Source organism: Ornithorhynchus anatinus, chromosome 7 (assembly GCF_004115215.2).
Source record: "Ornithorhynchus anatinus isolate Pmale09 chromosome 7, mOrnAna1.pri.v4, whole genome shotgun sequence".
NCBI classification, from domain to species: domain Eukaryota; kingdom Metazoa; phylum Chordata; class Mammalia; order Monotremata; family Ornithorhynchidae; genus Ornithorhynchus; species Ornithorhynchus anatinus.
Window position 1 is genome coordinate 67,054,327 of NC_041734.1, and position 137,630 is coordinate 67,191,956.

The following is a 137,630-nucleotide window of genomic DNA, read 5'->3' on the forward strand; positions in this document are numbered from 1 at the left end:
AGAAGGAGGAGGGATCGGAAAGGGAGAAAGAGGAGAGAGGAAGAGGGAATTAAGAAGGGAAGAATAAGGTCGGGGAAGAGAAAGTGGAGGCGGTGAGGTAGGAGATGGGAGAATGATGGAAAAAGATGAGACTGGAAGGAAGAGGAGCGAGAAAAGGGGAGGTGGGGAGGGATGGGGCCCAGCCCAGCCCCTGACAGCCTTTTCCCATTCCAGGACTCCCCCTCCAAGGAGTTGCTGCCCAGAGAGCCACCCCTGGCACAAGGGGAGTTGAGTGAGGGGACGTACACACAGCTGGACCACCAGCCTCTCTCCGAGGACTCATCCTATGCCACCATAGTGCTGCCCGCTCATCCAGAGCCCTCCAGCACCCCTGGGCCCGCGGTCCACGGGACCAGACCAGTGGAGTATGCCACAGTGACCTTCAGGGGCCCCTCCCTGGGATCGATCAAGGCTGTGGACGCTGAGCCTCCCGAGACCAGCCTTCCCCAAAGCCCCTGAAGGAAGGGCCCGTGCCCACCCTGCCACCCCTGTGGACTCTCCAGAGCCCCAACCCTCTAGCCTGACCCTGGCTGCTCTACCCTGGATCAATAAACCCCAATCTGGCCAGTGAATGAGTGTATGGACTCCAGAGGGGAGCTGGTGGAGCAGGAGAGTGGAAGGAACGGCAATCTCATCAGATGCCGACTGCTGGGAAGGGTGTAGGCCTGGGAGGAAGAGGGATGGGGTGAGGGGCCAGGGAGGGGCACAGCCCCAGAAGGTTGGGCAGCTGGGCACAGGGGCATGGGGCCCTTCAGCAGCTCAGGGAAGCCACATTCAAGATCATTGACCTCTGCTTTTCTGATGGGGACCAGAGAGGTTAAGAGACTTGGTCAGGATCACACAGCAAGCAACACAAAGCCTCTAGGCCCAGGTGCTGCCAGACCCCTTGGACCAGTGGGTGGCTGACCTGATTAACTCCCGGATGGCAAGGCTGCCCTCGGGGTGCCCCAAGAAATGCCAGATGATCTTCCAGAGAGTTGGAGGAAAGAGAGAAGGGACCCCGATCACTCCTTCCCCTGAGAGGCGGCCCCCCTCCCCACCCCAGCCGGTCAGCTCCGACAAGGACACGGGGATAAAGGGGCTGGGTTTATTCCAATCTATTGTTCACTCATCCTCCAAGAGAGGGAGCGGGGTCACCAACGCTGCACTTCAGACCCAGGAACGTCTTCCTCATCAAGTCCCCGCTAGGCCGGGCTCCCACTGGCACCGTCCACTTCTCTGAGCCCTGAAACCAGACCCCCGGGGAAGCGGTCACTGGGGCGGGGGTGAGGATGGGGAACAGCACCTCTGAACTGGAGGATCAGAGGGGGGCAGAGCTGCAGTGTGTAGTGACTCCGGCCCTTGATCACTACTGTAGGATCTGATCGTCCTGAATCTACCCACACTGTTCCCCAGTACAGTGCTTGGCACATAGCAAGTGATTAAAAAATACCACAATTAAATAATAACAATAATAATAACCAATACCCCAATTGTTATTATTGGGTGCCTGAGGTTTGAAAAGAGAAGTGGAGAAGAGGGCAGTGGCAAAATTTTTCAATTCTGGGTTGGGTGAGACTTCAGCACTAAGCCTTGAGAGGCCAGGAGGCTCAGACCAGCAGTTGGATGGACAGATGGACATCACGATGCTGGCTGGAAGATTTCAAGTGCTCAGAGAGATTGAGGAGGGCCTTGGTGAAGTGGGACACAGTGGGTATTTAGTCCCTGTTTTATAGATGAGGTCCAGAGAAGTGAAGTGACTTGACGGGTTAGTGTTAGAATGAGGGTTAGTGAAGTGACACAGCAGGCAAGTGGCAGAGCTAGAATTGGAACCCAGGCCTCCTGACTCCCAGGCCCAGGCTCCTTCCAGTAGGTTATGCTGCTTCTCTATTTCTGCAGTTCCACTCAGCTTGGGGTGACTTGGGGAACTAGTAATCACAATAATTGTGGTATTTGTTAAATGCTTACTTTGTGTCAAGCACTGTGATAGGTACAAGATAATCAGATCAGACACTGTCCCTGTCCCATCCGGGGTTCAGGGTCTAAGTTAGGGGTGGCAGGGAAAACAGGCACTAAATCCCCATTTTACAGATGAGGAAACTGAGGAAGTGAAGCGACTTGCCTAAGGTCACACAGCAGGCCAGTGACAGAGCCAGGATTGGAACCCGGGTGACGGGGGCTTGGGAGTCAGAGGTCATGGGTTCTAATCCCGGCTCAGCGCTTGTCAGCTGTGTGACTTGGGGCAAGGCACTTAACTTCTCTGTGCCTCAGTTACCTCATCTGAAAAATGGGGATTAAGAGTGTAAGCTCCAAGTGGGACAATTTGATAACCTTGTATCTATCCCAGAGCTTAGAACAGTGCTCTGCACATAGTAAGCGCTTAATAATAATAATAATAATAATAATGTTAGTATTTGTTAAGCGCTTACTATGTGCAGAGCACTGTTCTAAGCGCTGGGTTAGACACAGGGGAATCAAGTTGTCCCACGTGGGGCTCACAGTCTTAATCCCCATTTTACAGATGAGGTAACTGAGGCACAGAGAAGTTAAGTGACTTGCCCACAGTCACACAGCTTAACAAATACCATCATTATTAATAGGATGATGATGATGGTATTTGTTAAGTGTTTACTATGTGCCATGCACTGTTCTAAGCGCTGAGGTAGATACAAGATAATCAGGAGGGCCTCTGATTTCCAGGCCCTCGCTCTGTCCACTGGGTCACACTGCTTCTCCATCCCTCCAGTCCCGCCCCGCTGAGGTTGGCATCAGGTAGCAGTACTCACTGGGGTGCCCAGGGCCCCTGCTGCCAGGGTTGCCGACATCCGTCCCGGTTTCCTTCACCCCCCCGGGGACTCCGCGCCGCCCCTCAGCACGCAGCAGTCGGCGGACTGAAGCTCGAAGGCGGTGAACGTGTGCGTGGTAGATGGGGCTAGTGGAGCAGCGTGTGAAAAAGTCCTGGAAATACTGCCAGGGACATCCAAGCTGCAGCAGGCACACCCCTTGGGGCACTGCCCTGAATCTCCCCACCCTGCCTGGACTCACTCAAAAACCACCACCGGGACCCCTTGGCCCTCCCTCCCAATGCTCCACCAAGGAGGTCGCCCGATCCACCCCCCCGCCCCACCCCAGGCCACCGAACAGCCGCCCTTCCTCTGGAGCGCTCCCCTCCTCCAGCCCACTGGCGTGAAACCAGCCCCAGACCCCAGTGCTCAGAGAGGGGAGGCAGAGCCAGGGAGGTGGGTGGTGGCAACAGAGACATTGGCACCTTGAGGGTTTGGGTGTGAGTTTCGAGGACCATCTGGGGCGCGTCCTCAGCCGCTTTCTGCAAGGCCACCACCTGGCACTCCAGGAACCGGGCAAAGCCGTGACTGCCAGCGAGGGAGGCGTCGCTGCCGCCCACCAGCTTCTGGGCCTTGGAGAAGCTGGCCTGAAAGTTGGCCCACTGTCCGCACCTGGCAAACCTGAGTGCGAGGAAACAGACCATTGGCTGCCAGCCGCTTCCACCACTCGACTTCTGAACCCTGCTCCGGCCCACTCTCTCTTTTCCACAGGCACCGCCTCGCCCCTAGCCTGCCCCCTCTCCCCCCCGATACCACCTTGCCTTGGCACAGTCTCACCCCTTATCCCCCCCAGCACCATCTCGTCCCTGGCCCTCAAATGTTTGGAAGATTCCCCAAAACCAGCGGGAGGTCAGCGAGAGTACTTGGAGGCCCTGAATGCCTAAGGAGGCGGGGAGTGGGCTAGAGGTCTCCCATTTTCAGCCCCAACCTGCCCGCACTCTACCAGATGGCCAGAGAGGAGTGGACCGCCAGCATGACATTGGTTTGGGAGGCGAGGACGCGGCTGCTCTCGTGCTGCTGGACAAACCGCAGACACTCGGCCAAGGGCCGGCCTTCCCAGCCTGGGACCGAGCAGAAGGAGCAGGTGCCAGGCTGAACCGGAGAGGAGGGGCAGGGAGGAGAGAAGACCCCCCCCCACAACCATCCCAGGAAAGGGAGAAGGGGGTGAGGGCAGGGTCGAGGGGAAGGGGATGAGAGAAGGCCACCCTGAAATGGAGGGAAGGGGCAGGGGTGAGGGGAAGGCTCCTGAGGGGTGTGCTACTAGGTGGCCCTAGGCTACTTACCAGCCCCGTCCAGCAACAGGTCCAGGCAGGCGGAGTAGAAGACAGCCAGGCCTGGGATGCTGGCCCACTGGCCCACGAGGCCCCCCAGCCTCTCCAGGATGCGGACACACAGCCCAAACCTACCCCAGGAGGCAGGCCAGGGCTCAGGCTGAGGCCTGAGCGGAAGTGGGGCTTGGATCTGCAACTGTTGGGTCGCTCTCTGTCTGAGGGACCGCTGGGGATGAGGGGAGGTGTTGCCCTCTGGCTCCCTCCTTCCCCTCCCATTCTCCGCCACACTCCATCACTTTGGGAAATATCGGAGGTCCAGCTCCAGGGCGGGGGCAGCTCGGGGCCAGAGAAAACCCTGGAGGGCAGCTCCCTGCCTGTGGTGGCCCCAGCATGGGCCACAGAGTTGGGATGGGGCTGAATTGGTGGGGGCTCCCAGCCCGGGCGCAACTTCCCGTCGTCTCTGCTCCAGCCACCTCTCCTGCCCTCTTCCTTTCTCCCTTCTTGACCTCTTGTCTCTGCCCACCACCCTCTGCCAGAGACTTTGCCAGGCTCCTGGGTGGCTCTGGATCTTTCCGGGCTGTGGAGACTCCGAGACCCTGGGGATACCCAGCCTGCTCCCCGCTCCCCAGGGGCCCCAAATGTCGGGAAGCTCCAGCATACTTAGCCTTCAGAAAAGCAACCCGAAAGAGGACGGAGAGGACTGAGCATTCCAGGGAGGGTCTCTGGAGCCGGGCACACACGGTGTGAGCCTTGAAGCCTGCAGAGAGGGTGCAGGGCAGTGGAGCCTCAGTCCCCCTATGTGGTAGGAGGAGGGAGAGCCCAGCCGGATGAGAGCGTTGCACCTACCCAGGCGGAGAGCGACGTCCAGGTGGCCAAGGCAGGCCTTGCTGTGGGCCAGGGCCTGTAGCAGCTGGGCAATAGCCAGGCGTCCCTCACGCGAGACACTGCACTGACCGCTCCACTGCAGGGCCAGCGCCTCATAACATAGCCACGGCTCCCGGCGGCCCACACTCTGGGACAACTGGGAGATGGCCACGTAGGCGGAAACAACCTGGGATGGGGCAGACTGGGTGGCAGATGGGCGGCACCCGCAGGGCAGAACACGCACCCAGCGGGCTTGATCTCGGAGATGGAAGCAATGGGGTGGGATGGGAAGGAAGGGGAGGTTGAGAAGGAAATGGAAGCCCATGGAGGAAACTGGTCAACGGGCCCACAGTGAATCTGAGCCACCTAGCCAATCAATCGATGGTATTCATTGAATGCTACGTGCAGAACACTGGACTAAGCGATCGGGAAGAGTACGATACAATTAGCGGACACTTCCCTGCCCAAAATGAGCCCACTGCCCTTACCACCTATATGTCCCAGGAATTTGTATTGGTGCCACCCTGTCCAGCAGAACAGTTCCCAGTGGAGGTTCCCACTTCAACCCTCCCTCCCTTTACCTACTGCTTCCCTGGGCACTGGGGACCTTAGAGTGTCTGCCCCCCTCCCTGCCCCCCTGATGCTGACACACACACACCTGGGTCTTGTTCACCAACTCCTCGGCCGTGTTCACCTGCATGAGAGCGGCGAGCTCAGTGAGCTTGTGGCCTCTGGCATTCCTCTCCAAACCGTGGAGCTGCCTGAGTAGGGCGAGGCAGCACAGCCGCTGTTGAAGCTCTGCCAGCATCAAGGCCCTGTTGCCCGGATACACCATCAGTCCGCACGGGTGCCTGTCCAGTCTAGGTCTCCAATCAGCCTCTGCCCCAGGCTCCCTGGCCACTGGGTAGCCTCCTCTGCCCTCACCCAGCCACCCTTTGCTCCTCTGGCACAGCCTTGAACCTTTTGAGGCACCAGGGGACTACTAAGCACAGCTTTGGCACCGGTGCCTTTTGGCTCTTTGCTTGTACCCTGGGCACCAGGCCTCACAATTTTGGTCCCCGCTGGGCTCTACCCAGCCACTTTCACCCCGTCCCATCCTGGTCCACTACCTGACTCCTTACTCTGCTGGGGCTTCCCATCAGACTGATGTAGACTGGGGGGCAGGGCATGGGGCAGTTGGGTTCCCTGCTCCCCTCCCTGCCCTCTCTCACGTGATGCCCCGGCCCAGGAGTGCCGGGCTCCGGGGGCAGGGCTGCCGCTGCTTCTCCAGGAAGGACTGGAAGGTGGCACCGAGCCACGTCCAGGGGAAGTTGACGCGGAGCAGCTGCAGGGCCTGTCGGGCCAGCTTCGCAGCCAGAGCCGACTGCCCCATGGAGAAGCAGACCTGGGTGGGTGGCACCAGACCTGAGTCCTCCCCTGTCCTCCCCATCTCCCCACCCACTTGTGAGTATTCAGACCCATAGGGAATTAGGATGGGGAGAACTGGAGACTCTAAGCTTGTTGTGGGCAGGGAAAGTGTCTACCAACTCTGTTGTACTGTACTCTCCCAAGCACTTTGTAAAATGCTCTGCACACAGTAAGTGTTCAGTAAATATGATTGATTGTTTGGAGGGGGAGAATAGAGGAATTGTCGAGGAAATTGGCCAGGGGATTTCCAGCTTCTTCAGGCAGGAGATTCACATTCCCCAACCCCTGCCCGGTCCACCCTGGCCCTCCCGGCCCCTCACCTCGGCTCTCAGGCTGCAGAAAGCGACTTCCTCAAACTGACTCATCTCCAGCTTGGGTTTCCACAGGAAGAAGAGGGCCGGGCTGGGCCCCCGCAGGTAGGTGGCTTGCTTCAGATAGAAGAATGCCTGGGGCAGAGGACAGAGAGGTGTAGGAGGGTCCACCCTGCAGGGTTCTTGGCTGCCCTTTTCCCTCCTGGACACTGGAATTTCCACATCCAGGAGGAAGCAGAAACTCACACCCCACTTCAAGCCCAATCCAGTGGGGAACCCTGGAGGGCCTGAACACCCAGGAGATTCTAAGCTCCTCCAGGGTAGGGAAGGGAAGGTGTGCTGGGCTTAGGCTGTTCTTTCCCAAGCACCTAGCACAGTGCTTTGCAATCAGATAGTGCTCAATCCATACCATGGATTGGCTGTGGGCAGGGGGCTCGGGTGGAGGTGGATGAAATGTCCCTTAGACATATGCGGGCTAAGACGCGTCTACCTTGAACTGACCGTCCTCCCGGGAAGGCCATCTGCAGTCATTTATTAAGCTCTTACTCTGTGCAGAGCACTGTACTAAACAGCTGAGAGAGTATAATGTAACAGAGTTGGACTGCAGTCCTGCTGCTCCTGGGGGAGAGGCTGGAGGTGGGGTCTCCAAAAAGGGCGAAGCAGGGAGGCGGCTCTGGCCCGGAAGGTCCGAACTCACCATGTAGTGATCTGAGAGGTCCAGGGAGGCCGCAGCTGACTCCAGGAGGTAGTAAAAGGCGCTGGCGGCATCTCCGATAGCTATGCAGTGCTGGGTCAGGGGCCAGAGGACGGACTCCAGAACGTCGCCACAGCTGCAGTCGCTGCCAAAGGACTCCCTCCCCAGCCTGTCTTCCCAAGCTTCCATCTTGCTCACGCGATCCAAGAATTCACGCTCTGCCCTGTCCAGGAAGATTGAGGGGAGCTGGGCCCCGGAGCCCGGCAGGGGAGGGGAAGAAGAGGTCCAGGGAGGAGGGAGGAGGGGCTCTGCATCATCCACCTGCCCAGCTCAGGCCCAGGGCAAACCACTCACTCTAGGCAGCTGGATCGGAAAGGGTCTTGGTACTTCTGTTCTGAATGGCCTCGAGAACCACAAAGGAGTTGCCCTCCAACTCAGGAAGGAGCTGCCCTTCCACAGAGAGGCCCCACCCCTCCTCAAGGTGTCTCCCCACCATCAGGGAGGGCCAGCCTCTCCACAGGGTCATCACTGCTCACAGGGAGGTTCTGCCCTCACAGTGTGGGATAGGGGGACTGGGCTCAGGATGGCCAGGGGAGGGGGATCCCTATGGGAGGGGGATTCCCTAGGGGACGGGGCAGCCCAGGGCAGGGGCTGCTGAGATGGAACAGTGGCTCTTTCTCTAAGTTTGTTGGAAATGTGCAGCCAAACCGAAGTAAAGGGGGCTACCTTCTGCTCTGGCCCCACTTCCTTCCCTTAGAACCAGTCAATTCAGCAGCCTGAGGAAGGGGCCGCCTTGAAGAAGGGGCTGTCTGGCACCAGTCTGCCAGGGTTGCAGCTGTTTAGGAAATGCCAAGGGAGGGAATGTCTCCGGGTTCATCTTTCACCTAAGAGCCGTGGGGCCAGAGGCTCAACCCCCAGAATGAAGACCTTTCCTGCTGGAGTACCCCCCAAACCCGCCGGGGTGGAAGTGAGACAGGAGTTCCCAATTCCCCATTGGAGGGGAGGTGCTGGGGCAGGGCAGGCCCGGTCACCCCCTATACCAGGTGCAGTCACAGCAGGAACAGACCCTGTGTCCCTCCGGCCCTGGACCCCAGGTCCTACTTGGATGCGGAGATGTGGAGTGGCTGGCAACCGGATTGATGGCGGGAGGCTTCAGGCCAGGGATAATAATTATAATAATAATAATAACTGTGGCATTTGTTAAGTGCTTACTATGTGCCAGGCACAGTGTTAAGCGTTGGGGTGGGTACAAGATAATCAGGTTGGGCTCACGGCTTTAATCCCCGTTTTACAGATGAGGTAAATGAGGCACAGAGAAGTGAAGTAACTTGCCCGGGGTCACACAGAAGACAAATGGCGCAGCCAGAATTAGAACCCAGCTCCTTCTGACTCCCAGATCTGTGCTCTATCCATGAGGCCTCGCTGCTTCTCAGGGATCCGTGCCCAGCGAACTCCCTCTCCTTTGCCGCGGGGCTGAAATCTCAGGGTGGGGGACCAGTGGGGAGGCCAGAGAGAGGGTGAACCCTGCTGAGTCCCGGCCAGGACCTACCTCAGCGGTCCTCCTAGGAAGCCCCCCGGCCGTCGGGGTGCCCGGCCCGAGCCCTGGGAGCTCCCTGCAGAGAAATCCTAGTGTCATGGGGGGGTCACAGAGCCCAGCACCGAGTGTGGTGGGCCTGGGGGGTGGAGGTCCAGGTTCCAGGGCCAGGTAGCTGAAAGCCATCCGGGCTTTTGGTACTGTTCTTGGGCTCAGCCCCCAGGGCATAATGGGAGCTCCAAGGCTGCAGCCCTAAGGTCACCTGGTGAAGTCTGGGAAGGAGACAGAATTAATTTATTACTCTACTTATTTTGTTAATGATGTGTATATATCTATGATTCTATTTATCTTGACGATATTGACGCCAGACTGTTTTCTTTTGTTTTGTTGTCTGTCTCCCCCGTTTAGACTGTGAGCCCATTGTTGGGCAGGGATTGTCTCTATCTGTTGCCGAATTGTCCATTGCAAGTGCTTAGTACAGTGCTCTGCACATAGTAAGCGCTCATAAATACGATTGAATGAATGAATGAATGAATGAATGAATGAACGGGGCATTGCACACCCTTCCCCTTTGCAGGAGGTCAAGCTAAAGTAATAACAATAGCAATAATAATAATAATTGTGGTATTTATTAAGTGTTTACTATGTGTCAAGAACTATATTATGCTCTGGGGTAGATACAGACTCAGACCCTGATCCACACAGGACTCAGAGCCTTAAGGGCATGCTTGGGAATCAGAAGTCATGGGTTCGAATTCCGGCTCTGCCACTTGTCAGCTGTGTGACTGTGGGCAAGTCAATTCACTTCTCTGTGCCTCAGTTACCTCATCTGTAAAAATGGGGATTAAGACTGTGAGCCTCATGTGGGACAACCTGATTCCCCTGTATCTCCCCCAGCGCTTAGAACAGTGCTCTGCATATAGTAAGTGCTTAACAGATACCAACATTATTATTATTATTAAGGAAGAGGAGAACAGAATCTGGTTTTTGTTGTGTTTTTTTTAGTGGTCTTTGTTAAGCACTTACTATGTGCCAGACTCTATACTAACTGCTGGATAGATACAAACTAATCATGTTGGACACAGTCCGTGTCCTATATGGCATTCACAGTCTTAATCCCCATTTTACTGATGAGGTAACTGAGGCTGAGAGAAGCTAAGAGACTTGCCCAAGGTCGCACAGCAGACAAATGGTGGAGACAGGATTGTAACCCAGGTCCTTCTGACTCCCAGGCCTGTATTGGGCCATGTTGTTTGAATTGCAGCAGGAGGGATCTGGGCTAGGCAAGAGGGAAGACCTTCCTGACAGTGGTGGAAGCCGGGGCCTGTACCTGACAGGGGGAAGGCTTCCTTGAGGGAGGGCAGCCCTACCACAGAAGGAGGAGGAGGAGGAGGAGGAGAAGGAGGGTGGGGAAAGGTGACTATTTGAGAAAGGTTGGGTCCTCTGGAACAAGGGGGTCCCAGTGCCATCTCCCTGTGGGTCCAGATTAGAACTGTCACTCCCTCCTGCCCAACTCTGGTCACCTTGCCAGCTCTCTGGGGACACTGTGAAAGATGGGGAAGAGGTCTTTTGGGCCAGAGTCTGGTGGAGGAATACAGTTTGGGCTCTGCTGACTGCCCCTCCCTCCCCACCCAGCCTTCCCAAGGCAGGGGCAGCCAAGCGTCTCTTAATATGTCTCTTGGAATCCCGGTGCCCATCCCGCCGTGACTGAAAGGGCCAGGGCCAGGAGGCCGGGGGGCGAGGGCTGGGTGGGGACACTCAATCTTCTCAATGTTCCAGGCTGAAGATGGGGGCTGGAGCATTTACCTTGGCTTGAGGCCTGGGGAATCCCCGCTGGGTGTGTTCTTGCTAGGAAGCTCTCCATTGTCTCTTCTGAATCAGCTGGACTCACCACTGTCTGGTTGGAAATGGGAGGACAGGGGGGAGGCCAGGGGAGGGGAAAGGAGGGGAAGAGGAAGGAAAGGAAGGACAGAAGGATAAGTGGAAGGAGGAAGAACTCAGGAACCCACTGCCCACTTCCCAAACTCTGGACTCCCTCCATTTTTCTTCCCTATCCCAGACTCTGCTTCTTCCCTCCCTCATCTTAATAATAATATTAATACCATTACTACTAACAGTAATAACAATGGATTTTGTTAAGCCCTTAACTATGTGTCAAGCACTGTACTAAGTGCTGGGGTAGACACAAGAGGCAGCAAGGCCTAGTGGATAGAGCACAGGCCTGGGATTCAGAAGGACATAGGTTCTAATCCTGGCTCCGCCACTTGTCTGCTGTGTGACCTTGGGCAAGTCACTTAAATCCTCAATATCCCATTTACCTCATCTGTAAAATGGGGATTGAGATTGAGTCCCACGTGGGACAGGGACTGCGTTCAACCTGATTTGTTTATATACACCCCAGCGCTTAGGACAGTTCCTGGCACATGGTAAGTGCTTAACAAATATCGTAATTATTATACGAGATATTCAGCCCCACATGGGGCTCGCAGTCTTAATAGTAGGGAGAACGGGGATGAACTGAGGCACAGAGAAGCTAAGGGACTTGCCCCAGGTCACACAGCAGACAAGTGATAGAAATGGGATTAGAAACCAGGTTCTCTGACTTTTAGGCCTTTGCTCTTTCCTCAGGCCCAGTCCCGATCTCTGAACCGGCCCCTGTCGTCGCCCCAGCCCCAGTCCCAGGCCCTGCCCAATCCCCAGTCACAGCCCTGCCCCTGCCCCAGCCCCAGGCCCAGCCCCATGGCCGCATTTCCCCGGGCCAGGCAGGGACAGAGGGAGTCCAAAGGCATCTGGCTCCTCCCCCGGGAAGAGTGAGGGAGGACCCCCACCCCTACCCCTGCAGCTCCCCACCTCCCTGGATTACCGTGGGCGGGGGGCAGAGGGAGCCTCCTCCGCCCCCCTCTTCTCATCCTGGGCTCCGCGGTCTCTGTCGGGGGGAGCCGGGTGACAGCGGTGGCGAAGCGGTGGAAGGGGACGAAGTCTCCCCCGGCACAGGCCTGGCAGCGGTGGGCCCGGCCCTGGAGGAAGCGGGCACACTGCCAGCGCAGGGCGTCTCGCACGGCCTCGGGCCACAGGGCGTGGGCGGCCTCCCGCAGCAGGGGCAGGCAGAACCTCAGTCCCGGGCCCACTGCCGGCCTCCGGGGCCGAGCCCCCGATCCTGGCCCTGGAACACGGAGGGGCTCCGTCAGACCATCCGTGATGTCTACTGAGCACCTCCCATGGACAGAGAGGACACTGTCCTCTACAGTCTAGAGGACATTCCCTTTACTCGCTCTGGGCAGGGAATGTGTCTGATGTACTGTTATCGTACTGTACTGTCCCGAGCACTTAGTAGAGTGCCCTGCACATAGTAAGTGCTCAATTAATACAAACTGACTCACTCTAGACTAAACGCTCCGGAGAGAGCAGTAAGAGAAAGGACTTGTTCCGTGCCCTTGAGGAGCTTGGCCGCTGAATGGCCTCTGAGCTCCAGGGACCGGTGTCGCCAAGGGTGGGTGGGGCCGGGGAGGGATTGGGGGGGCAGATTCACAGGGCTAACAGGTCCGAGGATCAGATTTGGGGGTCTTTCCAGCCCTAATCAGAAACTCTCGGGCCCCGGGGGAGAGCACCTCTCTACTCTTTGCCCGTGCTTTGCTTCCCAAGTTAAGCTCTGCTCCTTTGGGGAGGCCTGAAGTCAGGAAATAGCCTCAGCCTTCCTCCTTCCCTGCTCCTATTCTCCACTGCCTCTCTTTCTCCCTTGCTTCCCCTTTCCCCCACCTCCCCTTCTCCCTGCTTCCCCTCCTCACCTGCCTCTCCTGCCTGCTCTGGGTCCACCTCAGCCAGGCCTGCCCGGGTCCCTTCCATGGGGCCGAACTGGCGAAACACCCGTTGTTGGAGCAGGGCCTCCAGGACCAGGAGCCTCTTCTCCTCCGGCCAGGAGGCGGGCAGGAGGTGCCGCAGCAGGGCCGTGGGGAAGGCCTGGCCCCCGACCGCAGCACACTTCAGCGACGTCCGTTCCGCGGGGGTCAGGAGGTCCAGGCGGACCAGGGCCACCTCTGCAGACGACAGCGCCCATCTCAGCCCAGCTTTCCGCCAGCTGGGGCTGGGGCACCCGGACTGGCTCTGAAGGGATTGACATTCGGTTCTGGTTTTTGTATTCCTGTTGTGGCAAGGTTGGGAGGTGGGGCTAACCCACCCTAGAGACTCCAGCCTGGAGCCAGAGAGAACGTCAGCCAGAGGGCATTGGGAGCAGGGAGTGAGCCAGAACTCATGAAGACTTTTGGACACCAATATGACAGAGTGAACAGCTATCAAGGAAAGGAAGCAGGTGTCCCCAGCCCCTCCCTGAAAAGAAGAAGTGTGGTCTAATGGTGAGAGCGTGGGCCTAGGAGTCAGAAGAACGTGGGTTCTAAACCCAGCTCCGCCACTAGACTGCTGTGTGACCTTGGGCAAGTCACTTCACTTCTCTGTGCCTCAGTTACCTCATCTGTAAAATGGGGATAAAGACTGTGAGCCCTATGCAGGACAGGGACTGTGTCTAACGCATCCATCCCAGTGCTTAGTTCAGTGCCTGGCATAGTGGCTCAGTGGAAAGAGCCTGGGCTTCAGAGTCAGAGGTCATGGGTTCGACTCCTGGCTCTGCCACTTGTCAGCTGTGTGACTGTGGGCAAGTCACTTCACTTCTCTGTGCCGCAGTTACCTCATCTGTAAAATGGGGATTAACCATGAGCCTCACGTGGGACGACCTGATTACCCTGTATCTACCCCAGCGCTTAGAACAGTGCTCTGCACATAGTAAGCGCTTAACAAATACCAACATTATTATTAACAAATACTGTAATTATTAATTATTATTCTCTGGGCCTCAGTTACCTCCTCTGTAAAATGGGGATTATTACTGTGAATCCCATGTGAGATATGCACTGTGTCCAACCTGATTAGCTTAAATCTACCCCCGTGCTCATCCTCTAAGCTGTAAGCTCACTGTGGGCAGAGAATGTGTTTGTTTATTGTTATATCGTACTCTCCCAACCACTAAGTACAGTGCTCTGCACACAGTAAACGCTCAGTAAATACGATTGACTGACTGACTTAGTACAGTGTCTGGCACATGGTCAGTGCTTAACAAATACCATAAAAAAATGGTTAGGGGGTCCCCACATTGGAGGACATCAGTGGAGGCTGAGCCAAGACAGAAATCAGGGCTGGGATTCAGAGGATTTGGAAGGAAATTCGGGGTGTTTTGGTGGGAACTGTTGCGATGAATCTTCTTTCGAGTGTAGGTGAGCCTCGGTCCTGGGGCTTCTGGCCCGAGAACGCAGATGGAGGGATGAATTGGTTCTCACACTGTGGTTCTCCCACCCCTGATGATTGTGTCCCTGCCAGGGCACAAGTGCAATGCACACGCAGTTGGGAAAGGGTGCAGCAACCTGGAAGTAGAAGCGAGGATTTTTACGGGCAGGACCCATTTACAGTGGAAGTGACTATGGCTGGACACAGCAGGACGCTGTGCCGTAGCATCGTGACCTGGCAGGGAACCGCTGGGGGTCAGCCGAGGCCAAGGGGAAGGGATGTGGCCCCGGCCTGGAGCTGAGGAGAAGCGGGGGGGCCCCCCCATTGCAGACCTGGACCGGTAGAGCTGTCTTTGACCCCACAGCACTTACATATACAGATCTGTCATTTATTTATATTAATCTCTGTCTCCTCTAAACTATAAGCTCGCTGTGGGCAGGGAACGTGTCTATTATATTACTATATTGTACTTTCCCAAGCTTTTAGTACAGTGCTCTGCACCCCATAAGCGCTCAATAAATGCGAATGACTAACCATCGGACAGATGTTATCCAGGGTCCATTTTCTGGTAAAAGAAGCTCTGCTATATTGTACTCTCCCAAGAGCTCGGTACAGTGCTCTGTACAAAGTAACCACTTGATAAGTGTCACTGATTGATAAATACAACTGATTGCTTGAGGAAAGAGGGAAGACCTTCAGGACGGTGGGCAAAACTCTCACCTGTCAGGGCTGGGGGGAGCCTCAGCCCCTGGAGGTCCAGGCCCTCCCTGACGGTACAGAGGAGAAGCTGCTGCTCGGGTGTCGGGGCTGGGCTGGGGTCACCAGGGGCTTCGCAGGCCGTGGCCTGGATGGCAGCCGAGACTGCGGGGAGAAGATGCCGTGTTGGGAAGAGGAGCTCCCTGGGATTTCTTGGTTGGGGCCAGAGCTGAGGACTCTCCCTCCTTTTTCCCCAAGGACTGAGAGCCTCCTGGGGAATGGGGCCGGGGGCTCTCAGCTAGGACCTGGAATGCAGACTACAGGGGACCAGGGAGCGGGGCGAGCACTCACAGGACAGCGTTTCCCATCTGCTGGCCTCCCGCTGTTCCTTCCTTGGGCTGTGGAAGAGCAATCCTTCTCTGTCCAGGAGGTCCTGGAGCAGCGCCTTGCAGTAGAATGGGACCCCACAGCTCCGGTTCCACAGAAAGCTGGGGAGAGAGTCGGGCCACCAGCTGGGGGTGGCTCGCAGGGTCCTTGCTGGGTCCTCCACTCCCAGAATGCCCCGTGGGTCGTAGGCAGAGTGAACAAGATGGAGACACTACAAGTGGTCAAAGTTCAAATGCCCAAGACCAGTATTCGCCTATTTTTTGTGTGTGTGTGAGGCATTTGCTAAGTACTCGCTATGTGCCAGGCGCTGTCCTAAGTGTAAGCTATTCAGGTTGGACACAGTTTTAAAATGAGGTAACTGAGGCACAGAGAAGTGAAGTGATTTGACCAAGGTCACACAGCGGACAAGTGGAGGAGACAGGATTAAAACGCAGGTTAGGGTCAGTCTGAGGGTTGAGGTTGGGGGGTGGTTTTAGAGCTAGGGCCAAATTTAGGGTTACGTTTGGGAGTAGGATTGTGGGGAGGGTGAGGGTTCAGGTGAGAGTTGTAGTTGAATGTTGGATGACTGAGTCCTGAAAATTGGGAGTGATACCTTCAGCCCCACGGCAGTTATGTCTGTATTAATAAATTATATATTATAAAATATTTATATTAATAACTGTCTCTCCCTCTCCACTATAAGCTTTTTGTGGGCAGGGAATATGTCTACCAGATCTGTTGTACTGTACCTTCCCAAGTGCTTAATAAGGTGATCTGCACACAGTAAGCGCTCAATAAATACCACTGATAGAGAGAGAAAGTCATTGATCCAGTAATCCCTGACTGTGGGGAAGTGTTCCACCCAAAATCTTCAGGACAACCCTCCCCCAGATCCCCCAGGTTTGAGGGGAGGGGTAGGGTGGGGAGGTGGAGAGGGGGAAGCCGTCTGCCCAGTCCACTCACATCTGCAGTTCTCGGGGCAGTCTCACCACCCCAAGCTCCTGACACGCCATCTCCAGCAGCTCGGCCGGCTCCAGGGCCCCCAGGGGCACCAGCGTGGCCTGGGGCCCCTCCAGAACCCGCTGGGCAGCGCTGCTCAGGGCTGGCCCATTTCTGGTGCCAGATGCCAGGGCCATGACCGTGACTGTGGACACGTTGGTGAGCAACAAGGCGACGAACTCCCATGAGGCGGCGTCCACGTACTGGGCTTCGTCCACAATGAAGACCAGCGGCCCCTCCTTCCCCGCCTGTGAACAGCAGTAGAAACGACCCCAAAGACTCCTAAACTGGGAGCAAAGCCCCTGAGAGTTTTTACGTTCACCGGCAGGCCCGACGGGCCACCGGCCAACAGGACACCTGGCCAAGATGCTTCCGAACCTGGGCCCTCCCACCTTGTAGACAAGGCGCAGCACTGACCAAGCGCCTTGTCCATAGGCCCAGGAGCTGCTTTGGCTCATTCCGTCTCAGCAGCCCAGGGGACTGCAGTTTCCCGTGGAGACCAGAAACGCTCCCGTCCTGAAAATACTCACCTCCTGGAGCAGGTGGAGGAGGTGGGCCTTGGCTGCCTGCTCTCTGGCCAGCCTGTCCATCTGGGAAACCACGAGGGACAAGGGAAACTGCGGCAGGCGGGAGGGAGAGGGAAGACCAGAGCCTTAGCCTTGGAGTCGAGTCACACCAGCCCTAGTCAGAGGGGACTAGCCCAGAGGAGATAGCGGGGCAGTTACTGGAGGAGGAAGCTCTGGTCCCTGGAGAGGGAGTGGCCATCACGGATTATTGGCCATAACGCTTTGTCCTCCCTATGCCATTTGTTTTCCAGGCTCCCCAAACGCTCCGATTAAGACTAAGTCCTCAGTGAACAATAATAATAATTGTGGTATTTGTTAAGATCTTACTATGTGCCATTTACTATCCTAAATGCTGGGGTAGAACTAAGTAAATTGGGTTGGAAACAGTTCCTGCCTCCCATGGGGTTCAAAGTCTCAATCCTCATTTTACAGATGAGATAACTGAGGCACAGAGAAGTTGGGTGACCTGGCCGAGGTCATACAGCAGACAAGTGGCAGAGCCAAGAATAGAACCCAGATCCTTCTGACTATTAGGCCCATGTTCTATCCACTAGGCCATGCTGCTTTGGCCAGCATTTAATGAGTGGCCACCAAAGGGAGTTCCAGGTCTCTGAGAGTCTCCCTGGGGTGATCATGGAGTCCCCCGGGGATTAAGGTGCTGAGATGCCAGCCTGTACTAGCCTTGTCCATTGCACAGAGCTGAAGTGCTGTGACTCCTGGGGTCCCTGCCCACCCAAGGCGCCCTACCTCTGCCCGACCCATTCCTGGCCAAAGGGACAAGACGGGAGCTGCCTCGTGCCCACTCCCCTGGAGAAACACTGGCCGAGGGGCAGGTCTCTGCAGCATCACCTTGACAAAGAACAGGTCATTGAAGAGGCAGAGGAGTGGAGGGTCCAGGCCCCTGCCCAGCTGGTCCTGCAGGTGCTGCTGGCGTTGGAGGGCAGGGCACAGGTCCAGCCCCAGGAAGATGGCCATGAGGGTCCGGGCGGTGTACAGGCGCTGGTCCGCATCTGCTCTGGTCAGCTCCATCGCCACCACCCTGCGGGAGCCCCGGGAGTCAGCAGTCCCCAATCTGGACCAGTGAGGGTGCCGTCCTCAGAGTCCAGCGGCAGGGGCTTAGGAGGCAGTTGAGGGGCTCACCAGGGAAAAGGTGGGGAGCTGGGGTCTCACCTATGCCCCTCTGCCCGGGCTAAGTGGGCTGCTTCTGCCAGGAGCCGGCTCTTCCCCGAGCCCTGAGATCCCTGGTACACAATCAGCTGCCCCTCTCGGGTGGGCGTCCCGCCCCTCAGTGCCTTCTGGAAGGGTGCCAGCTCCTGTGTCCTCCCTGGAGAGAGACTGCTTCTCTGGGGGGAGGGGGAAGGCCCAGTGGGGCCTGGGGGGCCCCTCTCCAGACTGATGCTGGGGCTACCCAACTGCTGCCCCCGATCCCGGTAGAGGGCATTACCCATGCTGCTGTAGCCTGTCTTCCCAGGGACCAACAGGGGCAGGGGCTTGGACTTCCAGCTCAAGGCCCACCAGCCCCACCAGCCCCACCAGGACGGCTGGCTGAAAAGTCAGTCTCCTCCACCTTACCAAGCAGGGCTGGGAGCTCGGAGTCTTCTATGAGAAGACCTCTCTTCCCAAACATCCTGGCCAAGGGAGAACAGACAACAGGCCCTGTCAACCTACCTCTTGAGAGATCCCAGGGCTACTGCCTGAATAGGGATAGTAATAACAATAATAATGATAATAATAATAGCAGTGGCATTTGTTAAACTCTTACTATGTGACAGACCTTGAACTAAACGCTAGGGTGGAGACAAGAAAATGGGGTTAGACACAGCTCCTGTCCCACATGGGGCTCACAGTCTTAATCTCCATTTTACAGATGAGGTAACTGAGGTCCAGAGAAGTGAAATGACTTGCTTAAGGTCACACAGCAGACAGGTTTCGGTGCTGAGATTTGAATCCAGATCTTTCTGACTCCCAGGCCTGTGCTCTATCGACTAGGGAACCCTGGGAAGCAAGAAGGGTGAAGGAAGGGAGGAGGAGAGGAGGAAGGAAGCAGACGAATAATTTGGGGGACCCTGGGACTCCCAGGCCTGAGAGGTCCCAGGCTGGGGTGAGGACCAGGAGCCCTTGGGCCTGGCCAATGATGGCCTGCCTTCTCCCTGACTCTGTTCACCTCAGAGGAGCCCTTGGGCTGAGGCTGATGCGGGGAAGCAGACCTGGAACCATCTGGGAGAGGGTAAGAGAGCTCAGAGAGACAGAGAAGGGAACCCACCCCCTCACCTGGGTTACTGACATGCAGAGAAGCAGCGTGGCCTAGTGGATAGAGCATGGGCCTGGAAGTCAGAAGGACCTGGGTTCTAATCTCACTTCTCTGGGCCTCAGTTACCTCAACTGTAAAATGGGGATTGAGACTGTGAGCCCCATGTGGGACAGAGACTGTGTCCAACCCGATTTGCTTATATCTACCCCAGCTTAGTACAGTGCCTGGCACACAGTAAGTGCTTAACAAATACTGCAGTTATTATTACCTAGCAATCCTTCACCAAGGGGCACTAACCTACCTTTCTGCCTGAAGGCCCAGGTATTCATAGATCGGCCCGGGCTGGGGAAGGTCTTTCAACCTTTTCTCCGGCAGCTTTCTGAAGTAGCTGGGTGGTAACAGACAGCGGAGGTAGGTCCCCTCATCGCAGGTCACCTTGCCCGGGAAAGTTGTCACCATCCTGGCGGCCAGGTTCAATGCCCGGCCGATGACTGTGAACGGGGAGAAGGCGGGAGAAGGAAGAGTTAGGCAGGGTGAGGAGGAGGAGGAAGCCAAAACTGGGAGGAGAAGGGGGATTGGGGAGGAAGGGGAGCAAAGCAGAGGAGGGGGACCCAGCCAGGGCTCCCCCAGGCCCTATGGCTCCAGCGCTGGGGCAGGCGAGGGTCTCCCTGGAAGGGCCATGGTACCAGTATATTCGTGTCTGGCTCGGGCCCCCACCAGGCCACAGAACGCAGGACTGTAGGCGACGCCAATGGTCACGGGCCTGGAGCAGAGAAACAATCAATCGATCGATCAATCGGTCATATTTATTGAGCAAGTGCAGAGCACGGTACTAAGCGCTTGGGAAAGCACAATATAATAGAGTCGGTAGATGTGATCCTTTAGACTGCAAACTCGTTATGGGAAGGGAACACGTCCACTATTTCCTTTGCATTGTACTCTCCCAAGTACTCAGTACAGTGTGCTGAACATAATAAGTGCTCAACAAATACCAACTGATTGATTAGTTGTCTACAAGTAGTGTACCGTCTACAGGTAGTTTCTGCCCACCTGTTGGGGCAGTTGCAGGCTCTGAGGAGGAGGAGAATCTCGGGGGAGGTGATCTGTCCCTCGCCTCAGGGGTCTAACTCTTCCAGATTCCTCCCTTGGCCTCCTCCCTTCCCTCCAGATGAGGCCCTGCCACAAACTCAGCCCTGGTCCTCCCTGCTCCCCAACCTGCTCCCCGCCCACTCTCCCTCCTCCCACTGTCCTCCTGCCCCAGGGAGGGCAGTTCCCCATCTGCTCACTCAGCCGAGGGCAGGTTCTCCCAGCAGGAGTCCCAGAGGTTGCGGGCGCTCTCCAGTGCCTGGACCCCCTCGTCCAGCTGCTTGTCCCCAGGAAGGCCAAACACACAGAGCAGTTCACAGGCCTGTGGGTGACACGGGAACCAAGGCGGAGTAGTAAGGGTTGGCCCTGGTGCTCAGGGGTCTGGGGTCCCCACCCCCTCTGACCCACCCCCAGCTGACCCCACTCTTCCAGGGGCCCAGGGCTGGGAAGGACGGCCTGGGGACTCACGTGTCCTGGGTCCTGTCGCTTAATACAGTGCTCTGCACACAGAAAGCACGCAGTAAATACAATTGAATGAATTCTGCCTCACAGGAGAATCCCAGCTATGCCTGGGCTGAGTCTCTGGGTAAGGCCTGCTCTGAGAGGACAGGCACGCTGAGCTGCACATGGCCAGTGGGGTCACGGGCTCAGGTCTCAGTGAAACTTGAGGTCCAAATAGTCTGTGGCACCATGACTCTCTGGCCATGTGTAGGGCAGAGCCTCAGCCAGAAACTGAGGGATCAATGTCAGCCAGGTCTGGACTGTCTACTTTTCTTGTTGATGATAGTATTTGTTAAGCGCTTACTATGCGCAGGTACTGTACTAAGTGCTGGGGAAGATACAGAGTAATTGGGTTGGATACAGTCCTTGTCCCATGTGGGGCTCACAGTTTTAATCCCCATTTTACAGTTGAGGGAACTGAGGCACAGAGAAGTTGAGTGACTTGCCCAGTGTCAGAAGACAAGTGACAGAGTCAGGACTAGATCCCAGCTCTATCGTGGCCCAGGCCCATGTGTGGTCTAGTGGACAGAGCACGGGTCTGGGAGTCAAAAGGAGCTGGGTTCTAATCCCTGCTCCGTCGCTTGTCTGCTGTATGACCTTGGGCGAGCCACTTCATTTCTTTGTGCCTCAATTCTCTCCTCTGTAAAATAGGGATTGAGACTGTGAGCCCCATGTGGGGCAGGGACTGCTTCCAACCCGATTTTCTTGTAACCAGCCCAGCAATTAGTACAGTGCCTGGCACATTAGTAAGCACTTAACAAATCCCACAATTATCGTATTATTATTATTGCCAAGTATATATGTGCTAAGCACTCATTATGTATCAAGCACTGTTCTAAGCACTGGAGTAGGTGGGGGTTAATTAGGTTCTTCTGCCTGGCTCTCCTGGGCCTGGGCAGCCTAAGCCAAGATGGGCTTTGTTTGGCAGTGGATGTGCCCTGGGTGGGGGCGGGGAATCATCTCCAGCATCGTCTCCCTCTACTCTTAAACTATATCAGATAAAAACAGTGATGATCATCGTTACTGTGGGTATTCGTTAAACTCTTACTCTATGCCAAGCAGTGGGCTAAGTGCCAGGATCAATACAACACTATCATGTAGCACATCGTCCCCATCCCACATGTGGGTCACGGTCAAAGGGTGAGGGAGAACGGGTAATTAATCCCCATTTTTCAGATGGGGAACCCGAGGCCCAGAAAAGTTACGAGACGTGCCCTAGGTCACACAGCAGGTAACCCAAGTCTCCTGAATCCCAGTGCTGTGCTCTTTCCATTAGGCCTCACTGCTTCTCAGCACCGTGGAGACGATTTACAGCGAGTCACGAGGCTTTGGGAAAAAGGCCTAGGGGAGCTGCGATCACTCTGCCCCCCTCTCCCCCAGACTCACATTCTGGGATACGAAGACTTTGTGCAGCCGGCCGCCCCGCGGGCCAGTGGACAGGACCGTGTGCCGGATCGCCTCCTGCACCCGCTGGCACTGGGGCAGCAGCCGAACCGTCTGCCGGAAGTCCAGGCGGACAAAGACCGCGGTCACGGGGCGCATTTCTGACAGGAACTCCTTGGGCTGGCCGTCATCCAGCTGCAAGGGTCCAGGGGGTCAGAGGGTCCCCGGCCTGGGGCACCACGTCTGAGGCCTGCGAGGGGCCCTGCTCGATGACCGTGTCATATTCTACCAGCCCCGGGGGAACCACCTGTCTACTTCTCTGGGCCTGCTCAGAAGCCCTGACGGGGAAAGAAGCAGAACCAGTCTCATTCCCAGACTGAGACAGAAGGAGGACAGATGCGGCCAGAAAAAGACACTCAGAGGCAGAGAGAAGCAGACAGCAGGAAATAGAGGCAGACGTCGACATATGCAGACAGCAGCTGAGACAGCACTAAGTAGAGAAGTAGCCGAGGCAGAAGGAACAGCAAAGACACAGAAAGCACGGAGTTACAGCAAGAAAACGCATCAGGGAAGCAGCGTGACCTAGTGGAAAGGGCAAAGCCCCGGGAGTCCGGGGACCTGGATTCTGTCCCGGGTTTCCCACTTGACTGCTGTGTGACCTTGGGCAAGTCACATAATAATAATAATAATTATTAAGCGCTGGGATAGATAGAAGGTAATCAGGTTGTCCCACATGGGGCTCACAGTCTTCGTCCCCATTTTACGGATGAGGTAACCGAGGCCCAGAGAAGTGAAGTGGCTGGCTCAAGGTCACAAAGCAGACACGTGGAGGAGCCGGGATTAGGACTCACATCCTCTGACTCCCAAGCCTGTGCTCTTTCTGCTCACTGGACCTCAGTTTCCTCACCTGTAAAGTGGGGGTTCAATACCTGTTCTCCTTCCTACTTGGACTGTGAACCCCATTTGGGACAAGGACTTCTATCAACCCCCAGCACTTAGTATAGTACTTGGCACATAATAAACACTTAAAAATATTATTATTATTATTATTATTATTATTATTATTAAAGAGTCAAACTGAAATAGTAGGTAGGACCACATGTGGTTACAAGAGAAGCTTACAAGAGAAGCAGCATGGCTCAGTGGAAAGAACCGGCGCTTGGGAGTCAGAGGTCATGGGTTCAAATCCCTGCTCTGTCGCTTGTCATCTGTGTGACTTTGGGCAAGTCACTTCACTTCTCTGGGCCTTAGTTACCTCATCTGTAAAATGGGGATTGAGACTGTGAGCCCCACATGGGACAACCTGATCAACTTGCATCCTTCCCAGCCCTTAGAACAGTGCTTTGCACATAGCACTGTTTTCCATTTAGCACATAGCGCTTAACAAATGCCATCATTATTATATGGAGCAATAAACAGATGAGATATAGAGACAGCCACAAGGCACAACAGAGAAACAGCTACTGAGAGAAGGAGAAGGAGAGATGGAGAGGAAAAGACAGAGTAGTATTTATTGAGCACTTATCGGGTGCAGAGCACTTTACTAAGCACTAAGGAGAGTACAATATAACTATAAACAGATACATACCCTGTCCACAACAAGCTTACAGTCTAGAGGGGGAGACAGACATTAATATAAATAAATTACAGATATGTCCTTAAGTGCCGTGGGCTGGGAGGGGGGTGAAAGAGCTGGGGAGATGAGGAGAAACCCAGAGAAAAGGCAAGTTAGAGGAGTTGAAGACTCCAGAGGGCAGAGAGTGAGGTGAGAGTGAATGGGGTTGGGAGAAGGGAAGTGAGACAACACAATTAGCAGGTGAGTTTGCATGTCTGTCCACCTGTTCACTCAGACACTCACCACTCACCTTCTCCCCTCGCCCCCCGGACATATAGAAATACCTTCTTCAGGATGTTTTCCATCACAAATCCACGCAAGGCTTGCTCACGGCCGGGGCTTGAGGACCAGTCCGGGGCCTTCCTCAGCTGGGCTGGGAGAGGCAAGGGGCACCCTCGGGTCTGCAGGGAGGAGACCGGAACCGCCCTCGGCCCCCAACTCCCCTCCCTTTATCCCCAGACACTCACTTGAGCAGGTCGGGTAATGGGGCAGGTAACTGATGCACTTCTCGAAGTGTTCATCAAAGTCAAGTAGGCCTCCAAGCCGCAGGTCTCTCAGCTGGAGGAAGGTGAAAGGCACTTGGGTCCTTGCCTCATTCCCCTTGTGGTCCCCCTCAACTCTCCAAACCTGCCCCCTGCTCCCCTCAAGTTCCTCATCCCTTCGACCTCGCCTCCTGCCCCAACCCAGTCTTCTTCATCCCAATGACCCACAGACCCCCTCAACCCTCCAACCCTGTCCCCCAACCCTCCAGTGTGCCCCAGGCCCGGAGCTGAAGCCAGCTCCCAGTCCAGCCCAGGCCCGACTACCTTCACGGCCTCGTGGTCCCGCAGGCCTTCAACCTCAAACAGGGCCTGGTCGCACAGGTGCCAGCAGTGCTTGGTCAGCACAATCTCGTTGGCCTTTGCCAGGCTCCAGGCCCGGTGGGCATCGTCCACCTCGCAGCCGGTCACCACCAAGAAACGCCGCTGCTCATCGCCGACCACAACCCGCGAGATGGGGCCCGCTGCTAGGCCTGACCCACAGGAAGGGGATGATGAGGGCCCAACCCGAGGGCCGGGCCAAAGCTGGGGCAAAGGACGGGACCCTCCGCTTCTACCCATTCCCATCTATGGGCAAGTAGTTTTTCCTGTTTCACTGGATAACAAACTGAGGGCTGGGCCCCCATCCCAAACTGCTATCATATGCCCAGGGCCCCCTCAAAACTATCATAAATCCAGGCCTATCCCAGCCCTCCCAAAACTATTATATACCCAGGCCTATCCCAGGACCCCCTCAAAGCTATCATAACCCAGGCCTATTCCAGGACTCCCAAAGTGCTATCAAATCCAAGTCTGTCAGTACCTCCAAAACTCCTATCCTACGTGGGGCTCACAGTTTTAATCCCCAATTTTCAGATGAAGTAACTGGGGCATAGAGAAGTTGAGTGGCTTGCCCAAAGTCACACAACTGATAAGTGGCAGAGCCGGGATTAGAACCCATGATCTCTGACTTCCAAGCCCTTGCTCTTCTAAGCCACGCTGCTTCTCACATATCCAGGCCTATCCCAGCCCCTCGGGCAAACCGCTAGCATACACCCGAGCCTTACCCAGCCCCCGCAAAAAACTGCTATCAAACCCAGATCTACTCCAGGTCCCTCCAAACTATCCAGGCCTAACCTACCCCACCCGCCCAGAACTGTTATCATATATCTACGCCTACGTCAGGCATCACCCCCCACCCCTAAACTGCTATCATACAAGGCCCCCTCTGACCCATCCAGGGGTCCAGCAGGGTGTGACCACTTCCTCAGTAGCCAGGCCCTGTCTGAGGCTGGCATGGGACCAGTCCATGGGCACAGGGGTTGAGCTAAAGGGTGGAGATCGTGAATAGGGCTTGGTGGGGGTGTTACGTTCCGGGAGTGACTATTAGCAGGTCACCCCCTTCTAAAACTGGGGGGTTGATGGAGCTGGAGCTCCCCTGAGGTTCCCAGGCCCCTGACACCTCTGGTGGTCCCCCACCTGCCTTCCCTCGGGGGCCTGCTGGGGGTGGCTACCTATCTTCAGCTGGAGATCCTTTCCGGCCTTCAGGTGACAGATGCCCAATGTCTCCTGCAGTTCTAGACAGCACTTGGACACCAAGGTGATGGTGTCCCGCAGGTGGCTTCGCTCCACTGTCCACAGGGCCAGCAGGGCCCTCCCTGTGGATATCCAGAGGAGGACCGAGTGGTCGCCCCACCGTCCTGCTCCCTGAGACCCAGTCCTTTCCTGCTTCTGGGGTGGGCACACCCCAGGCAGGGCCACAGGCTAAGGGTCCCTGAATATGAACACAAGTAGGCCTAGAAAATAATATTCTTAGTATTATTGCACTAGCGACTAAAAGTCACTCTGAATGGGATCCCCCGGCAACAGCTGCCTCTCTGGGGGAATGGAAGACGAAAAAGGGGAGTGATTAGGGAACCCCCACAAGTAAAAGCCACTGGGATTGGGTCGGATGGAGGAATGGAGGGGGAGCCGTGGCCTGGGGAAGTGTCACAACACAGATCCCTCTGCTGGACCACTGCTGAGGCTCTGGAACGGGCCTGTCTGGCAATCTCGCTGGGGAAGTGGGTAGGGTCCGGGGGGCCATGCCAGAGAAGGTGTCAAGCTCCCGTGCCAAGCCCTGATTACAGAGCATGAGTGGAGCTGGCTGGGCCATGAACTTCCGGGAGAGAGGAGAAAGAGGAGAAGAAGGGGAGGAGGAGAGGGAGGGAGGGGTGAAAGGAAAACAACACCGTCCCTTTCTGCCCCTCCCCTGGACCCAGAGATAAATCCAGCTCTTGAAATCCTCAGGGTTGTGAGTCGCCATCCCCTTCCCCAAGGCCGGGGGGCGGGGAGAGAAGAGAAGGCCGCAGAACCCTGAGGTGCGAGGGACTCTCGACGGGCAGGTAGCAGTAAGGGGGCATCTTCTCCCAGGCTGTAGATCCAATTTCCGCTAAGCAGAGAATGCATCAAGTGCATTTCCCGGGGGCTGGGTGCCTACTCCGCGGGGATGGGGGGTGGATAATGATCCATTAACTCTGCCCTCAGAGGCTTGAAGGCACCGCGAGCGGCCGCGGCTACAAGGTTCCCCTCTTCCCCCTGCTGGCAGGATGCGGACCCTGGCCTGGCCCGGGACCTGGGGCACCCGTCCCCCTCTCCTGCACCTGGGGCAGATCCATCCCAGGAAGGGCCACAGGACAAGACTCACTGAATAGGCCTAGGAATTAAGATTCTCAGTATTATTCTCCACTGGATTGCCAATAGCCGCCTCTCTTGGGGAGGGGAAAGTAATTAGAACAGTGCTTGGCACATAGTAAGCGCTTAACGAATACCATCGTCATCAAAGAAAGGCTGGCTTTAGGGGGTCCCACCCCACACCCCATAAAAAAGGAAGCAGACAGGAATACCTGTGATATTCAGGACATCCCCCCCGAAGCACAGAACATCTAAGAGAGAGAGGGGAGAGAGAGGGGGATGAGGCAGCGGAAGAGAGAGTCCACCAGGCCCAGCCCGCCTCCCCGCCGGCCACACGTCTGTCAGTCAATCAATGGTATTAATTGAGCGTTTACTGTGTGCAAAGCACTGTACTAAGCACTAGGGAGAATACAATGTGTGAGTGGTGGAGCCGTTCCCTGTCCACAAGAAGTTTACAGTCTGTCCAAACCAGCATCAGATTGATCTCCGAACAAGGCCGGGGACCTCCAGCCTCGGCCGTAGAAGACTGAGGCCGTTCCTTGAGCACCTGACAGCCCAGCGAGGTCACAGGTGGATGCAACGGCCCAGGAGACTCGACAAGTTACTGCTTGGGCCTGGGGCCTTATCCCCGCCCCCCTCAATGTAAGGACTTTGGCTGGCCATTGGTACGTAGCCAAGGCCCCGACCTCCTTCCCCTGCCCCTCTCCCAGAGCGCTGAGGTCTCTGGGTGCTGTCAGTCCCCTGGCCTCCAGCCACCCCAACTCTGCATCTCCAGGGCGCACTGAACTCTCGGGACGGTCCCAGCCTCTGGGATGTGCGTGCGTTGGCCTACAAAATGGACTTTAGAGGAAATGAAGGGAGGGGAGAAAAAAGGGGAGTGGGCAGAAAGAGAAAAAGAGAGAGAGAGAGAGATTGGAGAAGTGTAGATGGGGAGAGGAGAGAAAAGAACTGGAGCTTTCTAGTTGGGAAGACATGAGACCCTCCAGCAAATTGAGAGGGTTGGGCAGTAAGGATTAACTGGGACAGGATGGGAAGGGCCAAAGAAGGGGTGAGGAAGAAAAGGGGGAAACAACAAGAAACAACATCCCAACCCCATAGCAGTTAAATATGTACTTTTCATTTATGAATTGTATTATAAATTATTTATTCATATTGTCTGTCTCCCCTATAGACTGCAAACTCATTATGGGCAGGGAATGTGCCTGCTGTTTCTGTTGTATTGCTTAGTTCCAAGAGCTCAGTACAGTGCTTTAAGTATAGTAAGTGCTCAATAAATACCACTGATTGATTGACTGATCGTCTGGGGCTGCCCTGGAGTCGGGCTAGGCCTTGGTCAGGGATCACGTCTACCAACTCTGTTGCACTCTACTCTCTCAACTACTCTCCCCCTCTAGGCTGTGAGTTTCTTGTGGGCAGGAATGTGTCTATTTGTTGTTATATTGTACTCTCCCAAGCACTTAGTACTGTGCTTTGCACACAGTAAGTGCTCAATAAATGAATAATTTATTATATATTAAATAAATATAATTATATTATTATTAAATAAATAAGAGAAGCAGCGTGGCTCAGTAGAAAGAGCACGGGCTTGGGAGTCAGAGGTCATGGGTTTGAATCCCGGCTCTGCTACTTGTCAGCTGTGTGACTGTGGGCAAGTCACTTAACTTCTCTGTGCCTCAGTTACCTCATCTGTAAAATGAGATTAAGACTGTGAGCCTCATGTGGGACAACCTGATTACCCTGGATCCACCCCAGCGCTTAAAACAGTGCTCTGCGCATAGTAAGCGCTTAACAGATACCAACATTATTATAAATACGACTGACTGAAGAATGAATGAATCCCAAGTGTTAAGTACAGTACACTCAATAAATGACTCTGACCGGTTGACAGTGGGGCATGGGCCAGGCAAGGCTGGTGGGACTGGCTACTCCTGGTCAGGTGGCAGGTGGTTGCCCGGACCCCCCAAGACACTGGGGCATTTAGTTTTAGGCCATTTGTTGCTGACTCTAGTCCAACTGGTGGGCCTGAATGCCTAAGAATACAGCAGCCCATGTGCCAACGGCAAATAAACCAATTCAGCTGCCCCGGTACCTTTCTCGCTAGACCTGTGGCAGGGCCCTGAGGAAAGGAATCTGCTCTGCTGGGCACCAAGGCCTCCGGGAAGAACTTGACTTCATGGGAAAATCCAGCAGCAGTTCTTCAGCAGTCGGGATCTCGAGCCCGGGCACCGCTGGGCCCACCCAGTTACTCACGCTCCACGATGTCCCGGATGTAGCGGTCGAAGCCACTGACCAGCTCGTCCATGCTGGGGTCCTGCTCCCAGCTCAGCCCTCCTGTCAGCGCCGTGAACCCTGTCAGCCAAGTAGAGGACACCGCCCAGATGGCCCCCCAGGGCATAGAGCCACCAGGCTCAGCCTGGGTAGGCCCCTGCAACCAGGACCAGGTGAGCAGCAGCCAAGTGGCTGAGGTGGGATTAGAACCCAGGTCCTTCTGACTCCCAGGCCTGTGCTCTACGCCAGAGGGCCCCGCCGACGGTGATCCTCCCAAGCAGGGCCAGCTAGCTAAACCCAGAGGAAGCCTCGCCACTCCTGGGTTTCATGATGCTGGCTTCTTCAGCCCCTACAGGGTCAGCTGCACGGCTTAGTGGCAAGATCACAGACTTGGAGGTCAAAGCCCGTGGGTTCTAATTCCAGCTCTGCTACTTGTCTGCTGTGTGACCTTGGGCAAGTCACTTCACTTCTCTGTGCCTCAGTTCCCTCATCTGTAAAATGGGGATTAAGACTGTGAGCCCCATTCAGGACAGGGACTGCGTCCAACCTGATTTGCTTGTACCCACCACAGCACTTAGTACAGGGCCTGGCACATAGTAGCACATAACATCCTTTCTAATCTCCCAATCTCCTGTTTCTCCCCGCGCCAGTCTATACTTCACTCTGCTGACTGGATTATCTTTTTATAGAAACGCTCTGGGCATGTCACCCCCCTCCTCAAAAATCTCAAAAAAGGTTGCTATCAACCTTTGCCTAAAGGAAAAACTCCTCACTTGGCTTCAAAGCTCTCCAACCCCTTGCCCCCTCCTACCTCACCTCCCTTCTCTCCTTCTCCAGCCAGTCCGCACACTCCGCTCCTCTGCCGCCGCTAACCTCCTCACGGTCTCTCGTTCTCGCCTGTCCCACCGTCGACCCCTGGCACACGTCCTACCTCTGGCCTGGAATGCCCTCCCTCCTCACATCTGCCATACTAGCACACTTCCCCCCTTCAAAGCCCTCCTGAGAGCTCACCTCCTCCAGGCCTTCCCAAACTGAGCCCCCCTTTTCCTCTGCTTCTCCTCCCCTCCCCATCGCCCCGACTCCCTCTGCTCTACCCACTTCCCCCACCCCCTCAGCACTTGTGTATATTTGTACATATTATTCTATTTTATTAATATGTCTATATCTATGATTCTATTTTGATGGTATTGATGCCTGCCTACTTGTTTTGTTGTCTGTCTCCCCCTTCTAGACTGTGAGCCCGTTGTTGGGCAGGGATTGTCTCCATCTGTTGCTGAATTGTACTTTCCAAGGGCTTAGTACAGTGCGCTGCACACAGTAAGCGCTCAATAAATACAATGGAATCAATGAATGAACAAATACAATTGTTATTACTTGGCGACAGGGATCATGCCGACCTATTCTCTTGTACTCACCCAAGTGCATGGGAGTGTTCTGCCCATAGTGAGCACTCAATAAATCCCACTGTTTGACCTCAAAAAGCTGTTGGTGCCCTGAGGGAGAGACCACTGAGCTCAGGAAGGGCTGGGGAAAAGGCAAAAGCCAGAAACCTGGGGTGAGGTGGAGTCAAATTATGCCTGGCCATGGAGGGGGAGAGAATTCTATCCTAACTGCCATGACCTGAGATTGCAATCCCAACCGCCATGTCTGGAGGGGTGGGCCCTGATCGCGGTCAGATACTGGGGAGTTATGGGAGGACATTGATCTAAGGGGAGCTGGGGCGGGACAGTAGCCCTTACCGGTCACGTGAGCAGCCAGCAGGACCCCTGGGGTGGTGGTGACCTCGAGCCCACACCCCTGGGACTCTCGGAAGAGAAGGAGATCGGGCAGCAGGGCTGCCAGCCGGCTGTGGCGGGACATGGCCTCCCGGCTACCCGTCACCACGGGCCTCCCGGCAACCCGTCACCATGGCAGGGGGCCAGGACAGCCCCGAGGGTCCTCTGCTCTCGACCACCCGCTGAGTGACCTCTCCTTTGCTGCTTGCTCCCACCAATCAGAAGCAGGTGACCAGTCGCACCCCCCTTCCCTTTCCACCAATCAGAGTCCAGCAGTCCAGTCCCGAGCATGGGAAAAAGGGGGGGACCCAGAGTCTCCAGAACAGGGAAACCTCTTGGATGCCCTCTGAACGGCAGGGTTAAGGGAGGGGGAGGAAATCTCTTTTGTCTGGGATGGCACTCTCCCGGTGACACTGACTGGTCAGGGAGGATTTGGGTAAGGAGAGGGCTGGGAAAGTTCAGAGCTGCAAGCATCTGTAAGGAAGAGAGGGCTGGGGGAGGCGGTTGTTGGCTAAGATGGCCAAGGAGCAGAGCAGGGCGACTCTACCTAAATATCTATGGATGGTGCATTCACAGTCAAGTTCAGAGGGGCGATAACCCCAGGGTTTGAGTTAGAAACAAAAGAGGCAGATGAGTAATCCTGGTTAGAGTTTAATATTATTCCGCAAGACTGGCTTTGAAAACCTATATTGGAGTTTATAACAGAGCTTATCAAGAAAGGAGTGGCTCTTTTCAAACAAGAGACAAAAAGGCCAGAGGCAGGTGCTGGCAAAATAAAAAAAAAAAAACCTACCAACACAAGGGATGTTTCTGTGTGCACAATGTGGCCCGGTCTGTGGATTCCACGCTGGCCTTTTCAGCCTCAAATGCTGTACGGGGAGAACTGACATCAGTCGTTCCTTCTTCGAGTCCAAAGGACTAGCCAGCAAATCTGGGGACTCGCTATCAGCCAGCCCGTCAACGAGCCCTTAGGGTGTCAGACTGGCTAGTCCTCTAAACTCTAAGCTCGTTGTGGGCAGTGAACATGTCTACCAACCGATTCTTACTCTCCCAAGCACTCAGTACAGCAATCAATAAATACCACCGTCTGCTTGATTGATGCCTTCTGGGCTTTGCATTAATGAAATTTAAGTCAGAGGATGGTGGCGGCAAACTGCCGAACTGACGAAAGTCCAACCTGCTGCCCCTGGAGAGTCCCTGCTCTGGTTCTAAGTTAAGAATAATAACGTTGGTATTTGTTCATTCATTCACTCAATAGTATTTATTGAGCGCTTACTATGTGCAGAGCACTGTACTAAGCGCTTGGAACGAACAAGTCGGCAACAGATACAGTCACTGCCGTTTGACGGGCTTACAGTCTAATTTGTTAAGTGCTTACTATGTGCAGAGCACTGTTCTAAGCGCCGGGGTAGATACAGAGTCGTCAGGTTGTCCCACGTGAGGCTCACAGTTAATCTCCATTTTACAGATGAGGTAACTGCGGCCCAGAGAAGTGAAGTGACTTGCCCACAGTCACACAGCTGCCAAGTGGCAGAGCCGGGATTCAAACCCATGACCTCTGACTCCCAAGCCCGGGCTCTTTCCACTGGGCCACGCTGCTTCTCGGCAGAGACACTAGAGCCCGGGTGCTAGAAACTGGGTTCCGAATGCCGAAGAGTGACGGAATGTCACAGTGCCCCCAATACCATGGGTTCCCCCAACTTCACCCACTCCTTGGGGAACGGCAAAAACAGAGGCGTTGCAGAGGTGGGATGGCTTGGGTACTGAAAGCTTCTGTCTTTATTAGCCGAACGAGTGTACACAGTACTTACAATTGCATCCATTAGAGACAAAGTACACCTGGAAAATGCATCCTATAAAAACCCTAGAAACAAACTATATACAGTGCTGGCCACCTCCCCAGTGTTCTGAGCAGGGGCACCCCACGGGCCTCCTATGTACGCTCCCCTCTCCTTTTGTCCCCCATCCCCTGCCCCGGCACCTGCAGATCCTCCCTGGGCCTGCCCCACTTCTTCGCTCCCAGCCCAGGCTTCCAGCTACCCACCGCCCTGCCCTCTCTGGCTTTTACAGCGAGGGAGGAGCAGGCTTCGCCGGCGCTAAACTTTTCCATTTTGTTTTAAATTGGAATTTTTTTATCCTGTCAAAAACAGGAGCAAAATGCCTGAACGCCAGTCTCACCAGAGACCCCCCGCAGGCTCGCCGCCACAGTGCTCGCCCCACAAGCTCCCTCGTCCCGACCCCAGCTGGCGTTCCAAGCATCCTGGAAGCGGGCCCGGCCCCCCGCTCCCAGCCCCGTTTCCGACAGTGATGGACCCGTCCTCCAGAATCCGCCGGCCCCTCCTGTCCCACACCGGTCAGGACCCCAGTTCAGTACCTCGGTGATGGTGGAGGTCAGACCCAACACCTTGACTGCTCCAGAAACCACCGGTCTCCCAGGCCTGAGCCCAGCCTCCAGAGTTCCCTGCCATACTGGATGGCTTCCCTGCCAGGGCCATCCGCATTAGGGCAACCCAGAGGCCAGAGAGAAGGGAGAGGGGGCCGCGACCATGGACGATCCCACTCCCTTTCCTCTCCTGGCAGAATAGGAGGGAGGCACGGCTCATGGTGGTGGAGCCAGAGGGAGAGAAGGCAGTGGGCATCTAGATGCTCGTGCACCCAGGCGACAGGACAGGGCAAAGCCAGCCCCCTGGGCCACGTCCTCGCTTTCTGAAAACTCTGTTGCGGGGACACGTGTCCTTTAGCTTCGTTTCTAGCCCGGGAAGTTGGCAAGATGTGCTGCCCAGAATAGCTACTGTCCTCTGGATGCCCGGGGCTCCGGGGACAAGGTGAAGATCGAGACTGCCAGAGCTGCTCGACCCAGGCCGGGCAGGAGCTCTGCAGAGCAGTTGCTTCAAGCCCCATTCCACAAGCCCTCTATGCTTCCTCCCCCCGTTCTCCAACGCTGCCAAAGGGGTGGGTGGCAGAGGTCAAGCCCTTGTTCCGAGACAACGGCTCCTTCCGTCCACAACGTAGAACCCAGGCTCACTCTGCCGGGTACCCTTTTGCTCCGGGGAGGGGACATCACTCCGGGCGGGATGAGGGTCCCGGGCCGGGGACCCCCAGAGGCCGGGCCACGAGGAGGTAGCTGAGCCGTGTCTGATTCTATGCTGTTCGGTCCTCAACCCCAGATCCCAGGATGGGAGATTTCCCGCACGGTTGTGTGGGAAGCAGGGCCCGGGCCTCAGCCCCGACCACCCCTCCTGGTGCTGGACAGCTGAGCCAGATCCGGGAGAAGAACTCGCTGCTATGTTCACTTGAAAGTTGACAACTCCGATGGTCCTTCTGTTCCGGGTCGGCGTTCCCGCCTGGCAGCGGCCTGCTCACAGGTCCGTTTGGCCGGTCCAGCCAGGAATTCAAGGCCACGGGGCCTGCTGGGGCGGACCAGGTACGGACACGACGGTCCTTGGGTCCTGGGACGGCGTTCCTGTCTGACAGCTGCTGCCTTCCCACGGGTCCATTTGGTCAGGAACTCAAGGCCCTGGGGCCTGCCGGGATGGTCCAGGTGCAGGCCCGATGGGCTGAGTCCCCGTATCTCCCCTGGAGGGTCAATCCCGCCCGCTCCCTCACCGGGCCTGCTCCAACACCATGGAGCTCAGCCTTCCGGCCGTTAATTCCTCTGCATCGTTAATTCACAACACGTCCAAATCCGAAGCAGCCTAATGAGGTGAGCCGGGGCCTGAAGATGCCCGGCAGCTGCTGACCGCAGCTAGAAAATACACCAAGCCACGTTTTCTAAGCCGGGTGGCTGTCTGTTCGGTAGGAAGGGGCAGGATGGGGAAGAGCGAGAGAGCGAGAGAGCGTCCCACAGGAAGGTCTCGCTTGATCCGTGGGGACGAGGGGGCTCCCGGAGAGGGGTGGGGCTGGATCAGCCACTTCCCCGGCCTGGTGTTAGGACACTCTGATCATCTGGGTCATTGCTTCTTCACTCGCTTGGTTTGGGTCCTGAAGGCCGAGAAATACAGTCACAAGAGCCCAGAACTTCTTTTCTCCTCTTCACCCCTCCCCATTCCTGCCACCCCTTCAGATTGTCAGCCCTTCTCCTCCATCTCCAGCCCGACCACGGAAGGACGGGCTAACCAGAAAGGCCAACGGAATGCTGGACAATCAAACCAGCAAGCCACAGCCCACGGACTACCTATGGCAGTTATTTTGTTCTCTTTTACGGTACTTGTGCCAGGCGCTGGGGTAGACACGTGTGATATAGTCCCCATCCCACATGGGGTTCCCAGTTTAAGTCGGAGGGAGGACGATTTAATCCCCATTTTACTGAGGCTCAGAAAAGGCCCCTGACTGGCCCTAGGTCACACAGCAGACAAGTGGTGGAAGCAGGACTAGAATCCAGGTCCTGTAACTCCCAGGCCCGGGCTCTTTCCACTAGGTTTCCCAGCTTTCCCAGTTCCAGGTGCCATTGCTCAGAAGGGGCCCACCAGAGCTGGAGAAGGGACAGGAAGGCCACTGAGGGTGTGTGCCTGTTGGGTTGGGGGGGAGGGGGCAGGCCAGGGAAAATCAGGGCTCCTCAGGGTGGAAAAACAAAGACTGAGAAAGGGACACGGCTAAAGTCCCAAATTCACAAAAGGTAAGGGTAAGGTGGAACAGGTCCGTTCACAAAAGTCCTTCCACAAGCAGGCCCAGGGACCACCCCCAAGGCTGGAAAGTGGTGGAGGTCAAACGAAAATCCATGGCGGAGAATCTGGATCACCTTATCCCAGGAAGTTGTACCCACTGCAATAACAGTAGCTTTAAGAGGAACGTGACTACCTCTCGGTTTAGGGTTCTACGGCAAGTTACCAGAGCCCAGGACCTAGGCCGACCACCAACTTGTCTGGTTAGACCACGATCTGACCCAGGACTAGCACTTCCTAAATGGCTTTATGGACCAGTTTCCCTTCCCTCTCCTCAGCTCCAACAAGGAGGATTCCCTTCTCCCTGGCCCGTGCCTGGATGACCCACCCCAGCTCCCTTCCACCTCGTAGGGCAGGCGGGCTGGACCCCCTAAAACCTCCCAGTGCCCCCGGCTCCCGCTCCCCAGCCCACAGCTGCTCCTGGGGCCCAAGTGGATGGGCCCAATCCCGCTTGGAGATGCGAGGTGTCAACGCCGAGGGGGAGAGGCTCCGTCTCTTTTTACCTGCATGTGGGGGCTGTCCTTTTCCTTGGGGGAGAAGAACCTTCCACCTTCCCCTCGCTTGCGGGCCATGGCGTGGCGGTGTCGAGACTCATGCAGGTATTTCTGCAAAGAACAGCGACGGGATCTGTTAGTTGCCGGTACAACACCTTCCGGGAGGAGCCTCGGGTCGGAGCACAAGTAGCTTCCTTGGCATGGTTATAGGGAAGTTGGACTCAAAGCCGGGGAAAAACTGTTCTTCGGTGTGGGTTTGCGGCGGGGAGGGGGACGATGGACAAGATCGGTATCTTCAGGGAATATTCCTAAGGAAAATATGGCAAACCTTCCTCCCACTTCCCAGAGCAAATGACTGCAAAATGCAATCCTGGGCCCACAGCTTTGAACCTCCGTTTCCAAATGGCACATTCGGAGTGCCTCTCGTGTTCCAGTCTGCAAATCTCTCTGGCCCCTCCAGCCGCAAAAAAGGAGGTGCCCGTCCATTTCCCCCAAACCCGCCCCCCTACCCGAGGCACGATCCGCGCCCTCGGAGGCCACTGGGAAAATTACTCCTGAGCGTTCCCTGGTAGGTACCGAGCGCCCACTGGGAGCATTGGAAGTACCCGACTGAGCGGCTGGGGAAGTACAGCCCAAGCACAAGGCCCGTTCCCCGCCCTCAAGGAGTTTCCACTCTAACGGAAGAGCCCCCGAGGTGGAGTCCGTAAATGCAGAAGGAGCTGGGGGGCGGGACTAGAGGGACCGGACCCCGCTCTCCCATCCTCACCCTTCTCTCCTTGGGAATCTTCCCCTCGGCCTCCAGTTTGGCGCGAGCCTGCCTCCTCTTGAGGATGCGGTGGTACTGCTTGGCGTTCACGTAGAGGGGTTCCTCCTCCAGCATCTCCGCTCCGGGCAGGGGGATCCGTTGGATGGCGGGCACCGAGCCGGCCCCTGGCACCATCTGTGAAGGGAGGGGCCCAGGGCTCGTTACGGGCCCGAAACGGACGCCGGCCCTGCTCCAGCCAGCCCGGGCCGGCGGTTGCGAAGCCCAGCCCTCGGGAGGAGTAGAGGAGAATCCGGGGGGGAGGAGGGGACCCGGGACACGCTCAATAACAAGCCCTTCCCAGTTGGAATTTTGGCTCCCGGCCCTCCCACGGCCACAGGACCTTAAACGTCAGTTCCCCCGGGCCTAGCCGGGCACCTCTCGGCAGCCCCGGGTTTCCCGCCCCGACGGTGGTCCGCCGCCCCCCTCCCCTCCCTCCGGCCGACCGGCGGGGCTCACCATGACCATGCCGCCGGAATTGACCACGTTCCCGGCCACGGGGAGGGTCACGGTGACGGTGCCTTGGCCGCTGCTGGTGGTGTTGGTGTTGGCTCCTGCCTGGACGATCTGGGCTCCGGCCAAGCTCGCGGCTGGGATGGTGATCATGCCTGAAACAGGGACTGTAACTTTAAGAAAACAAAACATAAAAACAAAAAGAAACAAGAAAAAAAGAAAAACAGAAAAAAACAAAAACACGCACATGGAAAGAAGGGCACACGGTTAGTCCCTCCCCTGCAAGGTATGCAGCCTCCCCACGGAGGCCGGGCCAAGGGACAGAGGTTGTCGAGGCCCAAGCTGCGGCAGGGCCCGGCCGGCTCCTCGGGCAGGAGGGGGACCCTCCCGGCGGGGGCCCCCTCCCCAGTCTGGCTCTCGGCCAGCGAGCGCGACTGAGATAGCCCGAGTCCCGCCCGCTCTCAGTCCACTCTGTATCTTCCTGCCAAGAAAAAACTGCGGGACCCGCCCGCTACCTTCCCTCCAGCCACGGGAGAACCCGCTCCGGGCATGCTTTGTCCCCCTGGCTACCCCACCCGTGCACACCCACAAAACCCAGGGAGGACTTGTGGCTGCCGTAGGGGTTGCTCTGACTACGGGTGGGTCTTCGGTTTTGAGCCTATTTTATCTATTTCTTGGTGTGGTCTTTCAATGTTTCATCGCTCCTGCTGTGTCGCTTGCAACCCCTTCTCCCCACTAATATTCTCATATTGTGAGCTCCCTCAGGCACAGCATCTAATTCCCGCCTCTCTATTCTTCTCCACCGCATAGTCCAGGGCTCTGCCCACAGATAAGTGCTTAAACAAGCACTTAGTACAGTGCTCTGCACAAGGAAAGCGCTCAACAAATACGATTGAATGAGCAAATTGAAAGCACCTCAGCTCTTGGGAATTTTCTTTCCTGACCGACAGCCCTTCTTGCCCAGCTCCAACCTCTCTTCCTCCTTCTCCTGGGACTCACCGACGCCCTGGTTTCCTCCCCCGATCGCTCTCCGCACCTGCCTCCATCTCATCCTCTCTCCTCTGTCCTCATCCTTGGGCACCCTCATCTCCTCCTCTTCCCTCTGGGCCCCACCAGACCACCATGAGGCAGGGCCCAGGAACTGGCCAGCTCCAACCACCGCACGGCCACTGGGGCCGGTACACGTTCTCTGGAACCGAACTCGCTTGGGGATTTGGGGAGCGGACCGCCTCCTCCCAGAGAAACCACCCCCCCCGCCACCACCAAGCTCCAGGGCAAGAAAGACACAAAGGAGTAGCCCCCGGGCAAAGAGCAACCGTCCCGGGCCATACCTTGCTGCAGGATGGTGCCGTCGGCGTTGACGGGCTGATAGACGATGGTCTGCCCTTCAGCGGTCTGGGCCACCTGCTGCCCCTGGACCGCTATCTGCTGCTGGGTCTGGAGGAAGAAGAGACCGGGCACAAACCCAATGATGCACTCGGAATTTAAAAAAGTTATGGAATCCTGGGGGGTCCCAGGCTCCCTGTGATTATTTTACTGCCACTGAGTCACCGACTCTCTGGAACAAAGTCAATGGGCACACTCACTCCAGCCAGCCCCAAGAGCCCAAAGGTTTGCCAGATGGAGAGACAGAGAAACAGACACAGAGAGTGATCCAGACACAGAGAGAGAGAGAGGCCCAGACACACACAACACTCTCTCTCTGTCTCAACCACAATACCAGGCCACATCTCGGCAAAGATGGCTGGGGCTTTCTTCCTGACAGTTTCTGGAATTAAAGCTCTCCCTCCCTCTCTCAAGGAGCAGAGGCCCACAAGCAACACGCCTGCTGGGCCGGGTGCGGAGAGGCGCCCGGCGGCTGCGTCGCCCGGCGGAGCGGGCACTCACCTGGGTCTGGCCGGCCGTGACGGCGGTCTGGGGCTGCTGGATGATGATCTGCTGCGTGGGGCCCTGTTGTCCCTGCTGCACTTGCACCGCTGGGCTCCCCTGGATCTGGATCTGGCTTGGCTGCACCAGCTGGATCTGTGGAGGAAGCCCAAGGTGTCGTCGGAACCGGAGAAGTCTGCTCCGCCCCCCCCCCCCCCTTTCCCTGGGGAAGTGACCGTCTCTAGTTCACACAGCAGACAAGTGGTTGTGCCAGGATTAGAACGCAGGTCCTCTGAGTCCCAGGCCTGTGTTCTTTCCACTAGGTTCTGCTGCTTCTTAACGTCCAAGCAGGCAGAGTGGGCCAGTACCTGGCTTGATCCTCCTCCGGCCATTAACGGAATCCCTCTCTACCTTTTCCTCTCTGCCAAAGTAGTTTCCCCCACTAGGATAACTCTGGGGTTAAAGGTGGGTTATCCCCTGCCCCCCCCCATTCTCCACGTACCATGCCGGTCCACTTGGTCGCCACAGAAGAAACTCACCTGCTGGAGTCCTTGAGTCCCAGACACCGGTACTTGCATGATGGTCTGTCCCTGGCCCCCGGGGACCGCCTGGACCATGATGGGCTGCCCGGCCGAAGTGATCAGCTGGCCGCCACTTACTTGCACCATTAGAGGCTGGCCCTGGACCTAGCGGCAAGAAGAGAAGGCCAGATCGAACAATGAAAGGAGGCCAGAATGCCAAAACACCTCTTCGACGAGCTCTCCCGTGGCTCTGCTTTGGAGAGAGAGAGGGCTAAAGACAGCCAGCGAGCTGGAAGCGTCACCATCCGATCACGAGCCTGGGCCTCCAATCTACCAGCCCAAGGTCCGACATGGAGTACCCTCCTGCCCTCCAATGACGGGCTCTGGCATCACTGAGCGACTGAGCCCGAATATCCGTCCACTACCATAAGAAGAGATGACCACAACAGTGTTCTTTCCTCCCTTCTCCCCAGACCCAGGCTGGGGGCCCCACCCTGCTCTCGTCCCTACATCCTCCAAGGATTTTCACTCTGGAGCGAGGTGATGTCCGACATGGCGTCCCTCTCTCCCCGCTCATCTCCAAGCCTGCCGGTCTCTGACTCTGTCAGAGAAGTGGACTCGGCTCCCCGTGCTGCCACGGGGGTCTCCAGCCCGAGTCGGAAGAGTGGCACGGGGGACGCCTGGAGCAGACCCCCAAGAGGACACGTTGGAATGGAACGCCCCTTCCCTGAGGATGTCTCCATGAAAAATGAGATGGATGTCACCCCGTCAGCGGTGCAAAGGGCAGTAGACTCCGAGGTGAAGAAAGCAGAAATGCCCTCCTCCAGGTCCCCTCACAACCGAGAATCACTCCCCCTTCCCATTCGCAAAGCCTCTCAAGTCAGGCCTCCCCGGAAGCGAAGCCGCCGGGCCGAGGGTGGCGGAAGCCCAAGTTTCATCCGACAACTGGCCTGCGGGCACCAACCGGAATCCAGAGCTCTGCCACGCTACCCCAGACCACTTTGGAAGATGGGAAAACCACTTGCGCTTAGTACAGTGCTTGGCACAAAGTAAGCGCTCAATGAATACCACTGATTGATTGCCTTCTAGGGTCATCTCCCAGGTCTCCCGATCCACGGAGGCGCTTGGCCTGCTTTGCTGACAGAGGTACGTGTCCCCCGAGATGTGAGCTGGAGAGGCCCGTCCTGGACTCGCTAAAATAATGAAGCCTCTGTCCCACCCCCCATCCCATGGCCTTAAGGAAGGCTATTTCTTAAAAGAGGCCGACACCCTTCCCTCCTCCCCTCACCGGCTCCCGCCCGACGCACAGGCCACACGTGGGCACATGCATCAGCCACGAAGCAGGGGGACCGGAAGCGCGTTGCATTCCCATTCCACAGGCAGGTCACACCAAGATCCACAATGCACAAAAATGAAACGGGGCAAGCAGGGGAGACGGAAGACCAGGAGCGGTTTGGGGGGGGGGGGTGGTCCCACCGGCTGTCCCTCCCCCTCCCCAGCCACATGCTCAGGCCCCCCGCTGCCCCGTTCACCATGGCCCGAAGGGTAAAGTACGAGCAGTGGGTACCACCGGGGGAGGTCTGGAGGACCCCGGAGAATCCTGGCGTGCTGGGGCCAAACGCGATGAGGAAAGTCAATCAGGGTTTGAAATCACCCGAGCCCCGCCTGGTGGCTGGAGAATTTGGTGGGAAACCAGATGGGATTTAGAAGCGACATGCCCGGACTGCGGCCTGAGAGAACGGCCAACCAGCCCGGCCCGAAGCCCGTGCCCGAACTCAGCGGGCTCAGAGGACCAAATCCTTTTAACCGCCTCTTTTCTGCTGGGATTTCCCCAGGCGTCCCTGGAGAGGGAAACCCCCAGAACATGGGGCCTTCCCCAAACCCACCCGGACTCAATGAGGACAGTGGCCGGGGAGGATCAAACCCCACCAGGCCCAGAATTCCCGGCCACTGTAACCCCGAGCTGCCTAGACGCCACGACGGTCTTTATACCGGAACTTGTTTGGCCTGGGCCTCCGGCCTCTCGAAAATGACATTTTCCTGCAGAACGGGGTGTGGGGGGAGGGGGAGGTCTGGCTTTGAAGTCAGAGGCCCATTCTTAAATTCCTGTGGCTGGCAACTGCTTCCAGCTGCTTTTCGTTTGCTGCCCAAGACGTTCCTGTTTTCCCTGGAGGCGAGTGCGGGAAAGGGAGCTGGGGACTGGGGAAGAGAGGGGGAGTCACTTCATGACCGTCTCAAATGGCCAGGCCAGGGAGAAGCCCAACCGGGATCTGGGGTGATCGCCAGGACCCGCCCACGGTGCCCATTTCAAACCCTGAGATCTAAACCCCGCGGCGGCAGGGGCGGGAGGGGCTCATGCAGTGCTCACGGAGACACGATCAGAGAGGTCACCACTACCTGGAGGGTCTGCACTTGCTGGCCGGAGGCGGATGCCACCTGGGCCTCTGTCTGCAACTGGACAGCAGTCACGCCACCCTGTTGCTGGGAACAGGAACGGGAACAGCTTGAAGAGGTGGGTCAACGGGAGACGACCAGCTGAGGCGGGGGGCCGCCTCTCGGCCCGCAGAGGCCCAGGGGAGGGAGCTTCTTCCGGCCCCCCGAATCCCGGCCACGCGCCTCCACGGGGAGGCCGTCCGTTCCCGGGGTCCCCAGGGACAGGCAGAACCAGGAGAAGGGCAACGGAGGCGTCCCTGACCCTCAAAACCCTCCTCCTTGGCCCCCTTGGCCCTCACGGCCCTCTTGCCCGCCTGTGGAGCCTCGATGGTGCTCCGCCCCCACTCCAGTTGGGCCACAAGGGCTCCGACACCCCCACTCTGGGTAACCCCAGTCCCGCAGGCCCTCTGCACCTTAGAACTAGGAGAAGGAGGTGCAGTACCATTTACTGAGCGCCCCCATGGTGCGGCGCATCGAACCGGGCGCTGGGGAACAAAGCGATACAGGGAACTTACACCCTAACAGAGGAGGCCGCCATAAAAATATTTCCAACTCAAGTGATGAAAAGAAATCGCAGAGCTCATATGTACACCTGAGCGCTGAGGAGGCTGTGAATCAGTTCCTAAGCCCTAGAGTTGGCTGCAGGGAGGATTCGGCTCGGGGTGCTGGGAGGTTCAGCGGGGGGGGAAGGCTTGCCGCGAGAGGTGGGATTTTTGAAGGGCTCCGAAAGTGGGGAGAGCCGTGGTCTGCCCGACGTGCGGAGGGAGTTTCAATCCAGGAGTAGGGGGATAATAATAATGTGGGCAGTGTGAGGGATGGGACGGAGCACTGGAGAGGGAGGGTGGAGGTCGATGCCCTCGGTGAACCCACTGGGGCCGTTTTGGTGAAAGCGAGAGCCTAGAGTGGAAGCATTTGGTCCGTTCACAAGGACACGTAGCCCAGCAGGAACAGACCTGGGGTTTCCCACCCAGCCGTGTCTTCCCGTGGCCCTTCGGGCCCCTAGGCATCCGCCGGCCGGGTGGAGGAGGGCAAGACTCAGGCCTCCCAAGGAAGTTCGGAACCTGGTCAGGAACAACCTGCTCTCTTCACTTGGAGGTTTGAGGAAAGAGGGGCTACCCGCCTGGAAACGAGCAAGCCTGCCCAACTCCTCACAGAGCCCCAGCGACCAACTTGGATCCTTCCTCCACGCTAGAAAAAACCGAAGGGCGAGACCAGCCTGACCCTAAATAATGACTGCAGAACCCCCTCCCCTGATCTGGTGAGGGAGAGCAAGGCCCATTCTACCAACAGACACACCTGGCAATGAGACGACGCTCTGACAGATGGCTTGGTGGGAGGGTGGAAGCTGGGTTGGCTCTGGGCGTGAGGATAAACCAGCCCCATCCTAATTCCACCAACTACTTGTATTGCTTTTTCCCTCTCTCTGTTTTGAGTGTTAATAAGAAGAATAATAATAATAATGATGATAATAATGGTACTTGCTAACTGCTATATGCCAAGCACTGTTCTAAGCACTGGAGTAGATACACGTTAATCAAGTTGGGCACAGTCCCTGTTCCACATTGGGATCACACTCTTAATCCCCATTTTTTACAGAGGAGCTGAGGCCCAGGGAAGTGAAGTGACTTGCCCAAAGTCACAGAGCCGACAGGTGGTGGAGCCGGGGTTAGAATCCATGGACCTTCTGACTCCCGAGCCCCAAGCTCTACCCACAACGTCACGCTGCTTCTCACGGTGTAGGGTTAGTGTTGACTAACCTTGAACTAGAAACGACCTTTTCCAGAAAAAGCCCCTAGAGATAAACACCACTCCTGTTCACTAGACGGAGGGCAGAGCCTGCCCAAGCACCCAAGGATCCTGATGCCAACCAGCGCACTGGGAGCAGACGGAGAGGGGGTGCGGGGGAGGGAGGGGTGCTCCTTTGGACTGGCGGGCCCAACGGTGGGCTCTCGGACCGCCCCCCGCCTCTCTGGAGCAGCAGGGTACCCGAGAGAGCCCAACACCCGTTTCCAAGCCGAGCCCGGAGGTTGCGGCCTGCGGACCGGCGGGCCCCCTGCCCCGCCTGGCGTACCTGCTGCTGGATCTGGCCGGCCTGCACGACGATCTGCTCCGTGGAGTTGCTGCTGTTGGCGGCGTACTGCTCCATCGCTCCCCGCGGACGAAATCCGGCCTTCGGGCAGGAGGCGGAGGCTAAGTCGAGGCTCTATTTCCAAAGGCGGGGAAACGGTCAGGACGGCCACCTGCGGTCCCGGGCTACCTGTCCCGCTGCCGGGCCCACCCGAAAAGCCCACATCAGCCCCGGCAGGGAAGGAGTCGAGCTCCCCTGTTCTCTCAGCCCCTGCCTCTTTTCTTTAAAAGGGCCCAAAGTGCTTAATGAGCAGGAGTGGGGCCCCTGAGGCCGCCAGAGCAGATATTCCTCGCCGCTTCCCTTGGTGGGGGTGGGCCTGCTCTTCCTGTCCCACCCTCCAATCCTCAGCACCAAGGCCACCTGTCCACTCTGCCCCGCAACAATCCCCAAGCAGCGAAAACAAAGTCTCCCGCCTCTTTAATGGAAAGCGGTAGACACCTGCCAGTTGGCTAAAGGGCAGAGAAGAGTCTCCCCCACCCTAGGGAAGACAAAGTGTCCCCACCTGCCTGCCCGGCCTCTTGTTCCTGTCTGGCTGAGCTCCGGTGGACAGAGAAGCTGCAGAAAGCCCAACGGACCCGGGTGGCCCATGGGCCAACGGCAACAGCGGCTCACCTGCGAGACCTCCCAAGATGCCGACCGGTTAGGTGCCAGAGGACCGAAGGGTAACCGGTGGAGGGGTTTCACGCCCAGGGAGCTTCACGGGATTCGGCAGGGAGCCCCACGCTCTCTTCTGTCATGAGGGAGACAAAAACAAAGGATTAAGATAAACTCCCAAGTGCGGACGGGCGACGAACCGGGCAGAGAGGAGCCCGTGCCAGAGCCCGGATGATTGATCGTACAAACTGTGGATGGAGAAGTTTGGGGACGGCCTCTTACAGCCTGTTAGCTCTTCCCGGGCAGGGGAGGAAGGTGCTTTCTAGTCCTATTTTACGCTCCATGGCACCCAGTATGATGCCCCACCCCTGAGGGTAGGGACTCAGTAGGAGGTGAGAAGTCAGCAGGCCCCTCTCGGCCCACAAGGCAGACGTCCTCGCAGAAAACCACCCGAGTCCTTTCAGAAAATCCAAGTTGGGTACTAGCCTTCAGGAAGCTTTCGTTGGCCTGGGTGCCTTCGGCTGAAAACCAGCACAAACCCGGAGGTCCGCGGCCTTCCCAGGAGGAGGGGGAGAAGGGAACCTGGCTTCGTCCTGCAGGGAGGGGGTACTCTGGATGGCCCTGCCCACCCGCCTTGGGGCATAGCTTAAGCTCGCTGTGGGCAGGGAATGTGCCTGCTATTGGTAGATCGTCCTCTCCCAAGCATCTAGTACTGTGCTCTTCACACAGTACGCGCTCACTAAATACAACTGACTGTGCACCTGCCAGGGGTTTTGGGCCGGCTCCGAGGAAGTTTTCCAGACAGCTTCCTGCTGAGCAGCCAGGTCCTTCTGGCTAAGAATGAAAATGCAAATCATCTGGGCCCCATCAAAACCTCCCTGAAGGGAAGAACTATTATAAAAGCCAATTTTCTTTTGCCTGAATCATCCACGCAGCTGCCTCCCCTTTCAACTTTCCGTTGCTGGCAGAGGGCAAGCCTTACCAGGCCCATCGGGTGATCATCAATCTGGTTTCCAGCTGGACTGTCCCGCCGGGTACCAGAGGGGCTCGGGACGCCCCCTCTGCGGGCGGCCTTTTCACCCGGCCTCCCACCGCCTCGGCTCCCGCGGCCAAGTTCCGCCGTTCGGACGTGCCGCCCGGGGTTCCCGGGAGGGGAATGAGACGGCTCTGGAGCCGGGGCGGGAGGGAGGAGAGCACGGCGGGAAGGGACGCGGGGAAACGCTGTCGATGCGGGCAGGTGTCCATAAAAGGCTGAGGTCACCCCACTCCCCCGTGGGCATTTCAGTGCCCGTGATCCACAAGAGTGACTCCACGCTACCCCTCCGGGCCGGAGGGCACGGGCGTGCTCTTACGTCACTGGAAGAAACGACGGCTGAGGTTTGTAAGCTCTTCCAGGGCAGGGGAGGAAGGTGGCTTCTATTCCAATTAAATGCTCCAAGCACCCAGTAAGGTGCTCCGCCCCTGGGGGCAGGTACACGGTAAAATAAACGGTGGTATTTGTTAAGTGCTTACTATGGGCAAAGCACTGTTCTAAGCGGTGGGGGATCAGGTTGTCCCACGTGGGGCTCGCAGTTTTAATCCCCATTTTACAGATGAGGTAACTGAGGCACGGAGAAGTTACGTGACTTGCCCGAGGTCACACAGCTGGCAAGTGGCGGAGCCGGGATTTGAACCCACGACCTCTGACTCCCAAGCCCGGGCTCTTTCCACTGAGCCCCGCTGCTTCTCTGTAGGACGTGAGAAGCAAACAGGCCCCTCTCGGCGTCTGCTCTGAGGGACCCTAACCTTGTTAAGTAAAACTGTGGGAGCAGGGTAGAGTCGGGGGAGTCTGCAACTAAGCTCACAAACCATTTACCCCAACTAAAGAATGGGCAGAGACACCCTTCCGAGGGCACAGTGCCAAGCTGTTTGAAAGTCCCGTTCAGACCGTGAGCCCGTCATTGGGCAGGGATTGTCTCTACCTGTCGCCGAATCGTACATTCCAAGCGCTCAGTACAGTGCTCCGCACATAGTAAGTGCTCAATAAATACTGAATGAACGACAGAGAAGCAGCGTGGCTCAGTGGAAAGAGCATGGGCTTTGGAGTCAGAGGTCATGGGTTCGAATCCCAGCTCTGCCACTTGTCAGCTGTGTGACTGTGGGCAAGTCACTTCACTTCCTCTGTGCCTCAGTTACCTCATCTGTAAAATGGGGATGAAGACTGTGAGCCCCACATGGGACAACCTGATTTCCCTGTGTCTACCCCGGCGCTTAGAACAGTGCTCTGCATATAGTAAGCACTTAAATACCAACATTATTATTATTATTAATGACAGGACAAACTCAGTCTCCTGCTGAAAGTACTAGTATCTCCTTCAGGTTTCACAGGTGGCGAACCGGCCCCGGACTCTAAGGCTCAGTCGAGTCCAGGGGGCCTGGTTTCCGAGTGTGTGGGGGGAATCCACGTGGTGCTTACGCCATCCCCAACACAACACGACACATCTCCAAACTCGACAACAGAAAGGATGGGGGCCGGCACTTGCCCTGGCCCAAGGAAGCCGGAATCAATCAATGGAATTTATCGAGCTCTTACCGCGTGTCCTGAGCACTCGGGAGAGTAAAATACAGCGGAGAGAGAAGTGTGGCTTAGTGGACAGAGCCCGGGCCTGGGAGTCAGAAGGACCAGGGTTCCAATCCCGCCTCTGCCACCTGTCCGCTCGGAGACCCTGGGCAAGTCACTTCGCTTCTCTGGGCCTCAGTTACCTCATCGGGAAAATGGGGGTTAAGACTGTGAGCCCCATGTGGGACACAGACTGTGTCTGGCCTGATTAGCTTTGTATCCAGTCCAGTGCCTGGCACAGAGTAAGCGCTTTTCATTCATTCAGTCGTATTTCTTGAGCACTTACTGTGTGCAGAGCACTGTTCTAAGCGCTTGGAACGGACAATTCGGCAACAGATACAGACCATCCCTGCCCAACGACGGGCTCACGGTCTAAAAGGGGGAGACAGACAGCAGAACAAGTAGACAGGCATCAATACCATCAAAATAAAGAGAATCATAGATATATACACGCTTTTAACAAATACCATTTAAAAAAATTGGCAGACACATTCCACACCCACGAGTTTACAGTCTAGAGAAAGGTACTGGTTTCATTTTCACCGGGACTGTCTTGTGTCCAGACAGACCTGTGGTATTTGTTATGCCCTTACGACGTGCCGGACACTGTACTAAGCACTGGGGTGAACACAGGTAAACCGGGATCTGAAAATACTTTGGTCCCTGTGGGGCTTCTATGGCTTGATGCAACATTTTTAGGAAAAAAAACAATCAAGCTAGAAAAAGGCCAGCCCAAGAAGAAAAGCAAACACAGGCCTCTGAAGTTTAGTTACTGAATATTTAGCGCCACGGAACGGACTGTTTATTTGTGAGGAAAGAGAAGTCATCCTGGCTGCCCACCAAACCCAATCAATCCTCAGGTATTAAGTCAAAATCATGACGAATCAGCAGCGTATCAATCTTTTTGCGAATCCCAGGAACTTTTCAGCTGTAACCCTCCACAATCTTGACCTCCCCAGCTCCAGAAACTCATTCACTTATTCATCCAATCGTATTGTTTGAGCATTTACTGTGTGCAGAGCACTGTACTAGGCACTTGGGAGAGTACAATTCGGACACAGATAAGGACAATCCCTACCCATCAACGGGCTCAGGGTTTCCAGGGGCAGGCTGCGACAGTATTCACTCACACAACTGTACTTACTGAGCGCTTCCTGTGTGCAGAGCACTGTACTAAGCGTTTGGGAGAGTACAATTCGGCAACAGATAGGGACCATCACAGCTCAACGACGGGCTCACGGTTTCCAGGGCCAGGCTGCCAAAGTATTCACTTTCGCAATCGTATTTACTGAGCGCTTGCGGTGCGCAGAGCACTGTGCTGAGCGCTTGGAAAGTACAATTCAGCAATAAACACAGACAATCCCTGCTCAAAAACGGGCTCACGGTTTCCAGGGGCAGGCTGCGCCGGTATTCAGTCCCGCAATCTTACTTACTGAGCGCTCGCTGTGTGCAGAGCACTGTGCTGAGCGCTTGGAAAGTGCAATTCAGCAACAGAGACAATCCCTGCTCAACAATGGGCTCATGGTTTCCAAGACCAGGCTGCGCCAGTATTCACTCACGCAATCGTACTTACTGAGCGCTCGCTGTGTGCAGAGCACTGCGCTAAGCGCTTGGAAAGTACAATTCGGCAATAAAGGGAAACAATCCCAGCTCGACAACGGGATGACGGGGATGACATTAAAACAAATCGAGGCCCCACCAGCCCCCGCTACCCATAGGGGAGAGCCCTGCTACGGGATTTTCGGAAGGCCCGGTTTTCCGAGGTCTTATCGGGAAGGGGGACGGCCTGGGAGACAAGGGGGTGTCTGTACCGGGGGAGGGGGCGGATCCCGAGCCGGGGAGGAGGAGGAGGAGGAGGGAAGGGGCGGGAAGGGAGGAGGAGAGAGGGCAGCGATGCTGATCGGGTCCGGAAGGGAGAGGGGAGGCCAGGGGTGGCATCCGACCCCTGGGCAGGATCCCAGGAGTGGCACTGACCCCCCCCTCCCCCCGGCAGGATGCCCGGGGGTGGTCTCCGACCCTCGAGCAGGGATCCCAGGCGGTGGCATCCGGCCTCCAGGAAGGAACCCAGGGTTGCCATCGACCCCCGGGCAGGAGTCCAGGACTGGCATCGACCTCCGGACAGGATCCCAGGGGCGGCACCGACCCCCGGGCAGGATGCCCAGGGGTGGCATCCGACCCCCGGGAAGAAGCCTAGGGGTGGCCTCCGACCCTCGAGCAGGAACCTAGGGGTGGCATCCGACCCCCAGGAAGGATCCCCAGGGGTGGCACCGACCCCCGGGCAAGATCCCGGGGTGGCATCGACTTCGGGGAAGGATCCCAGGGTGGTCGTCGACGCCCGGGCCGGAGCCCAGGGGTGGCATCCGACCCCCAGGAAGGATCCCAGGGGTGGCAACGACCCGGGGCAGGATCCCAGGGGCGGCCACCGACCCCGGGGCAGGATCCCAGGGTCGACACGGACCCCCGGGCAGGGATCCCAGGGGCGCCACCGACCCCCGGGCGGGATCCCAGGGGTGTGATCCTTCCCCGGGGCCTTAGGGGCTGAGCGGGCAGGAGGGCGAGGCAGGCAGGGGGGCTGGCGGCAGGGAGCAAGGGGCAGGAGCCGGGGGCCGGGCCCGGCCGGTCCTGGCGGGGCCGGTGGTGAGTGGTCAGCGCCGCCCGCCCAATGGGGGGCGCCGGGGCCGGCTCGGGGCCGGCGGATATTGGCTCCCCGCACTCACCGTGCCTCGCTGCCCCGGTTGGCCGCCCGCGCTGATTGGCTCCACTACCGGACCCCGAAACCCAATCAGAGGCCCGGGCCGCCGCCGCCGCTGCCGCCGCCGCCGCCTCGCAAAATGGCGAAGGCGAACAAAGGGGCGCCGGCCTCCCTCCCTCCTCCCTCCTCCAACCGCCCGAGCGCGCGCCCGCCCCCCGCACTGCGCACGCGCCGCCTCCCCCCCGCCCCCTGCAGGGCGACGCCGACGGCGCAGGCGTCGCCGGGCCGCGCCCCCCTCGCCCTCCGGCGCCTGCGCGCTCCCTCCGGGCCCCCCCCCTCCCCCGCCGCCGCCCGACGCGCAGGCGCCGACGCGGCGCCCCCCGCCGGCGGCCGGAGGAACGAGCGGAGAGCGGGCGGTGTGGGCTTCCGGTGGAGCTTCACTTCCGGTGTGGGCAGGGTGGCCATCTTAGCCTCCCTCCCCCGCTTTGGGCCTACCCCGGCCGGACTCGCCGCCGTCGGGACCGGTTCGCCTCTCGGCCTCCTCCTGCCGTAGCCCCTCAGCGGGTACGTTGGCCGGCGGAGAGGCCGAGCCTCCAGGGGCCGGGGGCGCCCGAAAGAGGGAGGCCCCCGAGGCCAGGCCGCAGCCCGCCCCCCTTGGGGGACGAGGACGGTGTCCTTTTATTGCTCCCCGAGCGCTTAGCACAGAGTAAGCGCTCCCTGCAAGCGATCAGGTGGATGGGGGGGGTGGCCTCGAGCACGGTCTCGTCCCTGGGGAGAGGACCTGCCCCTCCCTCCAGCCTCTTGGCGGGCCCCACAATAGCAATAACGATGACGATGGTGTTTGTTAAGCGCTCACTACGTGCAGGCACTGTGCTAAGCGCCGGGGTGGGGGAGATGGGAAGCAGCGGGAAAGAGCCCGGGCTCGGAGTCAGAGGGCCTGGGTTCGAATCCCGCCTTCCGCCTCTGCTGGGTGACTTGGGGCCGGTCACTTCTCTGGGCCTCAGTTACCCCATCTGGAAAAGGGGGGTGAAGACCGTGAGCCCCATGAGGGACAGCCTGATCAGCCTGTGTCCCCCGCCCAGCGCTTAGAACAGTGCTTTGCACATAGTAAACGCTTAACAAATAACAACATTATTATAGAAGGCGATCAGGTTGCCCCACCTGAGGCTCACCGTCTCCACCCCCCTTTTCCAGATGAGGTGACTGAGGCTCAGAGAATAATAATGATGATGGTATTTGTGAAGCGCTTACTATGTGCCAAGCACTGTTCTAAGCGCTGGGGGAGGCGGATAGAAGGAGATCAGGTTGTCCCATATGGGGATCACCATCTTAATCCCCCTTTTCCAGATGAGGTGACTGAGGCACAGTGAAGTGACCTGTCCAAAGTCAGCGGCGGAGCCGAGATTAGAACCCATGACCTCTGACTCCCAAGCCCGGGCTCTTTCCACTGAGCCACGCTGCTTCTCTAATCAGTGATATTTAGTGAGCGCTCGCTCTGGGCGGAGAGCACTGCCCTAAACGCTTGGGAGAGTACGATCGTTGGTAAACTTGTTTATCTACTTATATTAATGTCCTCTCTCCCCTTCTAGACTGTGAGCTCGTGAGCAGGAATGTGTCTGTTCGGTCGTATTTATTGAACGCTTACTGCGCGCTGCAGCGTGGCTCAGTGGAAAGAGCCTGGGCTCGGGAGTCAGAGGTCATGGGTTCGAATCCCCATCTGCCACTTGTCAGCTGTGTGACTCTGGGCAAATCACTTAACGTCTCTGTGCCTCAGTAACCTCATCTGTAAAATGGGGATGAAAACTGTGAGGCTCACGTGGGACAACCTGATTACACTGTAGTCTACCCCAGCGCTTAAAAACAGTGCTCTGCACATAGTAAGCGCATAAAATACCAACATTTTTATATTTATTTTACTAAGCGGCTTGGAATGTACAATTGGGCAGATAGAGAGAATCCCTGGTTACAGTGTACTCTCCCAAGCGCTTAGCTTTGGCACAGAGTAAGCGCTCGATAAATACAGTTGAACGAGTGAATGGATGAGAGATGCAATCCCGGTCCCCGAAGAGCTTGCAGATCTAGCGAGGGGAAACGGACGCCGAAATAGCAACAGAGTATGAGGTGGACGTAAGCGTTTTGGGAGAGGACGGAGTGTTTAAAGTGCTTAGGGGTAGAGGGCCTGAGTTGAACGGGTGATGCAGTACGCTCGGGAGAAGATTAATTTGGGAAGGCTTCCTGGAGGAATGCGATTCCAGATGATGTATTGTCGGGGTTTGGGTAAGCGCTCAGTATGTGGCAAGCACTCTTTTTAAGTCCTGGGGTAGATAGAAGTGTGGGTGGAGGAGCAGCATGGTTTAGGGAAAGAGCCTGGGCTTTGGGAGTCAGAGTCGTGGGTTCTTAATCCCCGGCTCCGCCACTTGTCTGCTGGGTGACCTCGGGCAGGTCATTTAACTTCTCTGGGCCTCAGTTACCTCATCTGTAAAAATGGGGAATTTAAAAAATGTGAGCCCCCACGTGGGACCAATCTGATTACCTTGCATCTACCCCCTGGCTTAGAATAGTGATCAGGACATAGTAGCGGTCTTAACAGATGCCAACTTAATCTATGGTGGCCTAAGGTCATGGGTTCTAATCCCGGCGTTGCCACATGCCTGCTGTGTGACCTTGAGCAAGTCACTTCACTTCTCTGGGCCTCTGTTACCTCATCTTTAAAAAAATGGGGATTAAGAGTGTGAGCCCAATGTCAGACCGGGACTGTGTCCAACCTGATTAACTTGCACTACCCCAGTGCTTAGAGCAGTGCTTGGCACATAGTAAGCGCTTAACAAGTACCATTATTATTATTATCATTAGTGGAAAGAACACTGGTCTGCGATCCAAATCTGCCCCTTGTCAGCTGTGTGACCTTGGGTAAGTCACTTCTATTTACCTCAGTTACTTCATCTGTAAAATGGGGACAAAGACTGAGCGCCTCGTGGGACCTGGATTGCGTTCATCCTGTTTTACTTGCATCTCCTCCCCAGCGCTCAGTCCAGTGCCTGGCACATAGTAAGCACTTAAGAAATACCATTAAAAAAATGAATCAGGTCTGACACAGTCCCTGTCTTACCTGGAGCTCGCAGTCCAAGTAGGAGGGAGAAACAGATATTGAATTCCCATTTTACAGTTGAGGAAACAGGGCCAGGAAAGTTAAAGGGATTTGGCCAAGGTCACACAGTGTAAAATGGGGATTAGTACTGTGAAGCTAATGTGGGACCTGGGTTGTGTTCAACCTGATTAGCTTGTATAATAATAATAACTGATATCCGTTAAGCGCTTACTGTGTGCCAGACACTTCAGTAAGCACCGGAGTGGATACAAGCACATCAGGTTTACACAGGCCCTATCCCACATGGGATTTACAATCTCAGTCTCCATTTTACAGGTGAGGGAACTGAGGCCCAGAAAAGTGAAGTGACTAGCCCAAGGTCACACAGCAGACAGGTGGCAGAGCTGGGATTAGAACCCATGACCTGACTCGCAGACCCGTGTTTTATCCACTACGCAGTACTTAATACAGTGCCTGGTCCATAGCGCTTAACAAATACCATTAAAAACAAAAAGTGGTGGGACAGGGATTAGAACCCAGGTGTTCTAATTCCTAGGCGCAGATTTTTTCCACTAGGCTGTGAAGATGAGGAGATTGGAGGTCTGCCCAGTGGGAAGAGGGAGGGAGCACCGGCTCTTCCCCTTCTCACCCTCCCAAGGCAGGCCCACGTTCTGCTGCGGGATAGGAAGTGGCCCGATTCCCCCTCTTGGAAGCCAGGCAGCTCAGAGGGGTCTGGTTTGAGAAGCCAATGGGAAGAGCACAGGCTTGGGAATCAGAGGTCATGGGTTCGAATCCCGGCTCTGCCACCTGTCAGCTGTGTGACTGTGGGCGAGTCACTTCACTTCTCTGGGCCTCGGTTCCCTCATCTGTAAAAATGGGGATTAAGACTGTGAGCCTCACGTGAGTCAACCTGGTTACCCTCTATCTACCCCAGCGCTTAGAACAGTGCTCTGCACATAGTAAGCGGAATCAGGAGGCCTATTTATTTTGTTAATGAGATGTACATCACCTTGATTCTATTTATCGTGATAAAGTTGTCTTGTTTTGTTTCGTTCTGTTTCGCTCTGCCGTCTGTCTCCCCCGATTAGACTGTGAGCCCGTCATTGGTAGGGATCGTCTCTATCTGTTGCCGAATTGTATCTTCCAAGTGCTTAGCACAGTGCTCTGCACATGGCGCTCAATAAATACTATTGAATGAATGAATGACCATGGGCTTGACTAAATGAGGATTCCCCGGACCCAGAGATGTACGTTTTTGGAGAATCGAAGAGCTGAATCACCCACCCTCCGTCACTCCGTAATCACAGTGCTTTTTCCTTTCTCCTCTTCGTAGCTGAATCCCGTCAGTTCTCGAGACAGCCGTGACTCCCAGACAGTAGCATGGCCAGCAGTCCTCGTGAAGAGCCAGGAGAGTGCAGAGTGCGTAAGACACGGTCCCTTAAATGTGTACCCCGAAATGATTGAACCCTGATCTCAGCCGTGTCGCCGAGTGTCTTGTTAGGATCAATCCATCAATCAGTGGTATTGGGTGCTTTCTGTGTTTGGAGCACTGTAGTAAACGCTTGGGAGGGTACAGTTCAACAGTTCCCTGCCCTCAAGGAGTTTATAGTCTAGTGGGGCAGAGAGACATTAATGTAAATAAATAATTATATGGATATTGAAGGTCCCCAAGGATCAATGTAGGGATGGAGAATGAGAAACGGAATATGAGAAAGGAGCCAAAATGGCTCAGAAAGTTGGACCAGGGGCCTGGGTGACCGTCACTAGTCATTGGAGTGGATGGTAGAGGTGGATATTTGGGCTTCAAGGCAGGCGAAAAAGAGGAATGGGGGCAGCGGCGTTGTCGGGAAGCAGCCCTGGGGAGCGAGAAGGGAGCCCACCCCTCCCATTTTCCCAGTGAGTCTTGGGCAATGAGAGATGAGCTCCCCCCTGGAGAGCAGCAGGGGAGACCGTGTCATCCGGGGAGGGCCAGGTTGGAGCAGCGGTTGCGTCAGGAACAGGTCGGAGATGAAGGGAAGCATCCCCATGTTGGATTGGGGGGTTGCACAGGCCGCACTTGGCTGAAGCTGTTGTGGGCTGGGGACTGAAGAGGGGGTGGATGAGGGTGAGCTGATAGGGGCCAGTGCTGGGACAGGAGAAAAGAGATAATGGGTGGGGAGGGGTTGGGTGGGAATGAGTTGAGGGGGATGAGAAGGGGTGCTGGAGGTGGGGGGTCGGGGTGGGGGAGATCAGAGGGAACATGGTGGGGAGCTAAGGCCGTCAGGAAAGTGCTTAGTTCAGTGTCTGGCACATAGCGCTTAATAAATATTAAGAAAGTCCAGACCTGCAGCAGCTCATTCATTCAGTTGTATTTGTTAAAGCGCTTACCGTGTGCAGAGCACTGTACCAAGCTCTTGGGAAATATACAACAACAATAACGAGTGACAGTCCCTGCCCACAACAAGCTCACAGTCTATAGGAGGGGTGGCAGACATCAGTAGAGATACACAGACATCTATATAAATAAAAAAAGTGACAGGTATGTACGTAAGTGCTGTGGGGCCAGGAGAGGAGGGAAGAGCAAAGAGAGCGAGACGGTGACGCAGAAGGGAGTGGGAGGTGAGGAAAAGTGGGGCTTCGTGGGAGAGGGGCCTTTAGCAAGGCTTTGAAGGGGGGAAAGTAATTGTCCGGTGGATGTGAGGAGGGAGGGCATTCCAGGGGTCAGGGATCGTCGGTGGGGCCCAGTGAGGAGGTGTGCGGCACCAGAGGAGCGGAGTGTGCGGGCTGGGTTGTAGAAGAAGAGAAGCGAGGTGAGGTGGAGGGATCCCAGGGACCAGTGCAGGTTCCTGTAGTAGGTGGGGACTCAGCAGCTCCCAGATTGGGGGTGGGTGGGAGGGAGGGAGGAGCTTCCTAGAGAGAACAAGTGAGGGAGGGGCAAGTGTGAACATGTGGCCACCTGCTAAGGAGGGAATGTTAGCAAGTCATTTAAGTGAGAAGTCAGTGAGAAGTCGTCCCCTGTTAATGAGTGTGTTGTCTTCTCCTTGGAGGTCCCTAGTTCACACCTCTGCCCTGCCTCCGGGTGTGAAGCCCGGGTGGAGGAGGAGGAGTCTGTCCGGGTTGATGTGCCTTTCTAAGCGGCTGTCTGTAATTTATGTAATTTATGTATAATAATAGTAATGTTGGTATTTGTTAAGCGCTTACTATGTGCAGAGCACTGTAGATACAGGTAGATACAGGGTAATCAGGTTGACCCTCGTGAGGCTCACAGTCTTAATCCCCATTTTACAGATGAAGTAACCGAGGCACAGAGAAGTAAAGTGACTTGCCCACAGTCACACAGTTGACAAGTGGCAGAGGCAGGATTAGAACTCATGACCTCTGACTCCCAAGCCCCTGCTCTTTCCACTGAGCCACACTGCTTCCTTAATTTATATTAATGTCTGCCTCCCTCCCTTCCTCCCTCCCTGCCTCCCTCGGCAGTCAGGTCGAGGAGTATGACTGCCCCGAATAGCTCATCATGGGCAGGAGATGTGTCTTTATTGTTGTATTCTACTCTATGCGCTTAGTACAGTGCTCTGTAAGTGCTCAATAAATTCAGTTGATTGACTGACTGACTTTGTCGTGGAGCAGTGCACGGATGGTTTGTGGGGGAAGGAGGGATGAGGGTGCCCCCAGTGCAGTCCTAGGCCTTGGTGCCCCGAGGTGCGGGAAGGGCTGAGGGTTTCCTCTGGCTCAGTTGGGGCCGACCCTCCCCTTTGCTCAATCCTCAGCCCCCACCCCAGCGTGGCTCAATGGAGAGAGCTTGGGCTTGGGAGTCAGAGGGCATGAGTTCTAATCCTGCCTCTGCCACTTGTCAGCTGTGTGACTTTGGGCAAGTCACTTCATTTCTCTCTGCCTCCGTTCCCTCATCTGTAAAATGGGGATGAAGACTGTGAACCCCACGTGGGACAACCTGATTACCTTGTATTCCCTCCCAGCGCTTAGAACGGTGCTTGGCACATAGTAAGCACTTAACAAATACCATCATCGTCATCCCCATCCCCCCTCTGCCACGATTCTAGTCTTACGGTGGGAGGGGAGGGCAGGCGTGTCCTGTTGAGACCCTCCCCTTGCCTCAGTCCTCGGCCCCTGGGTTGCCAGAAAGCGATGGGGCGGTCCGTGACCCTTTCCGGTGTGGCGATCTTAGTTTGTACTCGTAGCGGAGGGTCTCACAGCTCATCGATTTGGAGGCAGTGGAGATTTGTGGAAAAAGCTGGGAGTCCAGAGGCCTGGGTTCCAGGCCCAGTTCTGCCACTGGCCTGCTGTGTGACCAAGTCATTTAGCCTTCCTGGACTCAGTTTCCAATCCTCTAAAATGGAGGTGATAATACCCGCCTCTCCCCTCCTTACTGAGTTGTTGGGAGGGTAGAATGAGATAATTGTCATGACAGCACTTTGGAGAAAGAAAATAACGCTATGCAGAGATGCAGAGGGATGTTATTGCTGATAGGATTGGATGCAGTTCACTCATGACTGCCACTGGTTGGGAAAGAAAATGTCTTTCTAGCTAGGAAATTGCCTGGTGCAGGAAGGACAGGGAGAATACTTAAGTACCAGGCAGTAGTTTTTCTTTTGTTGTTTTTTTGGGGGCATTTTTTATGGGTATTTTGTTAAGACTTACTATGCGCCAGACGCTGTTCTAAGCTCTGGGGTAGCTACAAACTAATCAGGTTGGAAACAGTCCCTTTCCCACATGGACTCACAGCCTTAATCCCCATTTTACAGATGAGGTAACGGAGGCCCCAGAGAAGTGAAGTGACTCGCCCAAGTTCACACTGCAGATAGCTGGTGGAGTGGGGATTAGAACCAGGCCCTCTGTCTCCAAGGCCCATGCTCTGTCCCCCAAGCCATGCTGCTTCTCTGAAACAGGTTCTCTTACGTCGTCTTGACTGAGTGGATAGACTCCAGATCTTAAGCAGTTTGATGCTCACCCCAGCTCCAATCAGTTGCCCATCTCCTTATCAATAATTTTATTTAATGTCTCCCCAACCCACCACTCCCCAGATTGTAAATTCACTGTGGCCAGGGAAACTGTAGCCCAACCACACTGTATTGTATATCGTCTAGGTACTCCATAAATACCACTGATCGATTGCAGACTGTGAGCCCTCAGTGCCAGGAGCCAGTTTCCTTGGGCCAACTGACAAGGGCCCGGCCAGGGCAACTGCCGCTGATTTGACCTACTGCTCCGGTGGCCCCGTGCCGTGCCGTGGGAGAGTCTCTGTCCTAACAGTTTGCTCCTTGCTGTCGGTGAATCAAAAGGCACTGTAAAATCCATGGTATTTATTGAGCGCTTACTTTCATTCATTGAGTTGTATTTATTGAGCGCCTTTACTGTGTGCAAAGCACCCCTGGGAGAGTACAATATAACAATAAACACAGACACGTTCCCTGCCCTCAGTGAACTTACAGCCTACAGCCTACATGAGGAGGCAGTCCTTAATGATTAGAGATGTTGGCCTTTTCTCCCTCACCCCGGGGGCAAAGCAGCATTGAGTGCTCATGATGAATATGAGGAGAGGTAAAGTTTTGGAGAGAAAAAAATTTAGGGATGCTCAGAAAGCTCCAGATGGGTCTCATTTGAAACCCAGATAATAAATGCCACGGTGGACTCTTGGAGGTAATAATCGAAGATATTAAGTTTTGTACTCCCAACTCTGTGCTTGGGAGGAGACAGTGAAGCAGCGTGGGCTTAGCGGAAAGAGCCCGGCCTTGGGGATCAGAGGACTAGGGTTCTAATCCTACAGTGCTCTGCACATAGTAAGCTCTCAATAAATACTATTGAATGAATAAATACTACTGACATGAATCCCGGCTCCACCACTTGTCTTGCTGTGTGACCTTGGGCAAGCCATTTTCACTTCTCTGTGCCTCAGTAACCTCATCTGTAAAATGAGGATTAAGGCTGTGAGTCCCATGGGGGGACAACCTGATTACTTGTATTTACTCCAGTGCTTAGAACAGTGCTTGGTGCGTATGTAAGCACTTACCAAATACCATTATTGAAAGCTCACCTCCTCCAGGAGGCCTTCCCAGACTGAGCCCCCCTTTTTCTCTGCTCTACCTCCCCTCCCCGCCGCACGGTACTTGTGTATATATGTACATATTTATTACTCTATTTACTGATGTGTATATATCATTTCATTTTTCTGTTTTGATGCTATTGATGCCTGTCTGCTTGTTTTGCTTTGTTGTCTGTCCCCTTCTAGACTGTGAGCCCGTTGGTTGGGGTACGGATTGTTTCTATCTGTTGCCGAACCGTCCATTCCACAACGCTTAGTACAGTGCTCTGCACACATTAAGTGCTCGATAAATTGAATGAATGAATGACCTAAGCGCTTGGGAGCGCTATAATACAACAGAGTTGGTAGACATAGTTCCCTGCCCACAATGAGTTTACGATCTTAGAGGAGCGTTATACCTGCGAGTGACTGCGTTTCTCTCTCCGATCTCACTTCCTCTTTCTCTGTCCTCTCCTGCTGCTGCAGATTACATATGTGAAAGGGGACCTTTTCGCCTGCCCCAAGACAGACTCGTTGGCCCACTGCATCAGTGAAGACTGCCGCATGGGGGCTGGGATTCGCGGTCCTGTCAAGAAGAAGTTTGGAGGGGTGCAGAACTGCTGAGCCAGCGTGAGTAAGAGGGCCAAGCTGAGGCACGAACCCCTGGCCACCCGGCTCCCGGGGGTCGCCTCTCCCCAAGCTTCGCATCTGCTGCCCCCTTCGGTAAAGTCCTTGGTCTCCAGTGGAAAGGAGATGCCTGGGCTTGGAACTCACCGGCGCCACTTCTGGGAGCATCCCGGAGGAGACTGAGGGCTCTTGAAAAAGAAAGTTATAAAGCCCAGGGAACAGTGAGGTTCTCGTTCTTAGTTCCCATTGTCTGTCTTTTGGATCGGACACACGTGGTACGTGGCAGCTTAATAACGCGAGCCGGCGTCCGAGGGAATCCGTGGGCTCTCGGCCGGTGATCTCTTACGACGACACCTCCCCGCTGCACCGGATGAGGGAGGGATGCTCTCTGGAGGGCCCACCTAGAGGTGGATGGAACAAGTAGTCGGTCCCAGAAGCCCAAACCAGGAAAGCCAAGCATCTGCCTGGCAACCTCTGCCAGGTGCCTCAGTGACTTCATCTGTTAAAATGGGATTAAGACTGTGAGCCCTATGTGGACAACGGACTATGTGTCCATCCTGAGTAGCGTGCTTGTGCCCACCCCAGCGCTTAGTACAGTGCATGACCCGTAGGAAGTGCTTAACGGATACCATAGAAAATAATAATTGTGGTATTGTTAAGCGCTTACTGTGTGCCAAGCACTGTCCTAAGTGGCTGAGTAGGTACAAAATAATTCCCTCGTGGAGGCTCACATTCTAACTAGGAGGAGAACGGGTATCGAATCCGCATGTTGCAGTAGGGAGAGATCGAGGCACGGAGAAGTGGAATGATTTGCCCCAAGCAGAGCTGGGATTAGAACCCAGGTCCTCTGACTTCCAGGCTCCAGGCTCTTTCCACTAGACCACATTGCGTCTTTAGGTTTCATTGACCCCGTAGGCTTTGGCTCGGCAGTGCAGTCTGGCATTTGCTTCCCAGTTTGCTTCCAGCTCGGGATCATTACGAATGGAAGAATGAATCAAATCTCGAGTACGGTGGCCGTGGAGATTAGCATCCCTGTTGAGGCTTTTTGGTGTCGGGGAATCTTGGGGCTTGTTTCCCTCCCACGTCTGATGGCTTCTCTTTTCTTAGAAAAGAAGCCCGGAGAAGTAGCTGTGCTGAAGAGAGACGAGAGATACGTCTACTACCTGGTGAGGCGGCAAGCTCAATTAGGCCTGGGGACTCATAGGGGGTGATGTGAGGTGCAGAGGAGTGATTTGGTGGCGGGGGGCGGTTAACCGGGGCTTTTGGAGAAAGAACGATCGATCGATTGATGGAGTGAAGAAAACAAAGTGCAGCTCCTGGGCTGCTAAATCAAACCAACAGCCTTCCTGGCCTTCCCAGGACTGGAGAGGCCCTGTGGGAGCCTGATTTGGATGAGTTCGCCCAAGTCTCTCGTGGGCAGGGAAAGTCTCTGCCTGTATTATCCCCTCCCAGGCACTTAGTACAGGACTCTGCACATAGTATGGAGCTCCATAATTCCACATTGCACTGATGTGGGGGGGTAATGACTCTGGTGATCAGATGGTAACGATCCTTTCCCTTCGGGCTTAGATTACGAAGAAAGAGCCGCTCACAAACCCACCTACGAAACCCTGCAGAGAAGCTTTAGAGGCAATGAAGACCCACCTGTCTGAACAGCGGAGTCACGGATCTCTCCATGCCCAAGTAAGGAACTGAGAGCTAAAATTGCTCCTCTCCTGCCGCACCAACCGCGTGAAGCCCCCCTCCTCTCCGGCCTGTGGATCCGTTCCTGGAGGGCCGGCGGGGCCCCCAGGAGCAGAGAATCCTCCGTACGGTTTTCCCCGCGGGCTCCAGCGATAGGCAGTCCCAGGGACCCTTGTGATTTGGGTGACACTGGTTTAGTTAAGGGCTACCGCCGCTCTATCAGTCAGTGGTATTAATTGAGCACTTAGTGTGGGCAAAGCACCGTACTAAATAAATCAAATAAAGGGTGGTATTTTGTTAAGCGCTTACTATCTGCAAAGCACTGTTCTAAGCGCTGGGGGATACAAGGTGAACAGGTTGTGTCCAACGTTGAGCCTCACAGTTTTAATCCCCATTTTCCAGATGAGGTAACTGAGGCACAGAGAAGGTTAAATGACTTGCCCAAAGTCACACGCTGGGCAAGCGGCGGAGGCCGGGATTAGAACCCACGACTTCTGACTCCCAAGCCCAGGCTCTTTCCAGTGAGCCACGCTGCTCTCTAAGTTGCTTGGGAGAGTACGATAAAACAGAGTGGTAGATGGGTTCCCTTGCCCACAGCGAGTTTACAGTCTAGAGGGGAAGATGGACATTAGTATATCTAAATTATGGATATCTGTCAATCAGTGGGTGGTTGTTGAACGTTTCCCATGTGCAGAGAAGTGTACTGAGCACTTAGGAGAGCGTATATAAGGGCTGGGGGCCTGATAGAGAGGCAGCATGGCTCAGTGGAAAGAGCCTGGGCTTGGGAGTCAGAGTCACAGGTTCTAATCCCGCTCCGCCACCTGTCAGCTGTGTGATTTAGGGCAAGTCACTTAACTTCTCGGTGCCTCGGTTACCTCATCTTATAAATGGGGATTAAGACTGTGAGCCTCACGTTGGACAACCTGATTACCCGGTATTCTACCCAATTGCTTAGAACAGTGCTTGGTACTTAGTAAGCCCCTCAACAAATACCAGCATTATTATTATTATTATTATTCTTCTTATTATGGAGGGAGCAAATCCCAAGTGTAGAGGGCGACACACGTACCGCTAAGCTCCTAACCTGAAAGGGAAGGAAGGAGAGTGGGGTGCTCTGGCCTGTGTCTAGCCCCCCTTTTCTGAGGATGAGGCCTAATTGAGGCCCACAGGCCGTGCCTGGCATGCCCCCGTCTTCCCTCTAGACTGTAAGCTCGCTGTGGGCAAGAAACGTGTCCACCACTTCGGTTACATGTACTCTCCCAAGAGCTTAGTTATGGGGCTCTGTACACAGTAAGCGCTTAATGCATGTGATGGATTCCCCTTTCCCCTCCCACAGAGTAAACCTCGGTGCCCTGTAGGAAAGTGGACTGTCCACCCAAAAGGCCTCAAAGGTGACCAAGCCCAGGGGAAGGGGGCTCTTCTCTCCTCCACTGGTCTTCTCCCATCCAAAGGGGCTCTTCTGTCTCTCTTCCAGGATCGGGCTGCGGGCTTCGACCGCCTTGCAGTGGTAGAAAGTCTCGGCCATGATCGAGGCCGTGTTTGAGGACACGGACATCAAGATCACGGTGTACACTCTCTGAATGGGGCGGGACCCCATTCTCCTGCCCTTTTGCCCCCGGTGACTGGCAGAAGGAGGACCTTCGCCGTGACCAAATCCGTACCAAGCCATCCACCTCTCCCTCCTAGTCCGGTTGTAATGCTGGGAACTTTTGACTAGCCGAGGGATAATTAGTTGTGGGGGGGCTAGTGCACTGTTAATGGCGAATTGAAAGGACCGGATGTCTGCAGGAGCGGCAGTCGGCCTTCCCCTGGGGCAGCCCCGGCCTTTGTGGAGCTGGTCACTAGGCTCAGCATCGCTGTGGCCCAGGCCTACCATAGATAGCCGGCCATCTGAGGGGTGATTGCGACTCCTCCCCAGGGGTGCAGGGAGCCTTCTCTCGGCAGCCCAGCCCTCCAAAAATGATGAGGTGCCGCCCTGGTTGCTTAAATCCACTCCGTGGGAAAAGATTTAACCCGCCCCCTCCCCCCCCCCCTTTCTTTCCTTCTTTTTTCTTTGTTTCATCTTTGGGGAATTGTCTAATTAAGTTCTGGGTTGAGGGGAAATTTTCTAACCGGGAATTAAAAGGGAAAAAATCAAGAACTCTTGTCCTGGGGTCCGATGAGGTTTTGTCTCCCGTTCCTCTTCCTGGTGTGATCTGGAGCAAACAGAAAATTCTTTGTCTGCCCAGTCCAAGGCAGAAAAGTGGCAAGGTCTGTACCCAGTCTGACATCGCTCTTCTAATTTGTCGGTTTCGGCTGGGCCCAGCCTGACTTGAAGTCTCGGGGCTTCGGGGTCTCGGCTAGGTACGCGAGGGGTAGGACCGTGTACGTGGCTCTAGTTTGCAGGTGTGGCTCAGTGGAAAGAGCCCGGGCTTGAGAGTCAAAGGTCATGGGTTCGAATCCCGGCTCTGCCACTCGTCAGCTATGTGACTGTGGGTAAGTCGCTTCACTTCTCTGGGCCTCACTTTCCTCATCTGTAATATGGGGATTAACTGTGAGCCTCACGTGGGACAACCCGATTACCCTGTATCTCCCCCAGCGCTTAGAACAGTGCTCTGCACGTAGTAAGCGCTTAACAAATACCAACTTTATTATTATTAGTTTGGACATATGGATCAGCCCCTTTATTCCCCTGAGGTGTCCACTTGTGAGATTAACTTCGGGGGCTGTTGGGCTATTAGATCTTTGTGCCTGGCGGCCCTGGCCAGTTTCCCAGAACTCCAGCCCTACTTCCCCTCTCTGTGGGACCCAGGAGGCCGTGGTCCTCTCCCCACCTCCACCTCAGGCCCAAGTCCCGTCTCCTTTCCCAACCATCCAATCCCACTCCCCGGGCCCTGGGAATCAGAGGACCCGGGTTCAATTCCCGGTTCTGCCAACTGCCCTGCCGTGTGACCTTAGGCAAGTCACTTTTCTCTGCCACAGTTTTCCTCATCTGTAAAATGGGGATGAAATCCCCGCTCTCCTTCCGCCGTAGACTCTGAGCCCCGTGTGGGGACAGGGCCTGGGTCGGACCCGATTATCTCGTCAGTACAGTGCTTGGCACAGAGTAAGCGCTTAACCAAACACCACGATTATTATTTTTTAGGTAGCGTGATGACTGAGTTGAAAGGAGTAAAAGAGATCCCAACCCACCCAGTTATTCCTTAGACTCTCTTCTGGCGTGGGTTTGGGCTTGGGGTGAAGCCTAGAGGAAGGAGTGGCGATTCTCTCTGCAATAGGGAGTCAGCGACTCCACCAGGCTGCTAGGGTAGGGCTGGCATAATGGATAGAGCACAGGCCTGGAAGTCAGAAGGTCATAGGTCTAATCCTGGCTCTGCCACTTCTCTGCTGGGGGTAACGGTGGGCAAGTCACTTCACTTCTCTTTGCCTCAGTTACCTCATCTGTAAAAAGGGGATTGAGACTGTGAGGCCCCATGTGGGACAAGAGATTGTGTCCAACCTGATTTACTTACGTCTACCCCAGTGCGGTAGAACCAGTGCTAGGCCACACTGTAGATGCTTAACAGTATCCTTGTTACTGGTTTTACTGGTGTTTAAGCTGGGTTCCCCTCCCCCACCTTCTGATCCCACAAGGGTCAGTGCTCAATTTCAGAAAAAGTTGTGGCAAAGACTTCCTGCAGGAGTGTCTTGGGTGGGGTGGAGGGTTGGATGGAAGAGGAGTTCTGGGGTGGCAAGTGAACTAATAAAATGCTTTGTTATCTACCTGTAGTGTGTGGGTCAGATTCCCCCATTGTACTTCAAAGGTACATTATCACAGCCGAAGATTTGGAGAAAGGGCGTGCCTGTGGTGGAATTCCAAGAGCACTGACAATTCACCCAGGAAGCTGACAGCCAGTCAGCATATCAGGTGGCCCCATTTTCAAACCCCAATGATGTGTCCCCTTTGAAGTCACAGAAAAGGAAGTTTGCCTGTACCTATCCCCGGTGCCTCTGGCTCCACTTAATTTTTTTTTTAAGATCAGAGGGTGGGACTTCCTCTTTGTGACCTAAATCGACCTTTCTGTTTCTCCCCCTCTTCCTCCCCTGTGAGGTGAGGAGCAGGGAGAGGGGAGTTTGGGGCTTTGACTAAGTGGCTGAGCCTCCTAGGGTGAAACAGACATCTGTTTGGCTTGTCCCATGTAGACATCACTGGATGGGCAGTTTTGGCCTGAATTATTACAGTCAGCTGTGTAAAAATCCACTAACCGATTGCTCAATTTCTCCCACCTTGTGGGCTGGGCCCAAAAGCCGAGTCCAAGCTTGGGAGAAAGCTGGTCCAATGCCCGGCCCACCCCAGTGGGAGAGGTGCCCCTGTGTGCAGGAGCGATTGCCAGTTGGCCTTCAGTTCCTCCTGTCCCTGGCCCCTCCGGGTAGGAGACAGAAGATTTTTGTTGTTGTTGTTTCTCTCTCAGCCACTTCATTCTCCTGTGGTGATGAATTGCGAGGCTAGGGGAAGCCTATTCCAGCTCAATATCCTGAATCAGGCCTTGGAGTCAGAAGGACCTGGTTCTAATTATCGGCTCTGCCAAATAAAATAATAATAATAATTGTATTCGTTAAGCACTTACTATGTGCCAGGCCCTATATTAAGGCTGGGGTTGGATACAAATTGGGTTGAGCCACTAGGGCTCACAGTCCCAGTCCCCATTTACAGATGTTTGAGGCACAGAGAAATGAAGTGGCTTGTCCAAGCGTCACACAGCAGGCAAGTGGTAGAGCCAAGATTAGAGCCTGTGACCTCCTAATTCCCAGGCGCATGCTCTATCCACTACACCATGCCACTTGTCTGCTGTGTGACCTTGAGCAAGTCACCCATTTATCTGTGCCTCAGGTACCTCATCTGGGAAAATGGGGATTAAGACTGTGAGCCCCACGTGGGAACACGGACCTGTGTCCAACCCGATTTGCTGTATCTCCCCAGCACTTAGAACAGTGCCTGGCACAGAGTAAGCGCTTAGCAAACACTGTAAGAAAAAACAAGCCCAAACTTCTGCTTTCACTGCGCAGAAAAACCACACCACTCCACCTCGTTGGATTGCCATTGGGTGTTTCTCTTTTAAAAAAGTTTCTTAACATTATAAAAACAAATTGCTGGGTATATTTCCGAGATCTGCCCTTGAGCTGTAAGGCTCCATTTTTGTCTAGTTTTGAAGCGACCCCGGTGTGTGGTGACCTGTGGCATCCCCCACCCCGAATGGACCCCCCCGACTTGCAGGCTGTAGCCACCAAGGGTGGGTAGGTGGAGGGGGGGGCTTGTGTCGAATGACACCCGGTGCTGCGGCGGCATCCGGCGGGCGAGCCCCGACTGGTGGGGGCAAGTCTGGGGGCGGGGCCGCCGCATCCCGATGGGCTCCAGAAGCGTCGGGCAGCTGGAGCGGGGGGCGGGCGTCCAGTCCCCGCAGGTGTCCCCCGGGTGGGGTGACGAGCCAGCCCTGGTGAGAGAACAGAGAGACCCGTGTGACGGGCAGCGACTGGGAGCGGACGGGACTCAAACCCAGCAGGGGATGCCAGGTGAAGTATTAGTATACCACTTCAAGGTGGGTGGTTTATGGAGAAATCCCTGCATGTGCGTCAGAGTTTGACAAAACAGCTTCCCTCTTGGCCTGCCACTCCTCCCGAGGAGGGGCCAAGGAAGAGGATGGGGCCTGGAGAAGTTTTAGGAGGACTCACTGGCCAAGGGGATTAGGAAGAAGCTGGTGGAATCCTCCCCCTCTGAACTGTAAGCTTGTGGCAGGGAATGTGTCTCTTATTGTACTGTAGTCTCCCAAGTGCTTAGTACTGGTGCTCTGCATACAGTAAGTGCTCAATAAATACAGTTGATATGAATGAATAAATGAGATGTCCCACCAACACTCCTGTGTCTCCTCCTCAAATCCTCCTGCGTTGGGCTGGTGGGCCCTGGCCCACATTCTCTCTCAGTGCCCCCACCAGACCCCTGCTATTTGACCCAGCTTGCCCTTAGACCAGTCTGATGAATTTCTCCAGGCCCTTTAGGCCTCCATCTCTTCTACTCCGAGCCTCTTCCCACCCCCATTAGATTGTAAACTGCTGGAGGCAGGGATCCTATCTACCAAGTCTGGTATTGTCCTCTCTCAAGGACTTAGTTTAACACTGCACAAAAGTAGCATGCAATAAATGCCATTGATCGATCCTCTGGTTATCTCTGGCTTCCTTGGAAACTGCTCTCCAACTTTCTCCCTGGTTGACTAGGGATCATGCCCCCCACCCCCATCCTAACCCTTTCCACTCCAAGGAAGCAGCTGATGCCCCGACCCCCGTGGGTTCTGTGGGAGAGCTGGAAAAACAGCCCTGGGGCTCCACTTCCCCCCACTCTTGTAGGTTTGCAAGGTCACTCATTTCCTCCAGAAGTTAGCACACGTGCGGTTTACAAGATCCAAACTAATCCCCGGCTCCCTGGTCCTGGCTCAGCAGAGTCCTTCGAGCTGACGGGGCATCCTGCCCCGGCCACTGAGGGCCACCACCTCCTCGTCCCCGGTAGCCGAAGGTCTCCGGGTAAGGGAACCCAGGTCCGCTTTCGAGCGTCAACACCCCTACGGTGGGCAGGGATCCCGGGAGTGAGGGGCCGCTGGGCTCCTGGAGGGTCCTACCATTTTTAAAAAAGCATGGCCATAGTGGGTAGAGCATGAGCCTGGGAGTCAGAAGGCCATGAGTTCTAATCCCGGCTCCACCGCTTGTCTGCTGCGTGACCTTGGGCAAGTCCCTCGATGTCTCTGTGCCTCAATTCCCTCATCTACAAAATAGGGATTCAAACTAGGAGCCCCATGTGGGACATGGACTGTCTCCAACCCCGCTTAGCTTGTATCTACCCCAGCTCTGAGAGCAGTGTTTGGCACATAGTAAGTGCTTAAGATAATACCATCATCACTTTTAATTATTATTATTGCCAAGTTTCCAGTTTACCCAGTCTTGAAAGAGGCCCATTGCCTGACCCCGTTTCCTCCTCTCCCTGACCCGCTCGGGTGCTGGCAGGATAGAGCCCCGGGTGGGGTGGGGGTGAATTAATCAGTATTATTTATTGAGCGCTTACTGTTTGCAGTTGAAGCATTGACTGAGACTGGGGGCAGGCTTGGAACCTTTCCCAGCTGCTTCAAGAGCTCTTGGTGGGACACATGTCCACTTGTCCCTTATGATACTGAAAAATCCCCAGACAAGAACAGCTCGATTTCCCTTTGGGGCAATTTATCAATCGATAGTATTTATGGCTGCTAATTAGCCTAATCATGATCTAATTGGCTGCTTAACGAACTAATCCTTGCTAATAATACAGCTCCTCCACCAATTGGGGTTCTCATCTTGGAGCAGAGAACCGCCCCCCCTTCCCCACTATGATTGGGCCTCTGGCAGGTTAACCACCCTCCTCCCCCACATGTCCACACACTTTCTACCTCAAAATGCATCCTGGGTCCAGGAAGCATTTTTTGCCAATTCCCTTCGCTGCCTGTCTGAGCTCTGCCCAGATGAAGCTGGAATCTTCACCCTCTCCCACTCCTGTTCTTCCTCCCCTCTCCAGCCCACAGGGTTTGTAAGACTCCTTTTGGGGGGTTTAATGGTTAGGACTGGAGTGTGGCTCCCTTATGGACAAGAGCTTTTTTGTGAGGGGGGCTACTGGCCTCTTCCCAGGGGTGAGCCCAAAGCGGGAGAAGCATCCCTGGCGGGGTCCCTGGAAGAGGCGGGGGGACTCCGTGGACCTTGCTGCCCCAGTGACTCGGCTGAGGTCAATCAGTGGCATTTATTGAGTGCTTACAGAGCGCTAAGCCACTTGGACAAGTACAGTACAAGAGTATTAGGCATGGTCCCTTCCCATCTCGGTTCCTTGATAATAATAATGTTGGTATTGTTAAGTGCTTACTATGTTGCAGGGCACTGTTCTACAGCGCTGGGGTAATAATAATAACGTTGGTATTTGTTAAGCGCTTACTATGTGCCGAGCACTGTTCTAAAGCGCTGGGTAGACACAGGGGAATCAGGTTGTCCCACGTGGGGCTCACAGTCTTAATCCCCATTTACAGATGAGGGAACTGAGGCACAGAGAAGTTAAGTGACTTGCCCACAGTCACACAGCCGACAAGTGGCAGAGCTGGGATTTGAACTCATGAGCCCTGACTCCAAAGCCCGTACTCTTTCCACTGAGCCACGCTACAAGGTAATCAGGTTGTCCCACGTGAGGCTCACAGTTAATCCCCATTTTACAGATGAGGTAACTGAGGCACAGAGAAGTTGTGACTTGCCCACAGTCACACAGCTGACAAGTGGCAGAGCTGGGATTTGAACCCATGACCAGGATCCCCTCATTGCTGTCCCATCTCCACTTGTAGGGAGTCCAGACTGCAGCCGCTCCAATTCCCCAGCACTGTCCACACCCCTCTCAGTGCCCACGCCCACCCCCCAGCACTCATGCCCGTACCCTCCCATCTGAACCTGTGCCCCATCCTGGAGCCCATGCCCCCGAGCCCTGCCCCCTCCAGAGCTACCAAAAACCATCACCCGGTGTGAAACCAAGACAGGTGGGAGGAGGTTGGGCCCTGCAGGGATGATGGAGTCGGCCCCACCCCGCCGGGGCTGTGATGGGGATGGGGGACACCCCACCAGGGGACAGAGCCGGGGATGACGGCCCCCTGGAGCCCGAAAGGAGCACGGAAGAGTGGGCGTCCGGGGCCAGGAAGGCCAGAGAGGAGCAGACCCCACCCTGCCGTCCCACCACCCACCGGCCACCGCCCCCGGGTCCGGCGGAGGAGATGACTCACGGTCGGCTCAGTGCAGGACCTCCGCCAGCTTCTCCTCGTAGTAAAGGAAGTTCTCCTGAATGTCCTCCCAGGGCACGAAGGCCTTGGCCTCGCCCTCCTCCTGCTCCACGAAGTTCTGCCACACGTACTCGAAGTCCTGCGGCTTCATGATGCGCAGCTTGCAGCCGGCCGCCTTCAGCTTCTTCAGGGCGGCCTGGATCTCGGGCTCTTCCCACATGAAGAGGCGGCCCACCAGGAGGAGAAGGCGCAGGTTCGGGTGCGGCGCCAGGGTGTCGGCGATGCGGTCGGCGCAGGCGGCGCACGGGCTGGAGGAGACGTACCAGGTCACGTTGTACTTCAGGGCCTGGTCGCAGGCCGGCAGGATGCTGTTGAAGAAGGCTTCCTCGGCGTGGGCCGCCGCGTGTTCGTCCTCCAGGTAGCCCCGCGCCGTCTGGTTCTCCTTGCCCTGGGTCTCCACCACGTAGCACAGGAAGGTCTTGTTCCGCCCGGAGCTGTATTCCACATTCCGGAACTGGAACTTAAAGAAGGAGGCGGGGAGGCGTTCCCTGGAGGGGGGCAAGGGGAGAGGGCGCCGGGGCCCCGGGCACGGTTATGGCCCCGGGCTCCCTGCTACCCCTGGTGAACAAGCCCAGTGGCCTGCTGAGGGGGAGAAGTTGCCCTGGCCCAGAGGGCCAGTGCGCAGCCTCCCCACCTGCTCCCCGGGGCCCTGGCTGGCATTCAGCTAATGGCAGGGAGAGGCGGAAGCCAGGGGGACAGAGAGGGACTGAAGGGCTTATTTTTCATTCTTTTTACTTTGGAGAAATAGCACGGCCTAGTGGATAGAACACGGGCCCGGGAGTCGGAAGGACCTGGGTTCTAATCCCAGTTTTGCCACTTGTCTGCTGTGTGACCTGGGGCAAGTCACTTCAGTTCTCTGTGCTTCAGTTCCTTCATCTGTAAAATGGGGATTAAGGCTGTGAGCCCCGTGTGGGACAGGGACTGTGTCCAACCTGATTAACTTGTACCTTCCCCAGCACTTAGAACAGTGCCTAGGGGATAGTAAGCACTTAACAAACACCATAATTATTATTATTATTACTCTCCTGCAGGCTTCTGTCCTCCAGGCTTCTGTAAATTGGCCCTCAAGGGGAAAGTGAGGCACCAGGGATCATCTGCCCTGCTATTTCGGCGAAGCAGTGTGGTTTAGTGGCTAGAGCACGGGTCTGGGAGTCAGAAGGACCTGGGTTGTAATCCTGGCTCTGCCTCATGTCTGCTGTCTGACCTTAACTTCACTGGACCACAGTTACCTTAACTGTAAAATGGGGATTAAGAGCGTGAGCCTCTCAGTGCTTAGAACAGTGCTTGGCATATTGTTATTATTATTATCCTCGCCTCTCGGGGGTTCCGGGAGCTTGCCTGCCTAGGGGTGGTGGCCTGGGCTCTGGGGTACCCAGGAGATGAACCCTCTCGGATTGAGGAACTGGGGGCCTGGAAGGAAGGAGGGACAGACAGTCTACTAACTCAATTGCATTGCACTCTCTCCCATGTGCTCAGTGCAGTGCTCAGCAGGCAGTAGGCACTCAATAAATACCATCAATTGAGTGACTGTTTGATTGTGGTGATCTTTTTGTGCAGCAAAAGGCAATTCCTAACTGTCTTCCCCATGGATTCTCCTGATGTGAGTTTCTAGGAGGAAAATCCCTGAGAGATGATCTTCACTCTACAAGTGCAAACGGCACCCTGCCTTGCCCCGCGTCCCGCACAGGCCGTGAACGACGAAGTCGGCACCAATCTTCAGGCCTCCCGGGGTCTGGCCTGGTCTTCCAAGGAGACAGAGCAATGGGGGAGACCAGAGCTGGGGGGAGACCAGTGCTGGGGGCTGGAGGAGGCCAGAGCAGCGGGGGGAGGCTAGCCTTTCTCTGGAAAAGGGACTCCTCCTCAGCTTCCATGCTCCTCTGCCCCTTTGGGCTTGGTTGAGTGTTTCCCTTGGAGATGTTCCTGTTGGGGCCCATCAGCTGCTCAGGGCCAGGGTGGGCAGGGCCCCCGGGATTCCTTTGCACGAGGGTTAGGGGGAGGAGACGCCACGCTATACTTAGGTCCCTAAGCCCTAGGCAGCCGCGTTGGTTGTTGACTTAACATTTCAGCAGGCACGATGGCTCCGTTGGCCTCCAGCGGGGTCGGAGATCAGAGGCCGGATGGTCCCGGAGAGGGGCCGGGAGAAATCCAGCGCAGCAGGCCTGGCCTTCCTCCAGCAGCCCTCCCCGACCCCTTCCAGCCCACCTCACCCCTTCCCTCTGTTTTCAGTTTCCCCAAGAAGCAGCGGCATTCCCGCTTCCCAGAATGCAGACCCCTCCACCCCCTGGCCCTAGCAGGGCTGAGAGGGAACGTTTCCGAGCCTCACCCGACTAGCCATTCCCCCCCCCACCTCAGCTCCTCATTTTCTCTGGCCGGAGCTCTCCTGAGCACCCCCTTAACGGGAGGGATGGAGGTGCCCCTAGAAATCAGAAACCAGAGAGAGAGAAGCAAAGGTCATTCCTCTATTTATACCCCGTTTCCTACTCCAGCCTGCCAACGTTCCTGCCCCGTCCAGGGGCGGCCAACGGAGAAGCAATCTCCTGGACCGAGCTCCCTGCTGGGCTGGGGGTGGGCACTCCTCTCGGCGAGTCTTAGTCAGAGGGGAAAGAATGAAAGAAAGATTGGGAGGCTTTCGGAGGACAAAAGTGAGGCTGGGGGGAAAGGTCATGGGGTGGGGGGGTTTGGGGGTCACTCCAGGGCCGACGGTTGTGGGGCAAGCCAGGGCTCAGAGCAGCCAGTCTGCCCTTGGGCACTTCCCTCCCTGAGGGATCGCAGAGCTCAGGGTGGGCACAGGGGGAAACCAGGGCCAGTCTTTCCTCTGACAGAGAGCAGTCGAGCTGCTGAGAGGCCTAGGGAATTCTGGGCTACAGTTTGGATCTTTTTTTTTTAAAAAAAAAAAAATTGGTACTTAATAATTGTGGTATTTGTTAAGCACTTACTATGTGCCAGGCACTGAACTAAAGTGAGTGAATACAAGCAAATTGGGTTAGACGCTGTACTTGTCCCGCGTGGAGCTCCCAGTCTTCATCCCCATTTTCCAGATGAGGGAACTGAGGCCCAGAGAAGTGAACTGACTTAACCAAGGCCACACAGGAGACAAGTGGTGGAGCCGGCATTAGAACCCATGACCTTCTGACTCCTAGGCCTGGGCTCTGTCCACTAAGCCATGCTGCTTCTCAAGTGATTACTCTGTGCCAGGTACTGTACTAAGCACTGAGGTGGATACAAGATAATCAGATGGGACACAGTCCTTGTCCCACATGGGGTTCACAGTCTAAGTAAGAGGAAGGAGGATTTAATTCCCATTTTACAGATGAGGTAATAATAATAATGTTGGTGTTTGTTAAGCGCTTACTATGTGCAGAGCACTGTTCTAAACACTGGGGTAGATACAGGGTAATCAGGTTGTCCCACATGAGGCTCACAGTCTTAACCCCCATTTTACAGATGAGGTAACTGAGTCACAGAGAAGTTAAGTGACTTGCCCACAGTCACACAGCTGACAAGGGCGGAACCGGGATTCGAACCCATGACCTCTGACTCCCAAGCCCCTGCTCTTTCCACTGAGCCACGCTGCTTCTCTAGTATTCATTCAATATTCATTCAATAGTATTTATTGAGCGCTTACTATGTGCAGAGCACTGTACTAAGCGCTTGGGATGAACAAGTCGGCAACAGATACAGTCCCTGCCGTTTGACGGGTTTACAGTCTAATCTAATCGATTAACTACTAATCACTAGTAGTTAAGTGAGGCACAGAGAAGTGAAGTGATTTGCCCGAGGTCACATGGGTCTTCGAAGCTGAGTAGAGAAGGCAGGGAAGAGTAGAATAATAATTATTATTATGGTATTTGTTAAGTGCTCACTGTGTGCCAAACACTGTTCTAAGCTCTAGGATTGGTTATCATCAAGGCCCTACTGAGTGGATGCACTGTACTAAGTGGCAGTGTTTAGTACAGAGCCTGGCACATAGTAAGCGCTTAACTAATATCATAATTATTATTATTACAACAGAAGTCCGAGGCCCATTGCTTGTTTTCAGAGAGTTTCTCCAACGGGAAGAGAAAACTGCTGCCCTGGGGTTCCAGCAATTGGAGGATTGGCTGTCTGTCCCAGCAGCCCCCGGGAATTGGGTGCCGGCCAGGGTCAATCAATCATAGTTATTGAGCGCTTAGAGTGTGCAGAGCACTGTCCTAAGTGCTTGGGAGAGTACCCAGCTCTGCCACTTGTCAGCTGTGTGACTGTGGGCAAGTCACTTAACTTCTCTGTGCCTTAGTTACCTCATCTGTAAAATGGGGATTAACTGTGAGCCTCACGTGGGACAACCTGATTACCCTGTATCTATGCCAGAGCTTAGAATGGTGCTCTGCACATAGTAAGCGCTTAACAAATACCGACATTATTATTATTATTACAATAAAACAGAATTGGTAGACATGTTCTCTGTAAGACCTAATGGAAAAAGCAGGGGCCTGGGATTCTGAGGATGGGAGTTCTAATCGCGCCTCTTCCAACTGCTTCCTGAATGACCTTGGGCAAGTCACTTGGCTTTTCTGTGCCTCAGTTTCCTCAACTGGAAAATGGGGATTAAATCTTACTCTTTCCCTACTTAGGCTGTGAGCACTACGTGGGACAGGAACTGTGATTATCTTATATCTACCCTGCTTGACACATAGTAAGCACTTAACAACATTGAGGGAAGCAGTGTGGCCTCGTGGAAAGAACACAGCCCTGGGAGTCAGGGGACCTGGATTCTAATCCAGGCTTTGCCACTTGTCTGCAGAGTGACCTTGGACAAGTCATTTAACTTCTCAGTGACTCAGTCACCTCATCAGTAAAATGTGGATTAAAACCGTGAGCCCCATGTGGGACATGGACTGTGTCCAACCTGATTAGCTTAGGTTTATCCACCCCAGAGTTTAGCACAGTGCCTGGCACAGAGTAACTACTTAACAAATGCCATTTAACGCCACCCTCCAAGAAAAAACAGTTATAATGGAGGATCTTACAGCCTAGAGGGGGAGCCCCGAGGCAGCCTGGGGAGGGAGAAGCTCTTCCCCTGGGCAGAACCGGGCAGTGGTGGCTGAGTCTTTGGCAAATAATTATAATAATAATGATAAATATGGTATCCGTTAAGTGCCTACTATATGCCAAGAACTCTACTAAGTGCTGGGGCAGTACAGAATAATCAGGTCCCACATGGGGCTTGCAGAGTAAGTAGGAGGGAGAACAGACATTGAACCCCCATTTTGGAGTTGAGAAAACTGAGTCACTGAGAAGCGAAGTGACTTTCCTAAGGTCACACAGCAACTAAGTGGGAGAGCCGGGATTAGGATCCAGATCCTCTGACTCCCAGGCCCAGGCTCTATCCATTAGGGTATGCTGGCTAACTCCTGGGTGGATGGGTTGGGCCTCAGGGTCTTCAGCCTGCCAGGGTAGGGGGGAGCGGGACTCTGGCTATTAGACAAGCTAGCCACCTGACATGCTCACGAGGGGGGAAAGAACAAGGTGTTCTGGGCTGGCTACTTGCAATACCTGCCCTCCCTGCCATTTGGCTACTGGCAAGGGGACCGTGCGGCCTCTCCCCTCCTACCGGGACCACCTGAGGGAACTGTGTGTGTGTGTTTGGGGGGATCTGCCCGGGTCAGGGAGGGAATGGGGCTCTCCCTTTACGGCTGAATTGCCAGCAGAAGGGATCCTCGGGGCCGCACCAGCCCTTCCCTCTGGCCAGGGGTTCTGGGTAAGTGTGGGGCACTTGGAGCTGGGGAAGCAGGGGAGCCCGTGCTTTGGCCGGGCGGTGTTTGGAGGCTGGAGGCAGAAAATCTGGTTCAAAAGCAGGAAGGAAAAGGGGAAAACAGCATGCCAGCCATTGCTTGTCAGTAGCAGTGCTCTCTCCCGGCTCCGCCACCCCTCACAGGCTATCAGGACTGGCACGGTGGGGAATGGACCAGGAGTGTAAGCTCCTGGAAGGAAGGGATTGTATCTTCTCTTTTACTCTCCCACACTCTCGATACAGTGCTCAGCACACAGTAGGCAGTGTTCATTCTGCTGCCTGGATCATTTTTCTAAAAAAAAGGTCAGTCCATTTCTCCCCACTCCTCAAGAACCTCCAGGGGTTGCCCATCCTCCCTCCACATCAAAACGGAAACTCCTCACCATCGGCTTTAAAGCACTCAATCACTTTGCCCTCTCCTATCTTACCTCACTGATTTCCTACTACAACCCAGCCTGCTCAATTTGCTCTTCTAGTACCAACCTACTCACTATACTTCAATTTTTTTTCAATCTCGCCGCTGACTCCCCGCCCAAATCCTGCCTCTGATTTGGGACTTCCCACCCCGCTTCATATCTGACAGACCATCATCCTATCCACTTTCAAAGCCCTCCTAAAATCACATCCCCTCCTTGAGGCCTTCTCTTACAAACCCCTCATTTCCCCATTCTATTTGCCCACCTTTCTCAGTCACCTATGCGCTTGGATCTCTACCCTCTAACCACCTGACATTCACTCCACCCTCAATCCCACAGCCTTATGTTCATATCCGTGATTTATTTTAATGTCTGCCCCCTTTTCAGACTGAAAACTCCTTGTGAGCAGGGATTGTTATTGTATTGGACTCTCCTAAGTGCTTAGTAGAGAGTGCCTGCACACAGAAAGCCCTCAATAAATGCTGTCGATCAACTGATTGGTAGATGCTCAATAAGCACTGTCGCTTGACTGATTCCAGGGCTATTGGCCGGGCTCCCCTGGTCCCATCCAGGTGTATTGACTCAGTTGTCCTACGGAGGGTTTCCCCTGCGGGCTTCCTGGTCACCCAGAGGGAGGGATGAGCAGGCTGGTGCCAGCCCGTTCCATCCCCACAATTCACGACCTTCCGCCCCATTCGCACCTGGCCTCCTCCTTCCTACGCCAGGCCCCGTCTGGGACCCACCTGTGCTCTGAGGGACAGTCTGAAGCTGAGAGAATGAGAGAGTGGGGGCCCAAGGCCAGACACGCTGGATCTCCCTTCTGCCAGACTAGGCAGTCCGTGAGGGGGCTCCTGAGAGACCCCCCTTTCGTTGCCACAGTCCCTCTCTTTCTGATTTTCACCGGATGTTCCCTCTTCTTGCCAAAACCAAGCCAAGGCCCGAAGGTCCCCGACCAAAGGTCGGGGTGGCCAGAGCCCCTGCCCCTGGCTGTCATCACTCCCCTCACAGGCAGCTGTTCCCTGCCGGGGGGGGCGGGCGGGCTGAAGGCAGAGAGGCAGGGGAAAGGCAGCAGCTATTTCTGCCAAGCGCCTCCCCTCCTAACGTTCGCCTGGCGTGGCACGGGCACACTCCGATTGCGGGCCGGGCGAGCCTAGCCAGGCTGAGCTCCAGGGATTAGGGAAGGGGGTCAGACCTTCCCCCATCCCTGTCCCTCCTCCTTTCTTCCTCTCCTGATTTCACTTCCTCTCCTTCAACTAAGGGGCCCAGGATTCAGGATTCAGGACACAGAATTTCTCTGACAAGCATACCTGAGCCACTGGGGCCCCTTTAAATCCCAGGTCACCTCTCACAGACAGACACACCCCCCCACACAGACAAAGACATACAGGCTGCCTCTCTCTCTCTCTCTTTCTCACACACACTCACACTCTCTCTCTCTCTCTGCCCCCTTGGTTCACCCACACCCACTTTACCTCTCCTCAAGGCTGGTCCCAGAGTGCTCCCCGAGTTCCAAGAAAAAGAGGGCCATCATTCGTGAGCCACTAGGATCCCAGACCTAAGGACCTCTGAACAAGCCCCAAAGAGGTCCAAAATTGGGGGCTAAGGAGGAGGAGGTGTCTCAGGCCCAGACCAGATCCCAAGGGGTTGGTGGAGTAGGGTAGGGCAGAGCTCCACCAAACTCAAAATGCCAAGGAGGGACTGGGCAAGTTGGAATCATTCCCCCTGGGATTCAGCCCCCCGCATGCCCTCATGAACTTCCACCTCGCAGCCTCTCTGACACCAGGGCCTGTGGGTCAGCAGCAGAGGCTACCCCTCATCTATGGCAGCAGCAATGAGCGCTGGTCCCTCCTGGAACTTTGGATGCCTGGGAGGTATTGAGGGCTGGGGTCAGAGCATGGACCCCAGCCCCACCTGGGGGCCTCTAAGGGGGCCCCTTGTCTTCCCCGCATATCTGGTCGGTAGGCTGACCATACTCCTGGTATCAGGGTGCCAAAGTGAACTAGGTCTCTCACTGTCTGCGGCTATAGTTGGGGTCGGGTTTAGGGGCAGGCCGTGAGGCGAAAAGGCAGGGTCTCGGCAGGGCATCAACTCTCTCTGGAGCTGTGGAACGAATGTTGCAGCTCCAAACACCGGTGCCCCGGCAGATGGGATGGAGGAAGGTAGGGAAATGCCCTCATCAGGCCTTGCCCTTCCATCTCCCCTGCTGGGCCTCCCCTACTGGTCTACCCTCACCAGCCTTCCTCACCAGGACTCCCCCTCCAACCTGCCCGATGGGTCTCCCTCACTCGTCTCCCCTGCAGACTACCCTCAGCAGCCTTCCTCCCCGGCTTTCTCTACTGGACCCCCCGCCAGTCTCTGCAGACTATCCTCACAAGTCTCCATCACGGGGAGCCACGCAGACCGGCTTCCCCTGCGGGGCTCCCCTGCTGGGCCTCCCCTGTCGATCTCCCCCGCGGACTACCCTTGCCGGCCTCCCTCACCAGGAATCCCCTGCCGGCCTCCCCTGCAGCTCCCGACGGTCCTCTGGGGAATTTAGGTAGATTGGGACCGAGCTGCGTCTGGATGTCTGGGCAGTGGAATGAGGTGACAGAGGGGTTTGGGAAATGATTCATCTAGAGGGTCCCCTCCTGTCCTCCTGACCCCATCCAGCAGTGAGCTTGGCTTCTCTGCTCCTCAAACTGGCTCTTCTTAGCTTAGCCCACCACCCCCTGCCTGCCCCAGGATAGACCACCACCTTCTCCCACCAAGTCCCAGCTCCCTGGCTTTGTCCCCAGTCTCCTCTGTCCCCTTCAGCCCCTCCCTTTCCGTTCCCTTCCCCCAAACTGGATAGGTCATGTCTACCCTCCCCCAACCCACCCCTCGGGGAGGGGAAGGGTACTGCCTGCCCTGTTAGGTCCTTAGCCCGGAACCCCGACCTCTAGTCCCAATCCCTGGTCCGGCCCTGACCTCGACTCCTAGCCCCGACCCCTAGCTTGGCCCCCAGCTCCAGCTCCTGGACCCAACTCCAGCCCCGGGGGCCTTACCCGGTGACGATCTCAAAAGGGGGCAATTCCACCAGCTCCTTCTTCTTCTCGGGGTCCTCGGCGTCCTCAGCCTCACCCTCCCCGTTCTCGGGGGCGGGAGCAGGGGTGTCCTTCTCGGCCATTGGAGGGGTACGGGGCTACGGGGTGCCCGGGCAGGGAGAGAGAGAGGTACAGCGGAGGATTTGCAGGTCAGCGACGGCAGCGGGGACCGTCCCAGGGAGGGGGCTGTAGGGGACCGGTGGGGGCCGGACCGGGCAGCTGTCGGCGGCCAAATATGGCAGGGGCCGTCCTGGAGCCCTCTGTCTCCCAGCTGCTGGCCCCCAGACCTTTTAACTGCCTCCTGCCTCCCCCAGCCCCTCCCCGCCCCCCCTTTCTGTTTTTTTAATTAAGTGATGAGTCCACAGGGCCCGGAGAGAATTTCGGCTCTGCTGTCTCCTATTTATCTGGAGCTGAGACAGAAAGCTGGCGGGAAGCATGAGTTTCCGCCTCTTGGCTCCCCATTGCCCCAACCCTTACCTTCTGCCCCGGCCTATGCTGCCAGCCTCCCCCACAGCCCCTGCCCGCTGCCTCAGAGCATGGGGGCGGTGGGGAAGTTCAGTTTGACTGGTCTCTGCCCTGGGGGAACTGGAGGGGGTCAGGGGTGAGCAGAGCAAAAACTGGACTGGGGAACAGATCCCAGGACAGCATAATAATAATAATAATAATAATAATAATGTTGGTATTTGTTAAGCGCTTACTATGTGCAGAGCACTGTTCTAAGCGCTGGGGTAGACACAGGGGAATCAGGTTGTCCCACGTGGGGCTCACACTCTTAATCCCCATTTTACAGATGAGGTAACTGAGGCACAGAGAAGTTAAGTGACTTGCCCACAGTCACACAGCTGACAAGTGGCAGAGCCGGGATTCGAACCCATGACCTATGACTCCAAAGCATGTGTGGGGCTGGGATTGAGAGTCAGGAAGGTGAACCAGAAAGTGCCCAGAAGCCCCCAGGTCCCTGGTTGCAGGAGGCACAGATCACTGGGGCCAATCTTGATTTTATTTGCCTATCTCACTCAGGGCACCCGTTAATGTCAGATCTTCAAAGACTGATGAGTATTTATTGCTGTAGAAGGCAGCGTGGCCTAGAGGAAAGAACATGGGCCTGGGAGTCAGAGGATCCGGATTCTAATCCTAACTCCGCCACTTGCCTGCTGTTTGATCTTGGACAAGTCAAGTTCCCTCATCTGAAAAATGAGGATTAAATACCCCTCCTATTTAGACTGTGCCCCCTGTGTGGGATAGGGACTGTGTCCAACCTGATTATATTGAATCTACCCCAGTGGACCCTTTTCAGGGTCGCACCTGGAGAGTTTCCAGTCCTCTGCCCGTTTGGGCTATGGGAGGGAGAGTCAAGCAAAGGCCTACCCATTCCATTCCTAGCTTGGGCAGTGGCTAGGGGGTGGCAGGCAATCTGCTACAAGTCAAAACCCACCTGTGCTGGGCAGCAGTGGCACGGGAGACAGTCGAGGGCAGAGACACGAGCTTCCTGCGCAGAAAGCGGCAATGGTAAACCACTTCCAGATTTTTACCAAGAAAACCTATGGACCCACTACTAGAACGATTGCAGATGGAGAACGGGGCGTTCTGGGAGAGACGTGTCCGTTGTGTCGCTATGGGTCGGAAACGACTCGACGGCATAAGACAAGACCCCAGTGCACCGTATAGTGCTTGGCACATAGTAAGCGCTTAACAACAACAACAGTAATAATAATAATACCCCCAAAGTCCTAATCCAGAGGGCTCTGCACACCAATGTGCCTGTTGACGAGTTGACCACCCACAATTCTCCCATCCCTTTCCCTCTCCCTCCCTGGGGAAGTTTAAGCCAACCATTGCCCCCTCCTCCAAAGAGGCTGGGGCCCCTACTGGGAAGACATTCTAGCATAGCATAATGGGAAAAGCACGGGCCTGGGAGTCAGAGGACCCGAGTTCTAATCCTGGCTCCACCATGTGTGACCTCAGGCCATTTACTTAAATTTTCTGTGCCTCAGCTCATCTGTAAAATGGGGATTAAACCCTACTCTCTCCTAGTTAGATTGGGAGTCTCATGTGGGACAAGGACTGGGTTCAACCTAATTAACGGGTATCTATCCCGGCACTTAATACAGTGCTTGGCAGATAGTAAGCGCTTAACAACTACTGTAATTATTAGGAAGCCCAGGGGAGGTCCCGGAGGGAGGTTAGTGGGGAGGTCTCTGGCGGTCCCAGAGGTGAAGTTCTAGAGGAGAGGTCCCAGAGGAGGTCCATAGGGCATGTCCTAATGGGGAGGTGCCAGGAGACTGCAGAAGGGGCGGTTGTGAGAGAGGGTCAGCAGGTCCACCCCTCCACGTTCTTCCTTCCTCACCCACCTCCATCCTCCGAGCCCCCGGCCCCATCCCGGGCCTTCCATGGCCCGTTCCCAGAAGCTCAGACCCACATTTTCAGCATTTGGAGGCATAGACCTCACTCTGCAAAATGGAAACTGCTAAGAGCTGATCTTGAATGGCCAGCTCGAGGCCCATCTTCTCCAGCAAGCCTTCCCAGGCTGACCTGATCCACCTGTCTAATTTACCAGCCCCTCCTGCGGGCCCCTCTAACCTCCAACCAGTTCTTGCCATGCTTGTATCTATTTGCCTCCCCTGGCTCCCCTGTTAGTCTGCCAGCAAACTCAGGGCAGGGGCCTCGTTGGCTCTCTCTTCAAGACTCCAGTCACCTGGGAATTCAAGACAGTTTCGTGGACAGATTTACTGATTCCTTGCTCCTTCCTGCCTCTCTGGGCCAGATCAGATTGCTGGTGGTTGGGGGAATATATGGGGTGCCGGCGTGGTTGAAGGGGTCTCGGGGGAGGGGGTATGGATGGGACTGGGATGTTAATCTCTTTTCAGGAAATGGCCGCCTGTTTCGGGGAGAGCCTAGCTAACGGCTACCGTGCTACTGGGAGAGCCAGAGGGAGCTGGGGGTGAAGGTGTGTGTCGGGGTCGGGGGAAGAGGAGGGGGGATTGGTGTGGGAGTGGCTGTCACTGGAGCTTACTCATCCGGGCAGCCCCCACTGCCCCATCTCTCCAGTGATCCCCAGCACTTGTTCCTGGGGCCAGTCTCTGATGTTTGGAACCTTGGCTTCATGTTGAGCTGCCTACTGCTAAGGGACAGCTTTCCCTTTTCCCCTCTCCTCCAACCTGGCCGCCCCCCACCCACCCCCCGGGTCTCTCTGACCAACAGAGGCTATTTATGGCCGTTCCAGGCCAGATTCCCGGGCCTGAGAGCTGAGACTCTCCCGGGCCAGCCAGGGGGCCGCTTCCCCTCCCCCAAGTCAGCACTCCAACTAATCTGGGGAATGTGGAGCCCATGTGCGACCCCTCCCCCCACCCCAGCTGTCACAGCCCGGCTCCTTCTAGGGCAGTGAGCTCCCCCCCACCCCGCTGCTTCATCTCCTTTTGCCCCCCATAAGTCTCCTGAGGGTCAGGGCTTGGAAGGTACCCGTGAACACCTCCTGAGCTCCCTGACTTTTTGGAACCTAAAGCTTCCGAGCCTCAGGAGGTGGGAAGTTGGCCCAGAGAGGGAGCAGGAAACTGGACATGGTCCTGGGGTTCCCACAGTGGGCCAGAGGTAAGGGTCCAGGCATCCTGCAGACCAACTTACAGGGGACTGGGTGAAAAGTGGGGAGGGAAAGGGGATCCCCCTACGTGCTAGCCTGCCGGGGGGGGGGGGAAGGGCCTGGCTGGGGAGGGATGGGGGCAGGGAGGACGAGGAGGAGGAAAGAGGCAGGAGGACAGGCTGACTAGGGGAAGGTTGAAACCATCCCTGGGGCGGGAGCCCAGGTGGAAAGGAGACACCCAGGCACTCCTGGAGGGTCGGGGCAGGGGCCGGGGCTCTGTTTGCGGGAGCAGCTGGTCACCCTAACAGACCGTCTCCCTGGAGACCTGGCCGGGGCCCGGCCCCATCCCGCTGCCCTCTTACCCCTCCCAGGCCCGCCGCCCCCTCCGGTGGGAACCACTGAACCGAAGGACACCGATCCCAGCACACACACACACATATCCAGGGGCAACACCCACGTGGGGGTGGGACCTCCCCCCGCCACACTGCTAAGGCAACCGGGGGTGTTGACACAAACACTGGGGAGTGTGAAGGGGGTCCTGAGGGGACTCTGGGGCTCCCGCCTCTCTGTACCGCCCCCCTTCAGCACTCCCCCTGCCCCGCAGTCAGCAGTCCCGGGGCCACCGAGGCCCATGGAGGTCCACACCCTCCTCCCCATCCCCCCAGCACACACGTCACAAAACCTGGCATATACACTAATTGTGTGTGTGTGTGATAATAATAATAATGGTACTGGTTAAGCACTTACTATGGGCCAAGCACTGTTCTAAGCCCAGGGATAGATATAAGCTAATCAGGTTGGACGTAGTCCATGTCCCACATGGGGCTCATGGTCTTACTCTCCATTTTACAGATGAGGTAACTGAGGCCCAGAGAAGTGCAGTGACTTGCCCAAGGTCACACAGCAGACAAGTGACAGAGCTGGGATTGGAACCCAAGTCCTTCTGACTCCCAGGCCTGTGCTCTAACCACTAAGATATGCTACAGATCTGGGAGCAGGAGGGGGGACGGGTGTGGGTAAAAATCCTCCATCCCCCGTCTCCAGCTTCCAAGCTGGAGGAGTGTGATCCGCCCCCTAGATATGCCCGTGTTTGTGTGTTCCAGCCATGGGCCCACGCCACTCTACCCTGTGCTCCACCTCATGCCAAAAGGAGACACGCACATGTGCACAAATCGGGGATCCATGAGCGCACACAGAGAGCACACGCCCTAGATGGCAAACCCCTGACTGTCGGCTATAGCTGTGACTGGGCCTTCGGCCATGGGGTATCGAGCAACAGATGAGGCAGGGGAGCGGAGGGGCGGGGAGGAGGGAGGGTGTTGGCCGGGGCCTGGTGTCCCGCAGCCTCGTGGGCCTGGTCTGGCATCTCAGCCACCTGGCTTGAGGAGTCGGGACCTGGATCTGGCCCTGTCGGGGCCTGGCATCCTGGTACTGAGTCTTGGCGAGGGCACAGATTTCCTGTCCACTGGCTCTGACAGGAGAGCAGAAATAGCGGGAGAACGGAAAACAGCCACGGATTGAGGGAGGGAAGGAGGTGTGGAAGGGCAGAGGGAGGGAGGGAAGGAGGGAGAAGGAGACTGTGTCAGGGATCTGTGTCCACCAGTCCCTTACCCTCCTTAGAGAGATGATAACCTCCAGTGGTGGCCTATCGACCTTCGCAAGAAACAAAAACTCCTCACTCTTGGCTCCAAAGCTCTCCATCCATTGGCCCCCCCCCACCTCACCTCCCTTCTCCTCCTTCTCCAGCCCAGCCCGCACACTCCGCTCCTCTGCCCCGGCTAACCTCCTCACCGTCCCTCGTTCTCGCCTGTCCCGCCGTCGACCCCTGGCCCACGGCCTACCTCTGACCTGGAATGCCCTCCCTCCTTACCTCCGTCAAACTAACTCTCTTTCCCTCTTCAAGGCCCGTCTGAGCGCTCACCTCCTCCAGGAGGCCTTCCCAGACTGAGCCCTCCCTTTCCCTCTGCCCCTCCTCCCGTCCCCATTCCCCCTCCTCCCTCCCTCTGCTCTACCCCCTTCCCCTCCCCACTTGTACATATTTATATATATTATTTATTACTCTATTTATTTTGTTAATGATGTGTATATATCTATGATTCCATTTATCCTGATGGTATTGACGCCTGACTACTTGTTTTCTTTTGTTGTCTGTCTCCCCTGTTTAGACTGTGAGCCCATTGTTGGGTGGGGATTGTCTCTATCTGTTGCCGAATTGTACATTCCAAGCATTTAGTACAGTGCTCTGCACATAGTAAGTGCTCCATAAATACGATTGAATGAATGAATGAATAACCACTAACGAGTAACCTCGCCTTTACCGCTAATCCTTTCTGGCTACCTCTGGGAACTGTCTGCTCCCTGGCCACTCTCTCTGGCCTCCAGGGCCCCCTCCCTGCCCCCGAAGGCACTTAACTTCTCTGTGCCTCAGTTACCTAGAGAAGCAGCGTGGCTCAGTGGAAAGAGCCCGGGCTTGGGAGTCAGAGGTCATGGGTTCGAATCCCGGCTCTGCCACCTGTCAGCTGGGTGACTGTGGGCAAGTCACTTCACTTCTCTGGGCCTCAGTGACCTCATCTGTAAAATGGGGATGAAGACTGTGAGCCTCATGTGGGACAACCCGATTACCTTGTATCTACCCCAGTGCTCTGCACATAGTAAGTGCTTAACAAATACCAACATCATTACTATTATTATTATCTCATCTGTAAAATGGAGATTAAAAATGTGAGCTCCACGTGGCAGAGGGACTGTGTCTAACCTGATCAACTTGTATCTACCCCAGTGCTGAGAACAGTGCCTGGCACCTAGTAAGTACTTAAAAAGTACAATAATTATCATCACCATCACCGTTATTATTAAAAGTGTGGGGAGGAGGGCTTTGCATTTGGACTAGAGCGGGCCTGAAGCCGAAGTGGAGTTGGTGGTCCCAATCGGTCAATCGGTCATTAATATTTATTGATCACTTACTGTGTGCAGAAGCACTGTCCCTAAGCACTTGGGAGAGTATAATACAATAGAGGTTGGTAGATATGTTCCTTGTTCACAAGGAGCTTAGAGTAGAGAAGCAGCATGGCTTAATGGAAAGAGCACGGGGCTTGGGAGTCAAGGATGTGGGTTCTAATTCCGGCTCCACCCACTTGTCTGCTGTGTGACCTGGGACCAGCCACGTTAACTTCTCTGTGTCTCAGTTTACCTCAGCTGGGAAAATGGGGATTAAAACTGTGAGCCCCTCGTGGGATAACCTGATTACCTTGAATCTACCCCAGCACTTAGAACAGTGCTTGGCACATAGTAAGCACTTAACAAATACCATTATTATTATCACAGTCTAGCGGGGGAGACGAACATTGAAATAAATTACATAGTTTGTGCCATAAGTGCCCCTTCACCTCCCCTCAGCTAAGCCTCCTTTCCTCCCATTTCCCTCTGCTCTTCTCCCTCTCCCTTCCCCTCCCCTCAGCACTGTGCTCATCTCATTTGTATACATTTTTATTACCCTATTTATTTTGTTAATGAGATGTACATCCCCTTGATTCTATTTATTGCTATTGTTTTTGTCTGTCCTCCCCGATTAGACTGGTAGGCCCTTCAGTGGAGCAGGGATTATCTCTATCTGTTGCCGAATTGTACATTCCAAGCGCTTAATACAGTGTTCTGCACATAGTAAGCGCTCAATAAATACTATTGAATGAATGAATAAGTGCTATAGGGCTTAGGGTGGGGTGAATATCAAGTGTTTAAACAGAACAGATCCAAGAGCAAAAGCAATGCAGAAAGGAGAGGGAGTAGGGAAAATGAGGGTTTAGTCAGGGAAGGCCTCTTGGAGGGGATGGGATTTTAGGAGGGTTTTGAAGGGCGGGAGAGCGACGGCTGGCAGATATGAAGGGGGAAGGATTGCCAGGACGTTCATTCATTCATTCAATAGGATTTGTTGAGGCTTACTATGTGCAGAGCACTGTACTAAGGGCTTGGAATGAACAAGTCGGCAAACAGATAGAGACAATCCCTGCCGTTTGACGGGCTTACGGTCTAATCGATGTGGCAAGGGGTCAGTAATGAGAAGCAGCATGGCGTGATGGCTAGACCCCGGGCCTGGGAGCCAGAAGTTCATGGGCTCTAATCCTGACTCTGCCACTTGTCTGCTGTGTGACCTTGGGCAAGTCACTTTACTTCTCTGGGCCTCAGTTACCACATCTATAAAATGGGGATTGAGACTTTGAGCCCCTCTCTTTCCCTCTTCAAAACCCTACTGAGGGATCACATCCTCCAGGAAGCCTTCCCAGACTGAGCCCTCCCTTTCCCTCTGCCTCTCCTCCCCTCCCCATTCTCCCTTCTCCCGCCCTCTGCTCTTCCCCCTTCCTCGCCCTACAGCTCTTGTGTATATTTGTATATATTATTTTTTACTCTATTTTATTAATGATGTATAAATATCTTTGATTCTATTTATCTATTTTGATGGTACCGATGCCTGATTACTTGTTTTGTTTTGCCGTCTCCCCCTTTTAGTCTATGAACCCGTTGTTGGGCAGGGGTGGTCTCTATCTGTTGCCGAATTGGACATTCCAGGCACTTAGTACAGTGCTCTGCACACAGTAAATGCTCAATAAATACAATTGAATGAATGAATGACAGTGACTGTGTCCACCTGGATTTGCTTGTATCCACCCCTGCGATTAGTACGGTGCCCGGGACACAGTAAGTGCTTAACAAATACCGTAATCATTATTATTAGATCAAGGTACAGCGAGTAGGTTGGAGTTAGCGGAGTCAAGTAAGGGTGATGGATTGTCGTAGGAAATCGGGGAGGTAAGGTAGGAGGAAGCAAGCAGATTGAGTGCTTTAAAGCTGGTGGTGAGGAGTTTCTGTTCCCTGCAGAGCAGGAACAGCTGGGTGGATGCTTGTTCTGCAGGGGGCTGAGCCAGGGTCCTGCCCTGGCCCTTGGGGTCCCCCTCCCCAACAGACCCAGAATGGGGTGGAGGCAGTCAAAGAGTGGGTGGCAAGACATGCGGCCGGGTGGGAGTGGGCAGGGAAGTCTCTGGTCCTGACCCAGCCCAGTGCTCTCCTATCCCCACTGCTCGAGGCTTAGTACAGTGCTTTGCACACAGTAAGTGCTCAATAAATAGGATTGAATGAATGAAGCTGAGCCCCAGCTCTCCAGTGCTCTCGTTAAGTGCTCAGTCCCAGCTTTGGCTGATGACTCCTCTCTGGCACCACCAGAGGACGCAGCTGAAAGTCTACTCCTCCCTCGTGATGGGCAGGTGAGAGGGGCCGCCAAGGGGCAGGAGGAGACCCTTCTGCCAGAGGACCCCCACTCTTTCCCCCACTTTGCCCCCCCCCACTTCTGACCGGGGGGAGGCCTCACCTCTGGGGTCTCCAGGCCTCGCCCCTCTGCCCCAGCTGGACTTTGCCAGCAGTGTGACTTGGAAGCCAGGTTGAACTTTCCCCCCAGGTCAGCCGGCTGGGGCAGGGCTGGACGCCCGGAAGCAACCGGCCCCACCTTGAACCGGGCTCTCCTCCTCCTCCGGCAACGGCGGCTTCTCCTCCACCCGGAACCCGGCCCTACGGCACCTAAGGAGCACTGGGGACGCCTGGGTGAGTGCCAGGAGAAAGCACCCCAAGGAGGGAGGGGGTGGGGCTGGGGCCCCAGAAGGGAGAGGGGCAGGGGCAAGGGACACTGCAGTGCGAGGGGTGGGGACCGGTGATATGGGTGGGAGAGGGCTGGGGCCCGGGCCAAGGGAGCAGAAAATCCGGGGTGAGGGGTGGGGCGGGGCCGGGGCACTGTGGGATCTGGGCTGGGGCTAGGAGCACTGAGGTGGAGAGCTAAGAGCTGAGGTGGGGAGAGGGGCTGGAAGAGTTGGGGGCCGGGGAATCGTACTGAAGTCAGGTTTAGAAAGGGTCACTTGGAGATGTCTAGCCGTGGGCCCGAGCAGAGGCAGCTAGCCACGGCTCCAGGCATCCCGAAGGAAGGCAAGGGAAAGCAGAGAGGCCCCCACTCTGCAGGTTGAACGCAGGCCCAGGGCGGGACCGAGAGGGGGAAGGGGCCTCCCTGTCCCTGGGACCGGTCAGCGGCATGTTTGCCCAGTATACCTTTTTCTCCTCGGCCTCCAGCTCCACAGCCCCTAGTTCCTGTCTCCCAGGCCTCCTGTCCCCTCCCCCTCTGATTCCCGGGCCCTCCAGATCCCCGGCCTCTAGTTCCTCGTCCCCGGCCCCCTGGCTCCCCAGCCTTTGTCCTGGCTTCCAGCCCCCTGCAGCGGATCTATTTTGGAGCGGAGAGCTCTCCAGCCGATTGCACTCTGTGTTCTAAATCTTCCCCAGTGGAATCCCTTGCTGGTGGGGTGAGGCAGTGGGGAGAGGGTGGGGACCTGGAGAAGTGGAACGGACCCCATTCCCTCTGAGGGCACTGCGGGGTATCGGGACGGCCTGGGGGAGGGCACGGACATAGCACGGGGTTCAGTGTGGGCACAGTGGGGGCTCAGCATGAGCACAGGGTTCTGTGTGGGCCCAGAGGGGCTCAGCGTGAGCACGGGATTCTGTGGGGGCACAGCAGAGCGTTCAGTGTGGGCACAGCAGAGGGTTCAGTGGAGGCTTAGCATAGGGCTCAGTGTGAGCTCAGAGAAGGGACCACCAGGGGCAGGGTAACAACGTTAAAGTGGAGGCCGCAGCAGGAGCACAGAGTGCCACCGGGCATTTGGTTGAGGGCCCAGGGACCCTGGACCGGTGAGGGGAGAGGAGCAGAGCAGAGAGAGGCAGGGGACTGGACAGAGGGTCAAGGGAAAGCACTGGAGACCTGGGCTGATGGATTGTTGGGGCCTTAGAATATTTAGCAATATGAAAATAATCTTCAAATAATCTTCGAACTGGTGGCTTTGGGGGCTGTGGGAGGGGCCCGCAGGGCTGACGGGAGGAGTGAGGGAGCTGGCGGGGAGAGGAGAGCTGTGGGGGAGAGTCTAAGGTAGGGAGGGTGTGGGCCCGAGCTCTGAGGTCTCCCTTTCCCTCTCCACAGACTCTGGGTCCGTGGGAGAAGCCACAGGCCTGCCCCGAGCCTCCACCCTGCCCGTCACGCCCAAGATCTACAGAGCTGAGGGGCCCAGCGTCCTGCAGAGCCCCCCACGGGGAGCCCACTTCCGGCCGTCTGGTGTTCCGTGCCCACCCTAGGGGACCCCCTCCTCCCCCAGGCCATGACCCCTGGTGGCCCCTGCGGCCAGCTCTCCCACAGGCCCCCGGCGGACACGGCTGCTCACACCCCGTCCTTGCGGTCGGGGCCCAGCTGAGGCCAGTGGCCCTACCCACCTAGAGCCCCTCTACACCATCCCTGGGGACCTGGAATCCCGCCCATTCCCCCACAGAGCCCTCCACCCCACCTGGGGCCAGAGAGCGACTCCCGCACCTCACCGGAGCCCCTGCCCAGCCGGAAGCCGCCTCCCTTTCCCCCGGACGGAACCTCCCCGGCCCCGAAGCGGCCACCCGGCCCCCGGCTCCGGCCGACTTCCCAGCGGGGCCGGGCCATGTGCCTTCCCGACGACCTCCTCCAGTCCAGCCCGCTAGCCCAGCTGCCGCCGCTGCTGCTAGCAGGGGTGCCCATAGCCACTGCCCTGCTGCTGCTGGCCCAGTGCCTGTACTGGCCGTGCCCACGGGGCCGACGCCGGGGCAGCCGGAGGGTCTCCGCGGAGCCGGCCGGCCCCTCCCTGCCCAGCCTGGAGGGCTTAGCGCCGGGCCCCTGCACCCCTGCCTCCCTCTCTGAGGCCGAGGCCTTCTACCGCGAGCTGGGCACCCCCACCGAAGGCCGCGTCCGTATCGAGCGGCTGCTGCACAAGCTTCTGGTGTTCACGGGGAGAGAGGTGGGCCACCGCGGCGGCTGCCTCATGCTCCCTGACATGGGCATCTCGCTAGTCGTCCCCCCAGGTGACCGGCCCCGCTTGTGTCCCTTTGCCCCTGTCCCAGCCCCCATCTCGGCCCCTGCCCTCCCTTCTCTGCTTCTGCCTCCATCTTTGCTCTTCCCCCCGCTCCAGCTGGATCTGGCCCCGGGAGGACTCCCTGCTGGGCTGCGGGGCTTCTAGGGAGAGGAAGGGTGGGTCCAGTTTGTCCTGGACACCGGCTGCTCATAGAGAAGCAGCTTGTCTCAGTGGAAAGAGCCCGGGCTTGGGAGTTAGAGGTCATGGGTTCTAATCCCGGCCCCACCACTTGTCAGCTGTGTGTCTGTGGGCAAGTCACTTAACTTCTCTGTGCCTCAGTTGCCTTATCTGGAAAATAATAATAATAATAATAATGTTGGTATTTGTTAAGCGCTTACTATGTGCCGAGCACTGTTCTAAGCGCTGGGGTAGATACAGAGTAATCAGGTTGTGCCACGTGAGGCTCACAGTCTTAATCCCCATTTTACAGATGAGGAAACTGAGGCACAGAGAAGTTAAGTGACTTGCCCACAGTCACACAGCTGACGAGTGGCAGATCCGGGATTTGAACCCATGACCTCTGACTCCCAAGCCCGGGATCTTTCCACTAAGCCACGCTGCTTCCCCGGGATTAACGGGGGATTAAATTAAAATGGGGATTAAGACTGTGAGCCCCACGTGGGACAACCTTGTATCTATCCCAGCACTTAGAACAGTGCTTGGCACATAGTAAGCACTTAACAAATACCATTATTATCATTATTATTATTATTATTCTTGTCATTAAGAGGAGACCCCAGGTTTGCTGGGAGAGAGTTGGAAACAAGGACCTGGTCAGAGTGACCTGAACAACGTAGCTGAGACCTGGAGGGGTGAAGATGGCAGGAGCTCCGGCCCGGGGTTGGATTGCCTGAGCTAGTTGGGTAGTAGGCTTGCCCAGGAGCCCTCTCCCCAGCCTTCCCTGCCACCCAGCTGCCCTGATGCTCTCCTTGTCCCCGTCCCCAGGTGCGGTGGAGCCGGGGCGCATGGAGCGCGTGTCCCTGGTGCTTGTGTGGGACCTGAGTGACGCTCCAGCCCTGACCAAGTCCCAGGCTTTGGTCAGCCCGGTGGTGTCCTGCGGCCCCCACGGCACCTCCTTCCGCCGGCCCTGCACGTTGACCTTCAAGCACTGTGCCCAGCTCCCCAGCCAGGCCCGGGCATTCACCAGCGACACCGCCCTGCTGGATCCCAAGGACTGGCATCCCGTGGGCAGCAGCCAGGCCCGGACTACCCGCGACGAATGCTGCATCCAGCTCTCTCACTTCAGGTGGACTGGGGGCCGGGGGGAGGGTGAGGACTGATCCCCCAGCCTCCTCCACTCGCTACCCCACCCCCTGTCTGTCACGTCCACCTTTCCTGCCTCTCCAGTCGATCGCTTGGTCTGCACTGAGCACACATCGTGTGCGGAGCTCAGAGTTCTGGAGGAAGCTCAGGGGAGGAGAAGACCCGGTGGTTCCCTGCCTCGAGGGGCCCAGAATCTTTCTGTTTGGGAAGAAAGGACAGATGCTGACCCGCCGTCCCAGACTGTACCCTACTTCAGGGCTTGCTCCCCGAGCACTAAGAAAGTGTCTTGCTTCTAGTGTGCGTTCCCCAGAACTGAATATAATGCTCTACTCTCAGTCAGTCGGTCAGGGGTCAGGGGTGAGGCGTCAGGAAATGTGCTATGGATTGTGCTGGGCCTTGGTGGGAGGGGTGGCAGGAAGAGGAGACATCAGGGGACTGACAGTCGGAGGAGGTGGATTTATGGAGCCTCCGGGGAGGAGGTGGGCATTTTCAAGATGCTGGAGGTGGGGTGGGGGGGCGTGGATGGTGGAGAATCAATCAATTGTCGGTATTGATTTTTTGGTATTTTGTTAAGTGCTAAGCATTGGGATAGGCACGAGATAATCAAGTTGGACGGTCCGTGTCCCAGTCGGGGCTCACAGTCTTAATCCCCATTTTTCAGATGAGCTAACACAGGGAAATTAAGTAACTTGCCGAAAGTCACACAGCAAGCATTTGGCAGAGCTGGGATAACCTAGGTCCCTTTGACTCCCAGGCCCGTTTTCTATCCACCGGGCCATTCTGCTTCTCCTATTTTTTAATGAGCACTTAGTCTGTGCAGAGCATTGCACTGAGTGCTTAGGAGACTATACTAGAATTAGACGTGACCCCTGCCCACAAGGGGCTTAGAGTCTAGCGGGGCAGAGCATGTTGGATGGGCAAGGGATAGCTCCAGCTCAGTCAGAGTGGTGGATGTGCTGAGGGCAAGGGAGGAACCAGTTGGCCTAGGGGAGCAGAGGGCCAGACTGGGGTGCAGGGAGAAAGGAAGGGGGGCAGGGAGGCAGGGTGCTGTCAATGGAGCCTTGAAGACTGAGGTCAAAGATTGTAAATTGCCTGGAGTGATTAGGAGCCCCTGTCGGGGTCTGGCCTGGGACTGACCAGATCAAAGACCCTGGAGGAAGATGTTTGGGGTTGCAGCTGGAAGAGCAGTGGCTTAGTGGATAGAGCAGGGGCTGGGGAATCAGAAGGACCTGGGTTCTAATCCTGACTCCGCCACGTGTCTGCTCTGTGACCTTTGGCCAGTCACTTCACTTCTCTGGGTCTCAGTTACCTCATCTGTAAAGTGGGGATTAAGAGTGTGAGCCCCATGTGGGACGGGGACTGTGTCCAACCTGATTAACTTGTATCTACCCCAGCGTGTTAGAACAGTCCTTGGCACATAAGAAGCACTGAACAAGTGCCGTGATTATTATTATAATAGTAATCCGATTTATTGAGCACTTTCTGGGTGCAGAGCACTGAACTAAGCACTGGGAGAGAATACCCAGATGAGAATTAGATACCGTCTGGAGGGGGCTGGAGGTCTGGGGTCCTGTCCCTCCCTCTGTCAGCCCTGGTCCGGTCACGGGGTCAAGCTTCGACAACTCCACCGCCCTGTCTTTCTGACCCGGGTAATTTCTCTGCCCTTTGGCCCATCCTGTCTGGGTCCTGTCTGTTGGTCTGCTCTATCTCGCCTATGTTGGTCCGTCTTACTTAGACAGTCTGCCCATATCTGTTTGTTTGAGACCGATGTACTTCTCTGCTGATTCTTCCTCCCCTCCCGGCACGGTTGCCGCTTCCCTACCGTCACCCCATTTTCCCGGCCCAAAGTGGAGACAAACTGGGGTTTTGCACCCACACCCACCCCGTCCCCGGTACCCGGGCGGGGCAAGGATCATCGGAGCTGCCTGCCCCTTTTGATCCCCGCTCCCGCCAGGGCCCTGGATGGTTATTCCTGCGGTCTTCTGCGGGTAGATTGCCTGCCTGGGGACTATGCAAGCCCCATGGGCCCCGTGCAGAAGGCTCAGAAGACCCAGAGTCCAGGGAGAGGCGTGGCACAGAGCTGCTATGGTTCTGCCGCCGCTCCTGCCGCCCAGAAGCTGGGTCAGAGCCAGGTGTCCGCCTCCCCCTCCCCCAGCTCCACCCATACCCACATGACCCCACCCCCCTCCCCGCAGCCTCTACACTTGCGTCTTGGAGTCCCAGGCCCGGCACGACGCCCACAAGTGGCTCCAGCTTGCCATCTTCTGCTCACCCTTGGCCTCCAGCCAGTCCCACCTGCAGCTGCGGGTCTACTTCCTGAACAACACACCCTGTGCCCTCCAGTGGGCGATGACCAACGAGCGTCCACACGGGGGTTGCCTCCGGGGGCCCTGCCAACTCTTCGACTTCACCGGCGCCCGGGGAGACCAGTGCCTGGCACTCACCTACCTTTCGGACGGTAAGGGGAGGGTGAGCCCCAGGGGATTGGAGGGTGGGGGCTGGCCCTGGCCAGAGTGGTGTTGCCAGATCCCCAAGGGGCAGGGCAGGCCCCAACCACGTACGAGCTTCCTGGGTGGTTCCAGAGATTCGTTCATTCACTCAATCGTATTTATTGAGCACTTACTGTGTGCGGAGCACTGTTCTAAGTGCTTGGAAGGTACAATTCGGCAACAGATAGAGACAATCCCTACCCAACAACGGGCTCACAGTCTAAAAGAGGGAGGAGGAGGGGGAGAAGAGACAGACAACAAAACAAGTAGACAGGCTGAGATCTCAGAGATCTCAGAACACTTAGGGGGGTGGGGGGGACTCTCAGGGGCAAGATGGTATCTAGGAACGGGGTGGGTTGGTTGGGAATCCCAGATGTCCCTGCAGCCTAGGTCGCTGCACCTCTACTAAGCCAGGGTGGTGGACCTTTCTCAATCAATCAGTCAATGGTATTTATGGAGTGCTGATTATGTGCAGAGCACACTAAGTGCTTGGGAGGATACAGTACAACAGAATTAGCAGACACGTTCCCTGCCCATCTTTCTTTTAGAGGGAGAAGGGGCTCTGGGTTCCTTCTGGGCAGCTTTGGCTGGACTGGACTTCTTCGGGGCCTGTAACCCCTCCAGCCCAGACCCAGCCCTCTGGATGGTGGGGAAAGGGGAGACGGACCCAGGAGAGGTGGGACGGGAGCCCCCTCCTGTCCGTGAACTCACGCAAACCTGGGTGACCCCCCTCCTTCCCTCCCGCAGCCCATGGTGTCCCCCTGGCTGCTCCTGATGCTGGGACCCCCTAACCTCCCCTGCTCCACTCTCAGGTTGGGAAAACGTGGACTCCGGCAGCTGCCAGCTGGTCCCTCACCTGCACATCTGGCACGGGAAGTGTCCGTTCCGCTCCTTCTGCTTCCGCAAGAAAGCAGGTAACCCCAGTGTTCTCGGTTCCCAGCCACCTCCGTGGCTCCCTGCCTCGTTCCTACGGGGCAGTTGCCCGGTGGCCGGACCCCAGCGGGTGACCCTCTCTGGCCACTCGGGTGTCGTCCTCCTGCCCAGGAGAGTGTGGGGCAGTGTAGGTAAGTGGCCTGAGCTGAGGGGGGGAGCAGCCCACCCTACTCCCTCCCTTCAGCCTCAAAACTGCCTGCAAATGTTGTAACTTCTGGGACCACGTCATTCATTCATTCATTCATTCATTCATTCATTCATTCATTCAGTCGTATTTATTGAGCGCTTATTGTGTGCAGAGCACTGTACTAAGCGCTTGGAAAGTACAATTCGGCAACAGAGACAATCCCTGCCCAACAAAGGGCTCACGGTCTAGAAGCGGGGAGGCAGACAACAAAGCAAGTAAATTGGCATCAATAGCATCAATATAGAAGCGGCGTGGCTTAGTGAAAGAGCCCGGGCTTGGGAGTCAGAGGTCATGGGTTCTAATCCCAGCTCTACCACTGGTCTGCTGTGTGACCTTGGGCAAGTCACTCAACTTCTCTGTGCCTCAGTTACCTCGTCTATAAAATGGGGATTAAGACTGTGAGCCCCATGTGGGAATACCTGATTACCCTGTAACTACCCCAGCGTTTAGAATAGTGCTTGGCACATAGAAAGCCCTTAACAAATACCATAATTATTTAATTAATAGAATTATAGATATAACCACTGTCCTTGGGAGGGGCTGTATGGGGTGTGGGGGACAGAAAAGAGGTGGGAAGCCCCTGGGGCAGCCTGATTTCTTTCTGGTCCCACCTCCTATCTTCACCTGCTTTTCCTCCTTTCCTTTGAAGCCGGTGAGAATGAGGACGGCTGCCCACCAACCAATGAGATTATTGTCACAATGCACACCTACCAGGATGTGAGTGCCCGGGTGCGGGGTTGCCGGGGGCGGAGGGCAAGGGAACCAGGAGCCCCGGGAGGTTGGCAGAGGGGGGCCCCAAAAAACTGGAAGTGTGGACCTCAGGGTTCCTCGATCCCTTCCGTGGTAAAATGACCTTCTACCCTTCCGTTGGCCCATCCTGCTTATCTCACCCACCCACCCTGTACCCCCTTCTCCTCATTCATTCATTCAGTAGTATTTATTGAGCGCTTACTATGTGCAGAGCACTGGACTAAGCGCTTGGGATGAACAAGTCGGCAACAGATAGAGACGGTCCCTGCCGTTTGACGGGCTTACGGTCTGATCGGGGGAGACGGACAGACGAGAACGATGGCGATAAATAGAGTCGAGGGGAAGAACATCTCGTAAAAACGATGGCAACTAAATAGAATCGAGGCGATGTACAATATTAACAAAATAAATAGGGTAATGGAAATATATACAGTTGAGCGGACGAGTACAGTGCTGAGGGGATGGGAAGGGAGAGGGGGAGGAGCAGAAGGAAAGGGGGAAAAGAGGGTTTAGCTGCGGAGAGGTGAAGGGGGGGTGGTAGAGGGAGTAGAGGGAGAAGAGGAGCTCAGTCTGGGAAGGCCTCTCGGAGGAGGTGAGTTTTAAGTAGGGTTTTGAAGAGGGGAAGAGAATCAGTTTGGCGGAGGTGAGGAGGGAGGGCGTTCCAGGACCGCGGGAGGACGCGGCCCAGGGGTCGATGGCGGGACGGGCGAGACCGAGGGACGGCGAGGAGGTGGGCGGCGGAGGAGCGGAGCGTGCGGGGTGGGCGGTAGAAAGAGAGAAGGGAGGAGAGGTAGGAAGGGGCGAGGTGACGTAGAGCCTCGAAGCCTAGAGTGAGGAGTTTTTGTTTGGAGCGGAGGACGATAGGCAACCACTGGAGGTGTTTAAGAAGGGGAGTGACATGCCCAGATCGTTTCTGCAGGAAGATGAGCCGGGCATCTTACCCTGCTGCTGTCCCTGCCCCAGTGAGTGAGGCAAGGCTGGCACTGGCCCTCGGTGAGCTGCCCTGAGCTCTCCCCAACCTTGGAACCCCACTGCCCTTGCCCATCCAGATGCGTTCACAGCTCTCCCTGTCGCAGCTCCGGTCGGCAGACCCTGGCCCTGGATCCTTCCTGCGGGGACTCTCAGTTCTGCCAGGGCTGGGTCCTTCCCGCCCACTCCATGGCAGGAGCCTCTGGGGGGGAACCCAGGGGTGGCAGGAAGTGGGTTAGGGCGGTTTGTCGGAAGGACCCGGGAGGGTGGAAAGGAAAAGAAACAGCACTCAGGGCTTCCCAGGCCCAGAAAGTGGGGTTTGCACCCACACTGGTTTGGGGACTAAGGAAGCCAAAGGCAGAGTGTGGGGAGGCACCAATCTGCCCCCTCCACTGGCCCTGTGCCAGGCCTGAGGGCTTCCTGGAATGGGCCTCTCTCCCCCGTCTCTGGCTGCGGCTCGTCTCCGGAGACCCTCCTTTCTCACCTCTCCCGCCCCTCGCCGTGTGGTACAGAGACCTTTGATTTTCACCTTCATTAACCTGGTTCCTGCTCCTCTTTGAGATCTCTGCCCTGGTGTGAGCAGAACTGCCTGGGTCATCCAGGCTTGGTCAGGGAGGGGCTGCCCCGGCTTAGCCGTCCGTTGCCCGGGCTGGAGTGGGCGGGTGCCCTGATGCAGACACTCAGTACAGAGCGTGGCACATAGTGAGCACTTGACGAATAACATAACAACGTGTCCTCGGCTGACCCAGGAAACACCCACTGGCCTCATTTAAAAATAGAGCCAGGGCCACATCCTACCCAGTTTGCTCCCCCGGTTCGCTCATCCAACCTTACCTTGACTGGTCCCCCTGCCCACTCACCCACCCCTACCCAGTTTGCCCACGCTGTCCCCTCCTCCAAAGTTTCTCTCTCGGGAGTTTTCAGACATGGGGACCTAATTAATCTTAGAATTAGGGTTAGGAGTGAGCTAGAGTTAATGCTAGGATTTGGAGTTAGGGTCAGGTGTCCCAGTTAAATTTAGGCAGCCATCTGAGGGGGACTCCTAACCACAACAGAGGTGTCTGTCCCACAGTGCCCTGCCTAGCTGGCGGTCTGTTCCAAAACACCCCGCCTAGCTAGCCGATCCAGGGCACTGACCTAGGGTCCAGCTGTGATGGTGATTGTGAGCGTGACCACTAAGCCCTGCCTCTCTCTCTGGTTCAGGGTTTACAGACCAAATATGCAGAGATCTTGAGGTTTCAAGCATCAGAAGAGAAATCCTGGACCCTTCCTTCTCCTGCCTTACAACCAGCACTCAGCAATAGGTGAGGACGGGGCACTGCCCAGGGACCCTCTGGCCTCAGATCAGTGACATCCCTTTCTGGGAACAGGGGGGCCTGCAGGAGGGAAAAAACTTTTTCCTTGGATAGACCAAACGCCCTGGGACCTGTCTGACTGCAAGAGGGGAAAGGGCATGTAGTGGAGACTGGGTTGGTGGGAGGAGGGCGAGGGAAGCTTGGGCAAGGAGTGGGGAGGGACCAGGGACAGGAAGGGAAGCCAGGGAAGGGTGTGTGGAAGGATGGGGGACAAGGAAAGGAGATTGGGCAGTGAGTGGAGCGGGGCAGAGCAGAGGCAGAGACCAGGGACTGGAAGGGGGTCCAGGCAGGTGCCCTGGCCCTGGAGTCCTTGGGGCCAGGATGATCCACAGCTGCTACTGCGGAAGCTACCCCTGCCCCCAGGGGAGGAGCCCCGGGGAAGAACAGCAGCGGGGCGTTGATCGGGCCCGGAAAATGCTCCCCAAACCCTCCTCCTTCCCGGCCTGCCCCCCCCAGGTTGCCCCGGGAGCTGTTTGACCAGCTGCAGATGCTCCTGGAGCCCAGCAGCGTCACGGGCAACGACTGGCGCAGGCTGGCGGCCCGCCTGGGCCTCTGTGGCATGAAGATCAGGTACCCCACCGGTCGGAGGGTGGAGTCGGGGGAGGGCATGGTCTGGAGGGGCGGGGCAAGGGAGGGCAGGGCCCTGCAGTCTCGGAGGGAGGGGCTAGGGGAGTGGAGCAGCCTCGGTTTTTGTGGCCTTCAGAGAAGGGAGAGCAGAGAGCCCCAAACCCCATGAGCCCTGCCCTGCTCCCCACCCATGTGGCCTCGGGGCCTGTGTACACCCCCACACCCCTTTCTCCCTTCTACAGGAAGTGGGGCACGGTGCCAGGGTAGAGGCAGTGACCACACCCTCTCCCCTCCCTGGAGGTAACTCTCTGTTGCCAACCTGAACTCCCGCAGGACCCAGAGATTGCCTCCATACCCTTCCCCTTCAGCCTCCCCCCACGTCCCCCCACCGAGGAACTCACCACTCACCCCCACCCCCAGGGTCCCGGCCCTGCCCGACATCCTCATGGGCCTCACCCCCCTCCCCTCTTCCTCCCCGGGTCAGGTTCCTGTCTTGTCAGCGCAGCCCAGCGGCGGCGGTCCTGGAGCTGTTTGAGGAGCAGAACGGGAGTCTTCAGACCCTGCACCGCCTCATGGTCTCCATTGAGCGGCTGGACTGCGCCTCGGCCATCCAGGACTTCCTGGACGGACAGCAGGATGCCCTGCCACTGCCCCTCCCGGAAAGTCTGGCCCAGGAGAACGAGGGGCTGCAGCTGGATGAGAAACTGTGAGCAGCGGGGGCTGGGCAAGCATCCCTCCTGGGGACACCTGGCTGGACACCCGCAGTGGACGGCAAGACTGCTGCCCCAGGCTGGGTGAGGAGTCCCCACCCCTGGGGGCACCCGGCCAGATACCCACAGTGGACACGACGACTGTTGCCCAACTGGGCAAGTAGACCTCACCCCTGGGGACACCTGGCTGGAAACCTGCATTGGACGTGACGACTGCTGCCTGGCTGGGCCTGGCCTGAAGGCAGCCGGTTTGCAGAAGAGGCCGAGCTATTCCTCTCCCAGCCCTGGAGGGCACCACTCTGCCCTCCACACCTCCCCCAGCTCACCAGAGGGGCTTTGCAGGTCCCTGGGCATCTCCCACCCCCTGGCAGCTCCCCCCGCCCTCCATGACGTTGCTCAAGGGGACTGTATACTCTGCGGCTGATCGCTGGGCAGCCCTCCCCACAGACACCCCCACCCCCAAGGTTTGGCAGCGTCAGGAGGGCAGGGGGAGGGTGCCCGATCATTGGGGAGGAAGGGAGATGACTGTCTCTGGAGCTAAAGAAGGAGGGCAGAGACCCCTCCCCGCAGATAAATGGTGCCTGACTAATTCTTCTGCCGGGCGGTGGGGGACAGGCTTTTGGAGACAGGCTAGTGCTGCCATAGCCCCTCACACAGCCAGGGGTTTGTGGGAGAGGAGGGCACAAATGGACACAGCACACTAGCCCAGGCAAGGCAGAATTGCACCATTTATTTTGAACACAAAGGATACATACATGGAGTCACCTCCCCAAAGCATTTAGCTGAAATCCAAGGGGGCTGGAGTAGGTTCCCCTGACTCTGCTGAGCCCAAAAAGAGGGGAGCCGTGATGCCCACCCTGACTCAGCTGCGACCCCAGGGCAAGGTCGGCTCCTGAGGGGCACCCTCCTGACTCCGGGAACTGGCCGTACCCATATGGGCCCAGTGCCACAGCCCCTCTTCCACAAACCGGTCAACAGTGATGCCATCCTGGCTCACGCCCAGCCTAGCAGCCTGACAGGACAGGGTACTTGGCAGGGCAGAGGGAGGATCGGTTTGCTCCCCACTGGGCCCACTGTGTCCTGGGCTTGTGCCTTCCCCGAGAGGACCCCGGCTGTCTGCCGTCTCCCCGGCACAAGGGTGGTGGAACTAGCCCCTGGGGCTTCTGATGGAAGTATACGCCTGGGGAAGAGCCCCCTGGGGGAAGGGCCCGTGGGTCTGGGGGCGCCTAAGGGTTCTACTCTCAGTCCAGGACAGCAGCTTTCTCCCTGCAGACTCTCCGGCACCCCGGTGGCATCTTCAGCCTGGAGGGAGGCTGACTGGTCTGGGCCAGGGACTGCTGGTGAGCCGGGCCATTGGGGGAGGTCCTGCCTGGCGCTAGGGTCAAAGGTTAGGCACGGAAGCAGCAAGAGTGGCTGGTTGTTCCTACCCAGCCCCTCCCCCCACTCCGGGGGGATGGCAAGGAAATGAGCTTCTAGGATGGGGGTTGGGGGTGGGCAGCATGGGGTGGGGACTCCCCAGACTGGGTCAGTCTGGGATCCCTGAGAAAGCAGCAGCTGCTGTAGCTATGGCCTGCAGCACTCAGCTGGAGGTGGGGACCGGGTCGGCTTCTAACCCAAGCCGAAGTACCGGAATTCAGGGCTAGGGCGTGGAGTCGGGGCCCCCCAAACAGATTGGGCTTCCGGCTCAGTGGGGGATGGTATCCCTCCCTGTCCCTCACGCCCTACGCGGACTGGGGTGGGCAGGGAGTTGGAGCGTTGTCAGGCCGGCCGAGTCTGCCCTGCCTCTCTTCCCTCCCGACTCCCAGCTTGACCATCCTCCCTTGTTGGGGGGAGAAGGTAGGTGGGGGCAGAGGGGCATGGGAGAGGGCACAGGATTGCCCATTTTGCTCTTCAGACCCCTTCACAGCCTGAGCTTAATGCAATTCCACCCACCTGAGCTGGGGATGGAGAGGATGGGGAGGGAAGGAGGCAGGTTGGAGCAGGGAAGGCTCCTGCCCCTCCATCAAGCAGCCTTGGGCACTCAAGCCCCGCCTCTCCAACAAGTGGTCGCAGGAGCCTTGCCGGTCAGCTTGCGCCACGCCCGTGGAAGCAGCCCGGGACTGGTCCCAGCCCAGGCCAGAGCTGAGCAGCGCGGGGGGAGATCCCAGCAGCAGCAGCAGAACCCCACCCCTAGACCCACCCTCACTGGAGTCAGACTAGAGACCAGGTTGCCCTTCTTTCCCACCCCAAGAGAGAGGTCACCTCTGCCCCGGCTGGGGAGGGGATGTGGCCCCTTTAGCACCGCTGGGGAAGGGGCAACAAGCGAGGAAGTCAGGGGTGTCCCCAGGGATGCCCTCTGGGGTGGAGGGGAAGGCAGGGGAGGATACACAGTATCTCCAGCTCCTGTGGAGACACCAGAGGCTGAGAAGCTCTGGAGTGATCCCCCTAGTTGGGCTGCGGGATCTTGTCCCCACCTCCTGGCCTGAGCCAGGGGGACGCTGCTGACAACCGTGACCAGGTCCAGAACCTCTTTGCTGGGGGCGTCTCAAAGGTGGGGCCGTGAGTCCCCGGACCGGAGGTCCCAAGGCCCGGCCCCTTCCCCCGGGGTCAGGGGGCAGAGAAGCGGCGTATCACACACTGGACAATCAGGACAAGGCACAGCACGGCAAACACTTGCATGAGCGAGCTGTTGGACAGGCTCAGGGCGGCCACCTGGGGGAGGAGCCGGGGGTCAGCAAGGGGACGGGCCGGGGGCTCCCAAGTCCTCCGGGGCCATACCAGCTAGCCCACCTTCGCCACCTCCGGTCCTCGTCCCCCTCCCCGGCCCCCCGGCCCCGCCGGCTCCCCTGGCCCCACTTACCCAGCCCCCTCTCCGGGCAATCCAGCGGGCGATGCAGTTGTGCAGGACAAAGTCAGCCACGAAGCGGGCGATGCGGCCCAGGAAGCCCTTCAGCCCTTGATGGTATACGTGCATGGCCAGGCGGTAGCCAAAGCCCAGCAGTACCACCACCCGGCCCCAGTTAATGCCGCTCTCAAACAAGCTATGGGAGCAGAGCAGAGATCCCAATCAGAACTCTCCCACCTTGGACCTTGGCTCCCTAAATCAAGGTGGGAAACTAGCCCCAGCGACTCTGCCAAGACAGAAGGCTGAAGGCCCCAGGTGGAGTCAGGGAAGGGGAGAGTGCCAGGCCAGGGCCTTCTCCCCTCCACACCTGGGAAACAAGGGATCTAGTCCTCCAGTGGTCTGGGGGGTCTGCAAGCCCACGGGGAGGTGCCCGGCGACTGCTGATCCAACTTTGGGCCCCCCAGCTGGGATAGGCTTTGGATCAGGTTATAGCTCTCCCCAACCCCAGAAGAGGGGCCGGCACTGCCCTGCCTGGGGAGGGGACACGGCAGACATTCAGGGGTCTGGGGAGGCTTCTGTGCTGAGATCTTTCTTCCCATTTCAGGGGTGTACGACCCGGCCGCAGAGCATCCCCCGCTCCCCCCACCCCGGCCTACAGGTCCGTCCTGCGATGTCATTGACAGGCAGCCCCTCCAGAACCGTGGGGAGGGAGGGGAGTCTGCACCCATTCCGATCCAATCCAAGTTTTTCCCTTTTCATCCCAGGGAGCCTCCCCTGACACCCCCCCCCCAGCTCCACTGGGTGAATCCTGGATGGCCGGACTCCATCCGGAGCGATTGCTATCTGGGCTCTCCTCTCTTCCCCGCTGGGGAGCATGTAGTCCGGATAGATTGGTGATCATGGATGGGCAGGTGCGGGCAGCCAGAGCTCCCCGATCCCAACCCCACCAGTTCTTGGGCCCCTGGTAGTCCCAGATCGGTCCCCCTACGACCTGGCTCAGAGAAGCGGAGACACAGAAAGGGAAGAGTTGAGGAGAGTGAGGGTAAGGGTGAGAACGGAGGCTTAACAGAAAGAAGCAGATTACCTGAGTTGGGGTCACTGCAGACCTGGCATCCCAGAGGGACAGCAGGGAGAGAGGACAGAACAGGATGTTAGCGGGGCTGAGCTGGAGCTCGGGCTGGGGCTGGATGTGGGGCAGAAGGAAAAGGGGTGTGGGTAGGGGAACTCGGGATGGGCTGAACCCCGACGGGTAGATAGGTGAGTGCTAAACTGACAGCAGGACCCGCTAATCCAAGCTCCGTCACTTGTCGGCTGTGTGTCCTCCGGCAGGTCACTTAACTTCTCTGTGCCTCAGTTCCCTCGTCTGCAAAATGGGGAGCCCCATGTGGAACCTGATTATCTTGATTCTCCCCCAGCGCTTAGTGCAGTGCTTGGCACATAGTAAGTGCTTAACGAATACCACAATTATTATTATTACTGTTATTATTAGTAGTATTATTCTTAGGAGGTAGGAAACCGCTCCTCCTCCCGGGGGGAGAGAGATGGTGGAGGGGGAAGCGGTGGAGATGGGGGAAATGGATGGAGAGGGGACAGGTGTGACATCATCAGTTTAACTTGATCTGGCTTGGTGATGAGCCCCGGACTGTTGAGGAGTCAGAGTTGGGGACCAAGGTGACCCAGGCAAGCTCTATCTCTGCCCTTCCTCTACCGTTTGTGCCCGGGGGCCTCCCCTGGCCACAGTCCAAAGTCCACCAGCCCCCACATAGGCTGCTGTCTGGAGAGAGGGCATCACCACGATCTCAGCCTCTGCACCGAAGTCCCAAGACCCGCTCCAGGCCCGCTCCAGGTTCGCCAGCACAGAGCCCGGGGATCGGGAGGAGCCGGGTGGGATTCCCAGGCCAGAGGTCTCCGGTGATCCCACTGGCACGAGTCCAGTGAGCCCAGCTCCAGGAGAGGGAGCGGCGGATCTTGGGACCCCCGGATCCCAGGGACGGGAGCTGTCGGCTGAGGGACGCCTGGGAGAGGTTGGCAAAAGACCAGAGTCGGGGGGGAGGAGTGGGGAGGGGAGAAGGGAGATAAGAAAAAACAGGAATAACAAGAGCCACAATCCACCCACCTGCCCAATCACCCTGCCCCGCCCACCCTATCCTCCTGCCCCGTCCATCTGTCTGGACCTCCCTTGCTGGCCAGAGAGGAGTACAGAGGGCAGTGTCCAAGCCCAAAGTCCCCTGGCCAGATGGGAGCGGGAACACTCCCACTGCGACCTCCACGGTTTAGCCCGGGCCTCGCGGCAGCGGGGGAAGGAAGAGACCCGGTGGGTGGGTGGGTGGGCGGACTGGAGAGGGAGCACCTGACCAACTTAAAGGACTGAGAGCCCCTTGGGAAGCCAGAGGCCAGAATTGGAGGCAGAGGCCAGAGCCGGGGCACGGGCGCACCTGCAAGCGATCTTGGTGAAATAGGTGAAGGCGTTCTCTTCGGTGGGCCGCAGGATGAGCAGCATCCCCTGGAACTCCGGCTCGTAGCGTCGGTTGATGTCATCGCCAATGATCGCCAGTTGCCGCCCCACCTGTTCCATGACACTGCTGGGCACAGACAGGAAGTGAAGGCCGGGCCTACCGGGGTGACCCGCTCTGAGAGACGCCCTGCCGGGCAGTCGCCGGGGGCGACCGGGGAAACCAGAGGTCGGGGATGGGGAGGGAGAGGAAAGGGTGCGCCCACTAGGGTGTCCATGCCCGGGGCACTCCGCACTAAGGATGACTGACCGAGGCTGTGCCCCAGGGATCCCCCAAGGGGCATTCCTCCCCCAGGAACCGGCCCCTCACCTGCCAGGGTTGTGGGATATGGCTGCCATCTCGGGATCCCTGGGGCTTTGCCCGCCACTGGACTCCTGCTCCTGCTGGTATCGGTGGAAGACGTAGCTGTGGAACACCGCCTCTGTCTCCATGGCCACCTGCTCCTCTGTGGACCACAGCGGACCCCCCCCCGTGAACCCCGCTGCTGTCAGGATAGCTGAATCGGCCAGACAGCGGCTGGACCCCTGTCCCGCCCAACCCAGAGTCCATCCTGTCCATCCCTCACTCCGGGTTCCCTTCAGACCCTCCCTAATAATAATAATGACTGTGGTATTCGTCAACCACTTACTGTGTGCCAGGGACTGTACTAAGCGCTGGGGCAGATACAAGCTAATCAGGCTGGGCACAGTCACTGTCCCACATGGGGTTCACAATCTTCAATCATTCATTCAATCGTATTTATTGAGCGCAACTATGTGCAGAGCACCGTACTAAGTGCTTGGAAAGTACAATTCAGCAATGGAAACAATCCCTGCTCACAAGGGGCAGTCTTAATCCCCATTTTACAGATAAGGGAACTGAGGCACAGAGAAGTGAAGTGCCCCAGGTCACACAGTAGACAAGTGGCGGAGCTGAAATTCGAAGCCAGGTCCTTCCGCCTCCCAGGCCCGTGCTCTATTCACTGGGCGATGCTGCTTCTTATAGGCAGGGGCATTACCCCCTGGCACCTCCCTGGGTGGGCAGCTCCTCCCATCAGGGCTCAGGGCCAATTTCCCCTGGGTCAACTGGCACGGAGCCTCTGGTTAGCATTCAGGCTGGGCTCAGTCCTGACTCTGCCCCTAGCTTACTACTGAGTGACCTCTTAGCCTCATGGGCCTTAATTTCCCCTTTTGGAGGATGGAAGAATTATTCCCAGATTGGGAGGGAAGGAGAAAGGAGGGGACAGAAAGTCCTGAAAATCAAAGGAAACAATTTATCCTCCTCCTTCTCTCCCCATCCCCTTTCCCCTCCCGCTCCTCCTCGACCACAGGGTCTGGCACGAGCCCTTGCTCCCACCAGTCGGGGGGCAGCGAGGATTCACCACTCTGTTGCAATGCTTGTCCCCACTCACTCCCCGCTGACTGGGCGAGGGTCTCGGTTCCACGGACAGGGCTGAATTGGGGCTAAGTTTGGTCTTGCTGCTCCGGCCCTGACCCCCGCCCCCCCCGACTTTTAGAGGCGCTGCTGGCTGGGGGCCGGAGAGAGACGGTCAGGACAAGTGGCTTGCTGGGGCAATCAAATCCCCAGGTGTGTGCCGGCCCACTGGGCGCGCGCTCGGCCCCGCCCGACGGACACCGTCTCAAACGCCAGTCCTGGCTCGTAGCTCCGGTGGATGGGGCTGGGGAGGGGGCCTGGGCAGAGCAGAGCTCCAGCCAAACAGGAGTGGGCCAGGCTGGCTCCGTAGAAGATGCCGGGGGAGGGATGGAGACAGGGTTCATCGACCAGAGTGGGTAGAAGGGAGAGCGAAGACCGCCCACCGCTGTAGCGCTCACTGTGGCCGCAGTTGTGTCTGTAAATTCTGCTCCTCCCGCCACAGAACCCTACTTACTGATCTTTCTTTGTGTCCTCACGGTTTTGTTTCATCTCTCCGTATGTCCCCACCCGCCCCTTTATGTTTTTCGATTGTGAGCCACCCCCGGAGAGACGGGGACCGTGTCTAATTTCCACAGGTGAATTCCTGCCCACCGCTTAGTACAGTGCTCTGCATAGAGTAAGTGCTCAACAAATGCTATTACCGCCCCTACTATCGCAGGGGGGAGAGGCATTTTAATCACTCTGGAGCAGGCTGGGAAGGGAAGGCCTGGCCCAGAGGCTTCCTGTTAGGCCTGGGCCAGAGTCTTAAGCCCCATTTTACAGAAGAGGTAACCGAGGCACAGAGAAGTAAAATGACTTGCCCCAGGTCCCAAGCAGGCAAGAGGTGGCGCCGGGAATAAAACCCAGATCTTTTGACTCCCAGGCCCGGGCTCCATCCACTAGACCACACTGCTTCTCACTCCTCCTTCTACTTAGGCTGTGAGTCCCATGTGGGACAGGGACCGTGTCCAACCTGATTAACTTATATCTACCCCAGTGCTTAGAACAGCGCTTGGCACATAGTAAGTACTTATTATTAAAACATCTTTCTGCACACATCTCCCCTCGCCTCAAAACCTCCATTGGTTGCCCATCCACCTCCACATCAAACAGAAGGTTCTGAAGCAAATGTTCTGAAGTAGCAGTATGGCACAGTAGATAGAGCATGGGCCTAAGGGTCAGCGATCATGGGTTCTAATCCCGACTCCACCACTTGTCTGCTTTGTGACCTAATTACTTCTCTTTGCCTCGGTTATCTCATCTGTAAAATGGCGTTTGAGACTGGGAGCCCCAAGTGGGACAGGGACCGTGTCCAACGCGATTTGTTTGTATCCACCCCAGCGCTGAGTACACTGCCTGGTACCTAGTAAGCGCTTAACAGATACCGTAATTATTATCCTGGCCATGGAATTTAAGGAACTCAATCACCTCTCTCCCTCCGACCACACCCCGCCTCATCAACTTCACTCCTCGAAGACCAACCTACTCTCGCTCTCACCTCTCTTGCTCATGACCTCCCTCTGTGCCACCCTGTTCCAGTCTGGCAGACCACCGCTCTCCCCATCTTCAAAGTCCTACTAAAATCTCATCTCCTCCAGGAGGCTTTCCCTGACTAACCTCTCCTCTCCCCAGGTCGTGCCCTTCTAAATACCAACTCAACACATCTACGCCAACCATGCCCTCAGGTGCTCACAACCACAGGGAGCAGTCTCGGACATGCGGTTTATATACCTAAACACTTACTCATCCACATACCCACATTTCTTCCTTCCTCCCGTCTGTAAATTATTTTTGCGTCTGTCTCCCCTGCTGTATCGTCGGCTCCTTGAGGGAGAGCAGGAATGATGTGTACTGACTCCACTGTTCACTCTCCACCTCTTAGTACAGCATTCTGCACACAGCAGGGGCTCAATAAGTGATGGATTGATTGATTGATTGATTGATAGGTGTGTGTGCGGGGGGGTCCCATCATGTGTGGCTGGGCCTGTGGCTGTTGGGGATTTAGCTCAGTGAGCCAGAGCTTAGCACAGTGTTCTCTACACAATAAGTACCCAATGAATATCAATGATTGATTGATTGATTGAGGCCCAGGCTCTGATGGATGACCAACAAAGCAGACAACAGTCAGGAGCCCCAGCTGTCCAGGACCGGCACACATAGGCACACACATACACACAACTCCTCAAGGATGATGATGATATTTGTTAAGCGCTTACTATGTGCCAAGCACTGTTCTAAGCACTTAACAAGTTTATCAGGTTGTCCCAAGTGGGGATCACAGTCTTAATCCCCATTTTCCAGGTGAGGGAACTGAGGCACAGAGAACGTTGGTATTTGTTACGTGCTTAATATGTGCCGAGCACTGTTCTAAGCGCTGGGGTAGATACAGGGTAATCAGGGAAGCAGCGTGGCTCAGTGGAAAGAGCACGGGCTTGGGAGTCAGAGGTCATGAGTTCGAATCCCGGCTCTGCCACTTGTCAGCCGTGTGACTGTGGGCAAGTCACTTAACTTCTCTGTGCCTCAGTTCCCTCATCTGTAAAATGGGGATTAACTGTGAGCCTCACATGGGATAATCTGATTACCCTGTATCTCCCCCAGCGCTTAGAACAGTGCTCGGCACATAGTAAGCGCTTAACAAATACCAACATTACTAGGTTGTCCCATGTGGGGCTCAGTCTCAATTCCCATTTTCCAGATGAGGTAACTGAGGCACAGAGAAGTGAAGTGACTTGCCCAAAGTCACACAGCTGACAAGCGGAAGAGTCGAGATTAGAACCCATGACCTCTGACTCCCAAGCCCGGCCTCTTTCCATTGAGTCATGCTGCTTCTGGAACCACAAGACACGCAGTCGCACAGACCCATCCCACCCCATCCCCCGCCCTCTGTCGTTTGTTCAAAATTTGGGCGAAGGCGGAAGAACCTGGCTTTGTCTCTGACTCTGTCTCGCTGCGGCTTGTCTGTCTGCTGGGTCAGAGGCCTTTCAGGCGGTAAAATCCCTGCCGGCTTCCAGCTGGTGCCCATCTAATAATAATAATAATAATAATAATAATAATAATAATAATAGTGGTGGTATTTGTTAAGCGCTTACTATGTGCAAAGCCCTGTTCTAAGCACTGGGGGGATACAGGGTGATCAGGTTGTCCCACGTTGGGCTCACAGTTTTAATCCCCATTTTACAGATGAGGGAACTGAGGCACAGAGAAGTTAAGTGACTTGCCCAAAGTCACACAACTGGCGAGCGGTAGAGACGGGATTAGAACCCATGACCTCTGATTCCCAAGCCCAGGCTCTTCCACTGAGCCACGCTGCTTCTCTTACTGCAGTTCATCTAGTGCGACTCTACACGGGCCTAGCAGGGGTTTGCCCCCGCGGGGCATGTTGTACCACTTCCGGATCTCTCCTGGGACAAGGGCAGCTGGCTACCCCAGACACGCTTTCCCCAGAAACGTTTTCGCTCCCACCCACAGGCTGAGCTGTCTTTCCGGAATCATAATTTACATTTTTTTAAAGGCAAAATTTTTTTAAAAAGTCTTATTTTTAGGTTTTTAAGATTTTAAACCTGGTTTTACCCTACATAGAACAAATGAATATCAAAGCGGATGATAAATATTGTGGTATTGGTTAAGCGCTTACTATGTTCCAGGCACTGTACTAAATGCTGGGATGGAAACAGGCAAATTGGGTTGGACACAGTCCCTGTCCCACATGAGGCTCACGGTCTTAATCCCCATTTTAGAGACGAGGTCACTGAGGCCCAGAGAAGTGATGTGACTTGTACAAGGTCACACAGCAGACAAGTGGCAGAGCTGGGATTAGAACCCATGACCCTCAGACTCCCAGGCCCCTGCTCTATCCGTTAGGCCTCGCTGCTTCTAATCACTTCACCAAAATGTAAGTGGGGGGCTTCAAAGAATCAAAGAATTGAGGGATTCTTAAGGGAAATTGAGGGATTCTTATCCCTCAATCAAAGAATTGAGGGATTCTCTGCCCTAAAAATTAGTAGGTTCTAAGGGGGTTTGGCGAAACTGTAAACTCTAAACTGTAAACTTGTCCTGGGCACGGAATGGGATGTTGGTATTTGTTAAGCGCTTACTATGTGCTGAGAACTGTTCTAAGCGCTAGGGTAGACACAGGGGAATCAGGTTGTCCCACGTGGGGCTCACAGTCTTAATCCTCATTTTACAGATGAAGTAACTGAGGCACTGAGAAGTTAAGTGACTTGCCCAAAGTCACACAGCTGACAAGTGGCCGAGCCGGGATTCAAACCCATGACCTCTGACTCCAGAGCCCGTGCTCTTTCCACTGAGCCACGCTGCTTCTCTATTGTTGTATTCTCTCAAGCACTTAGTACAGTATTCTGCACAGAGTAAGCACTCAATAAATACAATTGAATAAATGAATGAATGAATGGTGTCCACGGGATCTAATGAATTGGGGATTTAGAGGGGAAAAGTCAGGGTAATCTGATGGTCCATTTCTAGCCACTGGATGGAGATTAAGGATTAGGACCCAGAATGTCACAGATCTCCTCAGACAGAGCCAGGATCCCCCCATCTCTAATTTATTTAAGGAAGGGATTGTATCTTCAAAATGTCCGTCCTCTCCCAAGTGCTTAGTACAGTGCTTCGCACTGAATAGGTGCTTAAAAAATGCTGATGGTTGGCATCTCTCCTATGTGTCTGTCACCAGTCCCCTGTCCCGGCTTTATCTGTGAGTTCCCCGAGGGCACTAATTCCCACCTGTGTGTTCTTTCCCAATGCTTACTACAGTGCTTTGCAAATACTATGATTACTACTAGTACTAATGTGGGGCTGGGTGAACAATGCTCCCACCCAGTAACGTTTTAAGTTCTCATGTAAGAAGTCAAATGTAAATTAACGAGCCAGCCCTCCCTAGCCCACCCCAGTCCCTGCTCATCGCTACCCACTTTTACCTAGCCCAGACTGACCCCGGCCTACCTCCGCCTGCCCCCTGCCCACCCTTGCTTAACCCAGCCTGCCCCCTGCCCACCCTTGCTTAACCCAGCCTGGCCCCTGCCCACCCCTGACTAGCTCAGCCTGGCCCCGGCCTACCCCAGCCTGCCCTAGTCCACCTCAACTTGGCTCCAGCCTGGCCCAGTCCACCCCCAGCCTGGCTACAGCCCACCCCAGCCTGGCCCCCACCACCCCTGACCCTCCAGCTTGACCCGAACAGGGTTCGAGGCCACAGTCCCTGGCAAATGAGTGTGGTACACTGCTCATGTGCAGAATTCTGTGGGCACCCACTGACTGGTTCACATCATCTGGTGCTGGTTCAAGTATCCATCTCAGCCCACGGGGATCCTGGGCCTGAGCAAAGCTACCAGAATGTGGGACTTGTTGGGTTTGCTTAGTTAGGTATTTACCCTCAATCTGACAAAGAAATCGACCCTTTCCACCCCCAACTCCCAATAGGACTGGACCGTTGCCCCCCCACCCCCCGCCACGGATGATTTCTGGTCTTTTTAAGCTCCCTCGGCCCTTTCCCTGACCAAGTTCAACAGGAGGTTCCATTCGCACTGCCCAGTGGTGTTGGGGAAGCCCAGGATGCTGTTACTTGGATATCCTACGACCAGGAGGGTCAGAGCTGTGGTCCACTTGGCCCGGGATTCTGTCTTCCTCCGAGAGTGTCGACGGGATGCTTGGAGTCATCGTGTGCCTTCGCCTTCCTCGGCCTGTCTCCTAACAGTTAGGTGATCTCACGCCCCTTGACTTTTCCTCCCTCGAGAGCCCTACCTTTCCTTTTTTTTTTAATCTCATGGTATTTGTTAAGCACTTACTATGTGCCAGGCACTGTATTAAGAGCTGGGGTAGATACAAGCTAATCAGTTTGGACATAGTCCCTGTCTGACATAGGGTTCACAGTCTTAATCCCCACTTTACAGATAAGGGAACTGAGGCCCAGAGAAGTGACTTGCCAAAGGTCACACAACAGACATGTGGCAGAACTAGGATTAGAACAAAGGTCCTTCTGATTCCGGAGACCGTGCTCTATCCACTAGGCCATGCTGCTTCTCTGCTTCTTTCCTTCTCCTAACCTATTAGGGGTGTCTCGTCGGGGAAGCTACACACAACGCCTCTTGAACCTACTGATACTCTCTGTCTGCACAACTTTCTGCAGTAACGAGTTTCATCAGCTTATCAGAGAAGCAGCGTGGCTCAGTGGAAAGAGCACGGGCCCTGGAATCAGGACTCATAAGTTCGAATCCCAGCTCTGCCACTTGTCGGCTGTGTGACTGTGGGCAAGTCACTTAACTTCTCTGTGCCTCAGTTCCCTCATCTGTAAAATGGGGATTAAGACTGTGAGCCCCTATGTCTACCCTGCTTCCCCTATGTCTACCCAGCGCTTAGAACAGTGCTCGGCACATAGTAAGCGCTTAACAAATACAAATACCAACATTATCACCCGTTGAGTGCAGACATGTTTTCTTTTTGTTGGCTTCAAACTTTCCGCAGGTTCAGCCGGTGACCCCCGTCCTGCTCTCCTAGGATTTTGTGAACGGCGAGTCTGGGTTTCCTCTATCCCCTTTATGATTCTGTTCTGTAGATTCCAAGTTCCTTGTGGGCAGGGATCACATCTACTCAACTCTGTTGTATTGTACTTTCCCAAGTGTTTAGGACAGTGCTCTGCACAGTCAGTGCTCAATAAATTATTATTATATTTGATCAGCTTACTATGCGTCAAGTAGCATTCTATGGCACTGGGGTAGGGAAGTAGTGTGGCTCAGTGGGAAGAGCACGGGCGTGGGAGTCAGAGGTCATGGGTTCTAATTCCGTCTCCGCCGCTTGTCAGCTGCGTGACTTTGGGCAAGTCACTGTACTTCTCTGTGCTTCAGTTACCTCATCTGTAAAAATGGGGATTAAGACTGTGAGCCCCACGTGGGTCAACCTGATCACCTTGTATCACCCCCCAGGCGCTTAGAACAGTGCTTCACACATTATTATTATTATTATTATTAACGGTTCATGGTTCCCTGCTGGAGGCTTCACCTCCATCTATGTCTCCAGTCGAAATCTGGGTCCCCTCTAGGTTCTGCTCATGCCCTTGGAGACCCCCTTCCTGTCAACCAGCATGGTGTAGTGGATAGGACATGGGTCTGGGAGTCAGAAGGTCATGGGTTCTAATCTCGGGTCTGCCTCTTGTCTGCTGTGTGACCTTGGGCAAGTCACTTCACTTTCCTATGCTTGGGTTCCCTCATCTGTAAAATGGGGATTGAGACTCTGAGCCCCACATGGGATGGGGACTGTGTCTAACCCGATTTGCTTGTGTCCACATCAGTGCCTGGCACACAGTGCTTAATAAACATCACCTGGAGGATGGAGCCCAGGCAGAGCCAGGCAGGGGCGAGCCTGGACCGTCTTCTCCCCAGATCTTGAGACCTTCTTCGGGGAAGGGGGAGCAGGGCAGGGCTTCCCCATTCCTCCCCGAATGACTTACTCTAACTGTGTCTACTTCGGTGTCCTCAATCAATCAGTGGTACTTACTGAATGCAGAGCACTGTCCTAATCAGACAGGAGGGTACAATACAATAGAGTTGGTAGACGCGATCCCTACTCTCCCACCCTTCTCCCGATGCCTCAGAATGGAATCCTGGAGACCGAATCAGAGAAGGGAAACCACAAGGAATCCTGGTGACCACATGACTCACCACTCCCCGCGCTCCAATCCCTCCTCTTCCACCGCCGGCCCACCCTCGGGAAAGAGAAAGCTTCCCCGGCTCAGCGCCATCTTATAGAGGAGGAAGCGGAGCCCAGGAGAGGCTGCAGGGGTTGGGAGGGCGGGGTCGGCGACAGGACAAGAATCCAGATATCGGCCCCCAGTTCTGGGAGGGTTAGGTCTGGGCTGGGGGCACTCGGTCCCTCTTACCTGCACTGGAGGAGGGGGTCCGTGAGCGGCTCCGTCCCTCCCGGCATGGCCGTCCCGCTGCGGGGCCTGGATCCTGTCCGCAGTCCATGGGGCCGGGGCGTCACAAGCTCTGGAGACGGAAGATGAGGTTGCGTTGGTGGAAATACCGGGACAAAGAGATGGACCCAGGCTCTCCTGGAACCCTGGCAGTGATCTTTGCAGGCTGTCAGAAGGAGGCCTTGTAGGGGAGAGGATTTACCCCCCAATTTTTCTTCGCGTGGTGTCGACCGTGGGAGCCAGGGTGCCAACTTGGATGCAGCGTGGCCCAGTAGAGAGAGCTCGGGCCTGAAAGATGGAGGTCCTGGGCTCTAATCCCAGCTCTGCCACTCATCTGTTGTGTGACCTTGGGCAAATCACTTTACTTCTCTAGGCCTTCATTCCCTCATTTGCAAAATGAGGATTCAATCCCTACTACTTGGACTGTGAGCCTCGTGTAGGTCCTCATTCATTTAATCGTATTTAATCGAGCGCTTTCTGTGTGCAGAGCACTATACTAAGCTCTTGGGAGAGAACAATATAACAATAAACAGACACATTCCCTGCCCACAACTATCTTACAGTCTTGTAAGATATCTTGTATCTACCCTAGAGCTTAGTACACTTCTTGACACATAGGGAGTGCTTAACAAATACCACAATTATTATTATTATTATTCTTGTCAGTCATATTTATTGAGTGCTTACTGTGTGCAGAGCACTGTACTAAGCGCTTGGAAAGTACAATTCATTCATTCATTCAATAGTATTTATTGAGCGCTTACTATGTGCAGAGCACTGTACTAAGCGCTTGGGATGAACAAGTCGGCAACAGATAGAGACAGTCCCTGCCGTTTGACGGGCTTACAGTCTAATCGGGGGAGACGGACAGACAAGAACAATGGCACTAAACAGCGTCAAGGGGAAGAACATCTCGTAAAAACAATGGCAACTAAATAGAATCAAGGCGATGTACAATTCATTAACAAAATAAATAGGGTAACGAAAATATATATAGTTGAGCGGACGGGTACAGTGCTGTGGGGATGGGAAGGGAGAGGTGGAGGAGCAGAGGGAAAAGGGGAAAATGAGGCTTTAGCTGCGGAGAGGTAAAGGGGGGATGGCAGAGGGAGTAGAGGGGGAAGAGGAGCTCAGTCTGGGAAGGCCAATCTCTACTCAACAACGGGCAAGCACTTACTATGTGCCAAGCACTGTTCTAAGCACTGGGGTAGATACAAGTTAATCATCTTGGACAATCCCTGTCCCGCATGGGGGCTCACAATCTTAATCCCCATTTTACAGATGAGGAAACTGAGGCACAGAAGTTAAGAGACTTGCCCAAGGTCACAAAACAGACGTAGAGCTGGTTTAGAAACCAGGTCCTTCTGACTCCCAGGCCTGTGCTTTATCCACTAGGCCATGCTATACCCCGTGAGGAACACTGTACTAAGCGCTTGGGAGAGTACAACATACCAATATAACAGGCACATTTCCTCCCCAAAACGAGCTTACGGTCTAGAGGGGGAGACAGACATTAAGAGAAATAAATGAAATTACAGCATTGTACATAAGTGCTGTGGGGCTGAGGGAGGGGGAACGAATAAAAGGAGCAAGTCAGGACGATACCGAATCTGCTCCTCCTCACGGACTAATCCTTCCAGGGCCAAAATTCAGCTCTGGAGCCTTGTGGGCAGGGGCTGTGTCTAACAACTCTACTGCATTTTGCTCTCCCAAGGGCTTAGGACGGTGCTCTACTAACAGAAAGTGCTCAATAAATACCACTGATGGACTGATGTTTGTTAAGTCCTTACTAGGTGTCAAGAGCTGGGGTAGATTCAAAACAATCACATCAGACTGTTCCCATCCCACATGGGGCTCATAGTCAAAGAGGGAGGCAGGACGGGTATTTAATCCCCATTTTACAGATGACAAGAACGGGGCCTAGAGAAATTAAACCACTACCCAAGATCACCCAACAGGCAGGTGGAGAAGCCAGGATTAGAACCCCAGTCTTCTGACTCCCAGGTCCGTGCCCTTTCCACTAGGCCACGCCGCTTCTCAAACACTAGCTGTGGTATTTACTCAGCGCTTACCCTGTGCCGAGCACTATGTCGGGGGCTGGGGTAGATACAGTTCAACCGGATGGGATACAGGCTCTGTTCCTCACGGGGCTCCGGTGTAAGGGGGAGGCAGGACGAGACGGGGCTGATAGCAACAGGAAGGAAATGGGCCTGGTTGGGGCCCAGCCCCGTTGTGAGCATCAGGACTTCGCTACTCAGGCACCTGTGGACATGTTTCTGCTTCAAGCACCCGCCCACCTGCCAGTCGGTGGCCAGGGTGCACTTCTCCTCGGATGCATTTCCTGGACTTACCAAGTTTTACTTTCAATTTTAATTCCTCTTCCTTCTCCTCTTCCTCTTCCCCCCCAACCTCAAACCCCAGAAACAGACAAGACCCTCCCGCCACCCACCCCCACTCACAAAGGCTGACAAAACCACTTTCCCCCTTCCTCTCCCTCACACCTTGCCTGCCCGGCGCTCAGGCCAAAAACACTAGCCCGGGCCACTCAGAATGACCCCGGGGTCTGAGCTGACCACGGCCCAGCACTGGCACCTCGGACTCTCGGGGCACCTGGAGAGTTGGGGGGTTTGGGTTGAATTTCGGGGTCCAGGTGGGAGCGGACTGGACGCTCCCCCATCACCCTGTCCCCGCCCCACCCTCGGCCTCACCTTGCCTCTTCGCCTGGCCTATAGAGGTCAAAGATGAGGTCCGGATCCTAGGCGCGGGAAGACTGTGAGGAGGGATGGGGGAGTGCCCTCTGAGGGGTAACTGGGGCTAAGGCCAGGATGTTGTAAGCCCCCGATTTGACTGTATGCCCGTCATTGGGCAGGGATGGTCTCTATCTGTTGCCAAATTGTCCATCCCAAGCGCTTAATACAGTGCTCTGCACATAGTAAGCGCTCGATAAATACTATCGAATGATGTCCGTTAGCTGGCCGGGCCTGGGCTCTCTCTAGCTATGTGGCCCCACACGGGTCCAGTGCTTCCTGACCTCATGCGGCCTAATCCAGTGCACTGGTTCCGGGCACCTCCGTCCCACTGAAAGCCTCCGGTCTGCTCGCCCTCGCCCCTCTGCCCCGAGGGTGTGGCAGCCCCCCAGTCTCGGGGCCTGGCACCCCTCTGAAGCCGGGACCCCCGGCCCTCCCGGCTCCGGGGTCGGTCCTCCCACCCTCGTGGCCAGGATGGGATGGGATGGGGAGGCTGGGGCAGAGAGGACCGGCTCTCGGGGCCCAGCCCGTGGGCAGTGCCCACCTCTGCCCTCAGGGTCCCGGACCCCCGGCCCGAATCTCCCTCTTCCCTGCGGCCCGGGGGAGGGGAAGGGGCACCCCGGAACCGGGGGATGGGGAGGCGGCAGATGCCCCCCGCCCCTGAGGTCCGATGGCTTCGGGGGTCCGGGGGGGGTCTCACCGTGGGTCGCCGCCCCGCCAGCCGCCGCCTTGGAGCGGGGGGCGGGGGAGTGAGGGTCGTCGTCCGGCGGTGTCCGCTGGCCCCCGCGGCCCCCTCCTCCTCCTCCGGCCTCGGGCCCGCCCCCGGCCATGGAGGCCCAGCCCCGCCCAGCCTCCCTCAGCCCCGCCCATCTCCCTCGGAGGCCACCTTCGCTCCCGACAAGGAGGCCCGGGGCCTGCGGGGGCTGGGGGGGCTGAGGGACTGCGAGGTTGAGGGGTTGGGGGCCTGAGGGTCTGGGGGCTGAGGTCCTGGGAAGCTGGGGGATGAGGGTCTAAGGGGCTGAGAGCTGGGTGCTGAGGGGCTGAGGCCCTGAGGAGCTGGGGGTTGAGGGGGTTGGGGGATGAGGGGCTGGAGGCTGAGGCCCTGGGAAACTGGGGGATGAGGGCCTAAGGGGCTGAGGGCCGGGGGCTGAGGGGCTGAGGCCCTGAGGGGCCGAGGGGTGAGGGGCTGGAGGCTGAGGCCCTGAGGAGCTGGGGGCTGAAGCCCTGAGGAGCTAGAGGCTGAGGCTTTGAGGAGCTGGGGCTGAGGCCCTGAGGGGCTGGAGGCTGAAGGGCTGAGGGGCTGGGGGCTGAGAGGCTGCATGTCAGAGGTGCGGCATTGAGGGGCTGCCTGGGGGCATGAGGCTGACAGCCTGTGTGTGGGGGGCACAGGGTTGAGGGGTTGTGGGCTGGGGGTGAGGGACAGGGCTGGGGCTGAGGGGCTGTGGGGGGGGGGCGGTATGGCCTCGAGGGGCTGCCTGGGGGTGCGAGGCTGAGGGACTGAAGGTCTGTGTTTCGGGAGTGCGGGGTTCAGGGGCAGAGGGGCTATGGGACCGAGGGCTGGGGCTGAGGGGCTGCATGAGGGGAGTGTGGCGTTGAGGGGCTGCCTGGGGGCACGAGGCTGAGGGTCTGAAGGCCTGTGTGTCGGGGGCGCGGGGTCGAAGGGCTAAGGGGCTGCGGGCCGGGAGCTGAGGGGACTCCGGGGCTGAGGGCCTAGTGTGTTAGGGGCACGGAGCTGATGGGCTGGGGGACCGAGGGTTGGGGGCTGCCGGACTGAGGGGCCAGGGGCCTTGGGTCTGAGGGCTGGGGGCTGAGGGGCTGCATGACAGGAGTGTGGCGTTGAGGGGCTGCCTGGGGGCGTGAGGCTGAGGGTCTGAGGTCTGTGTTAACGGGGGCACGGGGCTGAGGGGCTGCAGCCCTGAGGGGTGTATGTCTGAGGGGCTGTGTGTCTGGGGGGGGGGGGGGGGCAAGGTCGAGGGGCTGCCGGCCAGGGGCTGAATAATATTATACTCTCCCAAGTGCTTAGTGCAGTGTCTGCATGCAGTAAGTGCTCAAGAAATATGGTTAAATGAACAAATGAATGATGGTGGCGGCAGCAGTAATAATAATAATGTTTGCTAAGCGCTTACTATGTGCCAAGCACACTTCTAAGCACTGGGGGAGATACATGGTAATCAGGTTGTCTCACGAGGGGCTCACAGTCTTAATCCCCATTTTACAGATGAGGGAACTGAGGCACAGAGAAGTCAAGCGACTTGCCCAAGGTCACACAGCAGTCAAGTGGCAGAGCCGGGATTAAAATCCACGTCCTCTGACTCCCAAGCCTATGCTCTTTCCACTGAACCACGCTGTTTCTGAAGGCCTGAGGGGCTGAGGTCTGGAAGCTGAGAGCCTGAGAGTGAGGGGCTGAGGGCCTGGGGGCCGAGGGGCTGCATTTTAGGGGTGCGGCGTTGAGAGGCTGCCTGGGGGCGCGAGCTGAAGGTCTGAGGGCCTGTGGTTCGGGGGCACGAGGGCTGAGGGGCTAAGGGCTGGGGAATGAGGGACTGCATGTCAGGGGAGCGGGGCCTAGGGATCTGAGGGCCGCCGGACCGGGCTGCGAGGCGGGGACACCGGGGCGCCAGGGCTCAGGGTCCGGCGGGGCTCGCAGAGATGTGGGGTGCCTGGAGTATTTCCCAGGCCCGACCCCCCAATTTCCCTGCCCCAGTGGGTCCAGCCAAATCCTGATCCCCTCACCCTGCCGTGACCTGCATTCTCCCCTCGGCCTGCATTCTCAAGCCTCAGTTATGCCTCCTGGGAGTACCCGGGTGTCTACCCGTTCTCTCTCCGGCAGATGAGGGACCCTAATAATGTAATCATGTTAGTATTTGTTAAACGCTTACTATGTGCAGAGCACTGTTCTAAGCGCTGGGGGAGATACAGGGTAATTAGGCCGTCCCACGTGAGGCTCACAGTTAATCCCCATTTTACAGATGAGGTAACTGAGGCACAGAGAAGTTAAGTGACCTGCCCACAGTCACACAGCTGACAAGTGGCAGAGCCGGGAGTCGAACCCATGACCTCTGACTCCGAAGCCCAGGCTCTTTCCACTGAGCCACGCTGACCCTAGAGATGGGGGGACCCGAGCTGGGCCCTATCCTAGCAACCTCCCACAGCCTGATTTCTCTTGGGTTCAGACTACTTTTCTAGTTGTTTGGGTCAAAAATCCTCCCTCCCCAGGGGTGCTCCACCCTCATCCTACCCCCAGCCCTCTCCCTGCCCCTTCCACTTTTTCCCCAGGCCCCCTCTTCTTTCCTTCTTTTCCGCCCTGCTCCTCCATTTCTTATGGTATTGGTTAAGTGCTTAATATATGCTAGGCACTGTGCTAAAGCTTTGGGGTAGATGTTTCTTTTTATGGTATTTTGTTAAAGAGCTTATTATGTTCCATGCACTGTATTAAGTGCTGAGGTAGATACAAAATAATCAGATTGGATACAGTCCCTGTCCCACCCAGGGCTCACAGTCTTAATCCTCATTTTAATAATCTTGGTATTTGTTAAGCGCTTACTATGTGCCAAGCACTGTTCTAAGCGCTGGGGGAGATTCAGGGTAGTCAGGTTGTCCCACATGAGGCTCACAGTCTTCATCTCCATTTTAGAGACGAGGTAACTGAGGCACCGAGAAGTTAAGTGACTTGCCCAAAGTCACACAGCTGACAGGTGGTGGAGCCCGGATTAGAACCCCTGACCTCTGACTCCTAAACCAATGCTCTTTCCACTGATCCACGCTGCTTCTCATTTTACAGATGAGGTAACTGAGGCACAGAGAAGTTAAATGACTTGCCCAAGGTCACACAGCAGACAAGTTGGGGAGCCAGGATTAGGAACCCAGGTCCTCTGACTCCCAGGCCTGCACTTTTTCCCACAGGCCACGTTGCTTTTCCTGTCCCCGAGCCATTCTCCTCCTCAGCAACCCCTCCTCAGCCTGTACACTCCCCATCACTGCTCTTTGCACCCCACCCCCCACCTTAGTCCTACTTATCCATACTTTCGTGCCCCCTAACCTCTCCTTAACCCACAAATTAACCCTAACATCTAAACCCTAGCTCTAATCCCTAACTTTTGTTTTACCCTAGTCCTGATCCAAGCCCTACCCCAAGGCTAGCTGTCCTAAGGCTTTTGGTGGGTTTGGAAATGACCATGGTGGGAGGTGTTTAAGGAGCAGAAGAAAGAGATTAATTGTGGTTTTTGCTAAATGCTTACTATATACAAAGCATTATACTAATAAGCACTGGTGTGGATATGGGATAATCAGGTCAGACCTAGTCCCTGGCCCACACGGGGCTTCCAGTGTAAGTAGGAGGGAGAACAGGCATTTCACACATCAGGAAACTGAGGCACAGAGAAGCAAAGTGACTGGCTGGAACCATTTGGCAGTGCTGGGATTAGAACTCAGGTCCTCTGACTCTCAGGCCGATGCTCTTCTAGACCATTTGCTTTCCTGCTCCCTGTCCCTCTTCCTGCTCCCCTGCCTCCTCTATTCTTCTTTCTGCTCCCTTGTCTCCTCTACCCGTGTCCTGTTCCTTAGCCCTCTACCTTGCCTGTCTCCCCTGCTTCTAATCAGTGTTGTTAGGGTTTAGGGGATGCTCAATGCCAGCCCATGAGGGTGAGGGCTGATGGCCTTAGGTTCGCTTTGAGGTCACACGTGAGGTCTCCGCTGCAGAGGAGTACCCGGGGGAGGAGGGGAATCCTCTGCAGAGGGACTGGGGTTCCTGTGGCCGGGGCTGGGGTCGCCCTGGGGTTCGACCATACTCTGCTGGCCTCTCCCCACCTTCAAAACCTTATTGAAGGTACATCTCCAAGAGGCCTTCCCTGACTAAGCCCTCATTTCCTTTTCTCCCTCTCCCTTCTGCGTCACCCTGACTTGCTCCCTTCATTCACCCCCTCAGCACTTATGTACATATCTGTAATTTATTTCTGTTAATTTCTGTCTCCTCCTCTAGACTGTAAACTCGCTGTGGGCAGGGGATGTGTCTGATCCATTGTTGTGTTGTATTCTCCCAAGTGCTTAGTTCAGTGATCTGCACATAGTAAATGCTCAATGAAAATGATTGATCGACTGAATGACTGACTGACCTTGGGGGAGGGCCAGTCCCTCAGGCCCTGGGGGCTCGCACCCTCTCCTAGGGGAGGTCTGGGCCCGAGCACCGAGGTGGGGACCTCCTTGGAAAGCACGCAGGCAGTGGAGTGGGCTGGACCCCGTCTCCTGTAGAAGGTACAGGCCTGGAGCCGATCTGCGCCGGTGGTGGTTGAGGATCTATCTGCTTATCCATTCATTCAGTCGTATTTACTGAGCGCTTAACTGTGTGCAAGGTACTGTCCTAAGCGCTTGGGAGAGTACCCTACAACTACATTCCCCGCCCACAATGAGCTTATTGTTATAGTCTCCCAAGCGCTTATTACAGTGCTCTGCACACAGTAAGCGCTCAAGAAATATGATTGAATGAACAAATGAACGGCGGTGGCGACAGAAGTAATTAAAATGGTATTTGTTAAGCACTTACTACATGCCAAGCACTGTTCTAAACACTGGGGTAGATACAAGGTAATCAGGTTGTCCCACGTGGAGCTCACAGTCTCAAGCCCCATTTTTAAGAGGAGGTCACTGAGGCACAGAGAGGTGAAGTGGCTTGCTCAAGGCCACACAGCGGACAAGTGGCGGAGCCGGGATTAGAACCCACGTCCTCTGACTCCCAAGCCCCGGCTATTTCCACTGAGCCACACTGCTTCTCCACGTTGCTTCAGTAGCAGACCAAACGGGATACAGTGTCAGACCTAATCCCTGGCCCAGCCGGGGCTCTCAGGATACGTAGGAGGGAGAACAGGCATTTCAAAGATAAGGAAACTGAGGCTCAGAGAAGTTAAGAAGCAACATGGCATAGTGGTTAGAGCCCGGGCCTAGGAAGCAGAAAGCCACGGCTTCTAAATCCCAGCTCTGCCACTTGTCTGCTGTGTGGCCTTGGCCAAGTCACTTCACTTCTCTGTGCCTCAGTGACCTCATCTGTAAAATGGGGATTGAGACTGTGAAGCCTATATGGAACAGGGACTGGGTCTGCCTGGATTTGCTTGTATCCACCCCAGCGCTTAGTACGGTGCCCGGCATGTAATAAGTGCTTAAGAAATGCAATGATGATGATTATTAATAATAAAGTGAGAGGCCTAAGGCAGTTGGCAGAGCTGGGATTAGAACTCAGATCCTCTGACTCTCAGGCTGATACTCTTTCTACTAGGCCTTGCTACTTTCATTCATTCATTCATTCAATAGTATTTATTGAGCGCTTACTATATGGGCAGCAGCGTGGCTCAGTGGAAAGAGCCCGGGCTTGGGAGTCAGAGGTCATGTGTTCGAATCCCAGCTCTGCCACTTGTCAGCCGTGTGACTGTGGGCAAGTCACTTAACTTCTCTGTGCCTCAGTTACCTCATCTGTAAAATGGGGATTAACTGTGAGCCTCACGTGGGACAACCTGATTACTCTGTATCTACCCCAGCGCTTAGAACAGTGCTCGGCACATAGTAAGCGCTTAACAAATACCAACATTATTATTATTATGTGCAGTCCCTGTCCCTCTTTCGGCTCCTCTGTTTCCTCTGTCCTGCTCCTTAGGCCTCTATCCTGCCTGCCTCCCGCCTCTAATCGTGATGGGGTGGGGAGGGAGGTAGGACGGACCCCCCCCCCCCCAACTCAGAGACCTGGGGGAGTGAGCCGGTAGGTGGTCAGAGGCAACGATGTTCGGGGATGTTTGAGATGGGGCTTCCCCAGCGGGGCCCAGCCCGGACGGCAGGGCCCAGCCCAGCACCATCCACTCACTTCAGAGAGCCCATCGCAGCCCAGACAGTGTGGCCCAGAAGCAGCACGGCTCAGTGGAAAGAGCCCGGCCTTGGGAGTCCGAGGTCATGGGTTCGAATCCCGGCTCTGCCACTTGTCAGCTGTGTGACTGTGGGCAAGTCACTTCACTTCTCTGGGCCTCAGTTCCCTCATCTGTAAAATGGAGTTGAAGACTGTGTGCCTCACGTGGGACAACCTGATTACCCTGTAAATCTCCCCCAGCGCTTAGAACAGTGCTCTGCACATAGTAAGCGCTTAACAAATACCAACATTATTATTATTATTAGGGCCCAGTCCAGTCAGCCCAGCTCGGCCCAGCCTGGTTAGCGCAGCCCAGCCGGAACACTTATTTAATTATGAGAAGCAGCGTGACTCAGAGGAAAGAGCCTGGGCTTGGGAGTCAGAGGTCATGGGTTCTAATCCCCGCTCCGCCACTTGTCAACTGTGTGACTTTGGGCAAGTCGCTTCACTTCTCTGGGCCTCAGTTATCTCATCTGGAAAATGGGGATTAAGACTGTGAGCCCCACATGGGACAACCCGATTACCTTGTATTCCCCCCCAGCGCTTAGAACAGTGCTTGGCACATAGTAAGTGCTTAACAAATACCATCATCATTATTTAATTAATTTGATTCTCTATTAACTTATCTATTGATTTCTATTAGCTTGGTACATGGTAAACGCTTAAATATCATCATTGTTACTATTTAATTAATTTGGTTCTCTATTAATTTATCTATTGATTTATATTAGCTTGGCACATAATAAGCACTTAACAAATGCCATCATTATTATTATTTAATTAATTTGGTTCTCTATCAATTTATTGATTGATTTCTGTTAATGTCTGCCTCCCCCTCTAGACTGTGAGCTCATTGTGAGCAGGACACAGTTGTTATATTGTTGTTGTACTCTTCCAAACGCTTAGCCCAGTGCTTTCGCAGCGTGCAACAGGCTGCAGCATGGCATAGTGGATAGAGCGTAGGCCTTGCGAGTCAGGAGGTCATGGGTTCTAATCACAGCTTTGCTACTTCTCGTCCACGTGGCCTTGGGCAAATCATTTAACTTCTAATAATAATAATGCTGGTATTTGTTAAGCGCTTACTATGTGCAAAGCACTGTTGTAAGCGCTGGGGGGGTGGGGATACAAGGCGATCAGGTTGTCCCACGTGAGGCTCACAGTCTTAATCCCCATTTTCCAGATGAGGTCACTGAGGCCCAGAGAAGTGAAGCGACTTGCCCAAAGTCACACAGTTGACAAGTGGCGGGGCCGGGATTCGAACCCATGACCTCTGACTCCCAAGCCCGGGCTCTTTCCACTGAGCCACGCTTCGGTGTCCGAGTTCTGTAAAACGGCGATTAAGACTGTGAGCCCCATGTGGGACAGGGACTGTGTCCAACCGGATTTGCTTGTATCCACCCCAGCGCCCGGCACATAGTAAGCGCTTACCAAATGCCGTTATTATTATTATTGCTTCCCCACAGTAGGCGCTCAGTAAATACAACTGAAACAGCCCAGTTTGGCCAGCCGGGCCCAAGGGAAACAGCCCAAATCCAGACGGGCCGGCCCAGCCGGAGCAGGTCAGGCCGCCCCCGGGGCTTTGGGGCTCACTGACCCGAGACCAAGTGCTCTGCACATAGTAAGCGTTCAATAAATAGTATTGAATGAATGAGACCTGAGGTGTTGGGAATTGGGGGGGGGGCGGGGAGGAGCGTAATACTGTTCCCGACCGGAAGGTGTCACCATGTATCCTGAGCTGGAAGGCCCAGGGCCCGCCTGGGGGCGGCCAGTTGGTAGCCTCAGGGCTCCTTCGGGTCGCCCAAACCGCTCTGGCCCCAGGGATCGCATTACTGTTAATGAGACCCTAATCCCTGGCCCCTGGTTTTGAAAAAATAAATGGTGGTATTTGTTAAACGCTTACTAGGTGCAGAGCACTGTTCTAAACCCTGGGGGATACAAGGTGATCACGTTGTCCCACGTGGGGCTCACAGTTTTCATCCCCATTTTCAAGAGGAGGGAACCGAGGCACGGAGAATAATAATGATAATGTTGGTATTTGTTAAACGCTTACTACGTGCAGAGCACCGTTCTAAGCGCTGGGGGAGATACAGGGGAATGAGGTTGTCCCACGTGAGGCTCACAGTCTTCATCCCCATTTTACAGAGGAGGGAACTGAGGCACAGAGAACTGAAGTGACTTGCCCAAAGTCACACAGCTGGCAAGAGGCAGGGCTGGGATTAGAACTCCACGACCTCTGACTCCCAAGCCCGGGCTCTTTCCACTGAGCCACGCTGCTTCTCTGTTTAGGATCATCATCTCCCTGACTACAGCTGGAGATCCTCCCCGCCGGGACTGAGCTGGTGGCAGGGAGGGAAGGATGCTGAGGCTGGGGGGGGTAACTCTCTTCCCCTCTTCAAAGCCCTACTGAGAGCTCACCTCCTCCAAGAGGCCTGCCCAGACTGAATCCACCTTTCCCTCTGCTTCCCCTCCCCCTCTGCTCTTCCCCCTTCCCCTCCCCTCAGCACTGTGCTCGTTTGTATATATTATTTACTACCCTATTGATTTTGTTAATGAGGTGTAGATCTCCTTGATTCTATTTATCTCGAGGATGTTGTCTTGTTTTTGTTCTGTTCTGCCATCTGTCTCCCCCGCTTAGACCGTGAGCCCGTCACTGGGCAGGGATGGTCTCTATCCGTTGCCTAATTGTCCATTCCAAGCGCTTAGTACAGTGCTCTGCACATAGGAAGCACTCAATAAATACTATTGAATGAATGAATGAACAGGCAGGGCTGTCTGCTTGCCCAGGGCACCACCCTCATCTAAGCCAGGAGAGCAGCACGGGAGGGGCTGAGGCGGGCATTGGTTCATCCTGGGCAGATGGGCATCAGTACTGGTGTAGTGGATGGAGCCCGAGCCTGGGAGTCGGAAGGTCATGGGTTCTAATCCCAATCCCGCCACTTACCTGCTGTGTGACCCTGGGCCGGGCACTTCACTTGTCTCGACCTCAGTTGCCTCCTCTGTAAAATGGGGATGAAGAGTGTGAGCCCCACCTGGGGCAGGGATTGTGTCTAACCCGAGGTGCTTGTAGCCACCACTGTACTTGCCTAGCACATAGGAAGAGTTTAACAAGGACCATAATTATTAATTATTGCCTGGCAGACAGGGCAGGCGGTGCCTTTTTGGAACACCTGGAAGAGTGGGTTTGGTCATTTCAGGAGTATCTGGCCAAGGGCTGGCTAAAACCAAAGGGCAAGATTCTCAGCCGGGGAGATGCTGGCCCAAGCGGGGGCGGGCGTGGAGCGGAGTGGGGAGGGAATGGCAGCTGGAGGCCCGGGCAGCTGCATCAGCCCTCCGTGACCCTTCTCCTACCCCAGGCAGGGAGCCCAGCAGGGTGACCTCTGCCTGTCATGGTTTTGCCCTCTCCACCTCCAGCACACCCAGTCTTCTCACTCAGGAATGTACTGCTCATTTTCTCTAGGAATTCAGGAGCCATGAGTGAACTGGGTAGAGGCCAGGGGCCAAGGAAAAGCTTGGGGAGAGGCCGGAGGCCAGGAAGAGACCAGGCGAGAGGCAGGAGGTCAGCAGGAGGCTGGATCCTGTGAGAGGTTGGGGGTTGCCAGGGAGGGACTTGGGGAGAGGCCAGGGGCCAGAGGGAGGATACGGGAGAGGTCAGGGGCCAAGGAAAAACTTGGGGAGAGGTTAGAAGCCAGGGAAAGGCTGGAAACCAGGTAGAGGCTGGACGAAAGAGGGAGGCTGGAGCCAGGGAGAGGCTGGGGGGCAGGGAGAGACTTGGGGAGAGTCCAGGGGCCAAGAAAAGGCTTGGGGAGAGGCCAGGCCAGAAAAGGCCGAGTGAGAGGCTGGGGCCCAGGAAGAAGCTGGATGAAAGGCCAGAGGCCAGGGACAGGAAGGAAGTGACAGAGGGCCGGGGAGAGGCCTGGACTAGGGAGCCCGTGTCCAGCCTCTCAACCGATCAATGGTATCAAGACGGTGAGCCCCATATGGGACGTGAATGGTGTCCCGTCTAATTAGCTTGCATCTACCCTAGCATTTAGTACAGTGCCTGGCACATAGTAAGTGCTTAACAAATACCATTTTTTTAAAAAATTGAGTGATTAGAGAGTTGGAAAACATGATCCCCGCCCATAAGGAACCTACAGTCCCCGGGGGCGGGGGTGAGACAGACATGAAAATAAATTAGAGATAGGGGAAATGACAGAGTGAAAGGAAATGTATGTAAGTGCTGTTGGGCTGAGAGTAGGATGAATATCAAGTGCTTAGGAGAGTGTTGTCCGAGAGTGTGGTCCCGTGGGTAGAGCTTCCCTGGAATGTGACCCCCGGGCCCAAGCACCCTCCCCCTCCATTCGCTGTCAAAGGAGGATTGTCAGGACCCGCCCCACCCCCTCAGCCTAGAGTCCTGGAAGGCAGCTAGCAGGGGAGAGGGGCACCCCGCCAGATTGCCCAGGCTGGGGGCGGGGGTAGGTCTCCTTGACGATTCTCTGCCCCCGCCACGAAGAGACCGATGAGCTGGCAAAGAAGTCTGGCTCTCTGAACTGCTGGCATTGACTTTTGTCAAGAGAAAAGGCAAGAGGGACCGGCCACCGAGCTGACCCCGCTCCCCGAGGGAAGATGGGTTGGCAGTAGCTCGTACCCTGGCCTTGGGCCTAGCCCCGCCTGGGACTCTCTGCCTGGGACTCCCCTCGCTTTGAGCTCCCCCCGCCCGGGCCCTCTGTGACTGAGTTCTTCCTGCCCAGTGCTCTGCTTCCCTGGGACTCCCCCTTCCCGGTGTTATCCCTACCTGGGGTTCTCTCTGCCCGGGGTTCTCTGCCCAAGCCTCCCCTTGCCCTGCCTTCCCCCTGCCTGGGGTTCTTCCCGATCAGGGATCCGCTTCCAGCAGTGAACTCTGTCTTGGCCATTAGCAGCGTGGCCTAGAGGATAGAGCACGGGCCTGGGACTCAGAAGGGCCTGGGTTCTAATCCCGATTCTGCCACTTGTCTGCTACGTGACTTTGGATAAGCCGCTTCGCTTCTCTGGGCCTCGGTTACCTCATCTCTAAAATGGGGCTTAAGACTGTGAGCCTGATGTGGGGCAGGGACCGTGTCCAACCCAAGTGGTTTGTATTCCCCCCACAGTGCTTAGTACAGTGCCCGGCACATAGTAAGCACTTAACAAATACCACAATTATTATTATTATTCAGGAGAATCAGCCTCATCTTCCTCTAGGTGAATCTCACCAGTCCCGAAGGTAGCATGGTCTGGTCAGAGCTCCACATCATTCAGTCATATTTATTGAGTGCTTACTGTGTGAGGAGCACTGTGCTAGTGCTTGGGAGAGTACAACACAACAATAAACACACATCCCCTGCCCGCAATGAGTTTACAGTCTAGAGATGAGGTCAGCAGGGGTCCTTTGCCCTTTTCAAGCCCGGGGGAGGCTGTGGGTGGTGCCACTCACATCTCCCCAGCCCGGGGTTTTCTTCTTCCTGACTGGGGGATGGTGACCAGGCAAGCTCTCTGCCCTCCTACACCTCTGCCTACTTACATCTCTTCCCAGGCACATCCTCTGCCCCAGCATTCATTCATTCCTTCATTCAATCGCATTTATTGAGCGCTTACTGGGTGCAGGGCACTGTCCTAAGCGCTTGGGAAAGTACAATACCACAATAAACAGTGACATTCCCTGTCCTCAGTGAGCTCACAGTCTAAGAGTCGGGGAGACAGACATCAATACAAATAAATAAAATGACGGATACGTACATAAGTGCTCTGGGGATGGGAGCAGGGAAGAGCAAAGGGAGTAAGTCAGGGCAATACAGAAGGGAATGGGAGATGAGAAAAGCTTAGTCTGGGAAGGCCTCTTGGAGACTTCCGAAGGCTTTGAAGCGAGGAAGAGTGGTTGTCTGTCGGATTAGAGGAGGGAGGGCGTACCGGGCCAGAGGCAGGACGTGGGCCAGGGGTCGGCATCGAGACAGGCGAGATGGAGTCACAGTGAGAAGGCTAGGACCAGAGGAGGGAAGTGTGTGGATTGTAGAAGGAGAGAAGTGAGGTAGGAGGGGGTAAGGTGATGGACTGCTTTAAAACCATGGAGGGGAGTTTTTGTTTGATAATGGCCCCAGCACACACGTGTCCTTTGCCCATTTCCATCCTCTGCCCACCCACATCCCCTGCTCATGCAAGTCCTCTGCCCGCATCCACTCCCTAACCACACACATCCTCATCCTACCACATCCCCAGTTCCCCAGTCCGTGCACATCCCCTACCCACACGTGTCCCCTGTCCATTCACATCCCCTGTCCACACATGTCTCTGCCCATTCATATCCCCTGCCCAAGCACATTCTGTCCACGCATGTCCCTGGCCCATGCATATCCCCTGCCCATGCGCACCCCCAACTATGCGCCTCTCCTTCCCTTTTGTTGCCCTGGAGTGCCTGGTGTGATCCCTGCCCGGGCCCTGACCCACGTCAGCCTGTGCAGGGCGGAGGACTGAAGATCCAGGCTGCCCGGGGAGAGGGTGGGGGAATCGATGACGACTACAGAGAAGAGGAATGGAGCACAGGTGAGCTGGGGAGCGGCCAAGGCCCTGGACCTTCTGCTCCTTATCATCGGGGGCCTCTTCCCCGACTCTCCCTGCCAGCAATCGCTGGCTGTGCTGGGGCAGGTGGAGTCCAGAGAATCCGGGAATTCTCCGGCAGGAAGCATTTGCCTGCCCGCCCAGCCGGCCTGGAGACAAAGCCGGGAAAGTGGCCTGGGCCCCAGGGACAGGGTCCACAGCTATTTCAGGCTGGCGTGGGCCATGACTCCGCTTGCGTGTAATAATAATAATAATGATGGTTTTTGTTAAGTGCTTACTATGTGCAGAGCACTGTTCTAAGCGCTGGGGTAGATACAGGGGAATGAGGTTGTCCCACGTGAGGCTCACAGTCTTCATCCCCATTTTACAGATGAGGGAACTGAGGCACAGAGAAGTGAAGTGACTTGCCCACAGTCACACAGCTGACAAGGGTGTGGGGGCAGGCTGTGGGGGGAAACTGGGGGAGGGGGACAGAATGGTGGGACAGACTGCACGGGGCACACTGGGGGGCAGATATCGGGGAAAGCTGGGGGGGTGCAGACTGCAGGGGCAAATTGGGTGGCTGACTGTGGGGCACAGATGGTGGGGCAGACTGGAGTGCATATTGCAGGGGCAGACTGTAGGGGAAGATTGGGGGGCAGAATAGAGGGGCGTATTGCAGCAGGTAAGCTGCTGGGGGCAGACTGGAGGGGCTGGCTGTGTGAGGGTAGACTGGAAGCAGCTGCACAGAGCCCCCACCCAGAGGGAGTGGGAAAGGTGGTCTCTGGTTGGAGCCGGGCCATGGGGATGCCCCATGACAGGCCCAGTTGGAAACGGAGCCAGGTTTGCAGTCCAAGTTTTGGGTGTGGGTGGTGCCCTGCCCCCCGTTACCCAGGTGATGAGAACCCTTAGCTGCCCTGTTCCCAGTCCCTTGGCATCTCCCACCCTCCACAACTCTGCCCACTCCTGGCCACGTAGGATCCGCTAGTGCCAGGACTCCCTTGCAGAGAAAGTCGGGGTGGGGGACGCTGAGTCACCTGGAAAGTCAATTAATTTCTCTGGGCTTCAGTTTCCCCATCTCCCCTGCTCAATCAGAACGCTTGGGTTCAGGGAGGGGTGGGAAATTACTGGAAACTTTTCCTTCCCAGGCAGCACTTCTGTCCCATGCCAAGGTATGGCCCCGCTTCTCCATCCCATCGCCCAGGCTGCCCACCACACCACCACGGCAAGATGGAGGAGGGGTGAGATTGGTCAGTGAGTCAGTGCCCCACCCAGACTTCTGCCTCACTCCTTCCCTTGGCACTGCTGTTGCCCCATGCTTCTCCTCAGCAGCTCCAGCTTCCACCCCCAACTTCGAGGGGTCTGGGACATGAGAAAGACCTTCATCTGCTGGGGTAACTGGGCTTTCAGCAGCACTGTAGGATGATAGAGAGACAGACAAAGTGTGTGTGTGTGTTTAGGAGCAAACTTACCTTTGTCTCAGAGGACATGAATGGCGATAAATTTGACCTCAGCACAATGCCCCCCCCCCGCCCAGCTCTTGCCCCTAGGTCCAGCCCTTGCTAGTCCTAGGGAAAGCAAGCCTGTCTCTGGACCCAGAAGCCGTGACTTTGGGATTGATGACCCAGCCAATTTCCAGGGGTCCTCTCTGAGACCGTGGTCCCCAGAAGCAAGGCCCACACCCCGCGTCCTGGGTGAAGACCGGAGCCGAATGCCAAGGGGTCTTCGTGGGGCTCAGAGAATCTCCAGCCAAGGGACTCAGGCAGGACACTGAACATGATGGAGGACCCACTGGGGACACAGTTGTGTGTGTGTGTGTGTGTATGTAAGAGAGAGAGAGCTTGCTGTGGTCTTGGGGTACCTTGAGCAGCAGACCCTACAGCCCGTACAGCCCAGGTCTCCTTGGATGGTCAATTCATTCATTCATTCAGTTGTATTTATTAAGCGCTTACTGTGTGCAGATCACTGTACTAAGTGCTTGGGAAAGTACAATACAACAATAAACAGTGACATTCCCTACCCACAATGAACTCACGGTTTAGTTGGGGGGAGACAGACATCAGTACAAATAAATCAAATTACAGAAGGGAATATAAGTGCTGTGGGGCTGGGAAGGGGTGAGAATAAAGGGAGCAAGTCAGGGTGACACAGAAGGGAGGGGGAGATGAGGTAAAGTGGGACTCAGTCTGGGAAGGCCTCTCGGAGGAGTTGTGCCTTCAATAAGGCTTTGAAGAGAGGGAGAGTAATTGTCTGGCAGATTTGAGGAGGGAGGGCATTCCAGGCCAGAGGCAGGACACGGGCCCCGGGGCCGGTGGCGAGCCAGGCGAGTGGGGACGCAGTGAGAAGGTTGGCACTAGAGGAGCGAAGGGTGAGGACTGAGTTGTAGAAGGAGAGAAGGGACGTGAGGTAGGAGGGGGCGGAGTGATGGAGTGATTTAAAGCCAGCGGTGAAGAGTCAACTTGACCGAGGCTCTCAGTGACACCTGCCGCTGGATTGAAACGTCAGAGAGCGTTGGGAACTCCTTCATCCCTCAGGAGGTGTGCTGGGGGGAGTGGGGGTTTGGGGGAAGGAGGGCTAGGCCCCAGGACACCTCGTCCTCCCCATCTGCAATTCCCCTTCGCAACATGAGGAGACAGTCGGTGCCTAAAGGTGTGGGCCTTCCCCCTTCCCCCCCAAGTTAGGCCTGGGAGCAAAGATGGGTCACTGGGTTCCTCTCCCTCCCTCCCCTTGGACCCCTCAGGTTTGCGAGCACAGGATTGGGAATCTTCAGATCCCTGGCCACAGCTGGAGGCGGGGGCCGGAGGCGGGGAGACAGCTTCCTTCCGCCAGGACAGGACTCCAGTCAACGATGGTCTGACCCCGGCCAGGACCACGGGAGACAGGACCTTCCCATCACAATTGACACCATCGCCACCATCCCCTCTAACCACCGGGCCCCCAACCCAGGGCTGTCCCAGAACCCCCTTAAGAGGGGCAGCGACTTGAGGGGAGGGCATGGTCAGGGCCTTTCGGCGGTGGGGCAGGGTGGCACTGCCCTCCTCAAACCCAATTCTGCCCCCACCCAGGGCCGCCAGCCGCATGGCTGTCACGTCAAAGGGAGCACCTCCTCGAACAGACCTGCGGCATGGCGAGAGGCGGCATGCCTGGGGGTGTCAGCGGGATTTGGAGGAGGGCTGCGAGGCGCCAACAAGAGGGCGTGGCCGGGGCTATCTTTTGCCAGCAGTTTCAGAGCACCATCTAATAATAATAATTGTTTAGCACCTACCATGTGCCCAGCACTGTACTAAGCACTGGGGTAGGTACAAGGTAATCAGGTTGGACACGGTCCCTGTCCCACACAGAGCTCACACTCATCCCCGTTTTTCAAATAAGGTCACTGAGGTCCAGAGAAGTTAAGTGGCTTGGCCCAGGTCACACAGCAGACATGTGGCAGAGGTGGGATTCGAACCCACATCCTCTGACTCCCAAGCCCTTTTTCTTGCCACTAGGCCATGTTGCTTCCCTCTATTCCACATGCCCTGTGCTTCCCCCGTGATGACTCTCCGCTTGCAGGAGGTGCGTGCAGAGTCTCAGGGTCAGGGCAGGGGAGCAGGAGAGCAGAGCAGCCCGATCGCAGCAGTGGCGGTGTTGGGGATATTATATTTCTCAGGCTTTCTGCGCTGGGCACACTAAGACTTCTAAGACCCCGGGGGCGTCCAGAGTTAGGCAGCGAGGCCTGGTGCAAAGCACATGGGGGTCGGTAGACCTGGGTTCTAATCCTGGGTCCGCCCCGTGCCCTTTGGGTGATCTCATGCAAGTCACTTAACTTCTCTGGTCCTCGGTTTCCTCACCTATAAAATGGGGGTAGAATCCGGCCCCTGTCCCTTGAGGGGCTCAATGTCTATGATTGAAGTGCTTCGTGTGTGCAAAGCATTGTACTAAACGCTGGGAAAGCTTACCCAGGTGGGAATTAGACACAGTCCCCGGTCTCAGACACATAATGAGCAAAGAAACAGTAAAACACAAAAGCAGCATAAAAGAGAAGGACAAGTACACAAAGTTAAAACACAAATCAGCAGGGTGCTGGGCCCGGAGGAGATTTCCTGGAACCCTTTTTCCCTAATCAGCCGGCCTAGTCAGAATCAAATTGAATTCCCTCCACGTCTGGACGGAAAACACCCCCCTGTGCTCGAGAACAGACTGTGAAATGCCAACATTCTTTTTGAACTGATCTAAACTGATCAATGGCTAGCACTAGGCTTGGAACAGTCCGTTTACGCACAATTAAAGTTCACTACCTGTATTTTAAACTACTTTATTGCAGCTTTAAAATCCATATTTTGGACTCGATGGCTAGACTTCACCGTGGTTAGCAACAAAAAACTTCACCTGCATTCTTGTGGATTTCTGGTCACGTGGCCCACTACTGAAACTTGGTCGCTTGCTCTACTAGATTAGAAACCCCCTGATTTAATCTGTTCCAACCAGATGCTGCAGTAAAGCTTCTCCTGGAAGCAGTGTGGTCTAATAAATCAATCTTATTTAATGAGCGCTTACCACGTGCCTAACACTGTAGTAAACGTTTGGGAGAGTATAGAGAAGCAGCGTGGCTCAGTGGAAAGAGCACGGGCTGGGAATTCAGAGGTCATGGGTTCAAATCCAGGCTCTGCCGCTTGTCAGCTGTGTGACTTTGGGCAAGTCACTTAACTTCTCTATGCCTCAGTGACCTCATCTGTAAAATGGGGATTAAGACTGTAAACCCCACGTGGGACAACCTGATCGCCTTGTATCCTCCCCAGCGCTTAGAACAGTGCTCTGCACATAGTAAGCGCTTAACAGATGCCATCATCATTATTATTATTACGATAAAACAGAGTTAGAAGACACATTCCCTGCCCATTAAGAGCTTGGGAAGAGCACAGGCATAATAATAATAATAATGTTGATATTGTTAAGCGCTTACTATGTGCAGAGCACTGTTCTAAGCACTGGGGTAGATACAGGTAATCAAGTTGGACACAGTCCCTGTCCCACAGGGGTCCCATTTTACAGATGAGGTCACTGAGGCCCAGAGAAGTGAAGTGACTTGCCCAAGGTCACACAGCAGTCAAGTGGCGGAATCTGGATTAGAACCCATGTCCTCTGACTTCCAAGCCCGTGCTCTTGACATTAGCCCGAGCCCTATCCACTAGGCCATGCTACTGTTTCTTGGGAACCAGTCCACAGATCCAAAAGCATGACCCCCGGGCCCCTGAGTCGCCCCTCGGGCCACCTGTGAGTCGCCCACACCTTCAGCCAGCTTGCTTCCTTCCCCACCCGAGCCCCGGCCAGAAGCGTTGCCTCTTCCCAAGGAGCGGCCAGCCCAAGCCGTCTCCCTCCCGCACCGGGCCTGGGGCCGGAGCGGGCAGCTCGGTCCGGTCTAGGCGAGTTCTGGACGCTGGCCTGGGCAGCCTTTTTTTTTTTAATGGTGCTTGTTAAGTAATGATTATGGTATTTGTTAAGCGCTTATTAGTTCCAGGCACTGTACTAAGCACTGGGGTGGATGAAAGCAAACTGGGTCGGACACAGTCCCTGTGTCACGTAGGGCCCCCGGTTTTAGTCCCCATTTTACAGATGAGGTAACTGAGGCATAGAAAAGTGAAAGACTTGCCCAGGCCCACACAGCAGACAAGTGGCAGAGCCGGGATTGGAACCCGTGACCTTCTAACTCCAGGCCTGTGCTCCATCTACTGTGCCACGCTGCTTCCCACAGGCCGTGCTGCTTACTCTGTGCTAGGCCCTCTACTAAGCGCAGCATGGCCTAGTGGAAAGAGCATGGGTCTGGGACTTAGAAGAATGTGGGTTCTAATCCCGGCTCTGCCACTTGTCTGCTGTGTAACCTTGGACAAGTCACTTCACTTCTCTGGGCCTCGGTTCCTTCATCTGTCAAATGGGGATTAAGACCGTGTGAGCCCCAGGTGGGACAGGGACCATGTCCAACCCAATTATCTTGTAACTATCCCAGCATTTAGAATGTGGCTCATAGTTAGTGTTAACATATACAACAATTATTAATTTTAAGCTCGCTTTGGGCATGGAATGGGTCTTTTTATTGTTATACTCTCCCAAGTGCTTAGTATGGTGCTTTGCACACAGTAAGCAAATTATGGCAAACTAATCAAGTTGGACACTTGGATACTGTTATGTACCACCATGGGGCTCACACTTTTAATCGCCATTTTACAGATGAGATAAGAGATGAGATTACAGGTACAGAGAACTTAAGTGACATGCCCAAGGTCACCCAGCAGACAAGTGGTAGAGCCAGGAGTAGAACCCAGGTCCTTCCGACTCCCAGGCCCGTGCTCTCTCCACTAAGCCCCGCTAGGTCTGGAACCGACTGGCCCGGGGATGGCCAACGGAACTCAATCAGTGATACGGACTGAGCCCTCGCTGTACG

At 55.9% G+C, this 137,630-nt stretch overlaps 6 protein-coding genes across 17 annotated transcripts; 2 read left to right on the top strand and 4 right to left on the bottom strand.

The window, feature by feature from the left end:
- Positions 1-1,112: 1,112 nt before the first annotated feature.
- On the bottom strand, positions 1,113-31,082 carry LOC103165694 (adenylate cyclase type 10-like). Of its 2 annotated transcripts, XM_029069810.2 has the most exons (33): positions 30,875-31,082; positions 29,118-29,216; positions 27,080-27,118; positions 25,709-25,852; positions 24,483-24,688; positions 24,144-24,234; positions 23,961-24,049; positions 22,065-22,256; positions 20,378-20,499; positions 19,778-19,854; positions 19,393-19,582; positions 18,413-18,468; positions 18,011-18,164; positions 17,690-17,879; positions 16,805-16,891; positions 16,239-16,522; positions 15,261-15,397; positions 14,934-15,074; positions 12,728-12,976; positions 11,806-12,105; positions 10,749-10,835; positions 8,958-9,021; positions 7,412-7,631; positions 6,724-6,849; positions 6,208-6,380; positions 5,655-5,811; positions 4,979-5,183; positions 4,793-4,889; positions 4,145-4,263; positions 3,805-3,922; positions 3,287-3,482; positions 2,805-2,985; positions 1,113-1,264 (listed from the first exon to the last, which is right to left on the bottom strand). In XM_029069810.2, the coding sequence occupies exons 1-33, from the start codon at positions 30,993-30,995 to the stop codon at positions 1,224-1,226; spliced, it is 4,752 nt and encodes a 1,583-aa protein (XP_028925643.1). In that variant the 5' UTR covers positions 30,996-31,082; the 3' UTR covers positions 1,113-1,223. The 2 variants fall into 2 exon arrangements, 1 of the variants encoding a protein (XP_028925643.1); XR_003761037.2 differs by lacking the exon at positions 3,805-3,922.
- A 1,580-nt stretch (positions 31,083-32,662) lies between these two features.
- NFYA (nuclear transcription factor Y subunit alpha) lies at positions 32,663-50,274 on the bottom strand. Of its 8 annotated transcripts, none has more exons than XM_039912505.1 (11): positions 50,179-50,274; positions 44,881-44,998; positions 44,212-44,343; positions 42,105-42,188; positions 39,726-39,872; positions 39,208-39,342; positions 38,652-38,757; positions 37,327-37,493; positions 36,832-37,005; positions 36,075-36,176; positions 32,663-34,891 (listed from the first exon to the last, which is right to left on the bottom strand). In XM_039912505.1, the coding sequence occupies exons 3-11, from the start codon at positions 44,284-44,286 to the stop codon at positions 34,838-34,840; spliced, it is 1,044 nt and encodes a 347-aa protein (XP_039768439.1). In that variant the 5' UTR covers positions 44,287-44,343; positions 44,881-44,998; positions 50,179-50,274; the 3' UTR covers positions 32,663-34,837. The 8 variants fall into 8 exon arrangements, with proteins under 8 accessions (XP_039768439.1, XP_039768440.1, XP_028925653.1 ...); XM_039912506.1 differs by having other exon boundaries at positions 37,327-37,475; positions 42,102-42,188; XM_029069820.2 differs by having other exon boundaries at positions 42,102-42,188.
- Positions 50,275-50,573: 299 nt separating this feature from the next.
- Positions 50,574-61,597, top strand: OARD1 (O-acyl-ADP-ribose deacylase 1). Its single transcript, XM_029069835.2, is given in 6 exon segments — positions 50,574-50,717; positions 54,575-54,660; positions 59,747-59,870; positions 59,873-59,890; positions 60,995-61,053; positions 61,457-61,597. Coding segments are annotated over 5 exon segments (366 nt in total). The 5' UTR covers positions 50,574-50,717; positions 54,575-54,621; the 3' UTR covers positions 61,583-61,597.
- A 5,385-nt stretch (positions 61,598-66,982) lies between these two features.
- APOBEC2 (apolipoprotein B mRNA editing enzyme catalytic subunit 2) lies at positions 66,983-79,911 on the bottom strand. The gene is made up of 3 exons (XM_029069834.1): positions 79,620-79,911; positions 70,354-70,898; positions 66,983-67,020 (listed from the first exon to the last, which is right to left on the bottom strand). The coding sequence occupies exons 1-2, from the start codon at positions 79,739-79,741 to the stop codon at positions 70,361-70,363; spliced, it is 660 nt and encodes a 219-aa protein (XP_028925667.1). The 5' UTR covers positions 79,742-79,911; the 3' UTR covers positions 66,983-67,020; positions 70,354-70,360.
- An 8,634-nt stretch (positions 79,912-88,545) lies between these two features.
- Positions 88,546-100,982, top strand: UNC5CL (unc-5 family C-terminal like). The gene is made up of 9 exons (XM_029069816.2): positions 88,546-88,824; positions 90,236-91,134; positions 92,130-92,430; positions 94,643-94,905; positions 95,749-95,850; positions 96,706-96,773; positions 98,979-99,079; positions 99,587-99,700; positions 100,182-100,982. The coding sequence occupies exons 2-9, from the start codon at positions 90,738-90,740 to the stop codon at positions 100,405-100,407; spliced, it is 1,572 nt and encodes a 523-aa protein (XP_028925649.1). The 5' UTR covers positions 88,546-88,824; positions 90,236-90,737; the 3' UTR covers positions 100,408-100,982.
- A 130-nt stretch (positions 100,983-101,112) lies between these two features.
- BAK1 (BCL2 antagonist/killer 1) lies at positions 101,113-118,608 on the bottom strand. 4 transcript variants are annotated; one of them, XM_029069833.1, is made up of 6 exons: positions 118,505-118,608; positions 115,022-115,130; positions 106,054-106,189; positions 105,667-105,810; positions 103,247-103,427; positions 101,113-103,098 (listed from the first exon to the last, which is right to left on the bottom strand). In XM_029069833.1, exons 2-6 carry the CDS (start codon positions 115,107-115,109, stop codon positions 102,994-102,996), a joined length of 654 nt encoding a protein of 217 aa, XP_028925666.1. In that variant the 5' UTR covers positions 115,110-115,130; positions 118,505-118,608; the 3' UTR covers positions 101,113-102,993. The 4 variants fall into 4 exon arrangements, with proteins under 4 accessions (XP_028925666.1, XP_028925664.1, XP_028925663.1 ...); XM_029069831.1 differs by having other exon boundaries at positions 105,667-105,813; XM_029069830.1 differs by lacking the exons at positions 101,113-103,098; positions 103,247-103,427 and adding an exon at positions 104,670-105,246.
- Between the last annotated feature and the right edge of the window lie 19,022 nt (positions 118,609-137,630).

Bases quoted from the DNA above. Each gene is read 5' to 3' on its own strand.
- APOBEC2 (XM_029069834.1), bottom strand. From the start codon at position 79,741: ATGGCCGAGAAGGACACCCCTGCTCCCGCCCCCGAGAACGGGGAGGGT. The intron at 70,899-79,619 runs GTAAGGCCCCCG...GCCCCCCTCCAG, and splicing joins CCTTTTGAGATCGTCACCGG to GGAACGCCTCCCCGCCTCCT.
- NFYA (XM_029069820.2), bottom strand. From the start codon at position 44,286: ATGGAGCAGTACGCCGCCAACAGCAGCAACTCCACGGAGCAGATCGTC. The intron at 42,189-44,211 runs GTACGCCAGGCG...TCCTGTTCCCAG, and splicing joins CCGGCCAGATCCAGCAGCAG to CAACAGGGTGGCGTGACTGC. The intron at 36,177-36,831 runs GTGAGGATGGGA...TGTTCTTTGCAG, and splicing joins AGATTCCCAAGGAGAGAAGG to AAATACCTGCATGAGTCTCG.
- LOC103165694 (XM_029069810.2), bottom strand. From the start codon at position 30,995: ATGTCCCGCCACAGCCGGCTGGCAGCCCTGCTGCCCGATCTCCTTCTC. The intron at 27,119-29,117 runs GTGAGTAACTGG...TCTCTCTCTTAG, and splicing joins CATCCGGGACATCGTGGAGC to ATGTTCTGTGCTTCGGGGGG. The intron at 5,184-5,654 runs GTGTGTGTGTGT...GCCCCATCCCAG, and splicing joins AGTTGGTGAACAAGACCCAG to GTTGTTTCCGCCTACGTGGC.
- BAK1 (XM_029069829.1), bottom strand. From the start codon at position 115,109: ATGGACTGCGGACAGGATCCAGGCCCCGCAGCGGGACGGCCATGCCGG. The intron at 105,814-106,053 runs GTGAGGGGCCGG...GTCTGTGCCCAG, and splicing joins ATATCCCACAACCCTGGCAG to CAGTGTCATGGAACAGGTGG. The intron at 105,247-105,666 runs GTGCGCCCGTGC...AACCTCTCCCAG, and splicing joins TTCACCAAGATCGCTTGCAG to GCGTCCCTCAGCCGACAGCT.
- UNC5CL (XM_029069816.2), top strand. From the start codon at position 90,738: ATGTGCCTTCCCGACGACCTCCTCCAGTCCAGCCCGCTAGCCCAGCTG. The intron at 94,906-95,748 runs GTAAGGGGAGGG...CTCCACTCTCAG, and splicing joins ACTCACCTACCTTTCGGACG to GTTGGGAAAACGTGGACTCC. The intron at 95,851-96,705 runs GTAACCCCAGTG...TTTCCTTTGAAG, and splicing joins CTGCTTCCGCAAGAAAGCAG to CCGGTGAGAATGAGGACGGC.